The sequence below is a fragment of the Paroedura picta genome, chromosome 3 (genome assembly GCF_049243985.1).
Source record: "Paroedura picta isolate Pp20150507F chromosome 3, Ppicta_v3.0, whole genome shotgun sequence".
Lineage (NCBI taxonomy): Eukaryota > Metazoa > Chordata > Lepidosauria > Squamata > Gekkonidae > Paroedura > Paroedura picta.
This window is the reverse complement of record NC_135371.1, coordinates 16197643-16340253: the sequence shown is the minus strand read 5'-3', so window position 1 is coordinate 16340253 and position 142611 is coordinate 16197643. Positions and strand designations below refer to the sequence as shown.

At 49.2% G+C, this 142611-nt stretch overlaps 3 protein-coding genes and 1 non-coding gene across 12 annotated transcripts; all 4 read right to left on the bottom strand.

Annotated features, from left to right (window-relative positions):
• Positions 1-6857: 6857 nt before the first annotated feature.
• LOC143831692 (G-protein coupled receptor 22-like) lies at positions 6858-60709 on the bottom strand. Its single transcript, XM_077324915.1, has 2 exons — positions 60170-60709; positions 6858-12206 (listed from the first exon to the last, which is right to left on the bottom strand). The coding sequence occupies exon 2, from the start codon at positions 12133-12135 to the stop codon at positions 10846-10848; it is 1290 nt and encodes a 429-aa protein (XP_077181030.1). The 5' UTR covers positions 12136-12206; positions 60170-60709; the 3' UTR covers positions 6858-10845.
• Positions 40670-40773, bottom strand: LOC143834624 (U4atac minor spliceosomal RNA). Its single transcript, XR_013229871.1, has one exon. It is a non-coding gene; the product is annotated as a U4atac minor spliceosomal RNA (small nuclear RNA).
• Positions 60710-68171: 7462 nt separating the features above from the next.
• LOC143831690 (sodium- and chloride-dependent creatine transporter 1-like) lies at positions 68172-94202 on the bottom strand. Its single transcript, XM_077324914.1, has 14 exons — positions 93874-94202; positions 88130-88378; positions 83923-84054; positions 82890-83142; positions 81931-82063; positions 79687-79821; positions 79360-79463; positions 77375-77499; positions 76471-76583; positions 75165-75302; positions 74264-74366; positions 73923-74023; positions 71603-71773; positions 68172-69870 (listed from the first exon to the last, which is right to left on the bottom strand). Exons 1-14 carry the CDS (start codon positions 93902-93904, stop codon positions 69727-69729), a joined length of 1932 nt encoding a protein of 643 aa, XP_077181029.1. The 5' UTR covers positions 93905-94202; the 3' UTR covers positions 68172-69726.
• A 7668-nt stretch (positions 94203-101870) lies between these two features.
• USP19 (ubiquitin specific peptidase 19) lies at positions 101871-142324 on the bottom strand. Of its 9 annotated transcripts, none has more exons than XM_077324912.1 (27): positions 142179-142324; positions 137692-137970; positions 133842-133898; positions 132058-132186; positions 130160-130293; positions 129677-130054; positions 128196-128448; positions 127418-127574; positions 127243-127314; positions 125910-126025; positions 125308-125522; positions 123580-123778; positions 123301-123434; positions 122534-122692; positions 122334-122444; positions 121865-121975; positions 117017-117118; positions 116451-116591; positions 116105-116223; positions 115524-115661; positions 115004-115404; positions 114187-114297; positions 112773-112989; positions 111903-112055; positions 109962-110125; positions 108307-108491; positions 101871-102971 (listed from the first exon to the last, which is right to left on the bottom strand). In XM_077324912.1, the coding sequence occupies exons 2-27, from the start codon at positions 137831-137833 to the stop codon at positions 102852-102854; spliced, it is 4218 nt and encodes a 1405-aa protein (XP_077181027.1). In that variant the 5' UTR covers positions 137834-137970; positions 142179-142324; the 3' UTR covers positions 101871-102851. The 9 variants fall into 9 exon arrangements, with proteins under 9 accessions (XP_077181027.1, XP_077181022.1, XP_077181020.1 ...); XM_077324907.1 differs by lacking the exon at positions 101871-102971 and adding an exon at positions 104831-106489 and having other exon boundaries at positions 142115-142324; XM_077324905.1 differs by lacking the exon at positions 101871-102971 and adding an exon at positions 104831-106489.
• Positions 142325-142611: the final 287 nt, after the last annotated feature.

Below are 142611 nucleotides of genomic sequence, written 5' to 3'. Positions count from 1 at the left end.
TGCAGCCAATGGGAACAGCATCCTGCCCTCCTCCAAGTGACAACCTTTCAACTACTTAAAGAGAGCGATCCTGTCCCCTCTCAACCTCCTTTTCTCCAGGCTGAACATCCCCAAGTCCCTCAGTCTTTCCTCACAGGGCTTGGTCCCCAGATCAATTTTGTCATTCTCTTCTGCACCCTCTTAAAGGTGTTAGGTAGAGGTAAGCTAGAGCAGCAGTTAAACTGTCAAACTAGGATCTGGGAGACCCAGGTTCAAATCCCAACGCCATCATGCAGCTCAATGGGTGACTTTGGCTCAGCTTAACCTACCTGCTTCACAGGGTAATTGTGAGGACAAAATGGAGGAGGAGAGGCTAATGACTGCAGCTGCTTGGGAGAAGGACAGGAGGAAAGTCTACTAAGGAATTAAGCATAGCAATTCTGCAGAAGTGTGGCTGTGATTTTATAGCTTACTTACATCTGAGGGTTCCTGCTCCAACTCTACCCAGTTCCCCCTCCAACTCTACGTTTCTGTGTCTATGTGCATGAGTAGTTTTTTTGTGAAGAAGGAAGTTACACTAGAAGTGACTAGTCCAATCCACATTAAAATACCTCAGAAATCTGAATGAACTACCACGGCAAGAACAGCTAAGCCCAGGGAAAGCGCAGAAAAGGGAGTAATCGGAGTGTTTCTGCAATGGCTTTGGAAGCATTTTGGTAACAGTACATGGAACCAGTTTACCTGTAACCAAAGACTGACTGTGTACAGCTGAAAGGAAATGAAGGAACCCAGTTTTGAACTGCTCCCTCCAGCTCTCTCTGCAGCAGTGATCAGGTGAGATTATTTCACTTCATGCCATTCAAGTGGCAGATTCCCTTCATAAAACCTCTCATGAAGGGACAGGATGTTTTCTTCTCCCCTGTCAAGTTGGTGACCTTAGGCACAGATGGAACCCTTCTGGCTAGAGGAAGGTTTATTCCTTGAGGCTTTTTGTGCCTGGAAACCTATCCAGGTTGTTTTTATCTGTCCTGTGGAACTGTATGTCCTGAGGAAGTGTTTTGAAAAAAGGTGTTTTTTTTTTTTATTCCCCTGTAGAGTTCAGTAGAAGTGCTTTGATAGGGGCAGACTTAACTGGAGTCCTTCTTCATAACCTGCACAGCAGTTGCAGAGTATTTTGTACATTACACTGCAGGGCACTTTCCTTCCACCTGCATCTCTCATACAACCAGAACTGGCTGAGTGGATACAAAAGCAATGCACATGTGCAGGATCAGTGAGGTCGCCAGCAATAGTTCAATATGGAATTTCTTGCAGGCCTAGAGATCAGGACAAAGGTGTCACTGAGTGGGCCTGCCTTGACATCAGGAAGTCCACCTAGCCTCTCTGGGATTAAAAAAGGGAAAATGGTGGAGAATGTTACATAATCAAGTCTCTAAAACAAATGGGATTTCTTTTTCTGCAGTAGGGCCTCTTTCACAATGGCTGCTAACACTTTTCAATCTGGAAAGCAGCATTTTATGAAAGCAGATGCAAGGCCCCACTTTTACGCTGACAAGTGTGTATTTTAACCAACGCAAGCGTTTCATTTTATGTATATGTGCAGGAAGTGCTGATCTACCTGCATGCTGCTTGTGCAAACAGCCCTCAGTGGCGCAGGTTCTCCCAAGGCCCCCTAGATGGCAGCAGCGTGCTGTCCAGCCCCAAGCGTTGCTCTTCTGAGAATTCGAGCCTTTTTGCGGGAATAGCAGGAGCTAGCTGCAATTTGTGGGCCATCAACAATGCAAGAGGGAAAGCTTGGGATCTTCTATTCCCTTGGTTCTGTCATTTCATTCAATATTTTATTAGAAGAACATGGTGTGGCATTGCCTACGCTTATTGCACGAAGCCACCAAAGTACGCCCAGAGGCGCGCACGCGCACACACACACACACACACACCGTCCTAGCTGAAATAACAGCACAACAATATCAATGTTGTTTTTTTTATTGATCTTATTGATGAACGTTCTGAATGTTGAGGGGGAAGACTGAGTTATTTCCAGGGAAAGTCTCTTGGTCTACATCCCTGGATAAACTTTACACTGGTTCCCTTCTGGATTGCCACCCTCCTTTTTATATCACCGTCTAATGGCAATCTTATCTCCATTGCTGTGAAATGGATCTGTGAATTTTCGGTCAGACTGCATGTGTTTGGGGATAAAGACATGACATTATAAAAACATGCCCCCACAGTACTCCCAAAATCTTCTTAGGTACCCCCACCCTTGTAAACCCCTCAGCGAGTCTGGCCCATCACTTGCTTAGTCAGAGAATAGTCCTTGGCATGGGAATTCTGGAAGATAGGCAGCTGAAACCTCACCGTGATGCTGATCCTCTTACATGTCTATCGTCTGTCTTGGTAATTCCTTCCTTCATTCTATAGCTATTACACTTTTATCCCACTCGTCCTCTAAGGCAGGAGTAGTCAACCTGTGGTCCTCCATATGTTCATGGACTACAATTCCCATGAGCCCCTGCCAGCATTTGCTGGCAGGGGCTCATGGGAATTGTAGTCCATGAACATATGGAGGACCACAGGTTGACTGCCCCTGCTCTAAGGAGCCATTTTGCAAAGAAAAATAATTTCTTTGCCTTCCCTCACAGACCTTTAGGCGCTTGGTTTTCATTTCATAGCTCTGGAGGCAGGCTACAGTGAGGGAATAAAACATTCAACACATGCTCAGAAACAGTCCGTCTCTTTACCATTTCCCATCTTCCAGGACTGAACCTCAAGACCAGAAGTAGGTTCTGGGCCACAGCCCTAGCTCAGATCAACTCTTGTTCCTCCTCACAAACCTCCTCAACCAGGAAGATAGATTCAGTTGGGTAACCGTGTTGGTCTGAAGCAGCCGAACAAATTTACAGTTCCAGGGGCACCTTTAAGACCAACCAAGTTTTATTCAAGGTATGAGCTTTGTGGGCACGCACACTTCCTCAGGTACAATGTCGTGGAATGAAAAGAATCAGTTCAGACTTATAAATGGAGTGAGAGGGCCAATTCACATACAGCATAATGAAATTGCCCATTAATTTCATTATGCAATTTGATGAACTGTGGTAGCTTAAAGGCAAACCTTGGGGGGTGGGGGAGGGAACTCTTGGTGGAAGTTATGGCAAGAAACTAGGCAGTGGGTGGCAGCAGCGGGAGAGTACAGTTGCCAATAGGCCTGAAAAAAAAAGTCCTATCACAGCCCTTTTGTTGTTATTGTTATGTGCGAAGTCGTGTCCGACCCATCGCGACCCCATGGACAATGATCCATCACAGCCCTTAGTGATCTCCAATTACACCCCCCTTGCACTTCCTTCAGTCATCTAGGGACCTCTTGCAGGTACCTGGACCCAGGCTGGCTTACCTCACTGTCACCAGGCGAATGGCCTTCTCAGTTGTGGCCCCTACTCTGGGGAATGCACTCTCGGATGATGACCATACCTTGCTGGACTTGCTTAGTTTCGGTCTTTGGCAGGTAACCAAGTTTGGCCTGTTTTATGGTAGCAACATATTTTAATGTTAATATTTCGTATTTGTTATACGTTCCTATATTGTTTTTTTTTTTTACCTTATTGGCTTTAATGTTGTAAGTTTCCACGAGACCCTTCGGCGGGCGAGTGGCAACTAAAAAAAGCGGGTGCTTTTTTCTTCCATGCGTCAACTGCAGCAAGGGTGATCGCAAGAAGATGGAGACAAGATGATATGCCAAAAATAACAGACTGGATCAAAAAGCTGGGAGAACTGACCAAAATGGCAAATCTTGCCAATCTAGTTAATGGTAGACCAGCAGAATTTGAAAAACATTGGCAGAACTTACAATATCTAGCTAGCTAGCTAGATATGTAATAATATTAATAAGTTAGTAGGGTAAAGTGACTTGTCATGGAATGATAATCTTTTGTTCTTTTTTCTTTTCTATTATTCCCTTTCTTAAGCTTAATAAAGGCTGGAACTATCCAGCATTTAAAAAAAAAATCACATATAACAGAAGCTTAAATGGATTAAAAAAAAATCATATAGTTTTATCTCCATGCCGTGAGAAGCTTCACTGGCCACTCCCTGGCCACCTGAGTGCTCTGCCACACATATGTGGAGATCAGGCCTCAAGATAATTAAATAACCACAGAGAGCTCTGTTGTGAAAATCCAGGAAGAAATGCTGTGGGAGACTGTAGATTAAATGTGCCAGTATAACTTTGACACACCATGCAGGTATTGCAACACATGATGTGGCGAACATTCCTTTTATGAGAGGAAAACATGTGTTTGACAGCAGCAGTAAAAATACCACAGGATCCATAGGTGGATCCAATGGTAAAAACTGTGAAGTTATGGGAGGGGGAGCTTTTTGGACTGCTCCATTGACGCTGGAGCTTATTCCTGACAGGTGAGCACTCATTCTATTAAGTACAGTATGGCTGGTTGTATAAAAGCCAAGGCAGATGCAAGAAAGCTCCACCAGTAAGGAAAAGCCGGGTAGATGCCCCATGAGCATTTATCGAGGGGAAATGGGTCTTTGCTGGGAAACCTGGAATTATATCACCCACAAGCAATTCTGAAAAGATCAAACATCGTTGGGATTTTTAAAAAAAACGACTGCGACGATGCCTTTCGCTTGATCTCTATCATCCGATCAAGGCTCATGAAAAATGTACAAAGGCAGCGCTCACCAAAATGCAGATAGGAAGCAAGTTGTCTCAGGCCTTTCCTCCCCCCAAACGCATTAAGCTTCCCCATCTTCTTTCTCTTGTCTATTCATCGAGGAAGAGGGGCGGGGGGGGGGGGGTGGTTATACAAATCAACTTCTGCCGACATGGAAAAGCAAGGCTGTGACCGTAATTTTAAACACGTTTGTTAAGCCTGCAGCCGCATCAGGAACGACGAGGAGGCAGCGTGCGTGCCTTGCCTGCGTCATCTTGAAGCCACAGCTCTGATGTGGCAGGAAGCAGCATCAAGGTAAACCTCGTGCATCTTAAATCAGATAGAGGACAGCTCAGCACGGATTCATTTTCAGATGCCGGCAGTGAGCGAGCCACAGGAGCCCACCTTGATGGCATTGTCAATTCTGGGGCCCCATCAAGGCCAGATGAGTCAGATGCTTGTTAGCAAACTGCCGGTATAAGATTAACCCATGGGGCTGTTCATACATTCTGGAGAACAGAGACCCTAAATCAGGGGTAGTCAAACTGCGGCCCTCCAGATGTCCATGGACTACAATTCCCAGAAGCCCCTGCCAGCATTCGCTGGCAGGGGCTTCTGGGAATTGTAGTCCATGGACATCTGGAGGGCCGCAGTTTGACTACCCCTGCCCTAAATGCATGGGGAATCCCATAAGGAGATGGTGGGGATGTTTGTAAAGGCTGGATCTAGGTGGATGTTGAAAGCGAAGTGTAAATAAATACCTGCTGTCCTGAACTGCGGGTGGCATGTGACTTAGCGGCAGAGGGCATGTCTTTGTTTTGCATGCACAAGCCCCACATTCAAGTCACATTACCTCCAGCTAAAGGGCCTTGGCTAGAAAAAAAAACAAGGAAAGATCTTCAGCAAACTGCTGCCAGGGAGAGTATATGGCACCGAGCTAATTGGACCAATGATATGATTTCATGTGAGCCAGGTTCATACGCTCACACATTACATAATAACTCTGGCATCATGACAGGAATGGAGGCCTCTTACCAAGGCTGTTATTATACTGAAAGGGGCTACCAGACAATATTACTGCAATTCCCTCGCAACAATCCGCTCCTCTAAGATTAAATAATTGTGCCCTAAAGACTCGGGGCTCTTCCAGCTGCTGTCGCCTCTGAATTGTGAGATTCCGACGATCTGGAGGATGGGGGTGGAGCCTGGGAAAGATGGGGGTTTGGAGAGTGGAAATACCTTGGCAGGTATGTCATAGTTTACCCTCCAAAGCAGCCGTTTTCTCCAAAGGAACTGATCTTTGCTGCCTAGATATCTGCCAGAAGTCCAGCTTTCCAGCTGCTCCCTAGAGCAGGGGTAGTCAAACTGCGGCCCTCCAGGTGTCCATGGATTACAATTCCCATGAGCCCCTGCCAGCGAATGCTGGCAGGGGCTCATGGGAATTGTAGTCCATGGACACCTGGAGGGCCGCAGTTTGACTACCCCTGCCCGAGAGGTTGGCAACCCTAGCTGCCACTAACCCTTGCAATCTTCTGGTAGGCTTGGCTTGGTCGACCCTTGCAATGTATTCTTTCCAAGCAGGCCAGTTCAGAAAGGTTTTCAGTGCCTTTTATGAACAAAAAATGGCACGATCTTTCACCTTCCTCCAACCTTTGGCAACAGAGCCTGTCCATATATTAGAGCACCTAGGCAAGTGCTTAGAGTTATAGGGTGGGGGAAGGCACCAAAGGAAACTCATGGCAGGACCTGGATTGGCCACTCTAGGCAGTGGCATCGGGTGGGACCCCTGGTCTCCATGCCCCCACCCAGCTTCATCTCATGATCTATGGTGATAGCTTCCCAGTCCTGTCCCCAATGGAAAGAAGAGAAACAGGTTCCTGCAGTTTTTGCAGGTCCTTGTTTCCACTTGAAGTAACTTACAGCTTACCTAGGCCAGCCATTTTTGACCTTTTTTTGGCCACAGCCCTTTTGGGAGCATTCTCAAGTCCCAAGGCCCCCTGCAGTACTATGGCAGCTTGCACAATGAACTGGGCTAAAAAAGGCCTAAGGTAAGAGAGAACAAATGGTACTAAATGTATCTTGTCTAGTATTTACGTGTGGCCAAATTCTAAAACGCTTGACCAAAAGCAGCATGCGTGTTCATTTTTCCCCTTGAATACATTAATTCAAGCATGCACAAAGGAACAGATTGCATGATTTATTTCCCTTCCCTTCCCTTCCCTTGACAAAGGTCAAACTTTCTAGCATTAATCCTGCCAGACATGACAAAAGGGGATCTCATTAGTTCAGTTACCAGGGTTCCCCATATACCCTTTGGACTCCCCTTCCCAGTCTGTGGCCCCCCTTCAAATGTGCCAGAGCCCCCAGGGGGCCATGCAGCCCTATCGAGAACGGCTGACCTAGTCCACCAAAAATCCTGGAGCCAGCCTAGTTTGGCCATCCACTGACAGCAAAAACCTGACATTGCGGACATTCAGAAAACATTCACTAGAAACTGCAAGTGCTCTACTGCAGTGTTAAATCTACAAGAGGGAATTCCCATTTTGACTCTCTTGGTTCTTCTGTAACACTTGCTCGTCCTCCGTGAGTGACTCAAACATACGTATTCTCATCACATGAAGCAAATCTATTAACATGCGGGCAACTGAGCTCTAACATCACACAATTTGAAAACAGGCCATTTCGGAAATGCCGGCCATTCCCTCTTCACGAACCAGGTCCCGCGTCCTCTTTCTCCGGATTTCCTCCTTTGTGCATGGATATTTTAGTGGACTTCATCAGGAAAGCATGAGGCAGTTAGTTTTGTTTTGTTTTTAATGAAGGTGGAGTGGAAAAATGAGAAGGGGGGGAGGAATATAAAGCTGTCTTGAGCTCCAAACCCAAATCTGCCTTATCACGTAGTGGGTCATTAGTCTTAAAGGGAAACAAATCTCCGGGGGAGGGGCAGCCGCTCTGAAACGCCGCCCAGATATGCCCTTGGCATATGCTGTAGTCAGGAAAACGCACTCAGGCAATCGTGGAGACATCGGTGAGACATGATAAGAAAATATGGAAGTGAGGTATCTGATAATTGTTTCTGCTGCTCTCTCCTGGTGTGACTGCCCTTGGGAAATTATTAAAGCAACCTATTATCGCCCAAATGATCGTGTACTGCCAGGATAAATCTGTGAATCCCAACTTTTTATCAAAAGAGACAGCAGGGCTTGCTCGCGCGGTATCAACCGGTTCTCTCCTCAGGAGACACCCCAACCCCCCCAACTATTTCTGACACATTTCACGCTTTAACTCACCAGCTCTTTATTGCCTTTAACTGTGGCTACATTACAACCTTCAGAATATTACAACTATCGCTAGAGTACATGGAGATACACAGAGAGGAGGAGGAGGAGGAGGAGAGGAGGAGCGCGGTGTGATCCCCTTCGGCTCCTGGCGGCAGGAACCCAGGCACTTTCGTAGGCTGGGCACCACGATTTACTTCAGCCAGTCCGTTTTTCTTTTTGCCATAGAGAACAGAGGAGGAAGACGCAAGTTGTTTGTTGATATGACCTAAGGATGGGTTTGGGGTGAAGAAAGGATGCGAAACGGTGGCTTGCGTGTCTGAATGCCTGCGTGTATATTACCGTATGGCTAATGTAGAGGGTCCGTCTCGCCTCAAGAAAGCCCGAGGCGAGGGAATTCCAGTCAGCTTCAAGGCTGAGTCCTCCACAAGACTCAACACCTTGTGGGCCTCCTACCTGACCTCTGCTATGGAAGGGTCTCCTCATGCCGCCATTCCTCGCTAAAGATCCAGAGGAATCGGGGGTCCCCTTCTAAGGGGCAGAGTGGGAGAAGGCTGTTGGCCTAGCAATGGGTCAATGGACTCTTTAGCCATTTTCAGGTGGTCAGGAAGTAGATGGGCAGTTGCTAGGGTTACTGGTAGGCAACGCTTTGGCCTGGCGTGGTTGCACATAGTTTCCAGGCAACGGTTTGGGGTGCCTTCTCTTCCTCCAGAATACAACCCAGCGCATCAAAGAAATGATTGGCTAGATGGCGGGAGATATCTTGGGCTCCCTGGGAATTTCGTATGCCTGGATCCTTTGGATTGTTTTGTGGCAACCTTTGGAAGAGATAAATGCAGCCTGTGTACTTTCTCCTGACTAGGGAATGAGTCATTCTAAGGGAGCCTCCATTAAGAAGCAGTATGACGCTCCAGACACGTTATTCACTTTTGCCCTGCTGTTCATGGCTCAGCTCCTGAAAAGCACCACTAAATTCCTGGAAAGAGCACCCAAAGGGTTCTTTCTCCAAAGAGCCACTGACTCCATCAAGGCCATTCCTAACCTTCTACGCCTGCCATTCAGAATGCCCTAATTCCAGGAGCAGAGACTCATAGAATCATAGAGTTGGAAGGGACCTCCTGGGCCATCTAGTCCAACCATGCAGGACACTCGCATCCCAATCGCTCATCCATTGTAACCTGCCACCCCTTTGCCTTCACAGAATCAGCCTCTCCGTCAGATGGCTCCATTGTATGCCATAGTTTCTATCTGAAAGGGTCCCAATCGAGTTCTGCTGTTGGAAAGGGGAAGTCTGCCAGGGAAAGACTTTCTTCCTAGGACATGAAGCCTATGATCGTTGCTGTGAGGACAGAGTCAGGATCTGTCTGTCCTCGGACCAGGCGGACTGATGGACAGGGATGCTGTGGGGGGGCACTACTGCTGCAAAGGTGGCTGTTCCTCTAACGAAGCTCCTGAGAGCCATCAATTTCTCCCTCTCGCATTCCTAGACCTACAGCCATAGAGGTACTGTGCTGAACACTCCCCCCCCCTGCCCATACACAAAAAAATACAGAAAACCTGATGCTGGGAGTCAGCAGGCACCGGCAATAAAAAAAAAAAACAAATGCCTGCAAGTGCCTGAGAACAGGGAGAAGATACTGGTCCCCACAAGGATGTGGCGTTTGAGACAGCCTCTGAGAAGGTTTAGGGGATGCCAGGCTCCAGTTCTTGGAAGCAGCAAGGAAGAGAACCATACCCGCAATTTGGGAAAGCCTGCGCAGGTTCTGGATCTGATGTTCTGGAAGAAAGTTTGCCTAACCTCTGGAGACACGCCTCCGTGCCAGAGAAGGACAGGTATGCGTGAGGCTCGTGCCAATTCCAGCCCTTTCCGAAGTGACTCTTTTCCCACAGACACACCAACCATAAAAGCCATCTATTCCTCCTCCCTCCTCCCTCAGCAGACAAGAGAGCTTGTGTTAGCTGTCCTGTACTTAGCCCAGAACAAAGAAGGGTTCGCCCCCCCCAGTGATTAGGCCCCTTGAGCTATAAGGACCCAATAGCCCAGTATCTAGGGAGCCTGTCTGACACCCAGGTGCTGTGAGTTTTATGTCCACAACTTCCAGCGAAGCAATTTTAAGGCACATGGAGGGGCCTGATTTGGATTAGGACTGCAATGCGCAGAGACAAAGATCTGAAATGGCCAAAGGGAGCTGTCTAGGTGTCTGTTTGGGCTACACTTACGTGTGTTTGAAAGTTTAGCCCGGCAAGGCAAACAGTGGCTGCCCAGGGCCCTTTCAGGTCTGGAAAGTGATGTGTGGAAGAAGTTTAAAGCCGTTCTCCCCACAAACTGTGGTCCCAATTCAAAGCAGGCCCCTGTGGGCCTTCAAAGCGTGTTTAAAAAAAAAAATCACTGGGAGGTGTGAACATAAAACTCCCCACACACAGCTAATTTGGCCTATATCGAGCACAACTGTTGGCACTATATAAATGTTATTAAATAGTAGCGGTCAAGAATAGCATGGGCCTCAGTGTGGCGACTGGGCCTATGTGTTGGGAGGGAAGCCCTGAGCCGTCATCTTTCACCTCAGACAGGCAGGTGGCTTCCACACTGGCTACAGGAGGGCCTTACCCATCGGGGATCCACGTGAGGAATCAATGTCACACCCTACTCTGAAACTGTTAGGGTTTTATTGAGATGTTTATGGCTGGCCCTCACTTCTCAGTAAAACATTGCTCACCCTCACTTCTCTTTAGCGGCTTCAGCTGAGGGATTAGCACCGTTTTTGTCGTTTCCGGTGACCCCGGTGAGGTCTCGGCCCCTGCCCTTTTGCTTTTCAGCCGTTTCAGTGTTTGGCACCCGACGTGGATGAGGGCGGCGACTAACGCGCACCCACCCATCCAACCTCTTCCAGAAGCCGTTTTGAGGGCTCCGCGGCCGGGCCTCACTCCTTAGCGGCCTCTGTCAGGCAGTGCTCGGCCCCGTCGCTACCCCGTGGGCGGCCCTTGCAGCTCTTGCGCGGCGGCTCCACCCAGGAGTTGTGGATGACTGTCCCCCCGGGGGCAGGGTCCACCTGCAGGGCCGACACCACCCGCTTCTTCAGCTTGCTGCGGAGTACGTTCCGCAGCTTCTGGCGGGTGAAGGCATAGAGGAGCGGATGGAAGATGGTGGTGCCGTAGGCCATGGCCAGGAAACAGATCCGCAGCTTGCCCAGCAGAGGGCTGGGGCCCCGGCACAGGATGAGTAGATTGGCAACGGAGAGCGGCGCCCAACACAAAAAGAAGGTGGAGATGATGAGAAGGGACATGCGGAAGACCCGCCTCTGGCGCTCTCTCCGGTCGCGGTGACGCTTCACCGCTCGCCGCAGTGCAATGATCACGGAGACGGAGGCCTGCACCCCCATGGGCGGCGGTGTGGGAAGGGCAGGCACCAGCTGGGAAAGCCGCTTGGCCTCTCCTCCGCCGGCCAGGCTGCAGCTGGGCTCCGCCGATTTCCGGCGCTTCCTTTTCTTGGTCTTGCGGCGCTGGCTGCGTTTGAAGGTGCTCCCGATGCTGATCTTGAGGGCCTGCAGGATCTTGGCGTAGGTCACTAGCATGACGGCCACGGCGGCAAAGAAAGTGGGGATCTGGATGGCCAGGTGGTAGGAGGTGCCCAGTTCGGCGTGGAACTCCTTTGGGCCGACACAGAGCACCGTGCGGTTCTGCCACTTGTTGGCGTGGCCAAACTCGCCCTCGAGGAAAGGGATGAAGAAGACCGCCAGGGACAGCACCCAGACGCCAGCCAGGAGCAGGATGGCGCGGGCCGGCGTCAACACGCGCTGGGCCGGCCGCACGGAGATGTCGTAGCGGTCCAGGCTGATCACCAGGACGTTGGTGGCCGTGGCCACGCTGCTGAAGGTGATGCAAGCCTCGTGGAAGCAGCAAAGCAAGGTGGCCACGCGGTCTGGGGGCACCAGCACGACCACCATGGTGAGTGGTGCGCACACCACGCAAATGAGCACGTCCAGTACATGCAGGTTCATGGTCACCATGTTGCTGACCGAGTCAACCAGGCCAGCTTGCAGGCAATAGAGGACCAGGACAGTCAGGTTGCTGCTCACCCCCAGCACAACCTCCAGCATGAGGAAGCCCGTCAGTGAGACCTGGAAGCCCAGTGGGTAGGGTAGAGTCCAGCTGGGGTCAGGGGTCACCCCGTCTGTCGTCTCCAGGACAGTGTCGAACATGGGACTCTCCATGGCTGAGGGGGTAGGGAGCCGTGGGCATAGTCCTTGGACTGGGCTGAGCTAACAGGCAGCAGCTCCCTCACCTGTGGGGAGAAAGAGATACCATTAGGCACCAGTTGTAATAACATTGAGTTCTCTGTACCAGTATGAAATAGAGTTTGCCTACTCCTTGGAACCCTGAGGGATGCTGTTCTCTCTATAAGTTTGCCATGAATGTTCCATCCACCAAGTTAACCATGTCAGAAAAAAATAACCTGGAGAACCAATTCAAATGCCATGGACAAAGGTTATGGGGAGGGGGAGTTGGCATCCAGTCGCTGCTGACTTAACACAACCTAATATAGTTGTCAAGGTGAGACACGTTCAAAGTTGGCTTGCCTGCCTTTGCTTCAAGATCCTGGATTTCTTTCATGGTCTCCCTTCCAAACAGTAACCAGCATTTAGTGTCCAAGATCTGATGAGCTCAGGCCAGCCCAAAGGTTATAGACGTGAAGGTAACAAGGAAATCTTAACATTAGGTGAGATAACCACTGCAACCACATTGATGGAAGGAAAATATAACATGCTTTTCTTTGGCAAAAAATTAAAAATCAAATAAAAAATCCAGAGATGTTCTCTCCCCTTGGCCAGGTTAGAGGATATTTATGAGAAGAAGCAAACTCACAGATGTCATGTTACAAGTACTCTTTATCTCGTGGGGAGTTCCCCCTGTAAAAAAAAATCACGTTAGAAGAAGAAGAGTTGGTTCTTATATGCCACTTTTCCCTACCCAAAGGAGGCTCAAAGTGGCTTACAGTCGCCTTCCCTTTCCTCTCCCCACAACAGACACCCTGTGTGGTGGGTGAGGCAGAGAGAGCCCTGATATCACTGCTCGGTCAGAACCGTTTTATCAGTGCCGTGGGAGCCCAAGGTCACCCAGCTGGTTGCATGTGGGGGAGTGCAGAATCGAACCTAGCATGCCAGATTAGAAGTCCGCACTCCTAACCACTACACCAAACTGGCTCACTACACCAAATTTAACCCACCTTTCAGCAGAAACGATGTGTGTATGTGTGTATGAATGTGTGTGTGTGAATGAATACAAGAATGTGACCAACAGCCAGAAATGGGCTAGCCTGGTTGTAATATTACCCACTCTACTCCCATGCAGAGCAACTAAGGGTTTCATAAGCACTTATATGTCTCCAAACATATTCTCAATGTGCATGAACATAAAAATAACCAGGAGTTGAAATTCTCTGCACACATGCAGAAATTAATTTCCTTCGTCCCCTTGCATTTAAACTCCCACAAATCGGGAAATTCAGCCATGCAAGAGAGAAATTTAATACTGAATTTTCAACTCACTAAACAAATTCAAGGGTCAAGATACGCGTTTCTAGAATGTGTGGACAACTGAATCCCAATGTAGGGATGCCAGCCTCCAGATGGGACCTGTGAATTCCCCAGAATTACAGTTCATCTCCAGACTAGAGAGATCAGTTCCCCTGGTGAAAATGAAAGCTTTGGAGGGTAAACTCTGTGACACTGTACTCCAAAAAGGTCGCTGTCCTCTCAAGGCTCCATCCCCAAATACCTTGGGAGTTTCCCAACCTGCTTTTGGTCACTCTACCCTCCCATCCCCCACTGGTGGCCAGAGAGGACATGGCAACCCTGTCCCAGTACCTTTCTTTTCAGGCAAGTTTCACTAGAAACCCTGAGGAAGGAAGTTGTTTGTTCCCCTGTGTCTACCTTTTATTTTCCCCCAACAATTCTGTCCAGGAAGTCCGAGACTGAATCCTGAGATTTCCAGGGCTGATATATACAAGTAGCCAAACCTCGAATATATATTAAGTTTTATTTAATATATTTAATATGTTTCAGAACAAAATGTTCAATCTACAGGCAACACAACACTCTAAAATCAAACCACAAATAAAACCAGCTTACCTATCTAACACACTTCAAAGACCTACGCTAGATGGTACAAACCTTCACTAAAATGTGTTCTCTACATCAGGGGTAGTCAGCCTGTGGTCCTCCAGATGTTCATGGACTACAATTCCCACGAGCCCCTGCCAGCAAACGCTGCTCTACATTGTCGTCTATTGCAAAATGAACATATCGTAGCCCAGGGCTCCAAGCTAGCCTCCTTTCATCAGGTTCTTATGTCAATTATCCTTTTGGGCCCAGAACATCAGATGAGGATGCTGCCCAATCAGAACACAGTCTTGACGGAACCCTGTAGAACAGGGGTAGTCAAACTGTGGCCCTCCAGATGTCCATGGACTACAATTCCCATGAGCCCCTGCCAGCAAATGCTGGCAGGGGCTCATGGGAATTGTAGTCCATGGACATCTGGAGGGCCACAGTTTGACTACCCCTGCTGTAGAAAGTTCTCTCATCCCTCCTGATTCCCCCCTCCCATCCCCGTGGTCCAAAGCTAATTCCCACATTTCCAGCTCTGCCCTTGAAGAGAGTCCCAATTAGCAGCACCTGTAAGAAGGAATAAGCCCTGTTACTATTCACAATAATCCTTGAGAGGAGTCAGGGGAGCTTTGCTTCACAAATTCCTCTCCAGTCAAGTTCCAAATATGATTGGAAGTGTGACATGTGAGGGAATGGTTAACTACTCCCCTGTCCCTTCCTCCTGAAATCGCTTTAACCCAGAAAGTCCTCAGAAAGAAAAGGGGAGGGGGAGGCGAACAGATGATGGACAAAGTCAGCCATGTACTAAGGATAAAAGATGTTCTTCCTCCAGTGCGAAAGACATAAAAACCTGGATACGACTGGATCCACCACTTATGGAAACTTCTTATGTGACTATCGATCAACACTGTTCCAGAACAGAGGGGGGAAGGAAAAAGCACAACAGAAGGGGGGAAATTATCACAAACGGAAGAAAATGACAACTAACACCAACTCCCTCAGGCAACTGTAGAATCAATGCGAGACAAAAATAACCCCAATCAAAACGCTACAACCCGGGAAGAAAAAGGCTTCAGAAAATGTATGACTGTTTGTGTGGGGGTGGGGAAGGACTCCATCTCCGAAAGTGGAAGTAAGAATCAAGGTGGCTCACCAGAAAGCCAGACTCTTTCATTTAATATCATTTAACACGCACGCCCTTCCTCCAAAGAAACCAGGGTGGCGGTCACTGTCCTCCGCTCCCCATTTCACAGAAATCTTATGAGTTGATTAATGTTGACTGGCCAAAGGTCACCCAGAAAACTTCATTTCAGGACGAGGTTTTGAACCCAGGGCTCTTAGTCTGAAGCTAAGCACTATTTATTTAATCTCCTGCTTTCACCCCCGACTGAGAGGCAAAGCAGTTCCCATAGTTCCCCTCTGGTCCACTTTATTCACACAACAGCCCCATGAGGTAGGACAGATTAGCTGTAGGATGTTTACAAATTTTATTATGAATGTTTTAATTATTTTGCAAACTGCCCAAAGCCCACTTGCATAGAGGGGCTATCTACAACAACAACAACAACAACAACAACAACAACAACAACACCGGTATTCTGGACTTGGGCTCCATCTTTGGGATACAGAACGGCTGAATGATGACAATGGCAAATCGGCAGCTTGCCAGGCATCAAGTCATGGTTACTACAGCTGCAGTCCTAAGTATGGGTGCTTCATGCCCCTTGGACAGGGGTCTTGTCCCTACATACTGCCACCCCCATCCTTGCTCCAGACACTCACATGCTGAGATGCCTCCCCTCTGCCCACCTAGTCCTACACTCCAGTCCCACTTGTCGCTTCCCAACATTGGGTCTTTTGCTATTCTTGTCAGTCTCATCTTCTGCCCTGAAAGACATCACCATCTTGCAAATGGCAGAGGGAGAAATAATTTTAGAAGCTGCTAGTCCCCTGCAGGAGCACTGGGCAGCTATTGGCAGCTACAGTGCCTCCCCAGCATGCTTCTGCGCACTCACTCAAATAAGGCTAGCCCTGTCCAAGCCAGGTGGAGTGTCCTGTTCTACGATCTGGCATGCTCAAGCCTTGGATGTGTTGTGGTTGTCAGATTTTTGGCCATTCCTGCAGGAACTCTTAGCAATCACGCTCTGTCGACTCCCTTTGGTTAAGGACACTGCTCTTTTCTCTTCGACGTGGAATTGTTCTCGATGCCTTTGCAACGACTGTATTTAAAAGTATTTTAAAGGGTGCCCTATGGAGGGTGGAGCAGAGTTGTTCTCTCTTGCCCCAGAGGGACAGGCCAGAATGAATGGGATGAAATTAATTCAAAAGAAATTCCATCTAAACATCCGGAAGAAGTTCCTGACAGTTAGAGCGGTTCCTCAGTGGAACAGGCTTCCTCGGGAGGTGGTGGGTTCTCCATCTTTGGAGATTTTTAAACAGAGGCTGGATAGCCATCTGATGGGGAGGCTGATTCTGTGAAGCCTTAAGGGGGTGGCAGGTTGCAGTGGGTGAGCGATAGGGATGTGAGTGTCCTGCATAGTGCAGGCGGGACTAGATGACCAAGGATGTCCCTTCCAACTCTATTATTCTATAATTCTATGACTGACAACTACAACTTAGTGTGTGCATGCCTGTGTGTGTGTATGTGTGTGTGCGTGAGAATGAAATTAAACTGGTACAGGCTGCTCTGGAGCATCGGTCATAAAAGTGGCCAAAATGGTGCCTCTTATCTTCTGCTTCTACCAACCCCCCAAGAAAGACAGCATCAATAAGAAATGTAAATATATAGCCGGGGGGGGGGGGATGCTTGTAAGTTTCTACTGATGTGCAATACAGCTGTCAGCCTCTTTTAAAAAGGAGGAAATCATTGGGAATGTGTGACATTCGTGCTTCGGCATCTGTGCTGGTTGCCAACACCATTCCAGGTCCAGTTCAGGAAGTGGGGAAACAATGTGTGAGAAATGATTTGGGTATAAAGAGTCATCCAGGGGGATTACAGAATGGGGTAATGCAGATCTCAATACTCCGCATCAATCTTTGGATAGGAGACTCCATCACTTCTCAATGCTTCTCAATACCCTCCCCCCAAAAAAGTGGGGGTGGAGGGGGGTTGGAGGAAGAAAGCACTCAGCACATAATCTCCCACCCACAGTCTGCATTTGTACAATACAGCAAGAAGTGCATTAGGTGATTGTGCTGAGAGTACAGCTGAGGCTTGACACAAGTTAGGGATAACTTCCTGGAGGGGGCCATGAGATAGTTAACAGAGCTGAGGGTGTGTTAGATTTCTTTGAATGAAGTATACATAACTGTCCAAAGACATCGAACAAGAGGGACATCACTTTCCCTATTAATTTCCCCGCTTTGTTAACACACATTACAGTCTGAGCCTTCCTTTAGGGGAATCTAGATTGACACTGAGCTGGATCCATTACAATTGCAAGATTCCCTAGACAGCTGGCTTAGGCTCAGTATTTAATGATCTTCTGGAGAAAGGACAAATCACTGATATGCGAAAAGATTTATATAATTATTTTTTAAAAAAACACCAGACTTTAACTTTACCATTTACATGATGAAATAATCATTTTTTAAAAATTCTAAACCAGGCCCTAGATGTAGATTAAAAAATTCACACCATGGAGCCAGGGACAGACAGGGGGGATTTTTGCAGAAACATTTGAAATCTAAAAAGAAACACACAGAAGCAACATCTATAGCTGTAATAGCTGAATGGCTTCTGAGATTTCACATGACTAAGTTCTGAGATGTTGCTAGCCATAATAGATGGGACTGACCAAAGCAAGAAGGGAAAGAGGGGAGAAGAAACTGAGGAGAGTGAGAAAAAGAAGGTTGGATGCGAGGGAGACAAGAAAAGAGTAGAGGTTGCTAGGCAGAGGGAAAGAATGTAAACTGAATGGGGAGGACAGATAAAAGAAGGTTGAGGACCGCTAATATAGAGGATGGAGCAGAGTTGTTTTCTGTTGCTCCAAAGGATTGAACCAGAACCAATGGCCTGAAATTAATTCCAAAGAATGTTCATCCTAACCATCTGGAAGAAGTTCCTGACGGAGCAGTTCCTCAGTGGAACAGGCTTCCTTGGGCAGTGGTGGGTTCTCCTTCTTTTTTAAGCAGAGGCCACATAGCCATCTGACAGAAATGCTGATTCTGTGAACTTAGGCAGATTGTGAGTGGATGGGCAGAAGGGATTGTGTTCATGCTTGGCTCTTGTGGCCCTTTCTTACATGCCCAGGGAAATGCCAATTACTACCTTGGGGTCAGGAGGCAAATTTCCTCCAGGGTAGATTGACTAGGTTTCTGGTTTTCTTGGGGGGTGGGAAATAATCTGGAATAATCTGGAATTGGAGTCACTGTGGGTAGGTATGTAGTGGTGAGTTTCCTGCATTGTGTGTGTGTGTGGGGGGGGAGGGACCCTGGAGGTCCCTTCCAGCTCTATGGTTCTAGGGAGATAGAGAAGGAAGCAGGGATAGGGGAGAGACTACAAGGGAAGGACAGAAGAAACAAGAGTTAGGATGGGGATAAGGGGGAAACGAAATGTTCCCCTGAGTTCTTGCAGGATCCCCATTTTTTTAACAGCTTACATTTTTTTGCCAGTTATTAACATAAAAATTACCATGACCACTCAAAAGGCTGAAAAAGTGGATTGCAAACTGAGTGAATACAAACATAATATTATGTATGAGAGTAAACCATGGAATTTTAGAATTGGAACAAGCCAGATTTAGCGCAGGGAATCCAAAGCTATAGCATTTCCAGCAGAGCTGCCCAGTGTCTGTTTGAAGACCTTCAGTGAGAGATTGCCACCAGTCTGTGATCCACAATTCAGCACATGACCGAGTTGAAGTCCTCACTGCGACATCAGAAAACTGCACAGCAACTACTTTGCTTCAGAATCTAATCTGGTACCTGTCACTCACACTTTAATTCGTGATGACAGCTTAAATGTGTTTTGTCTTTAGGGAAGAAAATAAGTCACCTACCACGTCTATAAAGTACACTTGTTCATTAACCATGTAAAACTAAACATATTTGATGGGGGATGTGTGTGTTTTGGCGCTTGGGACTGAACTTTAAAATCATACAGAACAGAAAGGGGTCTGCACAACACCCTTGCGATCCCATCTCCGATTTTATGTGCTATAGCAGTGGTCCCCAACCTGCGGGCTGCGGCCCGGTGCCGGGCCACGAAGGCCATGGCGCTGGGCCGTGGTTCCCTCTTCCCGCCCCCCCGTAGTAAAAAACTGCTTCTTACTGCGGGAGGGGGGGGAGAGGGAATCAGGGCCGCGCCCGCGCATCGCACGTGCGCGGCCAGGCCGCGCACATGCGTGGCCGAAATCACGCCTGTGCGGCACTTTTGCGCATGCACGATTTCGGCCACGCATGGCGCATGCGCGATGCGCGGATGGGGCAGTTGCCCTGCCGGTCTCCAGCCTAAAAAAGGTTGGGGACCACTGTGCTATAGAACTGAAGACTTCTAACCAAGAAAGAAAGAAAAATGCAGCACTGTGCATGGTACAGTTCTGGACAACTGGGGATCTAGTTTCTTGTATTTGTGGATCTGCTGAGAACCCAGCTTGAGGTCCAAGGCAGGATCTAAATAGGCATGAAATTGACCAATGCTCAGCTAGATCCCATCTGCCGAAGCTGACTTATAATGCACACTGGTGGGAAGATCCATGGTCTGTTCTGTGTATATATGTTGGGGTTGGGGGGCGATTTTCGGTTCAGTTCTGCTTTCGTACCACCAAGATTAGGTCCTATTAAAGTGCCGATTGAATTCCCAGTGTCCTGGCTTCCTTCTAAACCACAGATTTAATATGGTTTAAAATCCTTCCACAAGACCCTCTTGTGGCGCAGAGTGGTAAGGCAGCAGACATGCAGTCTGAAAGCTCTGCCCATGAGGCTGGGAGTTTGATCCCAGCAGCCGGCTCAAGGTTGACTCAGCCTTCCATCCTTCCGAGGTCGGTAAAATGAGTACCCAGCTTGCTGGGGGGTAAATGGTAATGACTGGGGAAGGCACTGGCAAACCACCCCGTATTGAGTCTGCCATGAAAACGCTGGAGGGCGTCACCCCAAGGGTCAGACATGACCCGGTGCTTGCACAGGGGATACCTTTACCTTTACCTTTAAAATCATTCCACAGTTCTCTATGCACTGGTTGGTCACTTTAGCCTTTTCAGATGATTAATGAAAGTCGACAACAAACACTGTGGGAAAGGAGCAGGAACTCTAGACCAGGGTCGAGTCTGCACAGGGCTTTTTATCTAGCCCAAATAAATCCCTCCCATCTACACTGAATTCGATTTCCATTTTGATTTTGGGCACTTTAAATTTTCCCTAAGCAACATACATGATTGATCCACCGTGACCCTACCTTTCCCCTGCAATATCCAGTAGTGGATATAACCCTCGATATTTGAAAAATCGCCATCAGTGTAGATTTTTGGTTTTTACGAATTAACTTCCTGTTCCAAAACAGTCTTCACTGATTGGCCAGGGCGTCGGTTCAAATATTACCTAGTTCCCAGTCACAAGGCTTCCCTCCCTGTTTTAAAGTGTCTGCGCTCCCGAAGCCCACACTTCCCTCAGCAGAGATTTGCCTCATTCTCTGAGAGGTTGCTGCTGGCTCGGGAGTCAAAAGAGAAGGAATAAAGCACTAATGCTGGCTGGACTTCACCTGACACCCCCCCCCCGCTAGTTCAGGAAATGTAGTTCAGCTTTGTGACCATCACTCCTCCCCCTGAGCGTCCCCAATCAAGTGCAGAAGGCTTTCTGTTTCAACTCGGGGGGAGGAAGGAGAAAGGCCCCTGTTCAAATCGATCTGAATTCAGCAAGATTGACAGCAGGGGGGGGGGGGAGAGTGCAGATTCAGCCCAAGTTCCACCTTTGACCCACACACACTTTTAACAAACTTTGATGAAGGCCATTTGGCTCTCAAAAGCTTATACCCCCAGAATCTTGTTGGCCTGAAAGGTTTCACTAGATTTTGGTCTAAACTGTTTAATAAACTTAGTGAACTGTAGCTGTCTAGAACCCCGTTTTTCTCACACTGCTCCCAATCCTGCAAATACAGCCTATACGCATACAATTCACGTACGCACATTATATACAGCCAGTCTATTGAACAGACGTGGGGTGACGGCTGCAATTGAATTCCATGCCCCCACCATACGCATTTGCATCTGTCTCTCCGCAAAGGGCTGTTCTCTTATCCTCGTGAAAATCATTCTGACAGTTCAAAGGGCTGCTGATCTCCATCCATAATATGAGACCCAAGACATATCCTTAGGGGGATAAAGATGGGTAAGGGCTTTGCACATTAATCAGCGCTGTATACATGATTAAAAATGTTACTTTGGCCCAATAACGTCTCACTTGTACATCAATGTACTTTCCTCACTAAAAGCTCCGATTTAAAAACAAACACCTGAATGCAGGTGTCATGGCTACATTATCATCTACCCAAGATGAATGGAGACAAGCTCAGTATTTCTAATACTATAGGTCAAAATTAAAAGTGACCTTCCTGCGGAAGGTTTAAACAGCCAAAATGAGACAAAGGAGGCTTGGCCGATTCAGAGGGTAGTTGTGTTGGTTTGCGTTAGAACAATTAAGATTCAAGAATGGCTGGCAGTCTCCCTAACGAGAGCAGGGTAATGAAGCCCAGATTGATTGCTTGGAGAGGGCACTAGTTGTATTTCAGACTCAGAAAACCTTTATTGGCATACACAATCACAATCCAAGGAAACAAAACAGATCAGACAAGACTACGTTCCCACACTAGCAAACAGAAGTTATGTATTTGGAGCATGCTTCCAAGGGCGTCAGCTACCTTGGTATTTCAAAAGTGGCAAAAACCTGTTAGTGGTATCTCTAAGGTGACCTGTTAGCATAAGAACAAGTAGCCCTAATCCACTTTGGGTCAATTTTAAGGGGAAACGTAGATGTACCATTCCAACAGGGATAAACATGTCCCCATTTTAACCGTGCAATCCTACAATCAATGTATGATATATGTACACTAACATTACAATCATAAATACAGTCACACCCCTTGAAAGTCCAACTCTGTTTAGGATTGCCATATATGTGGGCACATCTTGACAGCTGGAGAGACCTTGCACCACATCATAATGAGACCCTCTGTTGCATAGGACTAGGATCTGGGAGACCAAGGTCTGAAGCCCCATTCTGTCATGAAAGCATGCTGGGTGAAGCTGGGCCAGTCACATGCTTTCAGCCTGCCTTACAGGGTTGTGGGATAATGAAGAAGAGGATAATAAGTGTTTTTGGGTCCCCAATGCGGAGAAAGGCGGAGTACAAGCCAAGTAAACCAGCATGACATTTTGCCAGCTCAGCTTATACGGGTGGACCAGAGCTGGGAGGTGGGAGAACAGAATTTATTAGGTCTTCTTTGTCTTTTCAGCCCCAGGTCTGAAAAGCAATATTGCAAAAGGAACAGCGTCAGTTGAGCTACTCCCACTGAACTCAATGCAGAGCCAACAAAAACGACTGCTTCTCCACTGCCACCCACTCTACCTGTGCTGACATGATGGAATACCAGATCCAATCTAATTCTGCAGCAGCATCAGCTGCAGTCTATAAAAGCCTGCCAGGATATCCATATTGCATATGGGAACAGTGACCACAGCTGCACTAAAGTTCTGTATTTATGTAAATGGACAACTGCCCCGAAACTGCAACACAGCCACATTCAGATTTTGGGAAGAGGAAAATCCTCAGAAACAAGAGGACTAGTCAAGTGGGAGGAGGAAGACAGATGAAAAGGAGAGTTAAAGAGAATCTCCTCAGGGTGCTTGGATGCTATTTAAATGCGCAATAATTGAAGCTCGGGTAGAATATAGCCCATAGACTAAGAAAGGTACCGTCAAAACAAAGAGGCTCCCAGGATGTGTAACTGACCAAGCAAACCTCTCTAGTTTCTTGTGGTTGGCAAACCCTTGCAGCTGGTGACACTGTCCCTTCCCCTCCAATCTCCCTGCATGTGCACGTAACAAAACGAAAGTGGTATCACACACTGCCACCAATGACTTGGCCAGTATCTCCTGCTCGATGCAGTCATGTGTCAAACTACCTGGGGGTGTGTGTGAAGTGCTGTCAAGGTTGCTTCCAATTTATGGTGACACTAAGAATTAAAGACCTCCAAAACATCCTATTGTTAACAGCTTTGCTCAAGGGCCGTGGCTTCCTTCACTGAGTCCCTATATCTGTTGTTGGTTCCTCTTCTCCTGCTGTCGACTTTTCCTACCGCTCTTGTCTTTTCCAGTGATTCTCGTCTTCTCATGATATGACCAAAGTACAATATCCTCTGTTTGTTCATTTCAGCTTCTAGGGAGAGATCAGTCTAGTGGGGCTACATTATCATGATCCATGTGAGATTGCTAAGTAGCCTCTATCTTTCCTGTTTTGCATTGTATGTATGGTAGGTTACAGCGACGTTCTGGCATCACCATATACAGATTGTGCATGGAGGTGTGACCTTCATGCCACTTTGTGATTGGTGAGTGACAGCTGTGTGACTACAGATTTGCTACATTCCCTGTTCCTTAAAGTATATTGTTCTTTCTTCATTTTCTCTGTCCGGAGAGCATAGGATATCAACTGACTCCAAGTTTAATGGAGTAACCTAGGGACCACAGAATGGCTTTGTGAATTTCCAGAAGTGGCTTAAAAGCCTATCCACTATGCTAAAATGTATGTTTTAATGTCCTGGAAGGAGCTAAGAAATAAAAGCATGGAGCATGTTTGCTACGTGTCAAGGAAAAGTTGGCTGTGACATGCTCTGGAACGGTCTTGCAGCTGTCTTTGAAACGTTGGTGACTTTTTGTTGCCGCAAATTGAAGGGTGAATTTAATGTATGAACATTTAAGCCACACAGAGAAAAATATACTCTAACTCGCTAAAGCACAGGAGGGCACAGCATTCAACTGGCACCCATGCATAATTTTATTATTATTAATAATTATTAATAATTTTATTTACATTCTGCCCCTCACTCAGCGTCTCAGGGCAGCTAACAAACATAGTTAAAATACAACGTAGGGAACATTCAATACCATTCTAAAACCGTAAGATAATATAAAAGCATGCACAATCAATAAAACTAGGATTAATAACCCTCCAATCGCTCAATGGCCATAATCACAATCAGCCCAAGTACTTATCAGAGCGATTCCTAATGTGGCAGTGAAAGAGAGGGGAGTAGGTATAAGGGGAAGCCCATGGTTGCCTAATTGTATCCATGCTGGTGAGCTGTCCAACTGGAGTCACCTCCCAGGTGAGTAAGCCTGCCGGACCGACCGTTCTGACTGACATCCTGATTTCGCCCTCCCTTCTTCTCAGCCAATGGGAAAAGGAATTGCTCTCTGCTCTGTGCAGGAGAGTGTTAAAAGCACCAAGCGACGGCAAGGCACGAAAGAACAAGCTGTATGATACCTTCCCCGCAGAGAAGGGGAGAGCAGACTGAAAATGTTCAGTTATATATACCTGGGACTAATTATAAATGCCTCGGGAAACTTCAGAGGAGCCATCAATACATTAGAGGAGTGAGCGCTCTGAAATGTTCCGTGCACACCGAAGAAAGCACTAATTAGGCGCCAACCCCTCCCCCCCCCCTGCAAAATCCACGGTGGAAAACGTTTCTCTTGACAGCCCCGTTCAAATCCTTTTGACTTTAGGGGAGTGAATAATCTAAAGACCCAATCTGGCAAGCGGCAGAATCCCCATGGGTTAGCTTTATCAGCAGAAGTTCAGCAAGCACCATATGCTTGTAGGTTAACAATCTGAGCTACGATCGCCTCAGAAGAAAAGTGGGACACCCTCCCCCATTGTTAACGTGACCCACGCTGGGCCTGCTGATCAAAACATTTGCCAACCTCTCTCAGAGCCAATGAAATCTAGGCCCAAATCCCTCGCTGTTGCAGGAAATCCAACACTACAGAATCCCTTTCTGTTTGAAAATCGCCAGGGATGGTCAATGCGTCCCGTCCCCGAGTAAACCGGTCCTTAGTCAAACTGCTCTCGCTGACAGAAAGGCCCTTCTCATATTCTGCTGAGAACTATAATTGTGATTCATCAGGTTGTCACTGACTCATTGCCACCCCAGGGCCATGGAGCTGTGAAGGCAAGAGACAAACAGATGGTTTTATCATTGCCGTCTCTGAGAAGCAACCCCAATCTTCCGTGGTGGTCTCCCAACCATGCTGGCTGCTGAAATCTAACCCTCCTGTAATTAAACAAAATCAGAGTCCAGTGGCGCCTTTAAGACCAACAAAGATTTATTCAAGGCGTGAATAAATCTTTGTTGGTCTTAAAGGCACCACTGGACTCTGATTTTGTTTTGTTGTGCTGCTTCAGACCAACACGGCTACCCACTTGAATCCCTCCTGTAATTAGTCTCATCTTCCTCCTCCTGAAGTTTGTGTCTGTGGTGTCGGCAGCCCGTCTTCCTTAATCAAGGTCCCCAAATTACAGAATACCCTCCCCGTTTTAGGAAGAGCCTGATAAACGTCCTCTCCCCACCTTTAGAGTTCTGCATGTTTTTTCTTTGCCCAAGCAAATATTCTTGATATTTTCCTGCTGCCTGGTGTGATCAGCTGTGGCATTTCGTTTTAGTAATTGCTTTCTTGTTGAATTGTACGCTGCTTTGCCAAAGGTAGAAAAGCAATTTTTAAAAAATGCATATTCTATTACCATTTCTACTTTCAACTGGATAGCCTGAGCTAGTTCAATCCTGTCAGAACTTGGAAGCTAAGCAGGATCCACCTTGGTTAGTATTTTAAGGTGACCAAATTTTAACATCGGTAAATTTTTCACAGTCAGAGTAGTTCAGCAGTGGAATAGGCTGCCTAAGGAGGTGGTGAACTCCCCCTCACTGGCAGTCTTCAAGCAAAGGTTGGATACACACTTTTCTTGGATGCTTTAGGATGCTTAGGGCTGATCCTGCGTTGAGCAGGGGGTTGGACTAGATGGCCTGTATGGCCCCTTCCAACTCTATGGTTCTATGATTCTATGATTCTAAAGCAGGGCACCATTGACTGGGGGGGGTCTTGATTAAAAATTTGGTCGATATAGAGCACCAAAAAGTTTCATAGAACGCATAGAATGCAAAAATTGTATTGTAATATATATTTTTTAATTTCAACGTAAGTACAATTTGCCAGGTACTCCCAGATGTCCCTCCAAAAGTGGGACAATCTGGTCACCTTATAGTATTTGGATGGAGGACCAACAAGGAAGTCCAGGGTCACAACATAAACGGTGGGCAATGGCAAGCCCCCTTTGGATGTCTCTTGTCTTGAAAAATCTGCGGCAGTGTTTTTCAACCTTTTGACTCTGGAGGAACTGGTGGAATATTTTTCAGGCTTCGAGGTACCAGGAAGTGATGTCAGCTGGTCACTTCCCCCTGCCCCAGAAGTGAGAGGAGCTTCTGCCTGTGAAGGTTAAATGGCCAGAGCCACTCCCATTCCCATCCCCTCCAGGCCTATCATTGGCCACTTTGGGAGGGGGCAGGTCATTTTGCCCAAATAAGGGTAGAAATATTTTGGTTTTTTTTTAAAACCCATTTCCTCTTTGCTTTTGGAGCAGGAAATGACATGCACAGGGCGGGAGGGCTCTCCCCAGCTGCCATTTTGAAAATCACCATGCTGTGGTACCACTGAGGAGCCTTTTGTACTATTTGGCAGACCAAGGCAAAGCAAAAATTTTATTCAAGAAAAAAGATTGCACTGGAGCGTGTCCAGAGGAGGGCAACAAAGATGGTGAGGGGTTTGGAGACCACGACATATGAGGAAACATTGGGGGAGCTTGGTCCGCTTAGCCTGGAGAGACGACGACTGAGAGGGGATCTGATAACCACCTTCAAGCATTTAAAAGGGTGCCATATAGAGGATGGAGCAGAGTTGTTCTCTCTTGCCCCAGAGGGACAGACCAGAACGAATGGGATGAAATTAATTCAAAAGAAACTCCGTCTAAACATCAGGAAGAAGTTTCTGACAGAGCGGTTTCTCAGTGGAACAGGCTTCCTCAGGAGGTGGTGGGTTCTCCATCTTTGGAAATTTTTAAACAGAGGCTGGAGAGCCATCTGACGGAGAGGCTGATTCTGTGAAGGTAAAGGGGTGGCAGGTTACAGTGGATGAGCGATAGGGTTGTGAGTGTCCTGCATAGTGCAGGGGGTTGCACTAGATGAACCAGGAGGTCCCTTCCAACTCCATGATTCTATGATTCTATAAGTTCTTGATTAATTTTTGTGGAGTTGTCTGATGAGAAATGAGAAAGGGGATGCCAGTGGATCGAGACCTGGGGGATCTTCAGATGTTGATCTTTATCTTACAATACTGTTACGGATTTCTGTTTTAGTTAAAAATAATCTGCAACACAGGCTAATGCAGCAACCAGCTAGGAAGGACAGCATTGCACTGGGCAGTAGACAAATTATGTCTGTTTACAAATAATCCTACACTGGCTGGAGGCAAAGGATTATACAATTCTCATGTTGGAAGGACTCTGACAGAGCATTAAAAAAATACAAGGGAGCATCACAAAGTAATGCAATAAAAATTCACTCACCTTCCTAATTTTTTAAAAAAGCCTAAAGTAGGATCAGAAAGGAAGAGTCAGGCCAGGGTCACAAGAAAAATAACTGCAAGCGATTGCAATCTCCCTCACAGCGGGGACATAGATACAATATGCACAGTACAACAATGGTGGCTGGCCACAAAACACCCCCACCCCCCCAATAATCTACTTGTGAAGACAGTATGAATGTAGATTTTGGTTGGTAGACTCCAGATATTCTGCTCCACCGACCAATACGGTTGGCCACCAAACACTGAGCAAGGATTTGTCTTTCCCAGCTGTGACATGGGCATGGAGCAGAATAAGCTGAGCCTGAAGGCAGATGGAAGTCCAGCGCAACAAGACAGCGATGCTGCCGTCTTCTCCAACAGGTGAAGCTCCACACGCAGACAGCAGGACGGCTGCCACGGAGGAGCTCGCCTGAGGCATAGAAGAGCACTCAGCTGGTTGCGGGAGCGCTCATGAATTCATTTAACAGCTCCTAATGAGCACCTGGTCGCTGGACTGCACCCGCTCTCTCGCATGCTTGTTTATCCATTATTCATCACCACCCCCGGCGTCTCTTGTCTCCCAGCAGGGAGTCTGATAGCCATTCAATTACACAACAGAAGCCAGGATGGTCTGCACCCCTAGAGCCCCGAAGATCACAAGAGTGAGGCCTAGGGAAGCAGCAGCCAATGGGACGCCAGCTTGAACTCTGTAGGGTGGGCAACCGTTCGGGTAAATGTGGGTATGGCTAGACAGACAGGGGAAGGTTTGACAAGGTAAAGGCACACGGGGAAGACGTCCAGGCAGGCTTTTGGTTCCAAGTGTCAATCACTCTGTCACACTGAACTCCCTGGTACTGAGCATGCCTCTGTGTGCAACTTCCCAGCACTGCACCTTGAGAGAGCAAAGCTAGGAACCAATCCTGGGATCTTCAGATGCTAAGGGCTCAAACAGAAGAGGCGAAGATGCAAACTGCTGGCTCGTGCAACCTCAATTTGTATCAGAGCCATGCAGTTAACCCCTTTCATCTCTATTCAGAAGACTACCTGCTTGAAAAAAAGAAAACTGTGTTTTTGAAGGTCATGTATCTAAAAAGCTAGCAACAAGGAAGGGAGCCTGGTTTTGAACAGCAAAGTTGACTGGAGGTTGAGGAGTTAAACACCATTTCCCTTCTCTGGCCCTGAGATAAACTGAGGCTGCATGGGTTTGCAAGTGTGTTTCTTAATCATGAGCTGCCACTCCACAGGAAAGCTCTTGTGAACCCTCCTGTATGTACAGTAGGGAGGTCTTGTTATATGTTGCAGCCCTGGGAAGACTACAGGGGCTTCACCACAGGCCTCCTTTCTTCTGTCTGTGGCAGCTGTCTTTTGGAGCTGAAGGCCTAGATCAGGGGTAGTCAAACTGCGGCCCTCCAGATGTCCATGGACTACAATCCCCATGAGCCCCTGCTGGCAGGGGCTCATGGGAATTGTAGTCCATGGACATCTGGAGGGCCGCAGTTTGACTACCCCTGGCCTAGATTAAGGCTGCCTTTCCTTTTGCCCACTTGAATTACTGTGACTACAACATGGGCTACGCTCTGGAGCTTTATTCTCATCTCCACAGGATGGGAACTGATAAACCACCTTCAGTTTCTCCCATGCATTGTGTTTTTCTACTTGCTGTGCATACCTGCTGAGAGCTGGCTGTTATAACTTCCGTTCTCTGTATGTACACGGCCCCATGCCCACCTCAGCAAAATTCAAATTCCTAGACAGCAATGCAAACAGCCTTTCTCAACTTTTTTACCATTGAGAAAGGCCTGAAACATTCTTCAGGCTTTGAGAAACCCCAGAAGTGGCACGATCATGGTTGGGGGACATAGCCGTATACACGCCCACCCAGGGCCCCTCTTCTTCCCACCCGCTCCAGGTCCATCATTGGCTGTTTTGGGAGGGGGCGGGTGGGTCAACATGACCATATATGATCATATCACCCAATGAATGTCTAACAAAATTTTTAAAATATATTAAACATTAATTAACTCCCACCCATTTAGGAAACCCTTCCAGGGCTATCAAGAAACTCCAGAGTTTCACAAAATGTAACACAATGCATCTGCAGACTGCATGGAGAGACAGGGAGGAAGTGTTGGAATAACTGTGTTGGAATATGCATCCGTTCTAGTCACTGAATAGGCGCTGTAATGTTACTGTTAGGTCGTCGAAGTCAGCTAGGATGTAGGTAGAGGTGCCTTTTCCCAGTATGCACTTCTTCTGTAAGTCTGACAGTTGGTGCTTGTCTGTGAATGAAGACATCAGTCTAGTCAGGAAAGGCGTTCTGTCCAAGAGTAATTTACCTCATGTTTTGTTAGTAAACTATTTTCAAACTTACTCACATAAAACGAAGTGTTTTTATAGAAAATGATGAAGACCCCTTTACACTGCTGAGTAAACAAACATTTTGACCCCTGCCTTAGCAGCTGGCAAGAATGGCTGTAGAGAGAAAGAAGAAAAGCTGGATTTTTGTACCTGGCTTTTTACTACTGAAGGAGTTTCAAAGCTTATGATCGCCTTCTCTTCCTCTCCTCACACCCTGTGAGGCAGACAGAGCTCTGGGAAAACCATGACTGGCCCAAAGTCACCCAGCGGGCTGCCTGAGGAGGAGTGGGGAATCAAACCCAGTTCTCCAGATTACAGGCTGCCACTTTTAACCACTGCATCATGTTGGCTCTCTAAAACTTCAAGGAAGATTTAAGATGTTGCCCCTTTTTGCAGGTGATGGTGCTATCACCGAATAAAGGACTGATCTACTGCTGCAGTTAAACAGATCTGTCCCTTGCTTGGATGAGAGACGGCCTAGGACTGATTAGCAAGTGATGCTAGGCTCCTTGGAGGAAGCATGTGGTGTTACATAACACAGAAAGTAAGAAAACCAGAGCTGAAATGACACCTACACAAATCCATGTGAGCAACTTATATATATGCTTGTGCATGGGGTTACCAACTAGTCAGAAAACCAGACTGGCTCGCACATGTTCCTTTTAAAAAGTCCTGCTGCCATGCAGAAATCAGCAGATGAAACTATGAAAGAGAAAGGCTAAACTTGAGCTTTCTTGCTACAGATGGCCTCACCCCAAACTGAAAACAAGACACTAGGTTCACAGTAAACCACCTTGTTGTCAAAAATCTATACTTAAGCTTTCCAGAAGGGGCTTTTGTTTGTAGTAATAAGACCTGTAACATTTTGTTTTACCACAGCTGGTCTGAATGATTCTAAAGAAGCGTTGCTGATCTGAGTTACAATCGTAGGCTGGATTGCCTCAATACCTTAGTGCTAGACAAGGCTGGAAGACTTAATATACACACAGCATCTCTGGTCTTGGACATAACATCCCAAGGGCTAAGTTAGGGACAGGCAACCTTTTTGACTTGAGTGCCGAAAACTCCTGCATCTAGTGCTAACAAATGAGGACGGGAGAAGTGATATGGGATGTTCATGGCCAGACACACAATGAGCAAACCAAACTCCAGCATTGCAATGCCTCAGGATTTCACCTTGAAACCAGGTGGCACCTGCATGGATGGATCCCAAGCCATTTGCACTGTCTTCCCCTACGTCATGGATCCTCAGGGCCTCACCATGCTTACTGGGACAGAGAATTGGCTCTAAGTGCTGAACAAAATAGTCCATGTGCCGCTCTTTGGCAAGATTTCTTATCCATGGGGAAGTTGGTTCATGAGCCATTAAAAGATTCAGAAAGGTTCCCCATGAAGGCAAGGGTGTGAAGAATTTCACACTTGATCAAACATAAGCTGTGGTCACTTGGCCAGGCTTGGAGGAGACTGTGGCTAGCGACAGCCCGGTTTCCAGAATGGAGGTAAACATCAGTTTGTAAGAACATAAAAAATGCCCTGCTTGATCAGACCAATGGTCCATCTAGTCCAGTTTCACACAGTGGTCAAGCAGTTGCCTTGTCGACATCCTCTGGGACTGAATTCCACAATCTACCATATATACTCGCCTATAAGCCAAGGCACCTAATTTTACCACAAAATCTGGGCAAACTTACTGACTCGCATATAAGCCGAGGGTGGGAAATGCTCCATCATCACAGGCTCTCCCATCCAGCTTCCCCCCCCCCCCAACAAATACTGAAAAGTCAAGAGGATGAATAACTGCTGGTTTTTGTACCCCCCTTTTCACCCACAGAAACCAAAATAATAATTTGGAAGAAGTGATTAAGAAGAGGAAGAAGTGAAGGCAAAAGGGAAAAAAAAGATCAGAGTCCCTCAGTCAAAGTGTTGATGTCCTATGTCCTACAAGCTGCCAGAGCAACGATTGGCTGGCTGGAACAGGCTTTTATTTCAATTACCGTATATACCTGCGTATAAGCCAAGGAAGGCTTTTTCAGTTTGAAAAAAGGTGCAGAAAATCTAGGTTTATATGCGAGTATATAGGGTAATTACTTGCAAACAAGTATTCATTTTGTCCGTTTTGAACCTATTGTCCATCAAATGCTTTAGGTACCCTTGTGATTAGTGTTATGGGACAGCATTTTTGACTTCCACTCCACATGAAGAAAAGTAGGTTTAGCTTTCGTGGTAATCTTAACCAAATATAGTCAGGGCCCCTGTAACCCAAAAAGTATTAGACTTTTTCCTTTTGAAAGGCCCCCTATTAAATCAAAACAAAATCCACTCATATATACAAGAAATGCCAGTTGGGAGACAAACAACTCCCAGTCATCTGAGAAGCAAACAAGCTAGCAATCAAACCTTGACAACTTTCAAATCAGTGGGCCAGCAATTAAAAGTGACAACTTCTGAATCACTGGAGGAAATAAATCAAAGCTTAGCATCCATCTGATTGGCTGCAGTCAAATCTCACAAGAACGGCTACAGTAGCAGACTCCTTTGCTTTAGAGAGACGCGTAAAACCAGAGGTAGTCAAACTGTAGCCCTCCAGATGTCCATGCACTACAATTCCCATGATCCCCTGCCAGCGTTTGCTGGCAGGGGCTCATGGGAATTGTAGTCCATGGACATTTGGAGGGCTGCAGTTTGACTACCCCTGTGTAAAACTATGGCAAGGTCATACCAATTTGTATCTTGAGACACTGCAAGGACCTGTGGACAACCCACATTCTCAAATCCAGTGGGATCTGATTATGCAATCAGAGAGATTGATAGAATCGGGAGAGATATTTTTTCTGCTCCAGTTCCCCAAACCACAGAGAGAGCGAGACAGACAGAGAGCGAACTTCTTCAAAACGACTGGAGACTGTGAAAGAATATAAATATTTTTAATGTGCAGTCCAGGGAGAAAGAAACAGTATCAAAATGCACCAAGTTGGTGAAAGAATAGAAACACAAATATCAGCTCTGACCGATCTGGGTTGTGTTCCAGAAACCATGTTGACAGATTCCACAGCAATCTGTCCCCTTACGTTTTGGCAATGCTTAACTACCTTCCTATGCCAACAGAGTCCTTGACTTTGACCCAGAGGAATCTGATTATATCAAGAGCAAGAAGGAGCAACCAACAGAACCAACTCCCAAGCATTCATTGGTGAGTAATATAGTAAATATTGCCTGGCTGTATGAGCTAGGAAGTTAGAACTGGGAACATCCTCATGTACCAAGGGGAAATAATCAATTCTTGCTTGCATGGATGGAAAAAAATACCCCAAAACCTCACAACCTCCTTGTTACCCCAACTAACTTCTATCTCCATCTACAGCAGTGGTCCTCAGCCTGGGGGTCGGGACCCCTTTGGGGGTCGGATGACCCTTTGAGAGGGGTTGTGGCAGGGCAAACAGCTTGGCTGGGGGTGGGGTGCCATCCACCCAACAGCCTTGTGGGGTAGATTGAGATAGAACGTTTGTCCATCTGGAGCAGCAGAAAAGAGCGAGATTGCCATGGTGGGACAAGAGGCAGAACTGAACTGAGAAAAAACCCAATTTAGATACAATCATGAACAACGGATCTTCATGCCATGGGTCAGTTTCGGTTTAATATCTGTGAAAGAACACTTACATAATTTTATGGTTGGGGGTCACCACAATTTGAGGAACGATATTAAAGGGTCACGGCATGAGGAAGGTTGAGAACCATTGATCTACAGCAGGGGTAGTTAAATAGTGGCCCTCCAGATGTTCATGGAGTACAATTCCCAGGAGCACCTGCCAGCGTTTGCTGGCAGGGGCTCATGGGAATTGTAGTCCATGGACATCTGGAAGGCCACAGTTTGACCTGTTTACCCCTGATCTACTGCATTTGCAACAGCAGATTTTCAGGACTGTGTAATCCCAAATTTCCCATCCAACCACAAATTCTGTATGTGAGAAACTCCGCTGTAGGTTTTGCTTTCGATTGGCCTTCAGGCAAGGATTTGAAGACACACAACACAACTAACTCGTGGTGTGTCTTATGGGCTTCTCAAAGGCCAAATTACCTCTGGTTTTCCACTGAACATGGAAATCAACTTCTCTCTAGCTGGTCAAGGTACAATAGATTAAGGGTAGCAATTCCAAGTTATGAAAGCTACCATCTTCATACTGAAGATCTGTTGAAGTCAACGAGACTTACCACTTCTAAATAAGCATACACAGGGCTGGACTGTATGTAGCCCAAGTGGTTGTTGAAAGCACAGCAGTCTAATGTGTTTGGTGTGTGTTATTAGGGCTTGTATCAATTTAGCCCTGGAACTGGCACAACCTAAGCTAACTGCTTCCCCCCCCTATTATTCCTTCCTTCCCACTCTGCCATTAAAATAATTAAAAGGTTTTAAGACACATCCACTATTTGTTTTCTTCTCCAGAAGGAAACTGACCTCAGATGAGCTCCCTGTGAACACCCCACCAATGAGGAAAAAGTTGAAGAAAACTGTATTTTTCTTTCCCTTTATCTACATAGTCCATTTTTATCCTGCCTTTCCTCCAAGGTGCCCACCTGAACTCAGTCGTCGTGCCTTTCTGTTCTCTTCCCATCAGTTACTTTGTTCCTCACAATCAATCAAAATCAATCAATCAATCAATGCATTTCAAATTGCCTCAGGGCCTTCATCCTGGGTAAAGATTAATGGAGACAGGCAATTCTACCTGCATTCTATCTTACTTGCATAAGAACATAAATCTCTGCCGAATTACAGGAAAGGTCTAATCAGTTCTGCATTGTGTTTCAACAGTGGCCAGCCAGCTGCTCCTGGGAAGCTCTAACTCAGGGGTAGTCAAACTGCAGCCCTCCAGATGCCCATGGGGCTCATGGGAACTGTAGTCCATGGACATCTGGAGGGCCGCAGTTTGACTACCCTTGCTCTAACAGGTCTTGAGGAGGCCCTTCTTGTCTCCAAGAGGTGGCTCCACCAGGTTCCATTTTTTTCTTGGACTTAAATGAAATGATTATGTTTTCTTTCCAAATCATCCTTCGGATTCTTCTAATTTCTTTTCTCCAATGATATTTTCCTGAGGGCTTAAAGCCTGGGATGCCTCTGACCTTCTTCCTTGCAGACCCTTTTCTGTGAATCTGTTTACTTCCTGACATCCCTCTGAACCTTTAGGCAGTACCTGAAATTGTCTCATGTCTCCTTCCAAACCTTTCACTTTTGAGGGGGTGGCTGTGGCTCAAAGGCAGAGCATTACCTGTGCAGGCAGAAGGACCTGGGTACCAATAGCACCTAAAATCCTTGAGAGCTGCTGCCAGTCAGATAATGATGGCCCAAAGGTCTACTCTCATATAAGGCAATCTGTGTATTGCCACCTCTAACCTGCATTCCTTCCTCTTTCCCCAAACTTTTGTCTTCCATAGACTGTAAACCAGCAGTTAGGGTTTGCTATTTTTTAGCTTGTACCACCTTGATTTTAAGATGCTTTATAAACAGTAAATAGGATAATCATCTTTAGAGCTACGGCAATTTGTAGCCATTATTTATGGTGTCCTGATAGGCTTAGTTGGTGCTGTTTCTACTGAGGCCAGAAGGCTGCTAGAACTCCTACTGTGGCATTAGAAGCAGGGGCTGGAAATCTGGAGGAGTGGCTGAAGCTCAACAGTTACTCCCAGGTCTAACCCATACTCTCTACAATAGAAGTATCTCAGATAGCAGGAGCTGGAAAAGGCCAGAGTCCTCAGAGAGCTTCTACCAGCTGGCTTAGAAACTACTAATGGATTCCACTCAGTAGAAGAAGCTTCATATGTTCACTGATACAGGGACTCCGACTTCCCTTGGGTTGGCCCCTTCCAAATGGAAGAAAACTCAGCAGCTCACAGTGCAGCTAGAGAAAGACCCCTGAACTCTCCATTTCTGATGCTTGGCTCTGCCTTGGCAGTTTCCTGCTTTACTCAGAGCTGTCGCTTCAGTTTGGGCTGTGATACCCTTTGCCTGACCTACAAAAACCACACCAAACCTGCAGAAAGATTTAATAATAGACTCTCCTGCTGCTACTAAGCAGCCGTGGCCCAAAACTCCATCCAATGCCCTGTCTGCAAATGATAGAGGGATTTCTCCTTCCTTCCTTCCTTCCTTCCTTCCTTCCTTCCTTCCTTCCTTCCTTCCTTCCTTCCTTCCTTCCTTCCTTCCTTCCTTCCTTCCTTCCTTCCTCCCTCCCTCCCTCCCTCCCTCCCTCCCTCCCTCCCTAAATTCTCAGCCATGGATACCTCAGGCTCATCTTGTGGCCCTGCCCTGTGGACCCCAGGCCCCTGCTAGGATCAACATGCTACACAGCAAGGCTACCTGCAGTCCCTGCTCTGCAATAATCCTGGCAGCGTTATCCGTGTACCGTAGAAGTTGACGCACTGAGCGATGGCTAGGAGGCGAGATTTAAAAATGCAACGGCGCAAGCACTTGCAGATGATATGTGCGGGTGGGCAAAAAAAGGAAAAAAGCACTACGAGCTGTTGAGTGGAAGCAAGATGCTGTTCCCATTCAGCGGAGAATCGCTACAGAGGCCAGCCGAGAGACTGCAGGCATCCTGACTGTGCCATCCCTGCAGAACGTACCGAAGGACGAGGGGGCTGCGGCAGGTAATTCGGTATGCTTGGCAAGACCGAGAATGAAATCGGCAGGCAGCTTGCTGGGAAAAGCTCTACAGACGGGGAGGATGTTTAACCAGCACCGTCCGGGGAGAACGGGCTCATTGTCAGAAGTCGGCCATCAAACTCAGCCAAAGGATCAAAGTGGGCTTGGCTCATAAAATGGCATACTTTTGATCCAGATTCAATCCCACGGAGAGCCATGAGAAAGCCCAGTTAAGGGCTCTGAGCTCTGCCAGGTTAGTTCCCGTTAGGCCTGCTAACAGCTCAGCTGCCAGCATTCGCAAAGAGGCAGACGGAGTCTCCTCCTCATCCAGACTCACACCAATGCCTCCCACCCGCCATGCTTTGCAATTCCCCACCCCCTATTGAAAGTAAAGCTCACCAAACCAGGTTGCAAATTTCAGCACTTGCATTCACTCAGGGTCCAGTTCCAGCACAGCAGCAGACTCAATCTGTGCATTTTGCTGTCAGGAGCACCAGGAAGGGAACGCACCAAACTGCAACAGAGGGCACCTGTGGTCCATCCCTGGGTTCTGCCCCGATGCTTGGTGTCCTGTGAAATTCCCAGGAAAAAGGGGCAGGGATGCCAAGCCCCATGTCTCCTAGTGGTGGGGAAGGAGAGGCATCAGCTACCGACGCTTCAGCTGGGGATGCTGTGGGCACAACTGCCAGACGGCGTCTCAGACAACAGCTGCCAGCATCTCTGCCACAGGAACAGACCTTGCCGCTCAGCTAAGCCTGCATAGTCCAGGCACTGGCCTAGGTGACCAGCGGGCAGATGTGGCTTTTGCAGGAGGAGGGGACGGTGACTGGGAAAGCAGTGTGTCTGCTTCCTGCTCTGCACAAGGATCTGGACTCCTCAGTTGGATTCCTAGCTGGCAGAACGACAAAGATTCCTGCAGTGCCTGAAAGGCTAACCAATATATTATGTCATAAGCATGCAGAGGGTAGAGTCCATCTAGTCCGCTGGATGAGGGTACTATCCTTAACCGAACTGGACCATGATTAAAAGATAAGGGGTCATCTGAGGAGCCTGGGAAGCAGCAGGGTGAGTTGTTGCCCCACATAGAGAGGCCTGTGCTGCCTCTCCAGAGACCTGCTTGAGGCAGCTCACAAAGTAGAAACAACTGAAAGAGACCATTTTTAAAAACCACCGTGAAGTGAACAAGTTGGGTGTTTTGTATATTAAAAGTAGCAGAGCTAAAATAAACGACGAGACCAGACAAGGCAGTTTTAAAGTATAATCAAGTATTTTACTACAACTAAGGGCTTCTTGTGGCACAGAGTGGTAAGGCAGCAGACGTGCAGCCTGAAAGCTCTGCCCATGGGGTTGGGAGTTCGATCCCAGCAGCCGGCTCAAGGTTGACTCAGCCTTCCATCCTTCCGAGGTCGGTGAAATGAGGACACAGCTTGCTGGGGGATAAACAGTAATGACTGGGAAAGGGAATGGCAAACCACCCCGTATTGAGTCTGCCATGAAAACGCTAGAGGGCGTCACCCCAAGGGTCAGACATGACTTGGTGCTTGCACAGGAGATATCTTTACCTTTTACTAAAACTACCAGGGTAGGGGAACTGGGATAAAAAACAAGAAATTGCATAGTTTCCTATAGCTCATGATGGAGCTCTTAACCCATGGATTTCAAAGGTGGATATTCCCTTTTTGGAAATTTTTAAACAGAGGCTGGATAGCCATCTGACGGAGAGGCTGATTCTGTGAAGGCTTAAGAAGATGGCAGGTTACAGTGGATGAACGATAGGGTTGTGAGTGCCCTGCATAGTGCAGGGGTTGGACTAGATGATCCAGGAGGTCCCTTCCAAATATGATTCTAATCCTAGCTGATACTCTAAGACAGACCTCCCTCTCTGCCTAGAGGAGTTCAGAGAACAAAGGGAGGAACCAGGAGATCACAAGATAGCAGCCAGACAATCTTGTGATCTCCTGGCTACATTATACACATGCCTTAGGATGATGATAGACAGACAGGTTGACTGATCAATCACAGATCTAACTCAGTAAGGCTACTCTTAAGGGAAGAGACAGCCAGGGGGTGAAAAGCTGATTTCAGGGGTACTGAAAGGAACTGGCACCACAATAAAGTATTAAATCTCTGTCCCAGCTCTGCTTTTGCTATCACACAAGATGATTTTCTCACATGAATCAAATGCCAGGGGGGTGGAGCCCTATGGTATGTGCTCTGCCACATACAACGAACATACATTTGCATGATTATGAATTGCACAAGATGGCATATACACTTTTTGACAATCAAGTGACATGCATCTAGGAAAATTATGAAGCAGACTGCTTCCCCCTCTCCACTTATTGTCTGTTTCTCAGACTGTAACCAAGACTCTGGTCTATGTGTGTGAGGGAAGAGTCATTCCACACACCAACGTGTCCCGGGGCTGTTTCACTGCTGTGGGAACTCTTGCGAGGCAGGCTGGGGTTATTAAAGGCATAAATCTCCACAGAGAAGGTGCCGGCAGGAGGGGGATGCGGGCCACAGCTGCTAACAGACCCATCCGTCAAAGATGGCACGAAACACGGGGTCCCGTGTGACTCATTATGGAGGTGGCGTAGGCTGGTAGTGTCAGGGACATGAGCAAAGCATGCTCCAAACTTAAAAGAGGAGTCAATATTTTGGGGGGAGGGGAGTGGAGGAGACAGAAGGGCAACACTTTCTCATGCATCCCAAGTGTAAGGAAAGGGTGAGAAAGCCACAGAAGTGATAAGAGGAAATCGTGTAAAGTCCTAAGAGGAAGGAGGCGGCAGAGGAATAAGAAACGGATACTCAGGGCACAGAAACGCTGCCTACTTAATGTAGTTTTATGTCCTGCTGCACAGGTTTCCTCCAAGGGTCCTGGGGAATGTCCTTTGGTGAGGGTCCTGGGTCGCTTCCCATTACCTCTCCTAGGCCCATTCCGCACACATAGGATAATGCCCTTTCAATGTGCTTTGGCAGCTGGATGTTCCTGTGCAGAACAGGAAAATCTATTTCTAAAGTACATTGAAAGTGCATTATCTATTGAATGCAGACTAGGCCCTACTTCGCAGGGCTCCCCTCTGGAAACAGATTAACCACTGAACCAACCAACACCTGTGGTGGACTTATGCCTTTACATACAATAAATAGAAAGGACTGGAGGTAAGCTATGTCCCCTGTCCAGGGAGATCTTTCTTTGTAGGGCCCGTTTGTCCTGGTCTTCCTACAAGGAATAGAGGGTGGTTCTTCTCCCTATCCCAATATATCCTAACAATCTTCACTTTTTCTTGGGGGGAGGAGGTTCCATGCACCATTATGTTGCATTCTGCCTTTCCCCAGGTTCTCCCCATCCTTAATATATTCCTTTCTGAGCCTGATCATTTGGGGAAGGATCCAGTCCGGGTACGTCGCCATACTCTCTGGAAGGGAAGACTACACGTTTTCCAGTCCTGTAAAAGTCCTTTCCTCATCAGCACCATCCTTCTGCCTTCAGACTCTCAAGAAAGCATTATTACTACAACTGTAACATGATCATAGAATCATAGAGTTGGAAGGGGCCATACAGGCCATCTAGTCCAACCCCCTGCTCTACGCAGGATCAGCCCTAAGCATCCTAAAGCAATGATATCCCAAGGCACCACCGTCAAGCATCTTACCTGCTCCATCCCCCTCTGAAAAAAAGAAAAAGTACAGCAGGAACATTTTCTGGTCCCTAAAACAAAGCAGTATGGACAGGAGCAAAATAATTGCATGTTCCAGCTGTGTGTGGGGAAAAGCAACCCACAGAATTTGCACAGAATGTGGCCTTTGATTATCTCGAGCAATTTGTGCAGCATCCGAAAAGAACCTCTCCTTGGTCCCCTGAGCTGTGCTCAAATCCTTGTTCAGGCCTGAATTTACAGGATGTTCTTGAGCGGTGTCCCTCACTCTCAGCTGGCACTTCTGGCCTGAAACATGCAAATAACATCTCAGGGGGTATTACTGGATTGCCAGAGGATCAGCCAAGACTGTTCCTGTGTCAGAGGCCATGCTTTGTCATATCAAAACCTTGTTGGGAGGGTAGATCTGGAAGGGCACTTAGCAGTGCTGTTCTCACTATACGTTCATTGAACAGCAGCGTAACCCCAAAACAAGGACGGTTAGTTGTAAGGGCACTTATTTATTATTATTATTTATTATTATATTTATATACCGCCCTCCCCGAAGACTCAGGGTGGTTTACAGGGAACAGGTGATAATAACAATAACATTATAACATCAACATGAGAATAACATGAGAGAATGAGGGAATTGCACAGGAGCCTCTTACTGAGACCCAGTGGGTTGAGCACGTTTGTAGCAGTGGTAGTAGTGGGGAGGGAGGCTTGGGGGCCAATGAGAATGGTTTGGGTCGAACTCAACCAAATGCCTGGCGGAGGAGCTCCCTTTTGCAGGCCCTGCGGAACTGTTTAGGTTCCATCAGGGCCCTGATCTCCTCTGGGAGCTCGTTCCACCAGGTAGGGGCCAGAATGCAGAAAGCTCTGGCCCTGATTGAGGTCAATTGGGCTTCCCTGGGGCCAGGGACCACCAGGAGGTTGGAGATAGTAGAGCGCAAGGCTCTTTGAGGGGTGTAGGCTCACTAACTTGGCTCACTAAAGGGGTATTCTAGATTGAGTGGCTCAAAGCAAAGCCCAATGGCTGTACTGCAAAGGGCACAGGTACAAACATTTTCCAGGAAATGGCTGACAAGGTCAATTCCAAGGCTGAGACACCAGCAAGGGCTTTCACAGCATTTCCTGCAGTTGTGAAGGAGGCCTTTCGTCCTGCCAACCCATACTATTCACTTCTCCGTGCTTTCCCTCAAGTCCCTGGCACTGATTTTAAAAAAATAGGAATACACAATATGGGGAGGAACAGGGCTGTGGATGTACATTAAATAAATGCATGCAAATGAATCCAGTTTGCCTAATTGCTTCCTGGAGTTAAGGTCCTGCAGCTATAGAATCTGTAGTCCCTCTGCACAGAATTCCAGACCCTTCTGCTTAAATGTCAAAGATGCCCCACACACCGTGCAGCCTCCATACAGGCTGGTACCAACTCAATGCACCACGGGCATATGCGTACACACCCCCTCCCCATCTCTGCAGCTGGCCCCATAGCAAATATGTGTATGCATGTAAATTAATAGGAGCCCATCAAAGCCTGGCACCACAGCAACCTGCTAATGAGGCTAATGAAGCAATGTCGGCTGTATCTGTTGCGAGGATAACGAGCTCTGCAGGCGCTCCTGAGGCAAGACAGCCCACTGTGACACACACACACACACACACACACACACACACAATCAATCTTCAGGGGCTGGGCACACAGAAAGCAGAGTGGACATGAAGCAACATCCTGGAAAACTGAGAGTTCTTTCCGTATTCTACGTACATCTCCCTGGGGAAAGATTCCTCACTTTAGGACATCAAGTCCTAAAAAATCTTCATTTCTTTCCCAGTGATCAGCCCCCCAGCAGTTCCAGGCAGTGGATAAACTTTATCCAATTAAAAAAATCCCCAATTATATGGACACACAGAATTAAGTTAGCCCGGAATGTTCTATTCCTTGCATCTAAATGTGTCACTGAATTATTTGGTCCTCAAAGGGGGGAAAAAACACCCAAGCACAGCCTCAGAGGGCACCAATATGGCTTCTCACTCTGGCGCCAGAGAAGAGGGGGTTAATTTTCCCTCACTGCGCCATTCCTCCGATCAGCAGTGCAGCCCCCAACCCGGCAGCTTTAAACCTCAACAGTGTAAAGAAAGAGACACATCTATAATAAACTCTGCCACCGTTTGTACTTCCTTCGTCCCATAAAATGCAAACAGAGATGTGGATTAAGGAATGGTGGCAGATGTGAGGTTTAATATATGGGTGGTTAGAGGTCAACGTGAGTGGTAGAACACCTGAGGATTTTCGTGACAGAACAGTTCAAGGCTGACGGTTGCAAAACACCGACCAATTACGGCTGCTCTGACAATAAGACAAAATGCAACTTGAGAAGATGCTCTTTAATTCGGAAAGGCCCTGGAGCTGGAAGGAGGCTGCACTTCAGCAGTAAAGACAAACCTAATTACCAGAGAAATTACCTCAGAATGTGCAAATTGGAAGGAGACTTGGAGCAAAACACTGAAAGCAACCAAGATCTCACCCAACCTATTGACTGAGATTAGCCCTGACTTGGTTGGCTCAGGCTAGCCTGATCTCCTCGTATCTCAGAAGCTAAACACGGTTGGCCCTTGTTAGTATTTGGAGGGGAGACTGCCTAGGAAGTCCCGGGGTGCCATGCAGGGGCAAGCCACCTCTGAGAGCCAGTTTGGTGTAGTGGTTAGGAGTGCGGACTTCTAATCTGGCATGCCGGATTCGATTCTGCACTCCCCCACATGGAGCCAGCTGGGTGACCGTGGGCTCGCCCCGGCACTGATAAAGCTGTTCTGACCGAGCAGGAATATCAGGGCTCTCTCAGCCTCACCCACCCCACAGGGTGTCTGTTGTGGGGAGAGGAAAGGGAAGGCGACTGTAAGCCGCTTTGAGCCTCCTTCGGGTAGGGAAAAGCGGCATATAAGAACCAACTCTTCTTCTTCTGAATGAGGTCACCACGATTCTGCTGTGACAGCACTTCCCACCATCACCACCAGAGGTGACAAGAGACCAAATCTGGGATTAACACCCGGCCTACAGCTACTGCCCTAACAGTGGGCAATTAAAAAGGTAGGAGGTGTGCCCTCTCAGTGAGGTGATACGTCCTGAAGAAGGGGGGCTCAGCAGAGCACTATTAAAAGTCTGCACTGTGATCCTGGAGGAGACCCAGCATGGTAGCCACTAGCCAACTATGCTACAAAATAGATGCTCAGCTACTGTGGTGTATTGTCTTAGACGGCTTGGTGTAGTGGTTAAGAGTTGCGGCTTCTAATCTGATAATTGGGTTTGATTCCGCACTCTTCCACATGCAGCCTTGGGCTAGTCAGAGTCCTGTTAGAGCTGTTTTCACACTGCAATTGTCAGAACTCCCTCAGCCCCTCTTACCTCACAGGGCTATCTTGTGGGGAAAGCAAGGGAAGGCATTTTGAAGAAGAGTTGGTTCTTATATGCCCCTTTTCTCTACCCAAAGGAGTTTCAAAGCGGCATACAGTCACCTTCCCTTTCCTCTCCCCACAACAGACACCCTGTGAGGGAGGTGAGGCTGAGAGAGCCCTGATATTATTGAAGAAGAAGAGTTGTTTCTTATATGCTGCTTTTCTCTACCCGAAGGAGTCTCAAAGTGGCTTACAATTGCCTTCCCTTTCCTCTCCCCACAACAGACATCCTGGGAGGTAGGAGAGGCTGAGAGAGCCCTGAGATTACTGCTTCATCAGAACAGTTTTATCAGTGCTGTGGCGAGCCCAAAGTCACCCAGCTGGCTGCATGTGGAGGAGCGCACATTCAAACCCGGTTTGCCAGATTAGAAGTCCGCACTCCTAACCACTACACCAAGATTTCTGCAGACAGTGAAAAGCAGGATACAAAAACCAGATCTTCTTCTTCTTCGTCTGTGTCAAACTCCTATCTGAGAGACCCAGGTTTCGATCCCTGTTCTGCCATGGAAGCTTTCAGGGTGCCCTTGGGCCACTCACACGCTCTTGGCTTTTGTTATGAGGACAGAAATGGAAGAGAACAATGTCAGGGAAAAAGGCAGGGAATAAATGAAATAAATAGCCAAATAAAATAGTAGCACCCTCTGTGGAGTATCTGACAGGGCACTCTGTATAGGCAGTGAACTAGGCCCGTTCTCTTGCCTCTGCTGGCCTCCTTTGCAATTCCCGACAATTCAGAATACATTAACTATTCAGGTCTCACGGACATATATATCCTTACATTGTTTTCTTTTCAAATATTTATACCCTGCAAGCCGCTCACAACAATGATTAAAACAACAATACCTAATAAAAGAACATATGAAATAGGCACAATAAAACAAAGTAATCTGGACAGGATGGCCATGAATGATACACCACGGAGTATCTAGCTTAGCAAGGGAAGGGGGCTTATTTCAGTGTGCCGTTAAGATATTTTCAGAGGACAGCGGGTTGGCAGTAGTACAGCTAGGTTCAAGTCCAGTAGCACCTTCAAGACCAATAAGATTTTCACGGTATAAACCAGGGATTTCCTACCAGGGGTCGCAACCTTTCCCCTCCTGCCTTAATGGACTCAGCCACAAGCTAGAGAACTGGCGGTCTCCATACCCGTGCGTGAATTTTCTTGTGGTTTCTGTGCCTGTGAGGGGACAGTGCTTGCATGTCTACTCCCCCCTTAAACCGCCTGCTGTGTCTCCTCCCTCAGTCCTCGAGTTAATGCGCGTGATGTCACTTCTGGTGACATGACACTTCTGACAGGGAGGAAGAACTGCAGGGAGGTGTGGCCAATTGACATCACTGGCAGTCTTCAAGCAAAGGTTGGATACACACTTTTCTTGGATGCTTTAGGATGCTTTGGGCTGATCCTGAGTTGAGCAGGGGGTTGGACTAGATGGCCTGTATGGCCCCTTCCAACTCTATGATTCTATGATTCTATGCTCCTCGAAGTCTGAAAATTAATACAGGGGGTTCCTCTACAATCAAAACTTTCAAAAAGGCTGGTATAAACTTTTGTCAGTCAAATCTTCCTTAATCAGATCTGACAAAAGGAACTTCAAAAGCTTATACCCCAACATTTTTGCTGGCAGTACAAACAATTCAGAGGTAAGATTACCAGCTCACTACCCAGATATCCTGCCTGTTTCTTAAATAGTCCAGGGCTTCCAGAGAATGTGCAAGAAGCCCTGACTCTTAACCTGGTTCCTGCATAATCTCTTTGCCCATCCCTCCTTCACCTGTCTGTTATGACAGGTAAACAATGAAAAACATCCTGGTCTGCTACAGCTTGCAGGAGAGGAAAATGGAGTAAAAATTGGGACAGGAGGCACATGGGCTGCATCCTTCCTTGCTTCAGTTTTTAAACTTAAACTGCTTGATGTATCCTGACTATCTCTGTTCATTTTGCTAATCTGTTTTATGCCAATAAAGGTATTGTGTGTGTGTGTGTGTGTGTGATCCTTCCTTGCTGCACTGGGACATTTAAAGGGAATAGTGAGAGCTCCGGGTTACAGAACCCATCTTATTTGGGTTGGAAGGTGGCATAGAAATGTTTTAAATAAATGAAAATTATTGCCGTAACAAAGTCTATCAAGGTGTGGTCCATGCCATCCCACTAAAACTTTAGTGGGATAGCATGGACCACGCCTCAAAAATGACATGGGAATAACTTCTTATTTATTTAAAACATTTATATGCCACTTTCCAACCCAAATAAGGTGAGCTCTTAGTCATATTGCATCCAAACGCATTACGAAGAAGTAATCTAAACTGTATTTCAAGAATATCTGCACAGGAACAACTTCTATTCTTTCTTTCACTATTTAATAGGAGGAACAACAAACGAACAGAAAATGCTCCAAGAATCAGACACAATGGTGTGCTAGAGAATCCCATCCAGAGCTCATTCCTGACAGGTCCCAGTCTTGCCTTCCTAAGAAGTGGAGATGAACTGGGGGAGGGAGGGGGTACTCAAGAGGAAGACAAGGACTTCTGGAACATACTGACAGAGATGAGTCTGACCTCTGAAACCTTAAGACTGAGAGAGTCTGTGCCACCTTAAGTAAAAAGTAAGTAAGAAACTTCCAAATGGTTTCAAGACAACCCAGGGTAGCACTAAAACTCAAAATTACCCATTAGAGAGAGTGAGAAAGAGCAACACAACATCCCAAGTCATAGTCGTGTACCCCTGGATACTGAAGATTACAAGAAGAAGAAGAAGAAGGAGGAGGAGGAGGAGGAGGAGGAGTTGGTTCTTATATGCTGCTTTTCTCTCCCTGAAGGAGTCTCAAAGCGGCTTACAGTCGCCTTCCCTTTCCTCTCCCCACAACAGACACCCTGTGAGGAAGGTGAGGCTGAGAGAGCCCTGATATCACTGCTCAGTCAGAACAGTTTTCTCAGTGCTGTGGTGAGCCCAAGGTCACCCAGCTGGCTGCATGTGGGGGAGTGCAGAACTGAACTAAAGACACTGTGGGGGCTTTCAGCATTCTGTCTGTTATGTGTATATTTTTCATGTCCTAGTGTATTTTAATGGGGTTTTATGGGTTTTTTATGATGGACTTATTGTACCCTGCCATGAGCTGGTTCTGGGAGTGGCGAGAAATAAATATTATTGTTGTTGTTTTTGTCTTTTACCTATCCTCCATTTAGATTCTTGAAGGTTGCAACTCCTTACTTCCCCCTGCTATGAGAACTGTCTATATGCCCTTACCCTCTATGCCCTGACCTTTATCCAATTATCTTACCAATTCATGAAAACACGTAATTGATATTACATAAATGAATAACCCCTTCCTTCATAAGAACTAGATTTACCCAAGACTTGGTCAAAAGCTTGGTGAATGTCCTACTCTAAAATAACTACCCTCTGATAAGGAGGTCAATTTTAGTGGCAAATTCCATATTTTATTAGAAGTCCAGCAATTTCACATTTGAGCCAGCCCAAAGGCCAGTTGGACCACTCAGGTGACTTCTTTAATTCATCCTAGAATGTTATTTTTGATCACCCCTATTTGACTGACAGTGCAGTCCTAAACAGAGCTACACCGCTGATACTGAAGTCAGCAGACTTAGAAAGGTTGTAACTCTGTCTAGGATTGCACTGTTAGTTCATCAAACATCTTCTCTTTCAAAAACTGATTCCAGAATGAGTATCTTTAACATATCCTGCAGAGAAAATAAGAGCAAAAGATTCATTCAGCTTCTCTGCAATTTCCTTTTTTCTCCTTCCTCAATCTTTTCATTTCTTTGTTGCCCAGCGGTCTAAATGCCTCCCTGGCTAGCTCCATGCTTCTGATGTATTTAAAGACATTTTTTATTGTCTGCCTTTGTATTTTTAACAGCATGCTCCCCTCGAGATTTTTTTTTCATGCTTTGCTTACATTTGTTTTGCTAAGTTTGTTTTTCTTTTTGTCATCGGAGCACGACTTCTGCTTTTTAAAGGACCTTTCTTGCCTTTGATATTTCCCTTGACTTTCCTCATTAGTCACAGTAGCATCCGTTTGGGCATGCTCAAACCTTCTCTAATCTGGGCCACATATTCTAACTTGGGTTCTATTATTGTGGTTTTAAATAACCCCCAGAGGTCTAGATTTTGACTTGACCTTCCTAACCCTAGTTGGTTCCATGACCAATGGCTCCAACATTTTGTTTGCTACAGATATTTACTGGCACTATGAAGGCAACCTAAGCTACCCATTAGTACAAGAGTATCTTCTTTGGTTGCCTCCCTGATTTCTTTCTTCCATCTTAAGATTGCCTTCAGTTTTAGACTAGAGGCAATAGTATGCCTCCTGGTACCAATCAACTCTGCGGTCGAAACCATGAAGCCCAGCACTGCAGCCAGATGTAGTAAATATGCTCAGTTCACTTTGCAGGACCTTTTACAACTTCCAATAACTTTTTCCATTTTCCCATAGGCAGGAAGTCTTTGGCCAGCTTTGCTTGGATCCTGGCTTCTAAATAGACTAAATCTCTGGTTGGCTTTACTGCTTTCTCTTCTTTCATTCCTAAGGTCAAATCAAGCTCAAAAGCAAAGCGGAGGTAGACTCAAGCATCCTGCTGGAGCTGCAGGGCTACCCAAACTGGAGAGATCTGTCATGAACCTCGATTCATGCCCCCCGATGGCCAGGCATTCTGGAATACCTGTTGTCCTTTTGAACCCAGGCTGTAACATGTTTCACATGCACTCTGGTCCTGTCACTATAAAGCCCTCATCCTTCTCCTGTCTCCTATCTGGTGCCCAACCTCCATTTCACATCCCCCTGATGTTCTCAGCGGGACATTCTTATCTCTTCCGCCCTAAACGTCCTTGTAGAATGCAGAGACAAAACAGAGCTGTTACAAAGTAGATCAAAGGTGGGCTATCTGGCCTGGCCTGAGAATCTTAGCACCCTTGTTGCGTTCCTTGCTCTCCCAGCATAATTCCTATGCCCCCCTCCCCTATGGTAAGGATCCTATAAATGTAACCAATGTGCCTATGTCCATTGTCTTTGCCAAGAAGTTTGCTCAATGCTTCTTGGCTGCTTCCAGTCTTTTGTATTGCCTATTCAATAAAGCTTTTCTTTGGATTTCACCTGGAGATCTCGAATGCTTACTTTGAGAGGACTCTACTAGCTGAATTATGCCCAGTTCATGACAGGATCAGCCAAGATAGGATTCCGTAGCCTCTCAAAGAAATTTGCACAGCTCTGCCTGGAGCAAGAGGAGGTATGAAACAAGGTCAAATGGAGGATGGCTGATAATTTGTTAGTTGCTGATAATTTAACTGTTCATTTTAGTAATTTTATGCTGTTTTGTTTTATTTTACTGTTGTGAACCCCTCCCCCAAGCTCATTTGCAGAGAGGAATGGTATAATAATAATAATAATAATAATAATAATAATAATAATAATAATAATAATAATAATAATAATAATAATAATAATAATAATAAAGGATCTTGCCAGCTTGGATGACTTCCCCCAATGAAAAAGAATGGGCACTTCATGCAGACTCAAAGGTATCTTCTGGGATCTTCTGAAGCACCTCTTGTTTCAATGAGCCAGTCAGGATTGGATCTCTAGTTTGAGGAAGTAGTGACTTTGGGAAGCAGCATGTTGGCAAAGAAGCAAGAGGTCATCAGCACTCACAATGACAGGTAATATGGGCGCCATGCTGAAGATCATCTCTGTTGGGCCAGGTTTATCATATGCCAGCTCTAGCTATATTCCCATTAGCGGCAGGCACTTGAACTGTCTACCTTGGTTTGAAGAAGGGACTGAATTCAGGTCTCCTATATTAAAAACTTTGTCCTCTAACTGCAGCCCTCCAGATGTGCATTGTAGCCCATGAACATCTGGAGAGCCGCAGTTTGACTACCCCAGTGGACAGAATACCGTAGTTATAACTGGACATTCAGTTTAAGCCCTGCTAAATAAAAATTCTTATGATGAACCCAGCCTGTACAAGCTCCAATTCTTCCTGGGCATGAAGTACAATGAAGAAACTGTGATTTAAGCCTAACTCCAGTGACATTTGTAGCCTGCAAATACAGGAATACAGTTCAACCAGGGTTAGTTTTCCTCAAACTAGGTTTTGATGCTGCGTTAGGATATCAACTACTGCCAGGAAAACTCACCTCAGTTCAGCTGCACATATGCACAGATCCATTATGGATAAGTAGAAACAGACTTCAATGGTTATTCTTTCATTTCACACCATAAAGGACAGCTGCCAACTCCAATTTGGGAAATTCCTGGAGATTTTGTATGTTGAGCCTGAGGAGGGCAGGGTTTGGGGAGGGAGCTCAGCAGCAGCAGAAGGGGAGTTGGTTCTCATATACCGCTTTTCTCTACCAGAAGGAGTCTCAAAGTGGCTTACATTCGCCTTCCCTTCCTCTCCCCACAACAGACACCCTGTGAGGGAGATGAGGCTGAGAGAGCCCTGAGATTACTAAAGAAGAACATTTGGTTCTTATATGCCACTTTTCCCTACCCAAAGGAGTCTCAAAGCGGCTTACATTCACCTTCCCTTTCCTCTCCCCACAACACCCTGTGAGGGAGGTGAGGCTGAGAGAGCCCTGATATTCCTGTTCGGTTAGAACAGCTTTTATCAGTGCTGTGGCAAGCCCAAGATCACCCAGCTGGCTGCATGTGGAAGAGGAGCAGGGAATCAAACTCAGCTCTCCAAATTAGAAGTCCGCACTCCTAACCACTACACCAAGAAGGGTATTTAACTGTAGTTAAAGCGGGAATGTGAATGCAGTCAGCTCTGAGTTCGGTTCCCACCAGAATTGTTCAGTCTGCAACCAAGCCGACACCTGCAGGTTAGCAAGAGGCAAATAAGTGGCTTCATCGTGAGCAACCTGGACTCAGCTGCCACAGATGGCTCTGCTGCTCTCTTGGTGAAAGGAACATTCAAATGTCTAACGAGAATAATACCAATTGCAGCATTTGAACGGTTTGCTTTTCCAACTTCCCGGACATCTGTCGTTCTCTGCCTTTCGCACTGCACAACCAAGCACGACAGGAACTGTGCAGTGCAATTAAAAAAGCGCTATTTTAATTCAGCCAAAATAATTACACGGGCAGAGATTTCATCAGCTATTACTATTTTGCATCAAGCTGCGTTTGGAGAAATGGAGGGGGGGGGGCATGATCCTCACCTTTCTACAGGAGGCATTAAACACTCTCGACCTCATCTAACCTGGAAGAGGCAAGGTTAAAGTGGGTAGCCATGTTAGTTGAAGCTCAGTAGCACTTTTAAGACCAATTAAGTATGAATAAAACTTCCAATGTGGCGTAGTGGTTAAAAACAGCAGACTTTAATCTGGAGAACCGGGTTTGATTCCCCACTCCTCCTCCCCAGGCAGCCAGCTGGGTGACCTTGAGCCAGTCACAGTTGTCTCAGAGCTCTCTCAGCCATCCCTACCTCACAAGGTGTGTATGTGGAGAAAGGCAATTGCAAGCCACTTTGAGAATCCTGAAGATAGAGAAAAGTTCTTCTCCTTCTTCCATTATCCGGGTGACTTAGAATTACAGGTACAGGCTTGAAATTATTTTAGAATCCGGCGGCACCTTTAAGACTAACAAATTTTTATCCAGGGTATGAGCTTTTGTGTGCACACGAAAGCTCATACCTTGATTGAAAAGGTGTTGGTCTTAAAGGTGCCACTGGATTCGAAATTTATTCTGCTGCAACATGGCTACCCGCCTGAATCTAGGTTTGAAATTATTCTGGCTTTCTTAACTCATTGGGTCTGGTCTAGGTAACTCACCATGCCCGCTGAGTTTTACAACATGGGGTTTTAACAACTGAAGTGTGTTTCACAAATTCTCTAGTGCTAGGTTGGCCAAGTACCTCCACACCAGTGCTGGGGAGGGGTGTGTGCAAGGACCCCCCCTAAGTAACACATCTACCTTTCAGGTGCATCAAGCATCAGACTGCCAAATCTCCCACACCATCTGAACCTGCCCTAGACCCCCAGCCCCTTTCTCTGCCAAAGGAGAAATGCCTTAAGCCGTAAAATAATCTCTCAGCTACGAGGAATCCCATAAAAAAGAAGTGTGGGGTGCTTGAGAGAGCTCCTTCATGAAAAAGCTTGCTTTTATGGGCTTTCAGATAATGTGTTGGATGACCCCTGGGCCTAGACAAAGATTTGAGAAGGAAAAAAGAAGGAGGATGCCAAAGCATAGCTCTGCACACCTCATTAACCCTCATGCTGCCAGCAGAGGATCCAAAACTGAACCACGGCACAAGATGATCCACTGCAGAGGAATCAAACGATGGAAGCTGTCCTGCTAGAGCACCACTCAACACCATTCCTTGAGCTACTGATCTCTGTACCACCACCTTTCTTTGCCCACATGTGAAGGGGATCCAGCAGGCCTAAGGACACGCTCAGTGCTAGAGAGGGTTCCTTTTTGGCACAAGCAGGTTTCTTAGCCTAAGGTGACCCAATTGTCCCACTTTTGGAGGGACATCTGGGGGCACCTGGCAAATTGTATTTATGTTGCAAGTAAAAAATATATATTACAATACTATTTTTGCGTTCTATGAAAATTTTTGTTGCTCCATATAGACCAAATTTTTAATCAAGAACCCTCCTGGTCAATGGTGTCCCGCTTTACCAATGTTAAAATCTGGTCACCGTATCTTAGCCCCTCCTTTTCCTGTCACATGACTGATGTCATATTTTTCACAGTTCAGCATGTCTCTTCCACTGTATGGCGATTAAGGAGGGGAGTCCTGGGGCTGGAAAGGTTGAAGACCACTTTCTTGGTCTAACCTTCCTCCCAGGGCTGTTGTGAGGAAAAGTAAGGCTGTTTCTGGCATAATGTATTGCTTTATTGCCCCTGTGTGGATAATGGAGCTGCTAAATAATACCAGCTATAGATAATTGAGGGTATTCCCCTGGTATGAAGGGGGGAAACTTATGACATAATTTGACTACATAAATGAATGAAAGGGAAAAAAAATCCTCTCCAAATGATCTGAGGGTTGAAATACCTCAAAAGGGACTAAATGTTGACAGAAGCTGAATGTCAGTTGAAGGGGAAGAGAAGAGGGGAAATCTACCACAACTCACACCTCCAAAGGTTTAAAGAATCTAGGAAGAAAAGATTTTGATAGGAAACCTGAGATTTCTGGATTGTTCCTTTCCTCACATGTTTATTATACCAGGTGACTCATGCAAGTTGCCTGGTATCAAGGTGCCCAGTGGCTGCTTCCAGACCTCACCCTGGTGAGTCCTCCCTCAGAGGCCAAAACAGCCCTGGAAAGGGCCCTGCCCTTAACCTTCTGCCTTTTACCAACAGAAACCGAGGCCTGAAGGCTGGCAATACTGTTGTTAGGGATGGGTGATTTGGATAAGCCCCAGAGTACTCAAATCAATGCTGATTCGAATACTTTTGGAGCTTATCCAAGCCAAATCAAGCATACCATGAGTTTAAATCAGTTTGGCACACCGTTTAATGCATCCCTCTAGATCCTTCCCATGCTGAGCCAGCTCTTCTAAGCCAAGGAAGGATTGGGGGGAGGGGAAGAGCACACCAAACAGCTGATCCTCAGAACCAGCTGTTTGACAGGATTTTTAAATGTCTCCCCCATCACAGGCTGTGCAGAGCCTGGTCTCCACAGCCTTGGAGAGGTCTGCAGGGAGATCATCCTCACGATCAGCTGTTTGGTGACGCTGGAGGCATTTAAAAGGACCCAGGTGTTTCCTGAGCTGCCAAACAGCTGATCTTTGGAGGGGCTAGATCTCAGATTTTTTTGCAAACCTTATCTGTTTATGGCTCCATTCTCCACATTTAAGTACCCACAGATTCATCTACATTGAGAATCATATATATTTATGATCTTGCTTTCCTCTAGGAACACAGATAAGCATGGATACATCTGTCCCCTCCCACTACACTGCAAAATATTGGAAATGTTTATACTCTGCACTCTATAGTCCTATAATCAACAGAGCTTTCACCACAAGAACCCTGGGAGATTAGACTGGACTGAGAAAGAAAAATGGGCCTGGGGCCATCCAGCAAGCTTTGTGTCTGAGCAAGGTTCTAAACTTCTAGATTACTATCTAGAACACCACACTAGTTCTGTATATCACCATGAGTTCCTTGGAAGAAAAATGAGCTGCAAAGGTGAAAAACAAGAGCACCCCTGAACATGCATGAAGTGCATATCTTTTGCTGCACGGCTAAACCCTATAGGATTAGGAATGAGATGGTTCCAGATCAGAGGGTTTAATTTCTGAGTAGGTTTGAGCTGCAGCACCTCACATTTTAGATATTAAATTTCTACACCTTGAAACAGAACCCAGGAGCCCTGGCCCTCAGCTCAGCGTACAAAATTCATTTATTTTGACTTTTATTCTGCTCTTCCCCAAAGGCACAGCAATTTATATGAAGCAAATATCGTTGCAAGGGTAATCTGCCCTCCCAACCCAGCCTACACCCCTCTCTCACCAGAGAACTCAAACCTCACAATTCGGAGGCATGATTAAATTGCACCTCCTTCCCTAGATGAGGAATTGCATAGAGATATATCAGGACATCTACCCTGTCTTAATTTGTTGCCGTTGTAAGACTTTCCATTTCTAGGGCTGGTATTCCTGGAACTGTTTTGCATTGTTAGATGCAACTGACACACACACACACAAAGTTAGATTTGCACATAGGAGAAACAAAATTTAAATAGGCGGCTTTTTGGGTCACACAGAGGGGGCTGTAAAATCCAGCAGCATCCACAGGATCAGACACAGAATCGTATTCAGCAATGAACCGAAATCACATCCCTGTATGCCACATTATTCTAGAGTAGGCCTTCTCACATCCCTATAATCAAGGTGGGTTAGTCCCGTACTTTATGACTTAACAGAAAAGCCCATTGTATGAAAAAAACTATGGGCGCTAGCCCCCCCTCCCCCCACTCAGGAAGGCCCACTGAGGCCACAGCAGGGCTGCCAAGGCCCGGCAATGTAGTGGCCGGGGCTGCTCAGAGCGGGGAGAGTTCTGGCAGGGGCTGCCCCCCTTCCTTTGTCCCCTGACCTGGTCACGCAGTCCCAGGCCCTCCCCCTCTCCCTCAGCTCCCGCTCACTGCCTGGCACACTGCGGGCTGGCACTTCCTCCACGTGGAAGAAGTTGGAGGGGGATGTGGCTAGGGATGGGACAGCCTACCTGATTTGCCGTTCAATGGACGGACAGCCAATCAGGTAGGTGATGAGTCCCAACTCCTCCCACCACCGCAGTCTGGCTTTATTTATGTTACAGATTGGGAAAGTTGAGGAAATGTCATTCATGCATGACCGTTATATGTTTAAATATCCGCAATTGTGACTACTGCGTTAGTCCAGTTGCAGAAAAAATAAACAGGAGTGACAGAAATGCTGATTTTATGGACTTAAGTAGATTGTGAGTGGGTGGGCAGGAAGGGCTGTGCCAGTGGTTGTCTCTTGTGGCCCTTCTGTGCTAATTGCCACTGTGGGATGGTAGGTAAATTTCCTCCAGGCCAGCTTGGATTCTGGAGATTTTTGGTGGTTGGGGGGGATCATTTGGACATGAAATGGGGGTCACTGTGGATAGGTAAGTAATTGTGAGTTCCTGCATTGTGCAGGGGGTTGGACTAGATGATCCTTGAGGTCCCTTCCAACTCCATGATTCTATGATGCTATGAGTCCAGTAGCAACCCAATTCATGGACGCTTATGCCAGAATAAAATGTTGTTGCTGCATAAAATGCCGTTTGTCTTTAAGGTGCCACTAAATGCTGTGTGGTTTTTGGACTCTGCAGCCTTATAATCATTAGCAAGGAATTATCAGCTCCTGCCTCCAAGACGGGACCCTCCCCCTCTCCGAATACGCAGATTCAAACCAAGCAGCCTATAAAGAGCAGAAGCAATCTAGCCAACAATATATCTTAGGAGTCTCGTAGGCACCAGACCTCAACATCAATGCTAACCTAGTAAACCGGGCCCCTCACGACCAATCACTGTCCTCTCAACCCCTGCAGCTTGGCAAACGAACATCATTACTTTCATTTTATAAGTGAGGCACAGAGAGAGAGAGAGAGAGAGATTGACTCGGAAAATGAGTCTGCTGTGGAGTTACAAGCAAGGATAAATCAAAGGCGTCCTGCTCCCAGGCAAACACACCACACTTGTCCACAGAATATAGAAAAGCTTGGACTCCGAGCCCCCTCATACACTCCATCCCCCCCAGCCCTACCCCCCACACACCAAAAACCACTGAAGCACATTCTGCACACAATCAAGGTGGTGATGCAAGTCTCTTGTTCATGAGAATCCAGTTGTTTTAGATGTGAACAGAAAGTAAGAGAATCTGGTTTCTGTTTGCCATAGTCCTCAATTTCAAGAGACTGCATATGCCCAATACACTCACACTTACCATAAGACCAGCTTCAGCTTACAGGACCAAAGGTCCATGTCACCCAGAAAGCTTTTCCATGCAGGCAAAAAACACAATATCTGCATGTAAATGTTGCCCAGCTGGAGATTCTACATCCATGAATTCTGCATTCTAGTAGCTCTTTCTTGAAGCTAGGCACCCAGCAAAATCATGCCCGTAACCTCAAGAGGGCAAACGTTGGTTTTACCAACAAGCACATACTAAACAAAAGCTGCAGAAAATCATGCCCCTCTGATGAAGATATCTGCTCTATTTAGCTATTTATGCATGCTTTTGTCTCCAATAGTGATCCAAAGCAGCTTAGAAAACCAATTTTGCATGTTCCTGCTCCCCCTTAAACAACTAACCTGTGAAGTGGATTAGCCAGAGAGGCCAACTGGCCCAGTCTCTTAGCTTCCATGGCAGAGGGGGGATTCAAACCCAGAACTTCCATAGCTTAGTGCAACTCTCTTAACTACCGTACCACACTGGCCCGTGCATGGTAAGCAGTTTGCAAGCATTTGTCACATTCCTGTTTTACACCCTAAGATGCATGTATAAACAGCTTCTTCAGCCGAATGAAGCAAGCAGAATGCTGTGACAGAGGGTATTTTCTCAAAACACAATTGTTCCTTTCCAGGAGAATTTCCACATAATTGACATTTATTTATTTTTCCATGTATATTCTGCCCGTTCCCAAAAGCTGTCCAGGGGGGAGGGCAGGTTGCTTTTCACCTACCCCTACGGCCAATAGCAGCTCAACAGGCAGAAACACCAATAAGTGGGGGCGGGTTTTTTTTTTTTTTAATCCAAGATTTCAGTTTGCCTAAAAAGCCAAGCAAGGTTCTACTGGGAGACAGGTGGCCAACAAGCCTAGAGCAGGGGTGGTCAAACTGTGGCCCTCCAGATGTCCATGCACTACAATTCCTATGAGTCCCTGCCAGCATTCGCTCATGGGAATTGTAATCCATGGACATCTGGAGGGTCACAGTTTGACCACCCCTGGACTAGAGAAAAAAATATCCTGCTTTATGGGAAGTCTATCACCAAGTGCCCCGACCTGGGTAGCCCAAGCTAGCCTGATCTCCTCCAATATTGGAAGCTAAGCAGAGTTGGCCCTGGTTAGTATCTGGATGGAAAATCCTCAGGTAATACCAGGATCACATCACACCACCTCCGAGCATCTCTTCCCTTGAAAATCCCACAGGGTCCTCATAAGTCTGTAGCGACTTGTCAGGGGGAAAACCCCAAACCCACCAGGTGATGCTATTTATCTTCATGCGAAGTAAAACATATCTTGCCCATTTGCACATTCTGTTAAGCCTCTATGAACGAGAAGAAATAATGCAAAGAAAAACCCACAGGAAATCCTTGTTTGGGGTTGCAATGGCTCTCGATAGCTCCTGCCTCTGGAGGAATAACAATCCCCCAGGGGTAGTCAACCTGTGGTCCTCCAGATGTTCATGGACTACAATTCCCATGAGCCCCTGCCAGCAAATGCTGGCAGGGGCTCATGGGAATTGTAGTCCACGAACATCTGGAGGACCACAGGTTGACTACCCTTGCACTGCTAAACTGAGGATCAAGGTTCAAGAAGGTAGCTGCTTCCAAACCCTCAAGAAAGGAATTTTCTCTGTATGGTGCTTTGATTGGTGAGGGAAAAGAACAGCCGAGTAATAGACTCCTCAACCACCTCCCCCCACAGCAGCCCCTTCGCAGCAGTTCTGGGGGGTGGGGGAGTCCTCATACAGATGCCAAATGGGTTTAGGGCAGGTGCTGTCAGAAGCTTCATCGATCAGCTAAGAAAATGTAAAGATCTCCATAAGGCTGCATTTGAGGATGGGAAGAGAGAGAACATACAGTTAAGGCTACAACCAGCCTCCAAATGACAGCCGTACAAATCATCAGGGCTTCTGACAGCCGATGACTTTCTAGTCTCCAGCCAGTTTTAGCACTCTTAAAGGGAACTTTTGCCACTGGGATTTGCAGATTGCTTTTCAGTACCTTTGCCCCACAACAGAAACCGTATGGGGGAAATGTTCTTTGGAAACAGCTAAGCTGAGGCTTTGGAAGCCAGCCTCTTTTCAGAAAGGCAGATTGTCCCTTCGCAGTTTGGAATGGACATCTTGCTTCTCACCCAGCCCTCTGTACACTTAGGGTCAAGCCGTGTCTCCCGAGGGCTCTTGGGAAGGGATGGGGGAAATAGGGCATTTCCTCCTGCCCATCCCTGCAGGGAAAATGTATTTCCTTCTTGCCTTTCAGGTTCAACGGAAACAACATTAAACCCACCAGTGAGTAACAGCAGACTGCAGACACACAGCGCTCAATCTGCTAGTTTGGAGGAGGGAGTAAACTGGGGAAATCATATATTTCTGCACACCTGGAGGTTCCATCTGGAATGCAACAGATTCCAGCTTTCTCACACCTGTCCCAGTTGTTCTGCCTCCACTAGTCACATGGAGGCCAGGACTCCACTACTGGGGCATATGCTGGGACGTGGAGCCTAAGGCAGAACAGGAGGGACAATTTGGAAGTCACACCTTACTCATGCCCAGGCCTTCTGCTCCAGGATTCTTTTACGTTCTCAGGGGATTTGAGAGGTCGGATCGTACCTGCCTCTCCCACCAGCCCTTTTCGCTATAAGTAATGCACAGCTGTTCTCTGCATCTCAAACCCCCCACCACCACCACCACCAAGCTTTTTCTGTCCTTATCTGGATAGGGGTAGGGGAACATTCCCCTTGTTATCAGTTTATAAAGTCCTCTTTTTTTGCTCTGAGGATAATGTGAAAAGGCCCCAAGAGGCAGCAGAGGAAAAAGCCTGTGTCTCATTCCTCTCCTCACTTTTCTTCTGGCAGCCTTTGAACCCTAGGCATGCTGTCTGGGGAAGGGGAAACAGAGAAGGGGAAGCCGATTTTGCTGGGGGCTTTTCCGTGTTGGCTGAACTCATTTCCCAAATGACCCAGCATCATCATCCAGCCCGGTCAGATCAATGACTCTTTGGCCCCATTCCCTCCTCTAAAAACATGGTCAACCTCGGAAGGAGTTTTTATAACTCACCCGCTTCTGCCCCAGAAACCCGGAATCCAGCTCCCCAACCAGGGGGTGCAGAAGACCTGTCTGGAAGCCCCTCTCTCACACTCTTCTTGCCCCTCTCAAAAAGAAGCCGGGTGTCCAAGGCACTCCACCTCTTGCCCTCAAAGCCTGCAGTCAGGACACCCACGCCGCCCGCCTACCTTCAACCAACCCCGGCCCTAACTTTTCATCCTCTTCCTCCTCCTCCTCCTCGCAGCCAGACTAGTCCGGAGTCCCGCCTGCTCCTGACCGCCCTGCCGGTGCAGAAGCCGCAGCTGCCGCTGCCGCAGGTCGCTTCCCAAGGTCAGCGAGGGCTGCTCCTTCTTGGCCCTCCCTGGAGCCCTCCGACGCAGGCCAGGCCGAAGCGAAGTGGGTCGGGAGAGCGAAGACAAGAGCAGGGGGCTGCGAAGGGACCCCCTCCCCACAGACACACACACACATTCCGCGGCAGGTGGGAGGGAGAGAGAGCGGGAGGAAGTTGAGACTCGGCATCAAGGCGAAGTTCAGGCCACGGCGACCGCGCTCCGGGGCATGTGCAGAACTCCTTTCTCTCGCCCAGATGCGGGGGGATGGGAAGTGTCACAAGCAAGCTGGAGCCCTGGCACCACTGTGCCCCCCCCCAAAGAAAAAAGGCCGTTTGTGCCAAGGAATACAGCCTGCGGGTCTCGAAGGAGCCGCTGGACTCTTACTCCAGAAAGTACCCCCCCACACACACACACACACACAATCTCTTGCGCACCGGCACTGAATCTCCCCCCCCCCTTAATGGGCAGAGAGATGGTCGCTCCCGGCCGTCCCGAGGCTCGCACCCCGCAGAGCCCACGGGAATCCGCCACCGTCGCAGCCCCGGCCCGGCCCTGCTTGGCAGCCGTGGGCATTTCTGCCGCCAGCGCCCATCCCCGGAGCAGGGGGCCGCCTGGGCAGGCAGGCAAGCCCTCACTCACCTGGGGCCGACGGCCCGTCTCTCAGCGGCGGCGGCCAGGGGCGCGCGAGCCCGGCTGCGGCATCTCCGTGCGGCTGCTGCCCGGGGACTCCCCCTCGCCATCCTCCTCATCCTCGCCGCGTCGCCCTCTCGTCCTCCTCCTCCTCCGCCTTGGCGGGCTTCTCTCCCTCCTGGCCCAGACTGTGCAGCCAGCGTCAGGCTCGTGGCCGCGCCGCGCGCCACTCACTGCTTGCCTGCCTGCACATCTGGAACCTGCGCGCGCGGGCCAAGGAGGAAAAAAAAAAAGGCAAACCTTGCCCCCCCCTCTCCTTTCCGTGCGGCACCCCTGGAAGGAGCCGGACGCGCCGTCGCTGCAGAGAATCCTCGCGCCTAACAGCTGGCCGAGCCACGACCCGGGCGGGATGGCGCGCAGCTGGTGGGAGGGGCTTGGCACGTGCTCGCCCGCCCGGGCCTCGCTGCGGCTGCTCCCGCGCGGGCCAGGGGACGGGAGCGCCCCGTGGGGTGGGGAGCCAGCAGTGGGTCGGCGGTGGCATGGGGGACGAGGGAGCTGGGAGAGCCAGGTTCAAGCCCACACGCCGCCCTGCTGCAGGGACCCGATCGGGGCCAGTCGCGGGTGGAAGGATCCCAAGGGGAGCCGGAAGCAACGGGGTAGGCCACCCTGCGCTCCCTGGAAAAAAGCGCGAGGGAGAAGCCAGACGGATTCCCCGCTGTGCCTACAGGGGGCGCTCGTGGTGGCACGCCGGCTTTGTGGAGCATGCCTAGCCGCTGCAGTCCGGCTGCCAAGAGCGAAAGCTGCAGCGGCCCGTGTGCACCGAGAGCCCTCCCGCCACACGCCAAGGCCAACGGGGTGCTTTTTGGCAGCAACTGCCCGGTTAAGGAGAGGCGCCCTGGAGGCCACGGCGCGTTGGAGGCCCGAGGAATCCGAACCCCCCCCCCTTGTCATTTGGAGGGCGGGAAGCAGCTCCTGTCTGCTGTGTTGCGGCCCTGTAGGAACTCACCACGGGAGTTTCACTAATGCTTCAACAGTGGAGTAAATCCCTTTACAAATGGGCAAGGATTGGGCTGCTCCATCTCCTAGGGATGCTCTGCTAGTGCGCGTTAATTTTTCTTTAAAAAGCTTATTAATAATGTAATAAAGACGCCATGCAATATTCATTACTGTGTAATGGATAAAGTATAAACAGTCGTTCCTGTGTTTTAAATGAAACCATCTTTTACTGGTGCTTACGTAAAACAAGGTTTTTGAGCCCGGGGTCACCTTTAAGACCAACACCGTTTTGTTCAAGGTGTGATCATTCGTGTGCATGCATGCATGCGCACGAATGCTCACACCTTGAACAAAACGGTGTTGGTCTTAAAGGTGACCCCGGGCTCAAACTGTGTTGTGCAGATTCAGACCAAGACGGCTACCCTCTGGAATCCATAATGCTTATGAATATTCCAAGTTAGCATCAGGGTGAAAGAATTCAGGGACTGGGGACTCCAGGAAAGGAGCGTGTGCTTCAGAGGGCGTGCAGCAGTTTAAAAGTCGCCCAGAACAGACCCGACTTTCAGGGATGTCCAGCCACTACCTCAGCAAAGCCATTTCCCCAGCTCTTTCTTTCTTTGTTCCCTCTATCCTGAGGTAAGTTCCCGGTGAGTTGTTTTATTAGTAGTATTTATTGGATTTATCCACCCCCTCTCCCAAAGCCAGTCTGGCTTATGGTGGTTTACAATAAAAGAATAAAACCCCATAAAACGGAAAGTACAAAAATGCTCAATGGCAGGTAAAATTATTTATAACCCTACCTGCAGCCTGTAATGCCAGGGCACACCATCCCCCAATATCCACCATCCTTGCGAGAGGCACCTCTGCCCAGTTCACCAAAGGCTGTGCCTCTGCAGGGACCTTTATAGGGAGGGACCCGATCTTCCTGGCCCGGCCTCAACCAAATGCCTGGAGGAAGCGCTCCGTCTTACAGGCCCTGCAGAATGTTGACAGCTCCATCAGGGCCCTCAGCTCTTCCAGGAGCTCATTCCACCAGGTTTAATGCCTATACAGTTGTTTCTAACTGTTCCCATATTCCTGATGGGGAACTGAAAGGCCACACCATGAAGCTGGGACTCCCAGACTCAGAGACAATCCCATCTCACACTGACCAGTTAGGATCTCGGTGCTCGTTCCTTCAGAGGTGAGGCAGTGGCTGGCAACCAGAGGCAGGGCTTTTTCAGTGATGGCCCCTCACCTGTGGAATGCATTCCCACTTGACATTCAGCTGGCAAATATTTCTTTAGGATTGCCAGCTCTGGATTGGGAAATCCCTGGAAGTTTGGGGCATGGAGCCTCGGGAGGGCAGGATGTGGGGAGAGGGCTCTCTGTGGAATATAGTCCACCATCCAAAGCAGCAGATTTCTTCAGGGGAATCTGTGTAGGGATTAGTTGTAGTTCCAAGAGATCTCCAGCTGTCACCTGGAGGTTGGCAACCCCACATTTTATCTGAGCTTTTTTTTTTTTTCTCAAAGGGGGTGAATCTTTTTTAGTTGTTTTATGGCCTGCCTCTGGTCTGAAGTCTTTTCTATGCGGGGTGAGGGATGCTCGATGACTGTTTTACTGTTTTGATGCCCCGGGCCTGTTTTTATGTTTATAATATGTTTTTATGATTTCCTGGTCTGATTTCAACTTGCAAGTTGCCTTAAACCGGCCTCTGAAGAGGTAGGTTTCCTGAATGAGGGAATGAATATTTGTTCTCCTTCCCTTTGCAACATAGGCAGTAAACAGGTTTCCCTCCATAGGGCGGCTGCTTTGGAGGGCGTTCTCTGTGGACTTATACACCGCTGAGGCCTCTCTTCACTCCAAATCGTGCCCTCCAAATCTCCAGATCTTTCCCAACCCGGAGTTGGCAAGCAGTCAGTGACTACAGTCGAAGTGAGAGGCGGGGAATCTTGAAGATGCTGGACTGTGCCCACAAAGGGGTGGGTTGGGGTGAGGGGAATGGAGGGCTTCGTCTTCCTGCTGGAAAGGCGAGGAAGACCTCCGGGGGGGGGGGCGTTTCTCGGTTCGGCTCGGCAGATGGAGCCGCCGCGGCGTTATGTAAGGCGGCGGCGCTGCTGGCTGAGGGCGCCCCGGCTGCGTCGGGTGGGTCACGAAAGTGTCCAACAACACGGGCGGGGGCCGGAGAACCGCTCCTGCCTCGGGGGGGACAATTTGCCTGCAGCGGCGTGGAGCAAAGCGGCTCCCCTCAGGGCAGAAAGTCAGCGCCCTTGGGAGGGAGAGGGGGGGGGGCTTGGCGGATTCCTCCCCATTGGATCTTGTGCAGGGGCGAGGGAGCCACCGAAGGCAAAGGTTTGCAGCCAGGCTGCTTCTGCCAGGGGCTGTCCCTTCTTTCCGCAGCGTGAGAGGGGAGCAGAAAGGCGGGCGGGCGAGCCCCTTGCTGAAGGCAGCCCCCAAACTGCAGTTGATCCCCCCCCTCCTCTCCCAAATTTTGCTCTCCACCCAGCGCCGTCTTCCCGGGCAGGCTGAGGAACATTTGCGGCGCCACCTTGTGGCCATGTCCCGCCATGTCCCCTGTTTGGGAAGGCTGCTGCGTAGAGCGCTTGGCTCTCGCCTGTTTGGCGGATGAGCACTTCCGCCTACAGGAATCAAGGCGGGCGGGGGGGGGGGGGGGAGAGGGAAGGCTCTTTTCTCAAATAGGTCAGCGCAGCACCCTGACTCATATGTGTGGCTCTGTCTTACACCCCCGTCCCTCTCCCTTCCAAATCGACCGGAATAAAAATGCAGGCTCCCCTTAGGTCCCCCCCCTCCTTTGGGTAGGCTTGCCCTGCTTAGGCCAAGGATCAAAGTTGGCAACTTTGTGGGCCCTTTCGGCCTGCACGCTGCCGTGATTCTTGCCACAGCCGTGGTCCTGCAAGGTGGTTTCACGCTACATGTCCGTTCCCGGAATCGGTGGATGTAGATTTGTTACCCAGATATCGCAGGACAGCCCGATCTCGTCAGATTTCAGAAGTGGGGCAGCGTCGACCTTGGTCAGTACTTGGAGGGGTGACCACGAGGGTCGCTACACCGAAGCACTCCATGACAAACCACCCCTGCCTGCCTCTTGCCTTGAAAGCCGTTTGGGGACACCGTCACAACGTGGCAGGGAAATAGAAACAATCCTACGTGTGCCCTCCTGTTTTGCTGAGGTATGGGGCCTCTTCAGAGAAATGACAGAGTGTGCAAGACTGGAGTCAGCCGATCCAGGTGTTAGAGGGACCAGAAAAAACTCAAAACGGCTACACTTAGGTTTTCTTCTTTTAAGCCAAAATCGCCATTTCCGCTTCTGCTGACCAGTGGAGAACACAAGAATTCTTACCCGTGCAGCTAACAGCTGCACATAGATGGCCGTAGTACCCAGAATCTGTGTCATAACTGACATAGAGACAAGCGTATCCACCTAACCAGAGAACAAATACAGTTCTAGTATGTTGCTTAATGCCAAAGGAACTAACCTCAAGTAACCTAATGGGGCTTTGATAATCATTAGCATATTTAAAATTACACCGCCCGCGCCATCTTTGCACCTCTTGTGCATTCTCAGCACCGCGCATGTCGGCACTGCACAGTGGCCCAGAGATCACAAGGGGAGACTTTGGGGGTGGAGGGGGTGTTGCCATGTACTTGACCGTGTGATTGGGTTGTAATCAAGAAATAGAACCGCTTTGGTAGAAGGGGTCCGTGTGCTCTCTGCCATTTTGGATTATCGCTTCCAACAACAGGGAACCTATTCCTCAGCTGACGAATGAGGAATCTTTTGCTTCTTAGGGGCATCGTCTCATCTGGAAGGTTACTTCCTCTTCCCTCCTCCGGAGAGGGCAGTCAGCTACATTCGGACGCCTGTGGGCATAGCTGCCCATCGTCTGGTTTGCAGGCAGGCCCCTACAGGGCTCTGAGGCTGCTTGACCCCTCTCCCCTCAGGAAAAGGGGACATGGCAGCCAGTGCTTGCCTCTGGCTGTTGCTCGGCCAGTCCCAAGGAGTGGAACCCACACTGGCAAGTGTCTTGTTGTGACAGAGGGGAAGGAACATTGTGGATCTGAAGCAAACTCCCTCCCATATATAGTACGGTCCTGAGAACAGAGAGAGGCAGGGTGCCTTGGATGAGCTGGGTGCTGTGATTGTGTGGGATCTCGTGTCATAGCGGTAGGTAGGTATGAAGTCATGTCCGACCGTAGAATGATAGAATCATAGAGTTGGGACCTCCTGGGTCATCTAATCCAACCCCCCCACACTCACTCCACTGTAACCTGCCACCCCCTTGAACCTTCACAGAATCAGCCTGGATGGCTATCCAGACTCTGTTTAAAAATCTCCAAAGATGGAGAACCCACCACCTCCCGAGGAAGCCTGTTCCACTGAGGAACCCCTCTAACTGTCCGGAACTTCTTCCGGATGTTGAGACGGAATTTCTTTTGCATTAATTTCATCCCCATTGGATCTGGTCTGCCCCTCACCAGGATATCTTCCCTGTTTTTAATGCTGGCTGGGTCTTTATCTCTTCTCCTTTACAACTGTGTCGGTGCTCTGTGCAGTTCATGGGGAGTCCGCCTCTTTTAGGATACTGGGGGCCTCACCTAGCCCAGAAGTCCCCGGCCACTGCAGTCTGGTGACTCCCCCCCCCTCCCCAGCCTGATTTAACTCAGTAGGATTATCCACCTTTTCATCCATCTGGGGCCCCACTTCAAGAGGCTTTGCAGTTGCCATCAAGTTTGGACTTGCGTCTCCCAGGTAGGAAGCGACAGGCCCAGCTCATGAGCTGCTTGGCTGCTTTTGGGCCCTGAAAAGTAGGGGAGATCACCCAGCCTTTGTCCACCTTTTTCCAAAGCATGGCCTGCGAGTCTTGTCCATCCATGCCACACACCCAAATGAGGCTTCCCTCCATAGGATTTTGACACCCATGGGATTGCCCAGTTGGCAGCGGTTGTTTGGCCAACCTTCAGCCAGCCAGGTTTTCTCTTCCCTTCTGCCTAAACGGAGCAAATCCTTTCCCTTCCCGCTCAGCAGCTGGATCCTTACCCCTGTAAGGTTTTTGCCCTGCTGCTGGTATCCATAGTGGTCTGAGCCAGCCTCCTTTACACCTTCGTGGTGTGAGACCAAAGTAGGTACCGCTCCACCACCCGTTTTTGTGTTCCTCACCCCGTCTTTTGCTAATATCCGTGCCCCTGCCTCAGGTTGCATGAAGGACGCCAATCGCCCACCGGAAGCCCAAGGGACAGTCACTGGAAGCAGTTCTTCATGAATGCATATGTCTAGCTTCTTTTTAATTTTAGCAATCAAAAGCTGCAGGTATTGAAGTAGCGTGTTTTGGACAATCCAGCATTTTGTGAGAAAGTGGGGCCGGAGAGGAGTGTGTGTGGGAGAGAAGAGACCTGGAAAGGTTAAGAAGGGTAGCACTTCAGCCACAGTGTCGTTGAATATTCCTTACCCCAATCAGATGCATCCTATGCACCACCATGGGATGTTTGTAGCTTCATGCAAGAACTTGCATTGACTCATCTGTCAAGCAGACTGTTAGTGCTGGATTGTGTGTGTGTGTGTGTTGTGCCCCAGAAGGAACAGTGAAGTTCTCGGGGGGGGGGGGGGGAAGTGCCTCACATTAAAAAGAACTTGAGAAATTCTACCCTATAGGGTTATTCCCAGGTGGCCCCTAGTGAGTCAGTTCTTTGTGAAGGTAAAGGTAAAGGTATCCCCTGTGCAAGCACCGAGTCATGTCTGACCCTTGGGGTGACGCCCTCTAGCGTTTTCATGGCAGACTCAATATGGGGTGGTTTGCCAGTGCCTTCCCCAGTCATGACCGTTTACCCCCCAGCAAGCTGGGTACTCATTTTACCGACCTAGGGCATGTGTAATAAAAAGAAGCACAAATGGGTCATGGTACATATAAAGGGCAAAGGCCGGTTAGGCCTTAGTGGGCTTGCAAGTGAGTCAGGAGAGGGGAAGGGGCTGTGGCTCAGGGGCAGAGCACTTGCTCCTCACGCAGAAGGCCCCAGGTTCAATCCCCGACATCCCCAGTAAAAGGATAAGATCAGCCTTTCTCAACCTTTTTACTACTGATAAGCCCCTGAAACATCCTTCAGGCTTTGAGAACGCCCAGAAGTGGTGTGATCGTGCAGAATATGGTTAGGAAGCATAGCTGTGTACAGGCCCACCCAGGAGTCCCCCTTCCCCCCCCTCCAAGCCCATCATTGGCCATGGTGGGGGGGAGAAGGTCAACATGACTAGGTATGTTCATATCACCTGATAAATGTTTACCAATTGTTAAAAAATATATTAAAAAATGAATTAACACCCACCCATTCAGGAAACCTTTCCAGGGCCGTCAAAAAAACCCCAGGGCTAAGAATGCATAGATTAGATAGTAAGTGATGTAAAAGGCTTCCAACATGAAGGGCACAGCCAGACAGAGTGGGCAAGGCTGACGTTGATGGATCGAGGGTTTGATTCAGTAAAGGGCAGCTTCCCGTGACCTGCTCCTGCCCTTCCCATCTGCTGAACAGAGAGCAGCTAGAACACACTATGGCCCAAAGGTGTTAAACCAGGGCTAGTCAAACTGCAGCTCTCCAGATGTCCATGGACTACAATTCCAAGGAGCCCCTGCCAGCATTCGCTGGCAGGGGCTCCTGGGAATTGTAGTCCATGGACATCTGGAGGGCCGCAGTTTGACTAGCCCTGCATTAAACTAACCTAAAGGATATTAAGGAGCAAGCTCAGCCTCGATCCCGCCCATCGTAGGGGTGCTACCTCTGGGCTGGGAAACCCCTGGAGACTTTGGGGGTGGAGCCAGGTGTGGGTGGGATTTGGGGTGGGGAGGGACCTCAGGGTTGCATGATTCTGTGGAGTCCCCCCCACCTCCCAAGCAGCCATTTTCTCCAGGGAGACTGATCTCTTTAGACTGGAGGCAATCTGTAATTCCGGGGGACCCCCAGTTCCCACCCGGAGGCTGGCATCCCTATCCTACCCCCATTTTGACAAAGAAGCCATAGACACAAACAGAATCGCTCCCGTTTTTACTGTCAGGTGGATGGATCTGTACCATATTGAGCATATGACTGCAGGGGGAATAAAGAGAGCTGAGAAGTAGGTCAGGGAGGAGCGGCGAGTGGTAATGATCACAGCCTGTAAAGGAGCAGGGGGAAGAGTCGGGCTCCGCCCAGTTTGGCACAAACATTCATATATTACAAATACATACATGGAGGAATGCAGCAGCATGGCTGGAAGCTACAGGGGGAGTGTGCGTGGGTGGGGGGGGGGAAGGAATGGGAACACACTAGGCCCAGATGTAGGGTTCCTGCAGGGCTCTCCCCGTCTTTTTACAGCCGCCTCCCCGGGAGGAATTCAACAAGGGGAGTTTTCTTGCTCGTACCAGAAAAGGCTATACCAGTTGGATTTCTACCTTTCGTGCAGGCGTTAACAGTACGGGTGCCCTGCCGAACAGAACGGTGACAGCCACCTTGAGTGGCGAAGGGATGCTCATCCATGTACGTACGGGAGGGGGAAAGGCCACGGAAGGCAAGCAGCTTATTCGGACAGGGCCCACGAGAGGCTCACGGATCGTCCGCATGTGGGGACTCCCTTGTCCGGTGAGAGGATGATGTGGGGTGGGGGGCACTTCAGCCTGAATTTCAGGGGTGGTGCTGTGCGGTTGGCACGCCCTGGATCCCAGCGCCCAGGAAAAGAGCCCCCGGGAGGGTCATGAGGACGGAAGGGCGTGGGACGGCCGTGGAAGAGAAGTTCGGGGATGAGGAGTGGGGCCTTTGCAGGGGCAACGGGCGGAACCTGGAAAATCGTCGCCTCGTGGATGAAGCCGAGGACACAAAAGGCTACGTGGTCATGATTATAGACACAATTCTGACATGATGGGACATGATTCCGGGAGCAGTGAATAAGCCGTGGAGGTCGAATGTGCCATGGAGTGCCAGAAAGGGACTTTCTAGGGAAGTGAAACCTGAATGCCTTCGGCCACTGAAAAGTACCCAAAAGTGCTTTCCACGTGGAGGTAAAAGCCCCCTGTAAAGACCAGGGCACAGTGTTGGGGGAAAAGCCTACTGGTGCGTTTGCTGAACTGATCTACACTAGGTACCTCAAGGAATCCTGCAAAACCAGGGGGTGGATTTTCTGGCCAGGGCTGCGTGTGAGGGAGCCAATGCTCTTGCATAATGCTTGAAAGCTAATACTGACAGCAGTTGGATAAGGAGATCACCTGGCCTTCCATGGAGGTGAAAAGCTTGGTCTTTGTCCAGGAGACAGGGGTGTGTGGGGTGGCAGCATCTGCCCGCCTCCTTGTCGATGCTGTCAGTCCCGATGTTCAGTCATGTGGGAAGTCACATGACCCTCACTCAAGATGGCTTTCCTTTTGTGCGCAGGGTGTCGACCACAACCGAAATGGCGGACAGCACAGTTCGTGAGGATGGAGGAGGGCTTTTTTGGTCTCTTGTGTTGCCTTCCTGTCCGCTTGACCTTTCGCTCCAGTTCCGCCACGCCTCCCTCTCCCCCCAGCTGATCTTGGCGTCAGGTGCTATCACTACAGGGAAGGGGGGGGGAGCCCTTAGATCACAGTCTCAAAGAGTGTTGCCTTCTCCAAGGGGGCTGCAGCAAGACCATCCGGGGGCAAGAGCTTCGCCTCGGCTTCGGGCGTCATGTACTCCAGGTGGTGGTGGCCCCAGACAGGTGTGGTCAGCACCTGCCAGCGCTGAGGGAGAAACAAAAGAGCGGCGTCACTCCAGGGACTGCTGTGGTATGTCTTGCTGTTCTGTTGCCTTTGCTGTGCTCTTAAAGCAGTTTGAATCAAATAAGAAGAAACTGAACCTCTTTCCCCCTGCCCAAATCCAAACTCACTCGACTTCTTAAAACCCAAGTCTAAACAGCACCATAAAGCCCTCCTCGGTGACCCCTGCAGAGGTTCAGATTCCTTATCAAAAAGGAAGCCTTCATAAATTTAGTGCAAGATTGGAGAGAAGCCAGTCAGGCCGCTCTAGGGAGGGTCTTCCAAAAATGGGGGAGCAACAAGAGAAAGTCCCTCTGCATCATCCAGATACCAAAGTTCTCTTCTGGTTAAGAGACAGCAGACTGGGGGCTTTTCCACGTGGCTTTTTCTTTCTTGGCAAGTTCTATCCCCATACTGTTTTGGTTCAGCCCCTGATTTCTACATGCATTTTGGTGCCATTCCTTTTACCCATTTTTATTTGTTTTCCGCCCAGCTCTTATGAGACCCCTTTTACCCTGACGTGTATTTGGAAGCAGATTTTGAATCCACTTTCCCCTAGTCCTGGTGCATAATGTTCCCATCGGTTGTCTTTGTCCCATCCATTTCCAGTCAACTTTTCAAGGACTGGACTGTCATCATCATTACACCACTCCCTTTCCTCACCCCAAACAAATAATCTGAATTTTCTTTTTTTTTTAAAGCCTGGCCCTGTAATAACAATATAATGCTGTACTGTTGCAATGATATCTTAAGCAGATTCTCCAAATTCCCAGCTTTCATTAAAAAAAAAATAGTAAGAGCTGTGTCTAAACTGAATCCAGTGCTTGTGGATCAACTCCCAGGAAAATCAGGGCAGTCCATGCAAACAAGATCTTGGGGTACTTGTGGGCTGTAAGCTAAATATGAGCAGGCTGTGTGATGCAGCAGCAAAAAGGCAAACCAAGAGAGGCAGCACATCAAAACTGCAAGATGTCATAGTCCCGCTGTACACCGCATTGGTCAGACCACCCCTGGAGTGCTGTGTGCACCTCCGGAGGCCTCACTTCAAATGGGACGTGGATGAAATGGAGAGGATGTGGAGGAGAGCGATGGGGATGATCAGGGACCTGGGGACCAAGTCCTAGGAGGAGGGATTGTTCAGCCTGGAGAAAAGGATATGATTGCTCTTTTTAAGTATTTGAAAGCTTGTCACTTGGAGGAGGGCAGGGAAAGGTTCCTGGTGGCATTAGAGGATAGGACTCGTAGTAATGGGTTTAAACTATGTCATTAGCCCTGCAGAGGTACTGGTTGGCCACTGTGTGAGACAGGATGTTGGACTAGAAGGACTTCTGGGTTGACCCAACAGGGCTCTTTGTATGTTCTTCCTCAGAACCAGCCAGCCAGGCATTCTGCACAGGGGTTATGGGTAAGCCTGATGGCCAGTTGCCCAAAGACTGCAGCAGGCTCCACATGATGGGCCAGAGCCCACCTTGGACAGAAGATACACAGCAAGAGTCATGCTGCTGCCACAGTGAACCTGCAAGTGTGAAGGACGCCAGAGCAAGCAGAGACAAAGGGACAGTGGCTTCCTCTCCACAGCATGCTTCCAGCACAGCCTAGTCACTCCACAGTGGACTCTGCTGAGAACAGCATCCGCAGATGGACCTTCAGCAGGCTCCACTGGGGACCAGGCTGGCCAGGCTGGGGTGCCCGGTGGAGAGGGGAGACTGGCACTCACCTGCTGTAAGGAGCCCTTGCTTCGCAGAAGCTTGTAGGCGACAGTGCAGGGGATGCAGAGCATGGATGCGAGTGCCAGAGCCCAGCCAATAGCCTCTCCCCACCAGGGGTAGATGTACGTCTTGTTGTAGGTCAACGGCTGGTAGTTCACTACGTGGAACAGGAAAATTCCCTGGGGAAAAAGAGGCCCAGGAGGGTCTTTTAGGATTGGGAGGCAAACTCAAAGTCGAGGTGTAGAGTTCCTGTCCACAAAACACTTTTGTTCAGGTTGATTTGAACAGAGGTGCTTTTGAGTTCCGCACTGCATACTCTGATTGGCAGCCACTGTCTCATGTCTTGGTCGTTTCACCTTTTCATGCAAAGTGCCAGCAGATGACCTGGGATATTTTGCATGCAAAGCAGATGCTCCACCACCAAGCCATGGCTTCTCCTGCATACTTTCATCACACTGCTATGGAGAAAAGCAGCACTACAGAGTGTGAGATGACCCATCCTTCCATTTTGGGAGTCAATTATGCAAACCCAGGGCAGCCTTGACTGGATGCACTTTTGTTGACATCACCCTATCAACAAAAGTACATCTAGTCAAGGTTATGGTCTTCCCAGTTGCAATGTACGGCTGTGAAAGTTGGACCATAAGGAAGGACGAGCGTCAAAGAATTCTGGCTTTTGAACTCCGGTGCTGGAGAAGACTCTTGCGAGTCCCTTGGACTGCAAGGCGAACAAACCGGTGGGTCCTAGAGGAGATCAGCCTTGCCTGCTCCTTAGAAGGCCAGATCCTGAAGACGAAACTCAAATACTTTGGCCACCTCATGAGAAGGAAGGACTTCCTGGAGAAGAGCCTAATGCTGGGAGCGATTGAGGGCAAAAGAAGAAGGGTACGACAGAGAATGAGGTGGCTGGATGGAGTCACTGAAGCAGTAGGTGTGAGCTTAAATGGACTCCGGGGAATGGTAGAGGACAGGAGGGCCTGGAGGATCATTGTCCATGGAGTTGCGATGGGTCGGACACGACTTCGCACCTAACAACAACAACAGGGCAGAAAGAGATGCCGTATTTGAAAGGCACATTTGTATCCTGCCCTGCTCCATGGAGCAGTACCTATTATTGAATAATTGGATTATTCCTATTAAATCCTCACAACTCTGGGAAGTAGATGGGGAGGGAAGTGGGGGGGAGACAAGGACAGACTCTAGCCAGCATGGTGTAGAGCGGGGGTGGTTTGACTGTGGCTCTCCAGAGGTCCATAGACTACAATTACCATGAGCCCCTGCCAGCTGATTAGCGAGGATCCAGGAGACCCAGGTTCAAATCCCCACTTGTGCCATGGAAGCTGGCTGGGTGACCTTGGGCAAGTTGCATACTCTCCACCTAACCTACCTCACAGGGTTCTTGTGAGGATAACATAGAGGGGAGGAGGCTGACGTCAGTGGCTTTGGGTCCCCACTGGGGAGATAGGCTGGATATAAATAAAGCTAATAAAAATAGTAGCCGAACAGGCCTTTGACTGTAATTCGATGCTCTCTCTGTTTTGGATCTGGTGCTTCCCCCCCCCCCCGCCCTGCACATACACGCAGGCTGAAGGAAGTTCAGAGCTTTGCCCTTTAAAATCTCATGTGCCAGCTTGATGCCAACTGGTGCTGCAAAGGGCAATCACTTAAGGGGAAAGCAGAACTGCCATACACATGGGCATTTGATAGGCTCTCTCAAACCACAGAGCAGCTGGCATTCTGGTGCTTGCTAGAGAACGGGGCAAGAGAAGGGGAGCAACGGCCAGTCTAACGTTGCATGTGTTCCATGTTCTTTAAATGCATGCAAATCCTAAAGTGGTACTGCACAGGAATCGGGGTAAGCACAAAGACAGTGCAGGTTCAACGTCTATGCAAAGTGGTTTAAAGCTGCTCATGGGATTACCAGTGGGTGGATCCATACAGGAGTTGTTCTGGTCTCATTACCACTGCAAATGCAAAGATCACTTCAGTGGTAATGGAGTTTCCACACAGGGCAATTCCCCTTCCTGTCCCATTGCCTCACCATCCCCCCTTCCTGCCTCCAGCATGCTTTGTCAGGTTTGTTTTTCTAATTAGTAGTGTTTGTTTATCTATAGAAAGTACTACTGATTTTTTTAAAGGGCAAAAAGCCCATTTGTTATGGTAGAGAAAGGGTGGGCGGGAACAGAATGGTGCTGGATGTGGGCGGGGAAGCGTGGCAACCAGCACCTTTCCCTCCACGCTTGACCCAAAACCTCCCCATGAAAGCAGCCTGGATTATCCCAGATTGGGGCCGGTCCCGTCGACTTCCACCGCACCACTGTGACTCACCACACACACCGCCGGCGTAACGACTGACCAGCACCACTTCATGTAGGGCAGAGGCCGGTAGCCAATCATGCGGGCGACATCATCCATGAAGCGGTCAGCACCTGCCGGGAACAGCCAATCAGAATTGCACATCAGGCGAGGCATCTCTGCTCCCAGCTCTCTGTGGCTTGGGAAAAGGCACATAAGGGTGGAGCGTCCAGCCTGAGTTGGCCAGATTTCCCACAGCATCAGGGGCCAGAGCAGATGTAGGAAGCAGGCAGGGATAGGACTTCACCTGAGGCAAACACTCCCTTTTGTAAGACTTCTCCATACCCACTCTCCCGTTGACCTGTTGACCTTACCGTAGACCCAAGCGATCACCACACACTCCCAGAAGGCCTGCCACAGAAGTGTGATTCCGCTTGCTGAATAGTTGTCGAAGAGCTGAAAGACGTACATGCCCCCCTAGGGTCACACACGACAAAGGAAAGGAACCAGTTAGCACTCACTCACTCACTCAATGATGCACAAGCGGAGTTTTTAACTACAGAAATGCCTTTCAGCTGGACAGGCTAGTTGTGTACAGAGTAAGGGGCCTACAGAGAAAGGCCTACAGAGAAAGGCCTACAGAAAGTCCAGGGGAAATGAGAGCCCGCGTGGTGGAGTGGTTGAGAGCAGCAGCTTCTAATCTGTGCAATAATGTGGGTTTTCCCTCCTGAGAGATGTGCATCAAAGGAACTTGGAGAAGCAGCCGTGATTGGCTGCAGGCAACGGCCAATCAAAACCAAACCTCACACCAGGCAACCCCTCCTGGTCCATGCTCAGCCTCCTGTCCAGGGTATTCCCTTCCCCTGGAGGTTCGCCACAATCCTAGCCAGAGCACCTCTCACAAACTGTATGAAGGCTGTTTAGTTTTGGGAGACTTGCACTTCACGAGACCAGTTTAACTGACTGCGGTCGATACGGTTCTTGACAACCAGTGGCCAGAATTGTCCAGATGGAACCAAAATCCTTGTTCTATTTCTGGGCACATCCCCTGCCCCAAGAGCTGCCTTATTCTGCATACCTGCCCCTCTGCCCAAAGGCCCCTTAATAATAATAATAATTATTATTATTATTATTATTATTATTATTATTATTATATACTATTTATTTAACCTTTAGACCGCCGCTTTTCCAATGGTCTCGCAGTGGTTCACAACAGCATAAAATCGCACGTCCGTGTTACAGAAACGCCGCTGTCCCTCCCCACTTCAGCCTCACCTGGGTCACCATGGAGAGGTCGATGATACAGCAAACCAGGCAGCAGATTGCGGCCGTGACCTCTCTGCGTCGGGAGCCCGCAGCTGGCTGTGGGAAGAGGTCCAGGATGCCTGTGATGAAACCCTCCACGCCCACAAACTGCAAGGGAGAAAGGGAGAGGGAAGGAGAGGGAGGGGAAACTGACCTTCCATCGCCCCATTAACAAGCTCAAATGTTTTTGTGCCAGTGCTCATGCCTGCTAGCTCAGCAGCTCTGACCTTTGACCCAAGCGAGGCAGCCATATTGCTGAAGCATGCCAGGGCTGGTGGCGCTAATTGAGAAGGTGCTCCGCTGTTTTCCGTTTCCTACATGCAGCATCCAGCTGCTGAGAGTGTGCCGGAACCTGGCAAGAGTGTGCATCACCTCTCCTTAGTCAAAAGAGGACACTCTGCACATGCCCAATGGCACTTTAACAACCCCAGCAAATGCACAAGGTCGGTTTGCATTTAGGCTGCCCTCGGATTAATTCAGGTTTACTTTGACTTCCCCGACTGGCACTGCAGCATCTTCTTCCCTTCCCCATTATGCCATTTGCATCTCTCTCCCCATCCCCAGTACCTGCCCTGGGCTGAACTCAAGTCTCTCCCTTAAGGTCACCTTTGTTCCTAACCTGTCCCTGGGCCTTTTGGAGGCAGATTTATCTGTGGATGCCAGCAACCTGCCGATGAGCACAACCCAGGAAAAGCCTCCCTTGCTGATTGGCACAGATAAAGCGGCCCTTAGCAGCACAGGGGCCTGAGCAAAACGATTCTTGCTGGTCAGTTAGTAACAACACAAACCTCTGAAACTCTTTCAGACCCTGGGTCTAGCCAAGATAGATTCCAGTGGGTAGCCGTGTCGGTCTGAAGCAGCACAACAAAACAAAATGAGAGTCCAGCGGCACCTTTAAGACCAACAAAGATTTATTCAAGGCGTGAGCTTTCGAGTGCAAGCACTCTTCCTCAGACTGTGAACCTCCCTCATGACAGTGGGAATATACAGCAAAAGTTGCACTCGAAAGCTCACGCCTTGAATAAATCTTTGTTGGTCTTAAAGGTGCCGCTGGATTCTCATTTCGTTTTGTTGGTCTAGCCAAGTCAGCACTGCCTGTTCAGACGGGCAGGGGCCCTTCTTGTCACCTGCTGCTTCCCAATCCTTTTAAACGTTCATGCCAGGGACTGAACCCGGGATCTCCAGCATGCCAAGCAGAAATTCTGCCTCTCGGCCACAGCCCCTCCCTGCCCTGGCACCCTTTCCAACCTGCACCCATCCCACGCTTTGTGGCTACCTGGCTGTCCAGCCCCAGGACAAGAAGCATGAAGAAGAACAGTGTAGCCCAGAGAGGCGAGAGTGGCATCAGGGTCACAGCTTTGGGGTAGGCAATGAACGCCAGGCCAGGACCTGAAAGAGAGAATGTGACTTAAGAGGGATGGCGGCTGCAGAGGATTCTTTGGGAAGGGCCTGAAGGAGCCACCAAGTCAGCCGCTGGCCCACTTAGCCCGGTTCTGACAAGCAACAGCTCTCCAGGGCCTAGGCGGAGTTCTTTCCCAGCCCAGCAGCTTTGTTTTTGTTTTGTTTTTTGTTTTAATTTTTTAGAGAAAGCAAGAAAGAAAAAAAAAAGTCCAAGAAAATGGCTGGGCGTCCTCCTGCCCTGAAAGGCTGACAGCCTGTAATCTGGGGAGATGAACTCCCTAAAGCAGGGGTAGTCAAACTGCGGCCTTCCAGATGTCCGTGGACTACAATTCCCAGGAGCCCCTACCAGCATTCGCTGGCAGGGGCACCTGGGAATTGTAGTCCATGGACATCTGGAGGGCCACAGTTTGACTACCCCTGCCCTAAAGGATTGGAGACAGCCCCAAGAGCTCACTAGGACTCCCTGGGTAGAAAAAATGCGGTGGGGTTTGCATACCCCTCCTCTTTTCTGCCAATTGCTTCCACAATTGGCCCCTGTCAGGCTCCAGTGATTGCACTGCAATCCCCTCAGGATGCCATCTTTAGCCACACCCTCCCAGCCCAGCAGCTTTGGAACGGCAATGCCAGCGACTGGGCCTGGGCCTGGGCCCCTCCTGCATGCAAAGCACATGTTCTTCCAGGGAGGTGTTTCCACCCATGCAAAATGCCTCCAAGAGCCCATCTGCGTAGGGTAAGGACCAGCCACTGACTGAGTGGCGTGAAGCATGGCTGGCACTCACCGGACTCTGCCACCTGGGAGATGTCGACACCTTGCTCTGACGCCATGAAGCCCAGCACAGAAAACACCACGAAGCCAGCAAAGAAGCTGGTCGAGCTGTTGATGACAGCCAAGATGTAGGCATCCCTGTAAGGGGGGGGGGTTCAGGTTAATAAGCAAAAACCCTCCAGCGCCAGCTGATACCTCAGGCCCTCGGCCTCACCCCTGCTCCTACCCAGAGCAGAAGCTGTGATGATTCTGGATCTGGAAGTCCTTCCCCCTAACCCCAACTCCCTAGGTGGCTGGATATGGTGAAGGGAGCACACTCTGCACGTGCTCAACTGCACTCTTCCATTATGTCACGTATCCTGTGCTGAACCCTAGCACAAAAGGATCAACGTTAAAGCCATCTGTCATTGAAGGGCAAGGCTTTCAGGGTGGGAAAGATGGTTTCTTCCTCCATACACAGGATGGTGAATTCAAGGGTGGCAGCAAGAAGCCAGAAGCTGCAGCAGACAGGCCAAGGAAACAGCCACTACCTGGCCTTTAGCTCAAGGAACTTTCCTCCTGCAGTTCCTGTGCAAAAACTCTTACTGCTGCCCTGGGTGGGCCAGAAGGGCATTTTCAGGCACTCGCTTATATGCTGCCAGAGGCTAATGGGGCAGGACTGCTGGCACTTCCATTTCGCCCCATGCTGCAAACTCCACACACAACATCCTTCCAACCGTCCAGGCACAGGACAGTGTGCAAAACATTAACATTCATTTTTTTTCTCATTTGAAAGATAGCATTTGGGCCTTTGTCTGTGCATGGAGAGTGGGGCTGGACATGATGCAGGGGATGAAGGAAATGAGCAGGTCTGTGTGTACTCTGGATGGCAAAAGAAAAAAGAGAAGAGAGGAGAAGCAGGCCTGGGCATCAATCGACTGCCTAAGGAGGTGGTGAGTTCCCTCTCACTGGTGGTCTTTAAACAGTGGCTGGACAGATATGTATCCTGGATGCTTTAGGCTGATCCTGCATTGAGCAAGGGTTGGACTAGATCAGTGGTCCCCAACCCCCGGTCCGAGGACCGGTACTGGTCCGTAGATCAGTCAGTAGTGGGCCGTGGCTCCTCCTCGTCCTCCTCCCCAGCTGTTGCCTCGGGGGCTGCCCTGCCACTCTGCCGCTGGCTCAACTTTAGTGCAGCGGCCGCCATGGCTGGGGTTCCCCCTCCGCATGGCACTGTGCAGCTGCTGCTGGCAGCGCCACCTAGTGGCCAGCGGGAAGTCAGGGGCACCGGCAGGAAGCAAGTGGAGCTGGGGCTCAGGCGGTGATGTCCCTCGGCAAAAGACTACCCCCCCGCCGGCCTCAGTAAAATTGTCAAGCCTTGACCGGTCCCCGGTGATAAAAGGGTTGGGGACCACTGGACTAGATGGCCTGTGTGGCCCCTTCCAACTCTATGGTTCTATCAGTGAAATTCATGATCTGCTGCCCTAAGCCAAGTCAGGTTCCCTCATCTGTAAAGGTTATGCAAATAGGCGGTGTTTACATATTTTTGCACACGTTATATAATTTATTCCCTGCTGGGCATGGGGAGAATGCCACATCCTCTCAACCCCTGGAAATCCTTCACAGTGGGCTCACGGCCATTCCGCACAAGTTCTGAGATGTAGCCAGGGCTAGAGAAACCTGTGCTTGGTTTCAACGTGAGCTGAAGTTTTGCGGGTTTCTCATCACCCTCTGACCTTGTACAAAATTGCAGAATACACACAGGCTTGGAAATAAATGTGCGGGAAGATGGCAGGGTTCAGGAATGGAGTGGGTTAAAGATGCTGCTTTAAAAAAAAAACAGTGCACAAAAAGCATTTTCAAGCTTTAAAAAATTCTGGCATTGGGAACAGTGGTTTTTTAAAAAATATAAATTGAAGAGCTGATGATCTCAGGATTCAGACAAAGCCAGCAGATTCCAAGTTACGGTACTGAGAGCCATGGGGATCTCTAGAAAGCCATGTGCGGGTGGGGCCTCACCTGTAGCAGTTGTTGTGGAAGCGGTTGTAGCTGCCAAGGGCGGTCAGGGCTCCCAGCCCGATAGCATATGAGAAGAAGATCTGGGTACCAGCATCAATCCATACCTGAGATGAGGGGAACAGCCGTGGTATGAACCCCACCAAGTGGGGGGGCAGTACTCTCGCTTGCCTGGCCTGGCCTGGCCACCAGAGGGCGGTGGTGGTTACATGCAAGGGCTTCCTTCCCTGCACAGACCTCAGCTGCAGCCTCTTGGCTTCCCAGTCACTTCCCCAAAAGAAAGCTTCTCTAGCCCTCTTCCCGTCACGTCAAGCGTGCCCCGGTCCTTACCTGTGCCACGGCAAGCTTGGACCAATCAGGCTTCAGGTAGTAGACAATGCCATCGAGTGCTCCAGGCAAGGTCACCCCATGTAAGAGCAACAGGATTAGAACCACGTAGGGGAACAGCGCAGTGAAATAGACAACCTGCCAAATAAATATATATAGATATATGTATGATACAATAAGAATGCCACAGCATTGTCCTTGTGGGCTGCCATAAATGGCTCCTTGACAGAGTTCAGCTTGGCAATTCATGAAATATGGATGCTTGGATCAAGGGAGGAAGAATCGGGGTCACATGAAAAGGTCATGGTCTAAGACATCGCAGGAAGATGCAGGTGTGGTGGTGCGAGTGGGATCCCTGAGGCTTGAGTTCAAATCCTTCTCAGCTATGGAGCTCGCTAGGCAATGTCAAACCTGTCACTCGCTCAGCCTAACCTGCCTCACAAGATCATCGCCCGGATTGGATGAGGAAGAGACGCTGGCAGGGGCTCATGGTCATCATGGTTCAGGGACATCTGGAGAGCCACAGCTGGGCCACCCCTGTACTAGATAAACAGAAGCAGGATCATGAAAAGATATTTCCCAATGCTACGGCTACCAGGTGCCTCATCACTGGGGCAATCCTCTCTCATTTTGTCAGGTGACACTGAGACAGTCCATCACTCTACTCCACTTTACAGGGTTTGATCCTGCACTCCCCCACATGCAGCCAGCTGGGAGACCTTGGGCTAACCACAACACTGATAAAGCTGTTCTGACCGAGCAGTAATCTCAGGGCTCTCTCAGCCTCACCTCCCTCACAGGGTGTCTGTTGTGGGGAGAGGAAAGGGAAGGCAAATGTAAGCCACTTTAAGGCTCCTGGCAGAGAAAAGTGGCATATAAGAACCAACTCTTCTTCTTCAGCTATATCAGGGCTCTCTCCCTCATAGGGCGTCTGTTGTGGGGAGAGGAAAGGGAAAGAGATTGTAAGCCACTTTGAGACTCCTGTTAGAGAAAAGTGGCATATAAGAACCAACTCTTCTTCTTCTACCAAAAGGCAACAAAGGCACTGGTTATGTGAACTCTCTCCCACCAGCTGTAAATTCCATATATAGATGAAACTAGTTGCAGCTCAGTGAATATTTATGTAGCTATGGGACCCATAGCTACATAACACCATTCCCCTCCATTTTATCCTCGTAACAGCCCTGACGGGCGAGCTCAGCTGAGAGGCCAAAGGTCACCTAGCTAACTTCCAGGGCAGAGTGGAGATTTGAACCTGGATTTCCTAGATCCTAGTCTACTACATGCTAGATGTTTAAGTTACTACTGGTTACACAACATTCTCTCATGCCCCACAATCGCATCTGCTGATTGTTGTCGTCCAGGACTATTAATGTAACTTCTGACAAGAGCTAAGAACACCGATGGTATTCCGCCAGTGGTGCAACTACCACGAGAAAATGGCTGTGTGTGAGACCTGTTTCTATGGCATAAAATCCAGCATGTTGTGGGGTTGCCAAATGCCAGGTGAGGCCTGGAGATCTCCTGGAATTTGAACTGATCTCCAAACAGCGGAGATCTGTCCCCACGGCTGCCTTAGAGAGTGGATTCTCCAGCAGTGTTTATTTATTTGTTTTATTTATATTTATAGCTCAATTTATATGACCGCCTCTCTCAGGATAGCCATCCCAGGGTGGTTTACAACAATTTGGTAAAACAGTCAAATTCAATAAAACAATGAAAACTGTTCAAACAATGTAAAGGTTTTAAACTCCCGAAGTTCGCATTCCCAAGGTCCCTCCAAAATCTCCAGGCATTTACTAACCCAGAGCTGGCAACCAAAGCATGTGGTCAGGTTTTATGTCACGGTTCACTTTTTGCTTGCAGCAATCCCACAATGAAAAGAATCTGCATTAGGGAAGATACATTCTGTCCCCTTTGTTATCAGTGTCAAGGCAGAATTGTTTCAAACATAACCAGAGGCAACATAAACACCCCACGGTTCACAGACTGTTTCTGCTGCCTTGATCCTCTCTCCCCACCACCAACACCAGTCAATTAGTTCCTTCCACCTGAGCACATCACATGGTCTCCCCTTTTACACCTGGACTGGCAAACTGCTTTGAAATCCCAGCTTGTGTGGGGAAAGCAAACCTCAGTTTCCACTGTAGTTCACTATTGCATCTCAACTATCCCATCGGCCTTTATCCTTCCTTCCCCCTTCAAAACACACACAGACGGCCGGGCCTCTGCAGAAATGCCGCTTACCTTCCCAGTGGACTTGACACCCTTCCAAATGCAGAAGTAAACAATGATCCAGGTCGTGAGCAGGCAGAGCATGAGCTGCCAACTGAGCTCTCCCGGTTCGGCAAGGTCCCCTGAAATCCGCAGCACCTTGTTTCTAAGACAGTTGGGGAAGGAAATAAGCTGAATGTACAGCATGAGAAGGAGAATCAAATGGGATGCCCTTCCCTGTGTACATACCCAGGTGGGGCAGCCGATCTCCAGGTCATGGCGGGTGATCTCCTGGGGATTACGACTGGTCACAAGGTTACAGAGAAAATGGCAGCTCTGGGAAGTGGACTCTATGGTATTGAATCCCTCCTTGTCCCAAACCCCGCCTTCCCAAGGCCCCACCCTGAAAATCTCCAGGTATTTTCCAATTCTGAGCTGGCAACCTTATATCCAGGCATACCATTTCGTCAAGGCATGGTGACGCGCCCAAAGTGACAGGTTTTGAGGTACAATTAAGGGGCAGCAATGGGGCAATAATTTATTTTTAACCACTACGTTTGGATCATCTTCCTTTGGCCTTGCTCTGTGCAATTACTCTGAGCTGCCAAAACTCGGGAGGGCGGTTTATACATTCAATAAATAATCATGATAAGATAATAATTCTGACCCACCCCAGTCTATTCATTCCTCCTCAAAGTGGCCATCTAGAAAACCATAGCCTTAGTTGTCAACCCTCGGGTGATGGCTGGAGAACTCCTGGTATTACAACCAATCTCCAGGCCAGTTCACCTGGAGGAAATGGCCACTGGGGAAGGTGGACACTACGGCACTAAGGTCCATTGAAGCCCCTCCCCTCCCCAAATTCCACCTTCTTCAGGGTGCACCTCCCAAACCACCAGGTATTCCCCAATGTGGAGCTGGCAACCCTGAATATGCCTCCCCCCGTGGGGACCCACACCCGTAGCTGGCCTTCCGAGAGCCCCTTCACTCACTCCCAGAACTCAATGATGGGGGAGCGCTTGTCAGCCAGGTTGCTGCAGTTCCTGGCGGTGCCGTTGGTGCTGTTGCCGCAGACGCTGTGACCGAACATCTCGGTGCACTGCGGAGTGTTCCAGGAGTGGCCACACGTGGCCCAGGGCAGGGTCTCTGTCAGCGAGTGCACCAGGTAGAAGAGGCCCCAGACCAGGATCATGATGTAGTAGGAGTTACAGAAGAAGACAATGACCATGGAGGCCAGGCCCAGCCCTGGAGAGAAAGAGCTGGTCAGTCTCAGGAGGCTTCTCCCCCACCCACCCCCCAAAGAGACGAGCCCTACACATGCCCCACTCCCCAGTTTTCTCCTAGCCAAACTGCAAAACTGAGCCGGACAGCCGATAACCAGGACTGTGTGTGCGTTCTACAACCACCACAAAACAGTTCTGCACAAGGGGAACCCATGTTTGGCATCCAAATCGTATATTCAAAAGCAGCAGATCGTTGCTTGTTTTGCATAAATTAATCTGCATCTGTAAGCCAGAAATCCTGAAATCCTTCCTTCCATTCAATGGAACCAAAGGAGGCCAGCCTCCAGGTGGGACCTGGGGATCCCCCTGAATTACAGCTCATCTCCAAACCACAGAGAGCAGTTCCCTTGGAGAAAATGGATGCTTTGGAGTGTGTAGCTTTAACCCCATTGAGTTCCTGATCCTCCTCAGGTTCCACTCCTTGAGCATTTTCTAGGGGCTAACATGTTGGCCAAGCCTATTGAGGCTTTATACCATGTCTCAAAGTCCTCAGATATACCCTAAAAACCTCTAACGCTTTCCTGCATGCTACTTTCTGCTGGGGAAGACAGCTAGATAGAAGCTTGTCATTGAGAAAGCCCTGGCCCCAGATTCCTTGGAAGCCAGCGTAAAAACCACTGCTCTGATGAAATATTCTCTCGCAATACCCTTGCCGTCCCCAAGACCCAGTCTAGATTCTGAGGCTTGTGGTCCCAGAAAGACCAGCGGCTGAAACTAAAGAGGAGACCATGGATGAGGTTACCTTTGAAGAGGGGAGCGATGTTCCAGGCAGCGATCCCACCTTGCTTCATGAACTGTCCCAGCGCCACCTCCAGGAAGAAGACGGGGATCCCCCCAACAAAGACAATCAGAAGGTAAGGAATCAGGAAGACACCTGCAGAGCAAGAAGAGCAAAGAGGGAAGAGAATGGCAGGACTCGCTCAGCAGAAAGCCAGGGATGCTGGGGCCAAGTCATACTCCTGCTGGGAATCATCACGCACGAGATGTGAAGGAACTTCTCTACCAAGCGTGTGTTCAGGTCAGAACCATAGCATCAGGGAGAAGGGGCAAAGGCTGGACCCCCAGATTGCAAACCCCATGTTGAGAAATTCCTGGAGATTTTTTTTTTGGGGGGGGGGTGAAGCCTGGGGAGAGCAGGGTTTGAAGAAAAGAGGGACCTCAGTGGAGTGTAATGCCACAGAGCCAACCCATCCAAAGTGGTGGTTTTCTCCAAGGGAATCTGACCTCTGTCATCTGGAGATCAGCTGTAATAGTGGGTGGCCTCCGGACAACACGTGGAGATTGCCGACCTAAAAGCCCCATTCCTCCCCTGCACTGTAATCTTGCTCCAACGATACACCTTTGGAAACAAGTTCCCTGAGGTGCGACAGTCTGTGTCAAAGGCAAGGAAATCCAGATAGCTACACGTTACAAATGGTCATGTGTTTGGATCTTAGACTGGGTCCCCGGAACCTTCAGGACCATACGTGAGCAGATTCCTGCCGCCTGGCGCAGTGTTCTAACCCTTTCTGCCCAAGATCAACCGGAGAGCAGGGAGGGTGACGCTTCCCTTTCATTTCCCTCTGTGATTAATTTGTACCTTTGGGACAATTTGGGGCAAGCGCAGCTTCTCCCGTTTTCTTGGAAGCAAGGATGGCTGCAGCTGTGCCACTCCTCCCAGATTTGGGTGCCAGAAATGGGTACTATATCAGAGACGGCAGCTCAGTGGAAGAGGATCTGCTTTGCAAAGCAGAAGAACCCAGGTTCCATCTCTTCCACATCCAATTAAAAGAATCCTATAGTAAATACAGGTAAGAAGAAAGACCTCTGCTGGAGGCACTGTGGAGATGTTGCTGGTAGGAGTAGACAACCTTGACCTTGGAGACCAATAGCTTGACTCAGTATAAGGCAGCTTCATGTGTTCAACCCTAAGGGTTTTTTTTCGGGGGGGGGGGTTGTGGTGCCTCTCTTGTTTTGCCTTTTTATGGCTGTATCACACAGTCTGCTCATATTTAGTTTACAGCCCACAGCTCACTGATATCGTGGATGCTTTAGGCTGATCCCGCATTGATCAGGGGGTTGGACTAGATAGCCTGTCTGGCCCCTTCCAAATCTATCATTCTTTGATTCTAAGTGAGCAGTGACTCGTGAAATCTCCTACCCTGACACAAGTTGCCCGAGCCTTTAAGATACCACCGAACTCTAACTCCTTTCTAATGTCGCAGTACAGATAGAAACATGAAAACATGGCCAGAAATGTGATAAATAAGCTCTTCAAAAGCAAGCTGCATGTATTAGCAGTTCCTACCTCTCTCCGGGGATTGTTTCTCTCCTGCCTTACACACACTGGCAGAACTCTGATTCAAGCTTTGCTCCAAGTAGTAGCTTATGTGTAGCAGCTACTGGCCACAAGCCCTGAGATGCTGTTAAGCAAGCTCTTTTCTGTTTCCCATATATATCTTTTTTTAAAAAAATACTTGTATTTAACTGCTGTTTATAAAGTAGATATCTGGGCAGCCACACCTGTGACCTGCACCATCCCAACATGGGCATGCAAAGAAGCCACAGAGATGAGCAAACAAATTCCAGGCTTTCAAACAATGCAGGACAGGCTGTTGCAGAGTAAAGGAAAACAGCCTCTAACATATGGAGGATGGGGTTGAAATTAGCAGTGCTTGATGGGCAGTAAAGCCTTGAGAGCAGAGATGTTACAAAGGGGCGATGCATGTCACCTCCTAGCCACCAGGTTGTGGTCACCTGCCACTATGTTTGATTTATCCTGATGGACCAGTTTTCGTCCTTTACGACTCTCAGGAGGGCTCGTCTGCAATACAGGCCACCGCAGTGTGGTGACGGAGGCAGGAAAGCCGCAACCTGCTTCTGGTGGCGAGGTGACTGATGCACCCAGCCTCCTGGCAGCACACATGCTTGGGGGCACTTCAATCCTTTTCCTTATGTCCACTTTATGCACACTGGTCCTGCTGAACTTTGGGCTTTCGCTGGATTGCTTTCCCTGTGCTAATTCCGCTGCAGCCCAGTTTGCGGCTTGTTTTGATTCAACCTGCTCTGCGTTTTGCCTGTTGTTAGTTCAGACTGGGAAGCGGGGGGAGGGGGGGTGTCTGCACAATGCAAGGTTCTCTCCACAGGAATAATTTCAGTTTTGGAGCACCACAAGCTGGCATTTGCAACAGGGTGGGGTTCATCTTTACCCCATCCTCCCCACAACAGCTCTGGCATGCTGCAGAGGAACGGTCGGCAAGGCTAAGGCACAATCAGATCCTTTCTCTCAGTATGTTAAAAGCCTTGGAAGAAGCATCCCATTTTTGCTTGGCAGCCGTTCCTTTCTTGCATACACAGGATCTGCTCGGCGGAATCCAGCAGAGATGCTAGGCAGAGGGGTCAGGTGCACTCCCGTCTCTGATCTGCCGGGAAGCAATTAACCCCACCTACTGAGAGTCTGAAGAGCCAATCAGGAAAGAGCCAGCTGCCCCTCCCCACCCACATATGATGCTGCATAGTCCTCCTCCACTCTGTATCTGGGTTTTTTTTCAGGAGGGAGGGCGAAGCTTTAACCATTACAGCCCCAAGGAGGAAGGAAAAAAAAACAGCTTAAAGCAAGTGGGAGGAGGAGGAACTGTTGATATTGCTCAGAATCCAGCCCAGAATCAGGGTTGAGCTCAGGTCTGGGAGAAGTAGCCCTTGAAATGGCTACCCCTCTGAGCATGTGCAGTGTGTTTTCCCCTCACCACTGGGTAAACATGAATAAAAATAAGAATACTAAGTGTTGGTTCTTATATGCCACTTTTCTCTACCCAAAGGAGTTTCAAAGCAGCTTACAACCCCCTTCCCTTTCCTCTCCCCCTAACAGACACCTTGTGAGGGAGATGGGGCTGAAAGAGCCCTGATATCACTGCTCGGTCAGAACAGCTTTATCAGGGACGTGGCGAGCCCAAGGTGACCCAGCTGGCTGCATGTGGAGGAGGAGCGGGGAATCAAACTTGGCTCGCCAGATTAGAAGTTGGCGCTCCTAACCACTGCACCAAGCTGAACAAATCTACTCCATCTGGATGAAAAAATATGATCACCCAGAGCTAAGAGACATGAGGGTAGGATCAAGGAAAGCTACATGTGACCCTGGAGGTACATAGCTGGCAGTCAAAGCACATTGCATGGTCTTAAATAGCAGCTGTGCAGGGTGGGGTGAGGGCTTAGAATCAGGGACATGGGGTTGGGAAACGGAGGGGGTTGGGTCACACTTCTTTCCCTGAAACACAGTTTCAGTCCAGTGGCATCCTTAAAACCAAGAAAGTTTTATTCCGGGTATAAGCTTTTGTGTGAAGTGTGCACGCACACAAAAGCATATCCCCAGAATTAAACTTTGTTGATCCTCAAGGTGCCACCAGACTCCAACATTACTCTGCTGCTTCAGACCAACATGGCTACCCACCTGAATCTAACTCAGGGGTAGTCAAACTGCGGCCCTCCAGATGTCCACGGACTACAATTCCCAGAAGCCCCTGCCAGCATTCGCTGGCAGAGGCTTCTAGGAATTGTAGTCCGCGGACATCTGGAGGGCCGCAGTTTGACTGCCCCTAATCTAACTTCTGCCCCTCGTGCCATTTCACTGATCAAAAATCCCATCCCGAGCTACTTTCAGCCCCAGGAAGGGAAGGTGGGGGACAGGCACAGTACAGGAAATGGTACGGTAGGAAAGTCTTAATGAGTTCCATTTTAGGAAAGGATTTCCCTCATTTATTGCATTATTCTAATAATTCCGTGTAAGCATCCCACAACGTGGAATGGAAACCGCCCAGAGCCGTAGGGAAGGGCGGTATAGAAATCAATAAATAAACAAATAAATCCTCCTGCTCTCATTTGCATCTATTTCACTCTGTGTCCTCCTCCTATTACATCTCACCCCACAGAGCCATCCAGGCAACACACCCCTCCCCTCCCTGGCCACCCCTTACCTCCTCCATTCTTGTAGCAGAGGTACGGGAAGCGCCAGACGTTGCCCAGCCCCACAGCGAAGCCCACACAAGACATGATGAAATCCATCTGCCGGGTCCAGGTCTCCCGTTCAGGAACGGGCAGCTTCCCGGGGCCCACGGATACCACGAGGGGGGCAGTGATGGTTCTCTCCTCAAGAGTGGACTCTCCTGTGCCACTGACTGGCTCAGCGCTCTCTGCCTCAGCCACCTCTGAGCACCCACTGCCCTCTGCGGAGACAAGGACAGAAGCATGAGCCAAAAGGGAATCCAGGAGAAGGGAAGGGAGGCAATTCTTGGGGGAAAGCTGGAACTGGGGCCGCTAAACTATTCAGAGCTGAAAAGGCAAATGCCATTTTGGGCTGTATCAACAGGGGCATCACATCAAAATCACAAGATGTCATAGTCCCATTGTATACGGCACTGGTCAGACCACACTTGGAGTACTGTGTGCAGTTCTGGAGGCCTCACTTCGAGAAGGATGTAGATACAATTGAAAGGGTACAGAAGAGAGTGACAAGGATGATCTGGGGCCAAGGGACCAAGCCCTATGAAGATAGGTTGAGGGACTTGGGAATGTTCAGCCTGGAGAATAGGAGGTTGAGAGGGGACATGATAGCCCTCTTTAAGTATTTGAAAGGTTGTCACTTACAGGAGGGCAGGATGCTGTTCCCGTTGGCTGCAGAGGAAAGGATGCACAGTAATGGGTTTAAACTACAACGATATAGGCTAGATAGCAGGGGGGGAAATTCACAGTCAGAGTAGTTCAGCAGCGGAATAGGCTGCCTAAAGAGGTGGTGAGCTCCCCCTCACTGGCAGTCTTCAAGCAAAGATTGGACACACACTTTTCTCGGATGCTTTAGGATGCTTTGGGCTGAACCTGCATTGAGCAGGGGGTTGGACTAGATGGCTTGTGTGGCCCCTTCCAACTCTATGATTCTATGATTCTAGAGACAATAACGATAGGCATTCTTTTGTCTTTTGTTCTGATCTTCTACTCTTTTTTTGACGTCTAATTTCCAGGTGTATCTCTGCCATTCATCATGAGAACTAGAAACGTGGGTTTTTTTTGAGGCATCACAAAAATGAACAAGAGATTCTGCTTTTCAGAAAGGCGTACTTTAAGAAGGGGACCTAATAATAGGCCTAATGGAGATGGGTTATCCCTTTTTTAAGGTTCTTGTGGAAGCTTACTTAATGTGGATTGGTTATCTGCTAATATTCTTCAATTAGGGTTGCCAGGGCTGGATGAGGAAACTCCTGGAGATTTGGGGGCGGAGACTGATGAGGACAGGAACCTCAGTGGGATATAATGCCAAAGCACCTAAAGCATTCACTTTCTCCAGGTAAGCTGATTTCTGGTGATGAACTATGATTCCAGGGAATCCCCTGGTCCTGCCCGGAGGCTGGCATCCTGACATGCAACAGACCTTTCTGCTGCCCCAGATGGCTGCAGTGGATGATCCTGAAGTTCCCTCCCCTGGATTTGTTGCAACCTTATTTAGGTGTAAAGTGACTGCTTAAGTTAGCAGGGCACTGAAAAGCTCTCTGCTGTGTTCAAGTGGGTCGCCGTGTTGGTCCAAAGCAGCACAACAAAATGCAAGTCCAATAGCAACTTTGTTGGCCTTAAAGGTGCTATTGGACTCGGATTTCTCTGCTGTGTTGTAGCTCAAAAACAACGGCAACCAACAAATGGGACACATTCCTTATGAGGAGGTGCCTTTGTGATATGATTCTGCTGATATGATCCTCACAGCTTTGAGATGCAGCCTTGGCAATCAGGGCAGGTTCTGGAGTGGCTTGGTGTGTGAATGAACACACGAGACAGAAATACTAGAGTAACCAGTGGTGCACATGCCTTTGGATTCCAGTTTCATTTGGGAAATCTATCAATCTCTGCCTGTTGGGCAAATCTGATCCTATTTCCAGCAAACACACACACAAATGTCAGGGGGTGTGGTGTGTGTCAAGGGACACACACATTATGGTGGGTGACTCTGACTGTGATCGGTGGGGCATACTGTGAACTTGGCACCTCCAGGAGACAGCAAAGGCTGTTGTATCCTATTAAGTAACTCTTGCCATGTGACCAGCCTCGGGGGCTAAGGAACCTAGGGCACAGATTCCGTGCACAGGCTGCTTCATCAAAGGCAGCTGCATTCGCCAATAGGGATGCCACATTCTTCTCCATTATGTTATTCAGGATTCTGGAAAGGGCTGGTCCTTCCCTCAGGCAGGGTGAGGCAGCCTGCAGATTCTGTGGAAGTGTTAAAGGGCAGGGAACTGCTGATGTCATTCTAGTATGCTTTCCTACTATGGGAGTACCAGTTTTTCTGTTTCCAGCCTTTCCTGCCTCAGACACAAAAACATAAAAGATCAAATTACGTGCACAGCTTGAAAAATTAAACACATACAGAAAGCCCATAGGCTAATCATTGAAATAATATAATATGCACCATACAGTGCTAAGACCTAACACGTTTCGACCCCAAAATGGGTCTTCCTCAAAGGTGTGATGTTGAACACACAGATAACGCCATAGAGAATGCAGATAGCAGCCAGTGAGATTGAAACAAAAATTCAACTTATTCTTTATGAATAACAAGATCTGTCAAATGGAGCTGAAAGGAGATGTCCATTTATCAAATCTAAGTCTCCTTCGCCAAAGCTGATAAAAAGTTCTGGTACGGGCCAGTAGCTTCTGTGCATGAAGGAAAGCAAATGCCCAGAGGATTTGTTTGTAGTGCATGGAGTGTGATATCATAATGATAACATTATGATGTAAAAAGAACAAGATTTGCATTGTAAAATGTCAGCTTATTGTATTTTTTAAACAAATAGTAGTGAAATCTATAAATGAGTAATAGGTATTTTTCCCCTTCCTTTGTTTTATTATCAGTTTTCTAAATATGGTGAATAAAAAGTCAAGAAGAAGAAGAAGAAGAAGAAGAAGAAGAAGAAGAAGAAGAAGAAGAAGAAGAAGAAGAAGAAGAAGAAGAAGAAGAAGAAGAAGATTTGTATGACTGGGCTACCCTAGCCTTTTGTGTTCACAAGGATAAGACTATTAGATGACTTGTTACAGGACAGCCAATGCAGTGTAATAGAATAGTCTTGACTGCAGCCAGAAGGTGACAGAAGTGTAGGGCAGAGGGCAGCGGGGGCATTGTGTGTGTGTGTGTGTGTGTGTGTGCATGCAGGACCAGGTTGGAAAGTTTCTGAGGAGGTCAGGGATCTCAGTGGGTTACAATGCCACAGAGTCCACCCTCCAAAACATCCATATTCTCTGGAAAATTGATCTCTGCAGCTAACAGATTCCAGGAGCTCTCCAGGCCCCACCTAGAGGTTGGTATCCCTGCCAAGTAATCTTGTGACCACTGTCATCTCCCAGATTCATGCCACTGCTACCCTCTCCCCCTATTTGGAGTGGCCAAATACCCTCGTGTCGGCAAAGTTTCCCTTCTTCCCCTTCTTTTTGACTACAGGTGAAGAGAGGATGCTTAGTTGGTGGTTTCTCTACATAAGCAGGGCAGAGAATGTCATTCTAGATTGTCGCAGACTTCAAAGAAGTTCTTGTGTGTCTTGAAGTGCCACCTGGTTCTGTTTGGCTCCCCACCCCAGCCTCCTGTTTAGACAAGGCTTGCTCCCGGAGGAGCGATACATCAATGGAGACAGAATGGCAAGTGAAGAGTTCACACTGGACTCTCTCCAAGGCTAAAAGCTTGCTCTGTTGTTTCCCGGCTGGATCTAGAGGTGATCTTCCCTGGACAAAAATAATAATAAAATAAAAATAAGAAATCCACGGCTCAGTCCTTCCCTACTTGTCAACCAAAGTAGCTGGCCGGGGCCAATCTCCTCTTCATTTTTCCTTTCCTGCCACAGGCTTCGAAAACACTTTGCCAGCCTGACAAATGGAGGAATTTTCCAGGCAACATTTTATATAATAAGCAAATCTTTAAAAAAAACCCCAACACCGGCAAACTACTCCTCTCACTCTGGAGTCCTAGTTTCCACGTCACAATGCAGGCTGGTGAGTCACCCACTAGGCAGCGAGTCTGAATCCACACACTCAACTACACATCCACAGTCACATGAACCCACACGGCAGCAACCCACTGCACTCACAATGGGCTTGCACACAAGAACGCATGCTGGACCGCCGCACATGCCGATCGGAGATTCTCCCGGGGGCAGGTAGCGGGAAGGTGAAGCGAGCTGTCCTTTATGCAAGCGTGCTTTTTTTCCCCGGAACCCCCTGAAAGAAGGACCTCCCACCAAGCACCGGCTCCCCCGCCACGAAAGCTCCACGGCAGAGACAAAGCTCGTCGGGAAAACGTAGGGCCTGTGAGACATCAAGACCGAAAACCCCACCTCTTCCGATCCAGTAGCACCCAAGGCTCCCATCATTAGCCTCCCTCTCCTCCTCTCCATGCTCCAAACCCATCAATGGAAACACCAAGCCCCAGAGAGGTCGCCTTCGTGCCAATGGGCTGCAGAGAAGCCCGAGAAGGTGGGCAAATACAGAAGGCAGAGTTGTGGGCAGAGCAGAGCCACACTTGAGCCCAGACACAAAGCCCCTTTTTCCTGTCTGGCTCCCCTCCCCCACAGCCAACATGCGGCCAAGGCACCGGCATGTGACTGAGCTAATCCCCCACTTGTGGTGCTGAGGCTCGCCGGAAGCCCCTTCTGTCTTCGGATCAGCCACTTGGGCCGGAACCGCCAACGAGCGTTCTGTTGGGCCCGTACTATCAAGAGCACATGCCAGTGTGTGTGTGTGTGTGTGTTTTAAACCAGCAGAAATGCAAAGACTCAGGGGACAGCGCAGCGAGGCAAAGATGGCTGGTGAACGATGCGTTTGCACGATTAATATTATTCTGTCCCGCAACGTTTCCTCCCCTGCCACTGCTGGTCCTTCCGAGTTCTTTCCTTATAAGGGGCTGTTGCTCAGAATCCTACTAACTCCGGCCTCTGCCGGCTCCCCGTGTCAGGAAAGACCGGCCTGAGCTATAAGGGCACTGCCGGCATTTGAGCGTGCTGCCCGGCTCACAGACGAGAGCTACCCGTTCCCAATCGCTCCCCCAGCACACCGGTGCCACGTCCACAACTTCACACTTGTCTACTCCAGCTGAATGAACCGGGAACGGCTACCACCACCGACCGCCGCCTTGGTTTTGGTGTTCAACCGTCGCCCACTCCGGATTGGAAGCTCAGCCTCCCTCTTGGGAAGGCCTTGAACAAGATGGGTGGGGGGGGGGGAGTAAAAGATGTGAAATGGGAAGGAAAGCACAAATTACAAAGAAATCTTGGCTGGGCGAAGCAATGGAAGGAGCAGCCAAGGAAGAAAGAGGGTGCTCTTCTGATGGGCCGGAAGAGGAGAGGGGGCGTAGGGAGTTGCTAGCTCTGGGGCCTGAATCAATGAGTCCCAGGAAGCGCTGTGTGTTGACGGTGTTCTCAGAAAGGATGGGGGAAGGCACTGAATAACTTTGCCCCTGGGGAAGGGCTGGGCACGGTGTCCTTATCAGCCTGAATCCACCTCAGTAGGCACCAGGTGAGGTGCCAAACTGACCTCTCCGAGGCCACGCCGGTGTCAAGTTGCTCCTTCTCACACGAGAACCGTTACTTACTCCTGCAGGAGCGATCGGAGAGATAGCACAGCCCTGTCCTACATTTCCCCCACTGAATTTGGCACTGCTCCTTTCCGGAGTGGCGGCACAGCACTAAGTCCTTACCTGAACAGGTTTCGGTGGGCATTGGTGCCATGGCACTGGGCTGGCGACAGGGCTCCGTGGCAGAAGACTGAGACGGTTGTTGGGTCGGGAAGCTGGCTCCGGGTCTGGGAGGGGATCGGGGAACAGGCTCAGAAGCAATCCACAAAGCACTTGAAGGTGAGACGAAAGAACCTCATTGATGGGGATTTACACCAAGGAAATGGGCAGTGGGTGAGAGGCTGGGCAGGGCTTGGAGCTCAACACCACGCAGCACGGACAGTGCTGGGCAGATGCTCCATCCCTCAGCTCCAGCACCGAGCTCTGCTACTCGGAGGAGAATGGACAGAGAAAGGCACTGCATCTGCTCCTGCTCTCCTCCCAGCCTGCACCTCATTGGCCAGGGCTGCTGGCACCAGCCTTGCCTGTTGCATTCTGGTAATTGGAGTCCGCCTTGCTGCTGGGTGCCATGGAGATGCTGGTGGATGGAGAGAGGCAGGTGCACAGCAGCCCGGCAGACACAGGGGGGGAAGGCCCCGTGTCCTAAACAAAAAGACGGAAGATCCTAAGTCCCACGCTACAGTACTCAGGGGAATAAAGGGAGAGTGTGTGCGTGTGGAGGGGGAATGACAGGCAGGCTGGGTTCTGCCTTCTCTCTCAAAGCAATCAATGAGAGCAGACCCCATGTTGAGAAAAGGAGATTCGACAACAGTGCTTTTAAAAAACAAAACAGAAGCAACAGTTAGGGGTTTGCAGCAGAGAGAAAGTAACAGCTTAAAGCTGAGGTGCCTAGAATAAGCTGAAAGTAGCAGCTTTGGAACTAAAGGATCTGGGTTGTAGATAAAGGACCCCAGTTCAAACATTAAATGGGAAGGAAACCTCGTTTCTTCGGCTTTGCTTTCCTCAAGGTTTTGTTCTTATAAATAAAAGGTTTCTTGTTTTGATTAACCCTGGAGGCTGTGCGTCTAAGGGAAAGCAGCACACACATGCACAATTTAGTATCTTGGTCTATACACGTGTATTACAGGACTCGCAATGAAGCCCTTTGCACAGAAAAACACAACAGGCTGTAGAACATTGTTGCTGGTAAGGACTGGCCAGAGCCCGTGGCCCAGGTGAGACACAGCTGGGCCACTCGGCCCCTGCTTCAGCCTGCAGGCTGCCCTCCATTGCTGCTCATCTCCAGACTATAAAGATCAGCTCCCAAGCTGAACATGGCTGCTTTGGAGGGGGGACTCTGAGGCATTGAATCCTTTTGGGGCCCCACCCCCAAACCTCAAGGAATAGTTCCAATCCTGGGATTGCTGACCATTAGGATGAAGGGGGAAGCTCTCTCCCTCACATGTATCCCTTCAAAAGGAATGCGCACCCACACCCACAGAAGCCCCTGCTTCACTCAGGCTGCCCCTCAGTGCAACAAAGAGACGCAGACGGACACAGAAGCAGAGAGAGAAATGCAGAAATGAGCTTGTTTCAGTCACTGGCTGCTGGAGGCTTCCTTCACAGTAGGCCTGAAGGGAAAGGGGAGGGCGCAGAATCCCGAGCAAGAGCTGCTATTGGCCCTGAGGGGGCTATTCCACCAATAGGAAAAAGGCAATCTGGTTTTTGTCAGAGGTTGCTGGGCAGATCCCTCGGACCGCAGGGCATGTTGGTTAACTGGTGAGCTGTCCTTGATCACAAGTTTCCTTTTACATTATAGTGATTGAAAAAGTATTTTGAGCCTCTACCTGGAAGAAGTTCCTGACAGTTAGAGTGGTTCCTCAGTGGAACAGGCTTCCTCGGGAGGTGGTGGGTTTTCCATCTTTGGAAGTTTTTAAACAGAGGCTGGATAGCCATCTGATGGAGAGGCTGATTCTGTGAAGACTTAAGGGGGTGGCAGGTTACAGTGGAGGAGTGATATTGTTGTGAGTGTTCTGCATAGTGCAGGGGGTTGGACTAGATGACCCCGGAGGTCCCTTCCGACTCAGTTATTCTCTGATTCTATTCTACCTCAATCGCTCTGTATGAGGGAGGGTTGGGGTTCATACAGTGCCAACTACATATGAAAAGTATACCCAGATTTCAGAAAGGAGACAATCTGGAGGCATACTTTGTTAATTTTGGGAGAGCCTGCTGGATTTCAACATCCATAATGCCCAGAGAATGGCCTACATAAAATCCTAAATCTGGGGGCGGGGTGGGGGTTGAATGAAATGTACAGGGAAATGGAGGATAAGGAAGTAAATAATTATTCGTTTAAAGAGCGAGCAAAGCAAAGGTTTGGCATGACCCCAAAACATATCAGGGAAGAGTTTAGGAGCTTGAGGAAGAAACCTGAAGAAACATGTGGCAAATAAACTCGATAAGTTGTTAAAACAGTGGCTGACAGGCAAAAGTAGAGAGCCATAAAGATTTTGTTAATATTAGTATTTGAACAGTTTTATAGACTGACCAACTGGATATTGCTGGTTGGTACAAGACAAAAATGCAAAAATTATGGACCAGTTGGTGTTAATAAGTGGGAAAGGGGGGGGGGATTTCTTCTCAGAAAAAATACGTTCAAATGAGCACCCAGCAAGATGAACCTCACCTACTTGAGAGAGAAAGGGACATGGAAAAAATGTTACCAGTGTGGTGAAACAGGTCACTGAAGTTTTAATTGTCCCAGAATGAATAAAACAGTGAGGAAGTGTTATCAGTGTGGAGAGGCAAGCCACTGAAGTTACAACTGCCACAAACTGAATAAACAAACATCGAATAGCTGTGTGTGTAAGTGAGATTGATTATTAAAGGGGGCTGAGCCACCTTACCTATGGTTATCTCTGGGAGTGTGAGAGTGGACCCAAGGTGTGAGATAGTCAGGACTCTGTAGATTTTAAAAGAGATAAGAAGGGTGGGTGAGTGTTATGTCCTGTCCTATGTCTAACCCGTAACCTGAATAAGAGAGGTTGTAGAGGCACTCTGTGTGGGTGGAAAAGGATTGTCCCAATGGGTTTCCTCCTTTTTGCGCAGAGATCTGCCTGCCTGCACTGCAGATGCAGTGCAAAAGGGACTCAAAGAAGTTTTTACTCTGACCTTTGTCCTGAAACAGGATCTCCCACAGAACTAAAGCATCCTGGATCAACGCCTGCCTAAAATTCCTAGTAGGGTATACATCTATGTATAAACTGAAGGGAAGGGAGGAGGGGAATGTGAATTGTCTTCCCTACAGTCTATCATACAGAGAGAAAGGGAGAAGAGGAAAGGCAATCTGTGACAGCTCTCTGTATTGTAAAACTCCGAAGTATATGCAGAATAAACAGTGACCATTCATTACAGCTGTTAAGTACTGACTAGGGAGACTACCTAAATATGTTAAGCAATTTAATACACAAAACATCTAAGAAAAGTAGATTCAAGTGTTGGTCTGAAGTAGCACAACAAAACTTGAGTCTAACAGCCATAAAGGTGCTGTTGGACTCAATTTAAGTACTGTGTTTAAATGTTAAGAGAGCCAGCAATTGGGTTTGATGACCTGCTCTTCCACATGCAGCTGGATGGGTGACTTTCGACCAGTCACAGTTCTCGGCGATCTCTTAGCCTCACCTGTCTCACAGAATGTCTGTTCTGGGGAGAGGAAGGGAAGGTGATTGTAAACCACTTTGAGATTCCTTAGTGTAAAGAAAAGAGGGATACAAAAAAAAAAGCTCTCCTCTATTATAATAATTTTTATGGTTCAGCTGTGTTGGTCTGAAGCAACAGAACAAAGTCTGACTGTAGTGGCACCTTTAAGACTAATAACGTTTTATTTAAGACATATAAGCCTTCTTTAGAAATACATCTGACACTATTCATTCAGCATTTTTACATTGGAATCTCTGTTTGAAATGCTTTCCCTAAATCTACCACCCTGTACCTTAAATTAATGAAGCTGCAGTGTTAATGCTTATTTAAGTCTGCTGTATTTTCAAGGAGGGAAGGAGGTGCAAATCCAGGAAACCAAAAGGAGACAGGTTGCATCCTGCTACCTTTCCAAAACCACACAAATGACATCTGTGTACATTTGAGCCTGGGCGACTGCTCCTGTTGCTAGTTACCAAGCTCCAAATTGAACCTGGAGTTTTCCTGGAATTATAACTGATCTCCAGACGACAGAGATGAGTTCTCCTGGAGAAAATGCAAGGGCAGACTCTAAGGTATAACAATACTATGAAGCTCTTTCCCCTTTCCAAATTCTATCCTCTCCAGGCACACATGTACACACACCATCGCCAGAAATGTCCCCAACTGGAATTGGCCAACCTAAATCTGGGCCATGGTGTTTTATGAGGCTTTGATAATGTCACACAGGTTCAGACTTCTATCCACTATCATGAGATCTAGAACCTTGCGTTTCATTAAGGGAAGCTGAGTTTCTGAAGATTCAACATTATTTAAAAGAAGAGCTGGTTTTTATATCCCACTTTTTACTACCTGAAGGAGTCTCAAAGCGGCTTACAATCACCTTCCCTTTCTCTTCCCACAACAGACACCCAGTGAGGCAGGTGAGGCTGAGAGAGCTCTGAGTGAAACTGCTCTGTGAGAACAGCTCTAAGCAGACCGTGACTGGCCCAAAGTCACCCAGTTGGCTGCATGTGGGGCAGTGGGGAATCAAACCCAGCATTCCAGATTAAAAGCCAGTGCTCTTAACAACTGCATTAAGCTGGCTGTCAGAGCTCTTTCAAACAAGTTGGTCTTTCTGGACAAGAAAGGCACATGCTTCCTAAGGAAAATGCATCCCTTGTAGCAATAAAAAGATTATACTTGCTCTCTCTGAGCAATTCCAAAACAGTCAGTGGAACTAGAACTAGAATCTGTTGGCACACCCTCTGAGGCCTGAATTCCCTTGTATGTCCTTTGGCTAGTCACTCTCTCTCTCAATTTTGCCTGTTGCGTTCCCGCCCCCAACCCCCAAACTAAGATAGAACTGTTAAGATCATTAGAGTAGGATTGTGGAGACCAGGGTTCAAATCTCCACCCCACCGTGAAGATCGCTGGATTACCATGGGCCAGTCACTCAGCCTCACCTACCCTACTGGAATGTTGTGAAAGTAAAATGTCGAGTGGGGAGAACTACATTGCACCACTTGGAGCTCCTTAGAACATGACATTTTAAAAACGCTGTCTGTTATATAAATGTAAGCGTAATCTACACTCCCGTTCCAAAGATTTCCGAGAGACGTGAAGAACTGGGAGGTTTCTGAAGGGGAAAGCACTAACTGCTCATTATTATGGCTTCTCCCCACATGTGACAAAGCGTGGCTATTTCAACCCTTGCTTTTCTTGTCGGTTCCCTCCTCCCCAAACTCATGAGAATTAAGATCTGGAGCGCATTCCCATGGACCACAAGCCCTGTTGCCATGGCACCCGGAGCGCAAACAATTCCAGGCCTCAGCGAAGGCTCCCGAATGCAGACAAGCAACTGTTTTCTCAGGGGCCCCTATTCTAACCTGGGGAGGGTAACGCCTCAGACCATTCGACGGAGGTAGGGGCCTCGGCCTGCTGCCTTTGTCCGCCTATAAAAAAAGAGGCCCAGGATGCTTCTAGGCTTGTTCCCCCCCCCCCCAAAGAAAAACCGTCTGGGTCTTCATTGAGCCAAGACAGGACGGCAAAGCTGCAGGATTTCTCATTCGCACCGTGCTCTGCTGCTGGCCCCTTTGCCGGAGCAACTATAGTAGAGAGCAGGCAATGAATCTGCAAGCTTCCTGGCTTCAGAGAACCCTTGGGCGGGACAGCGAGTTCCAGAAAGTCGAGAATTTAGGGTCGGGTGAAATGTGACGGCAACTGCTCCCAGGCCCGACTAATAAGATACAAAACAGAGGGCATAAGCTTTATTTCTGTAGGGAAAAGGGTATGGAGATGGGGGGGGGGGCACGAATCCCACTCCTCATTTTGTCTCCCCCACTGCTCTCTCAAATGCCAGCACCAACAGTGAACAAAATTACAGCGCTTCAGGGCAGAGACTACAGCGGGATGGGAGAGTACAAAAGTTTCAAGCTTTTTCCCACTTGTCCGCCATTTGCTGTAAAAATCAGAGCGGCCCTGTCTTTAAACAAAACAGGCCTATTACTATCTCTGGGGTTGCCAACCTCCAGGGACGTGTGTGTGTGTGTGTTGGGGGGGGGGGGCTGTAGATATCCCAGAGCGACAATTGATCTCCAGACTACATACATTGCTATTTATTTAAAACACTTATTCCACTTCTCCTGGAGCAAAAGGCTGCTTTGGAAGTCAGGCTGCATGGCAACATGCCCGCATCAAGTTCCCTCCCCTCCACCCAAAATCTCCAGGTCTTTTTGAACCCAGAATTGGCCACTCTTAAGTATTGCTGGTATTGACCCAACAGGGTACCTGGCCCAAGCCTGCCTGGGCACCTCCATGCTCAGTATGAATTGAGCATGCACCTGTAAACTGCACCCTTTTAGAGGATGACCGATAAAGGTGCACAGCCTATTACTTAGGGAATCTCACCTGCCTTTCGGTGAACTTCTCACTGAAGATCAGGTGCAATTTCAGTCTTCAGTTTCCCCTCAGTCCCCTGGAAGTCCTGTGACCAATGCCAAATGCCATAAGGACTCTGCCACCATTCGTTCCTCCCCTGTTGACAAACTGCAAGTCTCACCAGGATACGATTCTGCCCCTGGCTGCATGGTCCCCTCGCCTTCTCTCTCTCTTCCCAAGGTCACCCCCTCCATTTCAGAGGCTCTTCCACAATGAAGACTTCCTTGAAAAGCAAGGGGCAAAATAAGCCTGAAATTCTCTCACAAGGGTCTCTTCCAAGCCTAACATGGCATATCCTAGTTAGATGCCAACTCTTATCACTCACCCCACCCCCCCACTCTAAGTGGTACAAAACAACGCTTCCAGAATTCACTCGAATGCAAGATGCGCTGTTTTTCAGGTATCTCATAAAAAGAAGGGATTGCCTTATATTTGTATACAAGTTACAGGTATGTCCTGCAATAAATAACATTGTGAATATAACATATTGGGGAGGCATCCAGGATCGTCATCTTTTTGAGGAAATAAGTGATTTTTTGGCAGAATCTTTACAGCCCTTGAGTATCTTATTTCGCTACTGGGACAAGAGGAGCCTTTGTTATCTGTGCCACCCCTAATTTGTTCTGTCTGAATCAAGTTTGTTTTGTCAAGTGGAAACTTCTGTTCACCGATAGTGTCCATTTCCTCCCACCTATCAAGATATGGTGGTCGTTTCCCACAAACACTTCACGGTCCTGAAATCTCAACAGTTACCACAGAGGACAAACTGCTAGCTTTCAAATATTTTGTCTGACTTTGCAACTGTTGATTTTCTTTTTCACATGGTTAGAGGCCTTACATGCTGACTTTATCATAATATGGGAGGGAAAAAGACATCAGCAACATTTGGATTCATGGACAAAACAACCCAACCGAAGCGTTGCACAATTGAGTCTCTGTTAGGTATCAAAAAGAAGAGTTTTCTAATGACTGAGACATCAGCAAACACTGCATGAATGTATGTGGCACATCTTCAGATTCCATGGCATGGCATTCATGCAGCACATATATTTTAAGTGATAGGCATAAATTTAGTACACATCAGCAAATGGCACGTACAGCAAATTAGGACATACTTTGGAAGCTGACTTATTTAGGAGCCCTTTCCTCTAGCTAGAAATGAACGTAGCACAATAATTTCTATATAGAAATCTTGAATTGTGCCAAGCCAGTCACCTCCTTTCCCAAAGCCCAGAATGCACTGCAAAGGAGGCAACACAGAATAAAGTTTCCAATTCAACTGGTAAGTTTGGCTTGGATCTCGGAAGCGTGTTTGGCCCATTGTCCAATGCCCCTTTCCTTGCCACAGCCCACATTCTCAATGGCTCCCACCCATGCATACATATTGTTTTTGCGTGGTCGCGGGGAACCCCCTTCCTGCCATTTGCACCAAGCCATTTATCTCTACAGCAGTGCCCAGGCTGAAAGCCCGGACCAAGACAGCATGCCAGCAGACAGAACAGCACACAAAACACAAGGACAAGCAGCATCGAGTAGAATTTAATGACTCAGAACCCAAGACAGACACCGACTTTATACAAAGAGAGAGCAAGACTGAGACTTCCTGGGAATGGGCCCAGGGCAGCCCCGTTTGGTTACAGCAATTCCAAGAGCGGGTAATGGAGGCCGGTGAGCCAACGTTTAAATAGACACGGCGATGGCTTCCCAATCCCAGGGAAGTCACACGAGGGGCCGAAAAACTCTGAAACGCTTGAGGAGAGCAGCCAAGGAGGAGGGTCAGCCACAGTCCTGTGCCTTCTGTGCAGAACAAGAGGAGGTGACAGCAGGGGACCAAGTCTCCAGCCCCCTTTCCCCTGCCGGTCGAAGCGATGCTGGTGAAGGAGCACAAAAGATCACAGAGACAGCAAGGAGGACACGGCCTGCCCATTTTGCAGCCAAGATGTCGTCCTGAGCCTGGGCTACCAAGAAGGGACATGGGTGGGATCGGGGGAGGCGACGAGGGGCTGTGGAGGATTGTGAAGCAGGCACCCATGGTATGGCAAACTGGGAGGAGACTCCTTAGGAGCAGATGCCAGTGACCCCCTCCCCCTCCCAAGTGGGACAGGCTGGGTATGTGAGAGGACGCGGGGCTTGTCAGGGCTTGCCTGCCTCAGTGCTAGGAGACCCAGCTGGGACCTTGGCGGGGTGGTGATGGTGGTGCAGGAGCTTCAGAGGCTAGAGGCTCAATGGGGGGGGGGGGGGAGGGATGCACAGGTTACCCTCTGCATACTGGCATACAGCAGCCTCTTAGCAGGGGACCTCAAAAAAAAAGGAACCTTTCCAAAATTGCAGGGGAGGAGGAAGGGGTGGAGCAGAAAGTGCTTGTGTGCTCAAGAAAAGGTCACAGCAGCTCCTCCTCCTTCCCACTGCAGGGGTATGCGGGGGGGAGGGGGGTTTAAAAGAGAGGGGAGCCACAAAAAACAAAGCCTTATATACACCCTCCCCCCCTCCAGGACAGGAACGCCTTAGTCGACTTCCTCCATGTTGCTGTAGGATGGAGTGGGGTGTTCTGTCACCCCCTCGGGTGCCAGCAGGGGACCAACTTCAGGGGCCAGGCTGGTTCCAAAGGATGGCGAGCTAATTCCCTGCAAATAGAACAAAGTGTCAGACGGTAAGCAGAAGAAGAGGCACGCAAACCCCTCGCACAAACTCCTCTGTCTCAAGCCTGGGAAAGAGGTTGCGTCTCCTTGTGGGTTTTACACTCTGAGATTTTAAGATAAAATATAAATGCACTGGGGAACCAATACAGCCAATAAAATATCAAAAATGGACTTCTATAGAGTCTTCTATCTTCAATAATTCTTAATTCTTGATAGTTTCACCCAAGCCCCAACGCGTTTTGCCTTATGGCTTTGTCAAGGGACAATGGTTTTTAGATTTTTAGGACCAGCTTCAACTTTACAAAAGAATCTCTTGACAGAGTATAAGGTCATATTGACAATAGATAAACGTAGCTTATGGCGCTCCAGACGCTTAGTGCTCAGATTTTAAGAGGCAGAACAGGGTTTTGAAAAAGCAAAAGCAAATCTTAGATTAGCAGTTTAGGGTATCTGCAGACTCGTCTTCTTCCCCCTTAAAGCTATTCTATCCTCCCAGTCTGGTGTCTGTTATAGCGTTTGATAGGCATAGAATCAAATGTTCACAACGTCTTGGAAAAGAAGTCTTTTCACATACCAATTCCGGGTGTTTAAAGTTATACATTGTCTACTGAGGAAGTGTTGCTTTTAGTGACACATATTTGCCTTTTGATACCTCTTAATAATGGAAGGCTTGATATAGAAATATATATTCTCATAACCACTCTGCTAATGGATGTTTTATTCTGCTGGTCCATAATAAACTGACTGACTGCTATACAATGACCTGTTTTTTAAGAGGAGAGTTGGTTTTCATACCCTGCTTTTCACTACCTGAAGGAGTCTCAAAGCAGCTTACGATCACCTTCCCTTCCTCTCCCCACAATGAACACCCTGTGAGGTAGGGTAGGGGGGTGTCAAGAGAGCTCGGACAGAAATTCTCTGACAGGCCCAAGGCCACCCAGCGGGCTGCATGTGGAAGAGCGGGGAATCAAACCTAGCTTGCCAGATTAGAAATCACAGCTCTTAACCATTACAACTAAGCTGGCTCTTGGACAGATTGAATTGTCCTGAATTGTCATCTGTCAATCTCGCTCTGCACTAAAATTAAATATTCTTTGCTAAGGTAACCTACATTGAACATCAAATTAATTCTCGTAACCTTCAGTTTCTTCAAATTTGTTCTCACTTGCTTCGGGTTCTGTATTTGGCTACTGCTGCCGTGGCTACCAGGGGCTGTACAAGCACTGAAACCCTGCCCACTGAGATCTCTCCCAAATGCCTCCCTGAAAATTTCACCAGACGTCAGCCATACGCTTCTAAACGCTTTAAAGCCATAAGACACAGAGCTCGCTGCTTCTTTTACATGAATCCCAAGTATTGCCAAACGTCACCACCCTGAGCCTGTTGCCAGAGAGAGGCAGCCTAGAAACAAAAAATACAGTAATAATAAACAAATCCTGAATTACAGCTCTGTCCCACTCCTTCCAGTTCTAGACATCTTTCCGTCTACACCAGGGGTAGTTGAACTGCGGCCCTCCAGATGTCCATGGACTACAATTCCCATGAGCCCCTGCCAGCATTTGCTGGCAGCGGCTCATGGGAATTGTAGTCCATGGACATCTGGAGGGCCGCAGTTTGACTACCCCTGATCTACCCCTTCTTTAGCAAATATTTTGCTGCAATCTACTGGACGCTCAGTTTCCGACAGCCAACCGATCCCCTGGTCTCCACTCAACCAGAAGAAGAAACAAGCTATGACTGGAGAGGCTGGGGGGCCAGTGACGGACGAGGCATGTGGAGGCTGGACAGAATCCTCCTTTTACACAGCAGACCAACGGGCGAGGAAAGAAAGGAGTCCGGCCATCTCTTTGGAACAGCTTAGGTTTTATTAAATACAATAAATAAATACAGTGAAAGCTTTTCCACAATGCAACACTCCCCCCACCCCGCCACCAAGCAAGGCAGAGGCTCTTTCCTTTGCAAGGTGGGAAATGATCCCCACCATACCTACATAGGGATCAGGCTGTGCTTTGAAACAGGTGATGCTGCCTGGGGCACAGCAGCATGGGTGTCCCTGTTACCCTTACTTTGGGGCCCCCCGCAGAGACAAAAAGCCTCTTTGAAAGTGCTGGGATTTATTTTTAAAGAGCTTCCATGAGATTTATATAATACATATATGAATAATAGGAACTGTCAATCATACACGGAACAAAAGGAGGGGGCTTCAAAGAATCACTTCCCCTGAAGAATGAATTTCCAAGACCATTCTTAAGTTATCTGGCCTCAGCCAGGGCATACACTAGCAAAGTGAAAGGATTTAACCTGTGTTCAAGAGGCACAGGAGGGAGGCTGCATTACAGGTGAGGAACCATGGCCTCTGGGGCTAGATTAAGAACATGGGACTTGCAACTCCAATGACGCCCTCTTTCGCTACTGCGTGTGTGCAGAGAGGCGCACGAGTATGCATTCCCGGACACAGGAGCCAACGTCTAAAACCAAATTGCGTCTTCTGTCCCGCTACAGCTGCAGACTGCTTAGCACGATGCAGGCCTTGCTTGAGGGACAAGCATGAGAAGCTTCCTTTGGACGCTCTGCATCCCAGGGTAGTGTCACACCTAGACAGGGGATACCCGAGCTGGGAGAGCTGTGTGTGAGATCGATCAGGCTGAAAGCCAACACCCCCCCCCCCCCCATCATGAAGAAGGGACCCAACCCAATCCACTAAATGCCTGGAAGAGTTGGCAATGCCTATTCGACTAACACCCCTGCCCCCTGGAAGCAGACACCCATTCAAAACGACAGGCCGGAGATCTTTCTCCCTTCTGCTCCAAGAACGGGGATGCTGCCCAGCTGTTATAACCTGGAAACACTAGGCAATGGTGAAGAGGCGGAGTGACCCAAGGCAGGGAGAGTGATCCAGAAAAACGTATTCCATCCAGTTAAAGGGACAGAGGTGGAACTGCAGCTCCTGCCAGAATACATATATACTTATCAGCACTTGTTGCACAGGGGCCAAAGTCTACAACAGCCACCTACAAGAAGTCAGTCCAGCTGAGATTTCCCCAGGCAATCGGCCGTAAGGACTCTTCCCAGATTACAAACTCATGTAGTCAGCCAAGTGGGACTGGGAGCAGGCCCTGGGACTAGGAATCTTCTCCTGGCATGAGGGCTTCTTCTTGCAACCTACCTGGCAAGGAGCTGCCCAGCCCCTCACCACAAAGACGTAAAAAGGAGGAGAGCGAGCCCAGTAAAGGAAGCAGGACGGGCCGCCCCCTCCCCTCCTTGGGACTGGCTCCGGTTGGCTGCTACCTCCAGCGTGTCTGATAGATGAGTGGGTAGAAGACATTCAAGAAGAGGGCCACAATGGCGGCCATAGTTCCCAGGACAAAGTATCGGACGTGGCCTTCATCGGGACACTCCGAGGCGAGGGGCTTCGTTCTTCGGCTGCGGGGCCCCCAGGGGTTCCTCATGAGCCTCCTGGCAGCTTCCTCTTCGGCCTCCAGTTCCTGCCAGAGCAGAGAAGCCTGCGATGTGGAAACCTGCGTCAGCACTTGGGGAGAAACATAGGGGCAACACATCCAAAGCACTCACACTCTGCCCCCTTATCCTTCCCGCACCCCTTCACCGCCACTGTCTGTGCCACGGGCTCCCCCCGCTTCCTGCCTAACAGCTCCAGCAGCAGCCCCAGCCTGATCCTCAGGGGCCTCCTAGGGACAAGCAAGCTATGAGGAGGTGGACGGCAAAGCCCCTGTTGGCAGAGTGAGGCGTCCGTGCTGACTTGGGGATGGCGATGGGAGGAGTTTCTCCTTCCTGGGATTCGAGGACCGGTGCCAGGTTAGTCCTTTTCAACAGCACACCGAATAACCGTAGCCCATGCTTCCTTCCTTGGAATGCCCAGAAATTATTCCGCCGACCAACCAGCCACAACAGGTGAGAGAACACGGGAGGGTCATTCACAAACAGCCAAATCAGAGGCGAACTTTTCTCCCCCCGGTGAAAACGTGAGGATCTGGTGATGGCCGCCGGTCACTTCCGAGCGCTTTTGCAGGTGGATCACACGAGGATCTTTCATCGAGAGACAACAGCCTACCAACAGCTCGGCTTTTGGCGAGTGGGAAGCCACGAGGAACATTCAAGAAAGGACAAGCCAATCACAGTTCTCACTCTCTTCTTTTTTTGAAAAAAAAAAATTAAAACAGGCGCAAAAGGAAGCATCAGCCATGGGGGAACCAGACAGACCAGCTCTTCCACGAACAGGTACTTCATTCAGACCAGGCAGCCAATCACAGAGGTTACTTTTTCCTACAGGAGGTTTGGGGATGCAGGCAGGCAGAATCCACGGCCATCTCCCCTACTGAATCCCCCGGGGGCTTGCGGATAAGAGGGCTTTCTGCTGCCCCTGCTCTCACAGGGCGGAAAAGGTGATGCTGAAGCGGGTACAAAGTGCCACAGGAGGCTGGCTGCCAGTGTCCACAGGCACAAAGGGAATCTTGGCTTAAGCAGGTAGGCCCTCTTGTTGGCAGCTTCTCTAAACACACGTAGGCTGAGCCTGCTCCTCCCCACCCCCAAGGGGAGCAGGTCCTCAATTACACTGGACGCACCAGGCATTCAGGCCTATAGAGACCCTGGCCAGACAGCAGGCATAAAAAAGGCCAGAATGCCCAGCTTCGGTGAACAGGAGGAGACACAAGAGCAATGCAGCCTTGATCTGCATGGCCTTGGAGACAGCACAGTTTAGAGTTCTGGGCCCAGGACACCACTTACTGCATGCGAGGAGCAAAGGGAAGTGGCAATAAACCCATCCCCCCACCCCCCAGCTTGGTTCTGGGAGAGGATCTTCGTTTGAGACTGTGCTGGGGTTGTTAGCAGTGTATATGTGTGCGAATGTACTGTTGGCATGCCGCGTACCCCATCTCCAATATGTTGACGTGCAGGAGGAGAAGGAAGGGGCCCCACCGCTAGTCTCTTCAAAACCAACGCCCCCTTAGCCGCCTGGGAGTCCTTCTGCCCATGTTTGTCATCTGTGTGCCAAAGCTCATTTCTGCACAGGATTTGACACTGCCACTCAAGGTTTTGCAACCGGTGGCACTCTTCTGCCCCAGCCAATTCTGCCCTACCCAGTTTTACAAGCCACAGCAGTCCTCCCATCCCTCTTCTTCCTCCTAAAAGCCCCAAGTGCCTCTTTGTCTGCCCACAACAGCCAAAGCCCACCGCTGCTGATCAGAGCTGTAAGCCCACCTTCATCGACGGCATTAAGACTCCCAACGAATGGGACACATCGAGGCGAGTGCCAACCTTAGGAAAACCACAACCACTAACACCTCCCCAGCTGAGCTCTTACCTGACTGGCTGCTGCCTCAGCAGATGGGGCCAATTCCGCCCGGGGATCTGTAGGATGAGGGGGCCCTCGGGGAGGTCTCTCTACGGGAGAGTTCCGTCGGCGGTAGAAAAGCACGTAGGCGTATCGGGTCACCACTTGGCTTTCATCCACTGTAGTGACTGTGCTGTCGTCGAAGAGCCGCCAACCTGGGGGGAGGGGTGGGAGGGAGAGAGGACGGGACAGAAAAGAAACATCAGCACAGAATCCTCCAACACCACCCCCTCCAGGTCAAACCCAGAGGGAAGGCCTGCCTGTCCAGTTATCAATCCCCAGCTCTGTCTCAAACTGCATCCCTCAGGCATCCAGAGTGAATTAACGCTATCATCCATAGCATGCCCAGGTGTTGTCTACTGCAGCCTCAGCTTGTCAATACATCTGTTCTCCCAGGTGGCAACAGGAACAGACTTCAAGAACCAACTTGGAATGTGTAAGATTGCTTGAAACACCCCCACCCCCACCCTCTCACTTCCACACTCCTCTGCTAGTTGTTGTTAAGAACTGAAAACATGGAACCCAGAAAGCAGGACTGCCTTGGTCCTCAAAGCTGTGTTTTCCCGCCATGACGGATGGGCCTTCCGTGCTTCTGTTTGAAACATCAAGAGGAACAAGCTAGTTGGCTCATGTTGAAAGGGCTGGTGGGCGTGGGGTAGATGGGAGAGAAAAGAGGAGGACTCTCAACCTCTCCCACTTAGTCGTATCGAATGGCGTTTGGTAGTTAACAGCTCTGCGTCATGCTCTAACAACAGCAGGAATTCAAAAGGTTACCTTGCGATTCACCCAATTCCACCGTAGTGGAGTGACAAGGGGAGCTTGACTGGGACCAATTAAGGAAGAGAGGGAGTTCAGGACACTGCAACCCTACTCTGTGAGCAGTGAGCCTTTCTGAGCACACTGACTACATCTTTACACACTGAAAGTTGCCAGAACGGATCCTAAGAGACAGCGGGGCTAAACAACCAGTGGCCAGATTTTGGTCGAGAGTCCTCCTTTGCAGAGTTTTGGCAAGAGACCCTGCGTAGACATCTTGTCAAGTCATTCATCAGTGGTCTGTCCTCCCCAAAATTCTAACATGTTCCTAAAAACGAAAGCTGATTAAATAAACACCCAATCCAAAAAGTCCATTGTGCTGACATAATACTAGAGAGCCCTAAGCCATTTCTGGCAGATGATCTTCTATCTCTTACTACTTTGGGGACTACTGCTTTTGGCTGTTGCGGAGAAGAGTCACTGGTTCTCTCAAGCAGGGGGAGGAAGAAGAGGCTAAGCTGTGCTGAGGAGTAAAGCTTTCCTGTCCTGAGAACATACTGCCATGTGAATAAGGCCCTTCTCTCCCTTTCTCTCCAGGAAAACCTCCCCCTCCCCAGAAGATCCCTGACAGCTCAAGATCATTGGCCCATCTAGTCTGGCGTCCTATCTCCCACTGCAGCCAATCAGATAAAAGGCTTTCCAGCTGCCACTGTTGCTGTACAGCTGTGATGGTGTTCTAGCTGACACTCCACTCACCTACAGCCTAGCTTGTCTCAACTTCCCCACCACCACCTTCGTTGACTGGCATGAGGATTAGTCTACTGTTTGGGCATCACCACACCAGCTGCTGCTCTCTCCCCCTAACTCACCCACATCACTGCGTTGGCTGTTCTTGTCGCTGGGCAGCCGGGCATAAGCTGTGTAGTGTCCACCAATCATGCCTCCGTAGTGATTGATAACTGCATACAGGTCATACATGGGCAGCTGCTGCTCATCCTTCTGGCCAATGCAGAACTTGCTCAGGTCCAAACTCCTGAGGAGACAGATTGTGCATGTGAGGAGGTTTCCTCTGAGACAGACTGACAGCCTCTGGTTGCTGCCCCGTTCTCAGACACTGCCCCGCCTGTCATTTGACTGTTCATCAGCACGGCAATCACAGAATCATAGTTGGAAGGGCCATACTGACCATCTAGCCCAGCTCCATGCAGGATCAAGCCTACAGCATCCAGGATAAATAGCTGTCCAGCCGCTGATGAAGACTGCCAGTGAGAGGAAGCTCACTACCTCCTTAGGCAGCCCATTCCACGGCTGAACTACTCTAGCTCTGAAATTCTTTTCCTGATATCTAGCTGGTACTGTTTAAGCCCATTAAATTTAAATCCACCATGTTGGGGATTATGTTTTAATTGGGGGTTTTAATGGGGTTTTATGACTTGTAACCCCGCCACAAGCCGGCTCGGGAGTGGCGGGAAATAAATCTACAACAACAATGGGAGGTCCCATCCTCTGTTGCCAATAGGAACTGCTCCCTGTCCTCCTCCAAGTGATAACCTTTCAGATATAAAGTCATGTCCCCTCTCAACCTCCTTCTCTCCAGGCTGAACATTCCCAAGTCCCTCAGCCTTTCCTCAAAGGGCTTGGTCCCCAGGCCCCAGCTCAACCTTGCCACTCTCCTCTTGCACCCTCTCAGTCCTCCATGCTTGTGTACTTAGATCTGGAGCTTATCCTACTACAAGGTATCACGAAAGGCAGCACTGTTATTGGAACTGCAGCAACCCAGAGGAGAGACTGCAGTACAAATACATGAAATGGTTCTCAAATAATACTTCTTTGGTTCCTGAACCATCAGTTGAACACGAACCCACGTTGAACATGAACACGTTTTTGATGACTTTTGATGAAGTTCTGGAGAGACAGAATAAACTTTCTCTAAACGAGCAATGTTCAAATACGGGCAAGGCCTGATTGTGCCCAGGATAGGTGAGGCATAAATAAGACTCCTATGATAGTTTGCTGTAAGATATGGGAATCAATTCCACGTTCTCCAAAAGGGTAGAGAGGAATGTAATGTGACGCTCGTCCAATGTGAATGCGGGAATCTCCTTTCAACACATGAACAGAACTCAGAATAGCCAGGAAGATCAATGTCACGCCTCTGTTTATAGCAGGGGTAGTCAAACTGCGGCCCTCCAGATGTCCATGGACTACAATTCCCAGGAGTCCTTGCCAGCGTTCGCTGGCAAGGGCTCCTGGGAATTGTAGTCCATGGACATCTGGAGGGCCGCAGTTTGACTACCCCTGGTTTATAGCAACACAACAGCCTGGGCTGTCGATGCGTGAAATGGTCAATAAAAGGTGCTGGACAGATCTGTATCTACACTCCCATCCCAGTACAGGTCTGATGGGTCATTCCTCATTCGCTCACCCAACACAATCAGCTCTTGCTCATGAAAACGGACTCTAAAATAAAGGAACCACATGGCTGGTCTTTTTACCACCCCGACACGCGTCCCTTCTATTCCAACTTCCATCCTCCACTCATAACGGCAAGAAAAGGCCATGCTAATTCCCACCTCCAGCACTTTCCCTGACATATCTAAGGGTGATGATCCGGTGACAGCAATTCATGAAAACGTTTGGATCGAATGACACCAGAGCAGCCATCTGAAGAAACACAATTACACACAAACCCTGCACACATCTGTATCAGGGTACAGGGAGAACGGGTCTGTTATTCACAGGTGCCACTCTGTGCTCCTTTGACCAGTGATGTGAGGCGGGGGCCCTGCCCAGTGCAGCATCCTTTTTACCTGACAGGGAAATCCACCATGTCGTTGATCTTGTCTCTCCAGATGAAGCTCCGGAAGGAGAAGCGCTTGAGCTGGATGATGAGGACGTTGGGCAGGCGCCACAACATGAGCTGCTTGGACGCCTCGCGGTGCTGCTTACACTTTGGGCAGTACCTGCAGAGAAGGTGGCCGTGAAGACGGAGAGCAGAAGACCACTTCAGAGGGACTGGCACTGTTGGGCCTCCCAGCTCAGCTCCTGGCTACACTGACAGCAGACAAGGGCTTTCCCCAGCACCCACTACTACTCAAGATCCATTGGTTGCCAGGAACTGGATCGGGGGTCTGGTGAAGGCAAAGCACAGGTTTTGCCACTGAACCACAACACCTCCCTCTAATGGGGTGTGTGCATTCTCAGCCGCTACTGCCTCGCAATTGCACTTTGCCCCCTCCTTTGTTTGGCTGTTGTTGCTCACGGGGACCCTGAAAGAGGGGTGTGTGGATTTCTGAGACCAAGGGACCTGGGGAATTGACCAGGATTGCTCTGCGGGGCTCTGACTTGGGCAAGCAATGTGGTCATTTGAGATCAAAGGTTCTTCACCCAAAAGGAGGTCTCAGACTGGGACATGGCTGCGAATGGATGCATGACACAAGGGAATTCCTCTGGAAGAAGATCGCATTGTTCTCAGCACTCCTCATACTTACTGCACTCCGATATTCCTAGTGGCCACCTTTTCCCAGCCTAGCAAAAGTACCTGACATCCCCAAATCTTAGCTGCTTATTCAAAATGTCTGTTTCCCACTAGCTCCAGAACATTGAGTGTTTTTACCACACAGATTTGCATTCCATTCATGAGATCCATCTGCCAAATTTCTTAAGACCTCTGTCCTTACCAGGCCTCCTCCGGGGCCAGCACCTCCGGCTTGGTAAAGAGGTTGAGGCATTGCTCGAGGGTGAAGTGGCCTGCCCTGGCGGCCTCGCTGGCAGAGCCCGGATCCTCCACACATTCCAGCTCCTTGGACTCCACCAGCACAAACTCCTTCATCCGCTCATTGTTCTTCCAGACCAGAGCCAGGGAGCAGTCATCAGGCAGGTCTAGCGGGGTATCTCCTGCAAGGACAAGCAGTTTACGGGTGAGCACCCTGGCCCATTCCCTCCCATCACCATTCGAGGGGGGCAAATTAGATGCAGACCGTATGGGACCTGCTTAGACAACTTAGCTAAAGGGAGAAGTGCGAGAGGAAGCAGAAACAAAAGCGTTCATTACTGCTTGTCGCTCCAACGGTGTTTGGTGAACAATGATGCAGAGGCCTTAAAAATAAGATCTTATCTCATAGTGACTCTGTAAAAGGTAAGCCATTAGGCATCCCAGGGGATTTAAAAAAAATACATGGGAAACTGAGGTTCAAAGGAGCAGATATGTCCAGTCCAAACCACCACCCCCCAATTGAGCTCCCATCAGCATTTTTACCCCCAAGGTAAAAGGCTGCCCCCTTGGAGTTAATGGATGGGAAAGCCGTGCAGGCTGCAGACGAGAAAAGAAAACGTCCACGGGGGAAGGGGTGGGGTGAGGGACAGAGCGAGCGAGAGAGCGAGGGACAGACAGCTCTCTGGAATGCAGCTCATGATGGTCCCCATTGTGCATTTCTGCAACTTTGTAGCACGGGCCGACACCCACTGAGCGGGAGGAGTTGATAGAAAGCCTCCCACTAAAGAACAATGCTGGCAGCAGTTCGCCAAGGTCCCAGCCTGAAGTCCCTTCTACGGCACGGTCTTTTCTAAACTGCCCCTGCCCATGTCTAACAGGAATGTGGAATACAGTATTTATGCTATTTTCTCCATTTACATCCCCACCCCTGCCATTCTTCCCAGTGGGGGGACACACGCTGGCTTCCGTCATTCTCCATTTCGCCTTTATGATCACCCTCGGAGGCAGCTGAGGCTGAGGGAGTGCCTGACTGGGCCCTGAGATCGCCCAGTGAGTGGCCATGGCAGAGTGGGGATTTGAACCTGCATCTCCCGGATCCTAAGTCTTCCATCCCGTGCAAAAGCTGTCTGAGTCAGGCAGCTCACTGGCAGGCAGTTGGAGTGATTTTTGCACTAAAGGCACGCAGCCAATTGAGCAGTATCCCTGCGGGCCTTCTGTAGGCTTAATGGACTGGACCCGGCCTGTATCACTTGGGAATCTTCTCCCTAAGGTTGCATGACTTTGCCCCCCCCCCCGCCCCACCCAAGAAGGCCAAATCTCAAAGCTTCGAGACACTGCTGGTTAGGAAAACCTCCAAGCTCTACCAGCACAAGACTCACCCTTATCCTCCAGCTTCTGCTCTTTGTTGGATGCATCAATCTTGTTGATGTAGAACTGGGTGGTGTGAGAACTGGGACCTTCAGCCGCGTGCTGGTAACCAGGGATGGCAGCTACAGGCAAGGAGGGGAGGGAAGATCAGTGGTAAGATCAACCAGCAACACCCCCCCCACCCAAATCTTCCCGTGTGGATGAAACAGCTGGGACACCTTATATCCCACAGCACGCCCTGGAGCAGGAGTAGTCAAACGGTGGCCCTCCAGAAGTCCATGGACTACAATTCCCATGATCCCCTGCCAGAATTTGCTGGCGGGGGCTCATGGGAATTGTAGTCCATGGACATCTGGAGGGCCACCGTTTGACTACCCCTGCCCTGGAGAACCCCACTAAAATTGACCTCAGGAGAACATCTGTTTCTCAACGGCTGCACATCCCCTCACAGCACTGGGAAACTGCCTGGATTAAAGAAATGTTCCTAATCTCAATCTTCCAGTTTTGGCAGCCAGGTGGGTTATGTGTGGGTGAAAGGGGAGAGAGAGAGAGATAGAGAGGGGGGGGACGGGGGGGGGAGACGATGCAAAGCAGGTCATTAATTTTGAACTGAGTTTCTTGTGTGATTCTGGGGGCAGGGACGGAGTGCGTGGGCAATACAGTCTTCATCTCCGCCTACAGCTTCCGAAGGAGCACCTCGGCGAAGACCCAAGCTGCACGAATGAGCGCAGGGCTAAATTGCCTCCCTGGGAAACTGCCAGGAAGCCCATTGAAACGTGGGCTCCGTAAACCAACACCGCTGGCTCAGGTCGAGGATGAGTCACTCACCTTCAGGCCTGGCGGCTCTCTCAAGAGGCATCTCCTTCTCCACGCAGCCCTCGGCTCGCGCATCCAACGGGGGCTCCGAGAAGCCCGAATCCAAGCTCAGCAGGGAGCTCCTCCCCACGGGAGCCTTGTTCCTCACACTGGCGCTATCTCCCAGCTCGGGCTGTAGCTCAGGCACCGAAAGAAAAGCCTGGGGTTCCTGCAGGAGGTGCGGAGCTCGAGCGCCGTCTCCCGACTCCATGGTGGTGCTGGTCGCCGAGGCGGCGGCGGCGGCTGCAGAGGCCACCGTGGCACAGCTGCTCCTGGCAGGAGGCTCCTGCTTGTCCGGAAGCTGGGACTGCAAGCTCTGCTCCGGTGACATCCGGCCCACCTGGAAAGGCGGCTGAAATACACTGACAGAGTACCTAGGCAAGGGAGTGGGAGAGGAGGCAAAAAGGCAAGGCATAATGCAGACTCTGCTACGCTGCAAACGCCCACAAATGTCTATAAAAGGGGCCTGGCGATGTCACCCGCCCGCCTTTACCTGGCGTAGCCCTCCAAGAGCTGAGCCAGCCGTGCATAGGTGAGGCGTGACTCCGGCACGCTGATGAGGAAGGGGAAGCCGATGTTCTCCGGGCGGCAGGCGGTTTTGTGGTCGTGCCAGTGTTTTCTCTGGCAGTCGCTGAAAGAGACACAAGACAGCCGCTCATGTGGTCCGCGTATGCCCACTCCCCCGTTACACAGAATCAGGCTACTGGTCCACCTAGTTCCCACCGGCAGCAGCTCTGCAGGGCCAAAGGCAGACAAAGGACATTCTGGATGCCTTCTGTCCAAATTCCTGTTAAACTTGAGATGCCGGGGACTGAACCTGGGACTTTCTGCAGACAGGCTGAACTGGGGCTCTGCTGCAGTCTATCCACTAGAGATGCAGCCGCTTGCTCTTCTCCCACACCACCATGAGGGCCAGGAGACTTCTCTTTCATGAGAAAAGCTGCCACAGACACCAGACCAGCACCCAGGGGGATCCCCTTTACCCCGCCAAAAGCCCTAGAACTGAGCCTTTCCTGGGAGAAGAGCTGGCCAGTGAGTAGTTCTGCTCTGGCCCTTGGGGAGATGCCAACTTACACGTTGCAATAACCGACACGGTAGCACCGAGTGCAGCGCTTCAGCTTCTCCTCCTCCGACTGCTGCTTTTTCTGGCAGGCGGCACATTCGGTGACGGGCCCGCTGGGCACCTGAGAGCGCTGAGAAAGGAGATGGGGCACATTTGAGGGTTGCTGGGCTAAGCTGGAATCGAGAGGGTGCTTCAGCCAGAACCAGACTCTGCTGCTGCTGGGTGGACCCAACGTGCACGCATGTGCTCAAGAGAGCGCTTTCCCTTCCCTGCCTTGCCACTTGCCCACTCCAGAGCTGCCCTTTTCTGGCTCTGCCTGTCTCTATGGAGGCCACCTGCCTTGCTCCAGGCCCTTACCTGTTGAACCTGCAGCTCCACCACCCGCTCCTTGGCCAGGTCAGGAGACAGGACCTCAAAGCACAGCAGAAGGTCTGTGGGGGAGACACAGTCCAGCGAATGGGAAGGCAGGTACATGCGATGGAAGTGGTTCTTGATTACCTAGCCCAAGGAAGAAGGGAAGCAAAATCTCTTGTGACAGATGCTCACGGTGCATACCATAAAACCCGAGGAAGCCAAGGTCACAGGGCGCCATGACGGCCATTTGCTTCAAGAACAGGACCAAGACCAAAACACAAGAGACAAAGAGTACCAGCATAAAAGAAAAGACAACATGTACAGCTAGAAAGAAGGGACTAGAGAATCATTATTATTGTTACAAAGCCAGATTCTTGGCCTCTTCCTTGTGTTACTATCTGACTAATAAGGGAGGACCCCACCCGCACCCCCCTAGCCCCTTTGTTGCTATAAGCAAGAACACCCACGGGCAAGCAGCAACTCCCATGACACTCAGACGCAAGAGATCTAACGGGCCTGCACGGGACAACATATGCCATCAACACGGCATATCCAAAAGCAGCACTCACTTCAGCCAGGCGCAAGTTCTCGGGATTCACTCGCGTGCTGTGGGATACTGACTCCAGCACCTCCATGGCAGTAGAGTTCTCCTTGCTGATGCTCACCAGGAACTGTTGGGAGAGAGACTGTCAGGGTGGGCAGGTCACAGTATGTCACCAATTTCCCCCTAGCGTCCACAATCAAGCCATGTCATCCATGAGCCACACACGCTTTTGCTTTACCTGCTTCGCATACCTCACCCCCCTGCTCCCCTCCAATCAGTGCACAGTTCAGTCACTTAACGCTCTCCCCGCCCAGCTTCAGCGGGACTGCCCCGGTCCTAGGATCTGTACAGCACTGAATAGGCGACACTGATTGCACGCAATTATAGTGCATCGTAGAAGTAATTCTAAATTATTATGACAGGACAATAGCAGGTCTTCACTGTGTGGATGTTTGGGCTAGATGCTTGCCTCCATTTGGATTCTGACATCCCAGCAGTCAGGTGAAATGGCCAAGGCTCAAGCCTGCCAGAGCACGGGCAAGGTTTGGTTTTGCTTTCTCTCTCCACCTCCACAAACAATATGCAAAGTCCTGTGATCCCTGCGGAGCTCTGCCTCGAACGCAGCAGACACAGTGGGGCCAGGCAAATGCACTGACAGCTGGATCTGCCACAGTTACGCAACATGTGTAATGCAGAGTAGGGAAGGCGGACATTTAAAGAGCAAATGAAGTCAGAGGATGGAGCAGAATTGTTCTCTCTTGCCCCAGAGGGACAGACCAGAATGAACGGGGTGAAATTAATTCAAAAGAAATTCCATTTAAACATCCGGAAGAAGTTCCTGAGAGTTAGAGCGGTTTCTCAGTGGAACAGGCTTCCTCGGGAGGTGGTGGGTTCTCAATCTTTGGAGATTTTTAAGCAGAGGCTGGAGAGCCATCTGATGGAGAGGCTGATTCTGTGGAGGGAAAGGGGTGGCAGGTTACAGTGGATGAGCAATAGGGTTGTGAGTGTCCTGCATAGTGCAGGGGGTTGGGCTAGATCAGCGGTCCCCAACCTGTGGGCCGCGGACCACATGTGGTCCTTCGACTAATTGGAGGTGGGCCCCGAAGGACGCCTTCTCCCCCCCCCTGGCCCTTTACTTCATCCCCCCCAGTCCTTAACAACACACTTCATTGTTGTGGCATGTCTGTATCTTATTTTGAAGGGATGTTTAAACATTACCATAGCGATCAGAGAGCGCTAGGGCAGTGGTTGAGGGTAGAGGAGTAAACTACCCCCCCACACCGGGCCTCAGTAAAAGGCGCTGAGTGGTCCCAGGTGAGTGGTCCCCGGCGATAAAAAGGTTGGGGACCACTGGGCTAGATGATCCAGGAAGTCTCTTCCAACTCTTATGATTCTATGGAGATGGGGGAGGTGAGCAACCAACCATCAGGCGTTAAAATAGGAAGGTGAAGCTTCTCTTACTACATATCCTGTTTGCTCCTCAAATGTCAGCTCACATTAACTACGAGGCCTCTGAATAGGAGGTCCTCAGAATTCAATGGGGTCTCCGAGGATTGTGGAGGACAGCCTTGCCATTATGTCTAAGTGGACCCATTGAAAACCTAGCTGACCTCTGGAACAGGGAAATGACTTGAGCAGCCAGTGGTCTGGATCCAGCCAACATTTCAACCAATGAAGGAGGGACCATCAAAAAAGGAACTGCACAGAAAAAAAGCCACACCGAATGGAGGCTGTGGCATGGAAGAGAGCCACGCAAGATGGAAACATGGAAGAGAACCACGCAAGTCGGAAACATGGAAGAGAACCACGCAAGACGGAAACATGGAAGAGAACCACGCAAGACGGAAACATGGAAGAGAACCACGCAAGACGGAAACATGGAAGAGAACCACGCAAGATGGAAATATGGAAGAGAACCACGCAAGACGGAAACATGGAAGAGAACCACGCAAGACGGAAACATGGAAGAGAACCACGCAAGATGGAAACATGGAAGAGAACCACGCAAGACGGAAACATGGAAGAGAACCACGCAAGACGGAAACATGGAAGAGAACCACGCAAGATGGAAACATGGAAGAGAACTACGCAAGACGGAAACATGGAAGAGAACTACGCAAGACGGAAACATGGAAGAGAACTACGCAAGACGGAAACATGGAAGGAAACATGGAAGAGAACTACGCAAGATGGAAACATGGAAGAGAACCACGCAAGACGGAAACATGGAAGAGAACCACGCAAGATGGAAACATGGAAGAGAACTACGCAAGATGGAAACATGGAAGAGAACCACGCAAGATGGAAACCCTTTGCTTAATGCTCCCAACCTCAATAGCTGTCAGGGCCTCAGAGATCAGATGACCTTGACTGCTCTCTCTGATTTTGGAACCAAGACAGCTCTGACTCCTCTAAGCTGATCAACCTGTGCTCAGAGTATCTCCTCCTGAAGGTCCTTCTGAAACCTTTCGGATGCTGTAGCTAACCAACTGACCACGCTAAGGTTGCTGTCCTAGGATAGATTTAAGAGGCCACTGCTTTGCAGTGGCTCAGAGCCTTCCATAGCCTTCCATAGGAGGGCAAGCTCCAGATGGCTGTGCTGGGAGGCAGTTTATTATTATTATTATTATTATTATTATTATTATTAGATTTATAGCCCGCCACTCCCTTGCGGCTCGTGGCGGGTAACAATATTGCAATTCCCCATTAAAACCCCATAAAACAATAATAACATTGCCAATATTGCCGGCATGGCAAGAATGGCAGATCAACTCCCCCCCCCCTCCCTCCCACTACTAGCGGGTGGAGAGGAGGTCCTGATGATGTTTTGCTTCGGGTCCAGAACCCGAGTCCCCGGGGGAGGCATAGATCTATTATCAGCCCCGGCCTCAACCATAAACCTGGCGGAAGAGCTCCGTCTTGCAGGCCCTGCGGAATGTTGAAAGATCCCGCAGGGCCCGCAGCTCTCCCGGGAGCTCATTCCACCAGGTCGGGGCCAGGACCGAAAAGGCCCTGGCCCTGGTCGAGGCCAGGCGTGCTTCCCTAGGGCCGGGAACGACCAACAGGTTTTCACCCGCAGAGCGCAAGGCCCTGCGAGGGGCATAGGGCGATAGGCGGTCCCTCAGGTATGTGGGTCCCAACTCGCGTAAAGCCTTGAAGGTTAGAACCAGAACCTTGAACCGGATCCGGGCAGCAATTGGCAACCAGTGCAGCTGCCTCAGCACCGGCTGGATGTGGGCTCTCCAAGATGTGCCAGTAAGGACCCTAGCAGCTGCGTTTTGCACTAGCTGAAGTTTCCGGATCAAGGACAAGGGAAGGCCCGCGTAGAGCGAGTTACAGAAATCTATTCTGGAGGTGACCGTTGCATGGATCACTGTGGCTAAGTGTTCGGGGGACAGGTAGGGTGCTAATAGTCGGGCCTGGCGAAGGTGGAAAAACGCCTGGCCCGCTACTTTTTTGACCTGCGCCTCCAAAGTCAGGGAGGCATCAATGGCCACACCCAAGTTCCTGGCCTGGGACGTGATGGTGAGTTGCGTCCCTGCCAGGGTGGATAAGCGCGCTTCCTGGTCCTGCCCCCTACATCCCAGCCACAGGACCTCCGTCTTGGAGGGGTTGAGTTTCAAGCGACTCTGCTCGAACCATTCTGTCACTGCTTCCAAACATCTGGCGAATGGTTCCGGGGGGGAGTCCGGGCGGCCGTCCATGAGGAGATAGAGCTGGGTGTCATCAGCGTACTGGTGGCAACCCAGTCCAAAACTCCGTACCAGCGGGGCCAGAGGGCGCATAAAGATGTTGAATAATGTGGGGGAGAGGACCGCACCGAGGGACCCCACAAGGGAGTCTATAGGAACGCGAGAACTCATCTCCCACTGCAACCCTCTGGGTCCGGTCCTGGAGAAAGGAGCGTATCCAGCGTAACGCTGTGCCCCGTATCCCCGTGCCGGCAAGGCGGTGGACGAACAGCTTGTGGTCCACGATGTCAAAAGCGGCCGACAGGTCCAGAAGAACCAGCACTGCCGACCCGCCCTTATCCAGCTGGCGACGGAGGTCATCCAACAGGGCGACCAGCACCGTCTCCACCCCGTGGCCAGGTCGAAAGCCAGACTGATATGGATTGAATGCCGAAGTTTCTTCCAAGAATGCCAGGAGCTGGTCTGCCGCGGCCGTGTCTTATGTAGGCACTGCTACGATGCATCCAATCACCCGTGCTATTTAAACCCTCTACGAAGCTGCCAAAGTGTGCGTGCATCTCCAGGCAACCCCTCGCTCACTTCCTTATCACAATCTAGAGGAGCCATATAGATTCTGAACCACTCTGAGAGCAGCAAATGATGAGATGGAGTGAATAAACAGAAGCTTGATCCAGAGAGCCCAGAGGGAATCGCTGGGGCAGAAACATTACCATGAATGACGAATTTATCTTGCGCTAGGCACGGCTGCGTTTCCACTGAAGCCAAAGGCCCACCGTCTGGGAATACTTCTGGATTCAGAGGATGTCTAAGTGGCGGCAGCAACCAGGAGTGTTGTTGAGTAGAAACGGGCACAAATTGGCTCATGAGCCAAAATCTAGAACAATTTATTCTTAGGGATCCAAATATTTCTACAATAATTAAAAATTGGGACTTTCCCTTGGTCCTTTTTACAGGCAACCGAAGCTGATTTGGATTTGAACACACAGGCCTGCCACTGGAACATCTATTTGCCCCTCAAGAGTAGACTTCCATTGGCATGCCCCACTGAACATTTTCAGGGACCTCTGAGGCTCACACCGCCAAGACTGGCACAGATGCAAACTGTTTCAGAACATCCCATGCCGCCGGAAACAAAGAATGAGTCACACCGAGCATCCACGACTGTGAAAGACTCTTTTTACCTTGACAGGTTTCTTGTGGGGTTCTTTCGCGAAGTAATAGACCGTCAGCACCTTCTGCTTCTGGGGGAGGGGGACGGGCAGATACAGGAAGGGGTCGAACGTGATGGACACCTGCAACCAACAGAAGCGGGCTGGTCAGCAGTCCCTTGCTACAACACACTGTGCTGGGAGGCACTGGCAGCCCCGAGGAAATAAAAGACAAATCCACCCTGAATTAAGCGGAGATTTGATGAAGTAGTTGAGTGGGAAAGAAAGGAGCACTGATGTCCTCAATGGGAAGCTACGGGAACAGCGGAGCGGACTGGGCATGAGCAACGGGTCAGAGGAAGAGACTGCAGAGCTGCAAAACAGTGAGCTTGAGTGACACCCCGAAAACATCCCCCTTCCCCTGCCCTCGAGAGTCAGTGGCAGAAGGACATCACTGGATGCAGACCTCGGGCTGGGTGCTCGGAGGGGCTTAGCATCCTACCTTGGAGCACACGGGGCACACCAACGTGGACTTGTACTGGCCCTGAAACAGGTCCACGATGAAGGAATCGTTCCTCATCTTGTGCCGCTGCCAGGCCTCTTCTGCAACCACCTGGCAGTGAGAGAACGGAAGCAGGAGGTGAGTGGCCACCTCCCACGCCCCTGGACCCCTCCGCCAGCCTCTCTCGAGGAAGGACTCACTTCATCAGGCCGCCCGTCCGAGTCCACCGTCTCTGTGTAGGGCTTGATCTGGATGCGGTTCAGGTCCTCGTGGAGCCCGTCCAGGAGGAAAGCCATGAATTCCTGAGCATCGTGCTGAGCGTAGCCCGTAAACTGACTAGCTTTGCTGGCCACGATTGCCTGCAGGGAAGAGTTTGGGTGTCAACAGTAGCCTATTTTCTGTATAGAACGCCAGAGTGGGAAAATTTCTCCCGAGCCAGGGAGAGAGAGGAAGAAAGCCAAACACAATGAAGCGACTTAGGACTGCTGGGGAAAGTCAGAATTACCAGCTGCAGTAAGTCCTAGGATCAAGGCTGAACACGCCACCAAGGCTTGTAGTTCTAGCATTTGTTGCCAATAACTGGGAATTTGGGATGGGAGTAGCCAGAAGGCACTCAAACCTTTCAGTCTGTCAGTGAAAGTAATATCCTTCCAAATTCAGAAGTGACCCTCAGTGCGAATTATCTTGGCGAACAGCACTTTGCTCACAGTGCCCTGCCATTCCTGATTTATATGGGGAGCGTGTAAACTGGACCAGTCTTGGATGCTGTCAGTGTGGCCTGTGCTATCCTGCCCTTGGTTAACCCCAAGCCCTTGAGAATCAAGCCTGCTCTGATTTGCATAGCCCCACCCCTCTTCTCTCACACAGCCTCGTCCCAGGGGGCAGATTGCTGGGAACCAGCTCCATATCCCAAGATCTGCTGCACAAAACTTCGGACACAGACATCCTTTCCTGGACGATGCCTTACCTTCAGCTTTGACGGCTGGAAGGCGTGATGCGTCCCTTTCCAGAGAGCCCTCAGCAGCACAGCGAAGCCGATCGCCAGGCGCCCCCCAGTTCCCAGCGGGTTACTGTAGTTGATTTCCGATTTGAAGGAGCGATCTAGAAAGGCACACAGAAGTTTAAGGCACCTTTCTGCATCCAGTTCTGCTCTGGCCATAAAAAGGGCAGAGGGTAACCAAACAGGAGGCACACAGATGACAGCGTTCCTCAACCCTTCAATCAAAGACACACGCACAAGGCTTACCATGGAAATAGTCCCGCAGTTCCCGGGTATTGGAAAGCGACTGGATAACACTGTTCATGAAGCAGGTGTTGCCCAAGTTCACCAGCCCTGTGAAGCCTGGCAGGCAGACCTTCTTGTCCTCCTCCTCTTCCTCCTCCTCCACACTTTCACTGCTGACTGGGCTGTGAGTCATTGGCGGGACCATGCACGTCGGCTTGGGCTGGAAGGGAAACGCCTTCTAGCCATCAGACAGTGGCTTCCATTCCGAGCCAGGCTCTTTGGCTCACTTACAGTTCCCAGCCCCAACAATACGCCTTCCTTTTTCCCATCCAGAAGTTTGCTCCTGTTCTACCAACAGCGGGCTCACACCAGTTACAAGGACTCGATCTCTGCCATAACTAGTAAGAGTCATGGCTATTTGGGGACGGTGAGTCCTATTAGCTGCAGAGCTCCCATGGTCCTCTGCATCGATCATACACAAGATTAGATGTTGACCATCCTTGACTATCTTCTAAGCTTCCTGGCAGCACTTAGCAAATCGCTGTCAGAACCTAAGCTCCAGGCTAGGAAGCATGACCCAAGTCCAGTGATTTTTAAATTTCCGAGGATTACTTTCCTTGGTAAGGATTTGAATCTCATGGCTAGTCACAATCATGATTATCCACGTTTACCGTTCTTACAATGTGCAGATTCCTCAACAGCCCAAAGCAAATCTCAGGGAGGAAAGAACTGGAAGAACACTTTTGTCAGCTGTGTCATCTTTGATAATTCTCCCTTCCTGATCTGGTATCTGTAAGGCCTGGCCAAGGCGAGATGCACGAGCCAAATAGCTCCTAGTCTGTGGCATGCAACTAGGGATGGAGACAAACTAGCTGAGAAGCTAAAGTTCATCATGAGTTTTGACCTTTATGAGGTTGGGAAAGCGAAGTTCATGAACTAAAGAGTTGAGATGAACTACCATGAATCACATGAGGTGCAGAAAACAGAGGTTTACCCCACTTTCTACTATTCACCAAAAACAGCTGAGAGGCTGGGAGCATCCCCCTCTGTTCAGCTGTTTGGTGTAAGTAGCTCGGAGCCATTTATACCACTGCTGCTTTCTGCTCCTCACAGTTTTTCACAGGGAACTAAAAACAGGTTTAAATAGAAGGGATGAAATGCCTTCCTAAGGACACTTCAGCCTCATGGTCAGCAGACCTTCCCAGGAGATCTCTCTCCTCTTCCCTCCTTTTTCTAGCCACTGTTTTTCAGTCTGTCTTCTATTGTCCTTTTTAAATTTAAAGGGGATGCAGAAGACAAGCTAAAACAGCTGCAGTGCTGGGAGAGCCTTACCGCCACATAGCTGCTCAGCTGTTTTTTGGGCTTTTTGCAAACCTGTTAAAAGGGACCATGGTCCCTTTCAACAGGGTTTAAAGGGCAATAAACAGGTTCAGTTCATAAACTAGCCTCCCAAACTTGGGAGTTCAGTTTATGGTTCATCCATGAACTGCACCACTTTATTCTGGTTCACACCCATCCCTAGTTGCAACTCAGGCTTTCACAGAAGCCAGCGTACAAGTCCAGGACCACATCAAGATGTATTCGGATGTTTCCCTGTTTACTGATTTATGCTTATAGTCTCTTTTTTGTCTGTAAGCTGCCTTGGTAAGGAGATACAAATAAATAACCCGCTCCCTCAATTTTCCTTGCTATGTCAAAACCCCAGCAGATAAGGAAATGGAAGTCCCCACATTGCGCAGGAGTTCTCACCGAGGGTACATGTGGCTCCTGCTTCACCGGCACATGCTCTGACACTGTTCGAGCAGCTACGGTGTCCAAGCCAGCATCCTCTGTCCGTGGCTTTTCCTTCTCACCCACTCTTGCCTCCTCCTTAGTGGACAGTGGGTGCTGGTTACTACTGGTTTGGCTTTTGTCCAGAGGGGTAGGGCCTGTTGGCATGGCCACCTTTGCACCACCCACTGCACCTTAAAAAGGGGGAGAAATGGGCTTGTGGTTAGCAGCACCATGTGCACTAGAGGGGAAGGACATGCTGCTCCCCACCATCTACCATCAGGCTATTATCAAGCAATGGCACATCCTGCCTTCCTTTCTTTAAGGCTCCACAGAGGAGCTACAAGGAAGACTCCAACACGCAGACAGCTGGACGTCTAATAAATCCCCATGGGCCAAGCCTTTCTTGGGTCCTGGCCACATCGTGAAAAGCAGTCCAGACTGCTGATCCTCCCACAGCAGTTTCCTATGTTCAACTTCCTCCTGGCCCAGACAACTTTCCAAGTACTCCCCCCACCCCCTCCTCCTCTGTGCTCCAAGAAACCCCCTCTGGGCAATCTCCAAAAAGCCACGGTGCAGACCTCGTGTGGCCGGAGCCTCCAGGCCCCCCCAGCGCTGGCTGTGCCGCTTCTTCAAGCAGATGTCGATGCGAGCCGTGGTGAAGTTGTAGGTGCACTGGTCGGGCTCTATGAGGTTCCTGCAAGACAGCACGGGAGGGATTAGGGTGCAGGTCATCAGTGAGTTACCAGAACGCCCCTTTTCCTTGGGACTCATGGCGTATGTGTGAAGATTTCTGCTGTAGACCAGGGGTAGTCCACCTGTGGTCCTCCAGATGTCCGTGGACTACAATTCCCATGAGCCCCTGCCAGCAAAAAGCTGGCAGGGGCTCATGGGAATTGTAGTCCACGGACATCTGGAGGACCACAGGTGGGCTACCCCTGCTGTAGACGACCTTTGCCCAGGCACAAACTGCTTGTGCCTCTAACCACTCTGGACTATTATGAAGACATGACTGTCAACCTCTTCGCAACATTCCCCATCCTAGTTGCATCATCATATGGACCGTGTCACATAGGAACGATGCCATCTATGGACTCCCCCCAAAGGTGGAGTAAGGAGGGAAGACGTTCCACTATGTTCTATCAATGGTGGCCAACTGTTTTCCCCTAGTCCCCAGCAGGGGTAGGTGAAGGCTTGGGTCTGCTGTCGGCAGTGTGGCAGGGCAGCCCCCGAGGCAGCAGCGGGGGAGGAGGACGAGGAGGATCTGCGGCCCGGTACTGACTGATCTACGGACCGGTACCAGTCCCCAGACTGAGGGTTGGGGACAGCTGATCTAGATGACAAACACTCTGCACATGTGTAGAGTGCTTTCTTCTCATTACACTGTTTTCTGCCCCTACTCATGGCAAACTTTCTCAACACAGCTTCAAATCATGCCTTGCAGCCCAAAGCAATGCAGCATCCCTTGAGAGAAGAACACTAATCAAATCAACAGAATGCTCCTAATAGGACCACAAGGAGCTCACTTCCCCATGGATGTCTGTTGGGGAAGTGAGAGAACATGTGGTACCCACCTGGTGGTTACATGCAGTATGACTATTATTAGTTTTACTATTCAATGCACCATCTGCAGGTCCTTCCTCCATGACACCATCAGCTCCTCCTTTAATCAGTCTCAGGTTTCATTACAACATTACAGGTTTCATTCATTTGCAAATACAGCCCTTCCCACTGTGCTAATGCTCCCTTAGTACTATTTCTGGCTATGGGCTTGCCCTCAGACCCTGAGGCAAAGTAACACATGTCACTCTGCAATGTACATTCATTTTGAAAGGAAAAGGGCCCGTATTAAGTTAGTACAAACATATGTACGGGAAGGTAAAATGCTGAGCATTAATCATACTAAACCAATACCTGAGTTTCACCTGCCACCTGAACTTTGTGTGAGAGCTGCAGTCTGGATGTAGTCGCAGAAAGTTGACATCACTGCAGAAAAGAGGCAAGAATTTAATCGGAAGCTGGCGATACAAGCCCTGAGACCAGTCCTTGTTTCACAGTTCTGGGCCTACCCACCCGGAAGCCACCGTACCTTGTCTGGAACAAGAGTGTGAAGTCCTGCTCCCGGAAAAGCACCTTGAACGTCTCTTTGTGAATCTCTTTCACGTAGATGTGCACAACCATAGAATCATTCCCTTTTTCATATGAATCATTCTTCACAAATGTTAGGTTGACAATAGGTTCTGGTTCTGCATGAAGGGAAAGAAAAGGAAATGGTAGAAGAATACCCTGAAGAATGCCTCTGGACTCCCTTTCCTATTAGACGCTTATTTCCGGAAAGATCACTTTCAAAGCAAATTTGGTCACTGCGGAGAGAGAGAGAGTGGGCGGATTTTTGTACCGCTCCACCACATTCCTGCCCCTCCCACCAAAGTTTTAAAAATGTACAATAGGTACATTGCTATAGCAATATAACACAATAGCGTTGTAACACTAGTTTCGTTTTGTTTTTAAGTAGAGAAGCTGCTAGTGTTTTGCCAACTTTAAAAAATTGGTAGTGAATAGATTCGCTATAGCATTATGGCACTTACTGTGATATACCTACTAGTGACAAAAACTAACAGACATGGGAATACTCCTTCATTGCCACTGTGGATGCCTCTGAGTTGCTGGGAGACCATTGGCCAGTTGCACCCTCTCAGCCTAACTTAATTGACACAGCCTAACTTAATTCATGAGGATTAAATGGGGAAGAGAAAATCATGTATCCCCCTCATGTTATTTCGAGAAAGTATAGAGCTAAAAATGCACTGGAACAGACAGTGCTGGGCAACTCCTGCTTCCCCACTTTGAGACGCAGGTCTTCTCACCGTTAGGAACTCCCTCTAAAACATCCCTCTCCTGGGACCAGCCTCTCTTCTCAGTGTCCACGGATGGCAGAGAGGACGAGAGGCCTTCACTGAAGGCAGATGCAGCTTTGGGTCCCTGTGGAGCCTCGGAAGAACTGGCTGGAGGCGGGACCCTCTTCTCAGAGCAGGACCCAAGCCGGTGGGGTGATGTGCCTGCAGGTGCTGCGGACAGCTGCATTTCCATGGGTACTGGCTCCTTCTCTAGGTGGTCAGCCTGGCCATGGAAGGAGAAGGAAAGCCACAATCAGATCCAGAGGCACAGCTACAGAGGCCTTATGCTTCAGAGACACTCCTCTCCAAGCCACCCACCATCACTACTGGAGGACACCAGTCACAGATCCAGGGCGCCAGGACACGTCAAAGCTGTCAGTGTGCAACATGTGTCTAAATGGTGGGTGCGTTACAATGCTTTGGGGAAGGGACAACAATGCTTATCAGACATACAAAAGAATTTCACACAGTCTCACCACCACTATAAGCAGCAACAAACCCAAGGGGTAGCCAGACTGAATGATGAACAACAGCTGCTAGCATCCCCTGTAGTCGAGGCTGCCATTTTTTGAAACAGCTTCCTACTAGCGAGAAGAATTTTCAGGGAAGTTTTGAATAGGAAAATGTTCTAATGCAAATCCATGCATTTAGCATGTTTGATTAGTACATGGAACCCAAAGTTAAAGTCGGATACCGTGCTGATTTGGAATATTGATTGGCATTCAAGACATATGTACAAATACATGTACAATCTGCATGCACATATGTACAGATCGCATGTATGTATATACACTTGCTTCTTAGGAACAGTCACTTGAAAAGCGCTAGCGTTACTGAACATTTTTATGAATCAATGCAGGTTTGGAAGGGGGAAGAAGTCTGTTGAGTAATGTAGCAGTGGAGAATTTTGTATCCAGTATCGCTGCCTTAAGGTGCTGTTGGAAGGAGTGACAAGGTCTACTTGAACTGTGCCCTTGTGCACCCTGAGGTACCTGGAACAGACTCTCTCTGGAGGAAGTCTCTGAGTCAGGTGTCCTGCCTGATTCAGGACAGTTTTCTTAAGTGCTGTTGCACCGCAGCTCCTGCCCCACAGTGCAAGAATACCGTGCAGATCTTAATCGGTCAAGTGGGAGGATGACTCTATGCAGATGTGACAGAATCTGGTGCAGGAAAATCCAAACAAGCCTTCGCTCTCCCCCTTTGGGAGAGCTGTATCGTGTGGATTTTGCAAGCTACTTAAGCAGGAGAATAACAGTCCCCAAATTAGGTCCTCTGTGGGAGACAGGTCTGCATTTCTGATAAGCATCCAACTCTCTTCCACCGTGGAGACACAGACACACACAATAAAGCACAGAGCCAAGTACAGAGGAGTTGAATTAAGGTAGCAGCCTACCTTCTCCAGCACTGGGCCAGAGGACAGCAGTTGCTCCTTCCCCTCCCATGCTCCTCACCTTCAAGTCCAGCAGGGCATCTCCCTGGGCACCCCGGTCATTCCTGTGATTCCCAATCACGGCATTGAGCCCTGAGCTCCCGTCTGTGTTGCTGCTGGTCCCTTCCTCCTCGGGCAGCGTGGCTCTAACGTACACGGCCCGCTTGGCACTCGGGCCGCTCGGCAACCCGGGACTTGCTGGGTTTTTCTCTCCTGCCGGCTCCTTCCTCCCCGAGGCTCGCTTTGGGTTGGAAGGCTCGCGTTTGGCCCTGGGGAGCTCCAGGGTGCCATCAGCGTGGAGCTCCTCGGAAGCTTCCTCTGTCAAAGAGGGCTTCTCCTTGCCATTCTCCTTACACACAGTTCTTTTGGGCTGCTCCTTCGGGACATCCTTGCTGCGCTTCTGGAGAAATGGTGAGAAGGCGGGATTAGTGGGGATTTACGGAGCCAGGGAGAGCTCCGGGACCCAAGACGGAATTGGGTGTGTGGGAAGCAGAGGGGAGCTTACCAAGAGCGAAGCCCAGATATGCAAAGGGATCTTTTTCTGCAACACCAGATGGAGGATGTTGCCCTTCTTCCACTGGACTTTACTGCAGGAGCTCTCAATCTCCTCGTAGAACTGACAGCTCCACTGACGACCATCTGGAGCAGAGAAGGGACGGGGCGTATTAAAAGACAACACGCTTACAGGGCACTTTTCTGACTTTCCCTCTTTGGTACGGCACAACAAAGGGGCCACAGTTAAGCACCAAAGTACAACGCTGTTTCATATATAGTTATAACCCCACACACACACACACACGTTTTAAAGGTCATCTGAAGAACATGTGGAATACAGTGGTTTAAACTTAAAGCTTAACCTTCCAGCAGCCTGCGCAAGCTGTTGTGTTCAGTGTGGCACAGAGATTAAAGTGCCGCGCTAGGATTTGACACAACCCAGTCAAATCCCTACTCTGTCATAAAGCTCGCTGTATGACCCTGGGTCACTCGAGCGCTCTCAGCCTAGCCTACCTCGCAGCAGCGTCGTGAGGAGAAAAGGAAGAATGACTGCGTAACCTGCTTTTGCTCCCCATTGGGGAGAAAAGCAGGATATGAACATCTAAATCAGGGGTAGTCAAACTGCGGCCCTCCAGATGTCCATGGACTACAATTCCCAGGAGCCCCCTGCCAGCGAACGCTGGCAGGGGGCTCCTGGGAATTGTAGTCCATGGACATCTGGAGGGCCGCAGTTTGACTACCCCTGATCTAAATAAATCACCTGTTTTGCACTTCAAGATACAGTACGCTACATCCGTTGGACTCTTCCACAGTAATTCCTGCAAGGACAATTAGCAGCTCCAACCAGCCAGAACCCAAAAGGCGCTTTACGGATTTCACATATTCCTAGACTGGGGACTGAAGAATCAAGAGGAACTAACAGGGTGCATCACCCAGGCCTCTCCACCTTGAGGAGCATCTGCCTGGTCCTCCTTCCAGCAGTCGTTAAGCAAAAGTTCAAAGCAGCTTTTCATTCTCAACTGCCGTCAATGCTACTTCCCAAAATGAGACAGACTGATGTGCCCTTTGGGTCTCTGGCATGTAAACACTGCAGCTAAGCAAAACTTGTAGCACTTCTTTTTATAGTCTCCACAATTACTGCTTAGCTCGATTCTCTATTGCCCTCTCCGACCACCTGCCATGAGCCTCTTGTGGCGCAGAGTGGTAAGGCAGCAGACATGCAGTCTGAAAGCTCTGCCCATGAGGCTGGGAGTTTAATCCCAGCAGCCGGCTCAAGGTTGACTCAGCCTTCCATCCTTCCGAGGTCGGTGAAATGAGTACCCAGCTTGCTGGGGGGGAGGGGGGGGAATAAACGGTAATGACTAGGGAAGGTACTGGCAAACCCATGTTGAGTCTGCCATGAAAATGCTAAAGGGCGTCACCCCAAGGGTCAGACATGACCCGGTGCTTGCACAGGGGATACCTTTACCTTACCACCTGCTACCTACCACAGGCAGTTCTTTTTAGGTACATGAAGAACTCGACCTTCCTCAAGGAATCACACTAAAGACAGGCAGCACTAGCCTCTGTATGCATCCTCTTCACCCACGGCACAGACCTATAAACTGAAGCTGACCCCCTCAAAGCCCTTCACTCTACCTCATTGTGAGTAGCTAATTTCCACCTCTGTTAAGACAGGCAAGGGCAGGGCAAAGAGGTCCAAATCTCTACAGCTAGCAAAGCAATCGCTGCTCCTTTTGATTCCTTCCTCAAAGTTTTGCTGTAGGAAGGGCTCTCCATGTTGCTGGTTATTGTTCTGACACACACACACATACCCTGGCATTAAAAAGGGAGAGCATTTGTTCTCCTACTTGAAAACAGGGACTAAGCGCTACAGGAGAAAAGAGTCAGTTTGCACCACACACATACCAGGTAACTTGACCATGCAGCTGGTGTCTGTAAAAGAGGTTTCCACTTCCTCCGTTTTTAGGGCCCCGCCGCCCAGGTTCAGCTTCACGATCACCTCGTGGGCATTCTGCTTCCAGTCCAGCAGTAAGTCTAGGAAACAGAAGGGGAAGAGGCAAAGTCTGTTTATCCGCTGCCAGACCAGAAGTGGAAAAGCAACTAACTAACTAACTAACTAACTAACTAACTAACTAACTAACTAACTAACTAACTAACATCACCAGCTTTCGACACTGCAGTGAGGGACTTGGAATGCCATGCGACTTAGCCATGGGGTGGGCTCCTTGTACAGAGCTCATCGCCACACACACTGTCTACTTATCTTGAACATTTCTGTGCATATATATATATTTAGATCAATTGGACTTTCTCCCCCTTTCATATAGTTGAGAAAACCCTGAAACGTTCTTCAGGCTTCGAGAAACCCCAGAAGTGACACAATTGTACAGAATATGGCTAAGAAGCATAGCTGTGTCCGTGCCCATCCAAGGTGCCTCCTCTTCCCTTCCCACTCCCTCCAGGTCCATCATTGGCCATTGCGAGGGGAGGGAAGGTTTGACAAGATCATATATGGTCATATCATCTGATAAATGTTTAACACATTGGAAAAATATATTAAAAATTAAGTCACTCCCACCCATTCAGCAAACCCTTCCAGGGCCATCAAGAAACCCCAGGGTTTCATGAAATCCTGAATTAGATTAGTGGCCATTCGCCGTGGCCCCTCCCCACCCCACCCCAAACACACTGAGTTTCAGATATAGCACATTCCATGTAGGGCAGTCGACCCCGACAACTATGTGACTGAGCTGCGATGAGGATTACTGGATTACGGTTGTGAAGCACTCTGCACACTCTGCAGTAATTACTTAAGTACTGTTTATTTATTATATCTGTTACTAGATGGTAGATGAATCAATTCTGGGAGAATGGAGAGTGCCATCAAATCCCACGTGACAACCTTCTAGAACAGGGGTGGGCAAACTGTGGCCCTCCAGATGTCCATGGACTACAATTCCCATGAGCCCCTGCCGGCAAATGCCGACAGGGGCTCATGGGAATTGTAGTCTATGGTCATCTGGAGGGCCACAGTTTGCCTACCTCTGGCTGCCTTATTCTGACAGACCATGGATCTGTCAAGGTTACTACCATCTACTCAGACTGGCAGCAAGCAGCTCCCCAGGTTTTTAGGGGGAGGTCTTTCACACTACCTCCTCTCTGGTCCTTAAACGGAGACGCCAGGGGTTGACACGGAGACCTTTTGCCTGCTAAAGGGGAGGCTGTACCACTGAACCCCCCCCCGAACAACATCTGGCAGCCACTGACTGAGCTATGCATATCATTGGGTTAGAGTTAGGAAAATTCTGGGTTCTCATGCATTTCCAGCTCCTGAAGCAAGACGCATCTGCCTGGATGTTCTCCTTCCCTGCGAGGAGCCCTAAATGTGATCGAGGAAACCATGGCTACAAGCTCTTCTGTGCTCCTGGCCACCATCACCACCACCTGTTTCTATTTGTTGTCACAGGGTTGGATATGGGAAACTGTGCAGGATATTCCATTCCCACGCAAGCAGTCACACTCTTTGCAACCATCAAGCCCCAGCTTCTCTATTAGGCCACTTCTGCAGCTTGTTTGGCAAACAAGGAGCAACTCTGGGGCCCAAAGAAGAAAAGCCACACAAGCAGACAGACTTGGGGTGAGCACAGATATAGCGGCTCAGTACTTGGTCATGCGTCTCTCAGACTTACCGTCCTCAGAGTCCCTCTGCCGACTGGCCTCTACCAACTCCAGGTCAGAGAAAGACTCTGGTGAGCAAGGAAACATAGGGACAGTGTGCTACTTGGGTATTAACTCTCTCAACTTCCTTGGCTATTTTCTCTCTCAACTTCCAGTTATCCCAAATGCACTTGTCCAGGTGTTCTTTTGACCAGCGTATCTGAACTGGGTTTGCTTCAGAGCAATCCACCGCTGCCTGGAAAAGACCCAACACTTTGCCCCCACAGGCAAGCTGTGAAAGGAAGGCCACAAGCCAAACAACACTCAATGAACTGGCGTGCTGGGGCCACTACAGCCGCAGCAACAGATGGCAGAGACCAAGTCAGATTAGGACTTCTTGAACTGAAGGGGTGACGCAGAAGTTCTTGCCTCCCTCTTGACCACTCAGCAGCCCAACACAGTTATATACTCCACACAGGCAGAGGGTGTAGAAGGACATGCTTTGGAAAAAGGGATGCCTTGGAAAGTGCCTGGTTTGCTACTTTTGAGGTGGAACTAATGAGCATTATGAGATCAGAGAGACAAAGCAGATGTGTTGCTTCATAGAGTAAAGAAAGTACTAGGGATACATCACACTGCCTGTGATTTTTGGAGTAGCTGCCCCTTCTTGCACAAACGTTCTTGTCCATTCTACAATTTTATTATCATGTCTCTGGATGGGGAGGGGGTGTTCAAGGAAGGATGTAGGGCTCCTTGGAGGGCACAACGTTTACCCACTTTTCACAGTAAGCGCAGGGAACGTTGGTAGTACAGTGCAAAGCGGATTGTGGTGCATCCACATCAGCATCAACCAACCCACTTGTAATGCTGAAAAATAAACGGCAGCACTGTTTCCTTAGAGCTGCATTATCTTCTGAAACGCCACAAGCTAAGTGTAGCTATTGTATGACCTTGTAAGTCTCTGCTTCATCTCCTTTTCTTTATAAGTTTAATGCTATAGAATAATAATATTAGCTTGTTATATTGTTTGCAATCATTGTGAAATACCTTTACTCCTGTTTTCAGAATAATTTGAATATTGTATTTCTATTTTAGATACTCTGTCAAGAGATTTCTTAATAAGTTGAAGTTGGTCCTTAAATTTAAAGTATGTATTAATGACCATTGCTTGTTAGTTTACTAATATCAATGTTGAACAACTACTAATTTTACTTTTGTATTTTCCAAGAACCGTCCCTTGAAAAAGCTGTAGGCGAAACGTGTCTGGACTTACGAAAAATCGAATAAAAGAATTACTGAGACGACTATATATAAGTCCAATTTGGATATTTTCTATTGCCATATTGGTTTCCCAGTGCATCTGTACTATTCTATATTTACAGAGACAACTGGCACAGTGTGAATTATTCTTTCTGCATGCAGTAAGCATGCAGACCTTCTCTTGGAGATGTGGAATTCCAGAATGCCACAGAGTTGTCCTATTTAATTAAGCACAACCTAGTTAAGCTCTCAGATGCTGGTCTATGCAGCAGTTCTGTGCCGCAAAGAAAGATCCTTGGGGATGGAAAGAATCTAGAGCTTGTCGCTGAAGATTTCTGCTTTTCTGGTTCCAACTCTCGACGCTTCCCAAACCATTCCTCTCTTAGACTCCCCGATACCAACAGAAGCGGGCTCAATAAAATAATCTGCAGCACCCATATTTCTTATTCCTCTCCCTACAAGAAACAACATAGCTACTGCTAACTGCATTCTGAAAGTTTAAGCAATTAAGGACTTCCAGGCATACAACACAATGGCTGCTCTACATATTTCCCCAGGGAAGGCCAAGCTACCCCACCCACCCCAAAAATGGCAATGCAAACGGCGTACCTCGAAACAGAACAATCGCTAAACCCGTCCCAAGCTTGCTGCTCATCCAATTGCAGTAATAGCCTGGTAACAAGATTTGCTGCCAGAGGAATTAATGAATCATTACTGAGAGTTCCTCTGTAGTCCCATTCTGATCTGCCCCTCCGTTGACAGAACACATTATTAGTGCAATGTTCCTGTTAAGTAACCCTTAACTAGAAAACCCCAGCTACAACTAACAGTGTCACAATCCTCCCATACACCTATCCACAATGCAGCAATTAGCAACTGTGATCCCTGCTGCAGTGTGTGGTTTGTCATACCACAAGAAGTAAGAGCAGCACTAGATACAATCATATACAATTAGCATAATGTACATGGGAGAGAGTCCGTGGTAATTTCACTGCCGTAAACGCCATGAAACCACAGTTCCCTGTTTAGTTCTCTGGAATGGTACTACAGTCACATGCTCCAGGGGGGAAATATGCCCTGGCAAGCATTATCCAATAGGGATGAGATAAGATTGATAGACTCCTCTCTCCTTAAGCAGGCTTAGGGAGCACAGGGAAGCCCACGCCGACAAGATGTCACTGTAGGAGTATCTCACAATTTGCAAGCCATTTGTGTAAGGAAAAAAAGAGATTCAAACGCAGAGGACAGCCCTGGCTACTGGAACTTTGCATTGAGGCCACGATGCAAAAACAGGCTACTGATTTTGGAATACACAAATTCCCTGACCTATCCCTTGAAAAGCAATTACCTTGGTGGGAGAGAGGGAGAGAGTGTCCAATGGCACAGCTACCCACCTGAATCTATCTACTAGAAAAGAGGAACAAGCCACCACTATGGATGTAACATCTAGGCTTTTGACCCATCCCATTGCTGTTTCCAAAACTACCACCCATCTGCTTCAGAAACTCAGATATGCAGCCTAGTATTAATAGAGGATACCGAAACGGAACAACAAAGGCCAGATGCCAGGGGTAGCTGTACATGCCAAGAGAGTCTCAGCCATATGCACAGTTAACGTCTGCTACTAAGAACTTATTGTCCTCTCCTTAAGTCTGCAAATTGGTTCCCTGACACATCCCACCTTAATTCATCTAGTCCTCTCATAATCCCGCCCCTACCGGCTTCCAGCTCTATGTTTCCCCACACTTGCAACAGCTACAGGCCCTCTTTGTTCCTTCCCTCCATTTACACCCCACTCCTGAGGCTTTTGCCCTCCTCCTTCCTCTTTGCCAAAATTGATTTTTGACAAAAGGCTTTATGGGATTAACACACATCGAGCATTATACCCTAAACCCACAGCTGCTACTTCCACATTTCAACCGAAACCATCTCATTTTCTCACGTACTCAGGACCAAATGACACAGAGCAGCTACTCTTTGATGCACTTGATGTACTTTTTTTGTACTCACAGTGAGGATGCTTCATAAGAGTGGTGAGCAAAAAACTTAGCACTTCCAGTACATTCAACAGGTGGAATGACATGATACCACCTGTGGCCACAGACATGCCCAATGCAGGTTCCGCATAACAAATCCCACACTATATATTCCCATTAGAAATTAACCATGGACTTGGGAAGTATGTTTCCAGCCTTAATCACAGCATTATGTTTGTAAATAACCTGGGATCTTCCAAGCCCTGCCTCAGACCCTGTACTGCAGTGGTTCTCAACCTTCCTAATACTGCGACCCTTCAATACAGTTCCTCATGTTGCGGTGACCCCCAACCATCAAATTATGCAAGGGTTCTTTCACAGAAACTGACCAATGGTGCGAAGATCCATTGTTCGTGATTGTATATAAATTGGTTATAAACTGACGGGCACCTTCAGGAGGAGTGGCAACAGTAGCGCCCCCCCCCCGGCCAGGTTGCTCGCCCTGCCGTGACCCCTGTGAAAAGGTCATTCAACCCCCAGGTTGAGAACCACTGCTGTACTGGCTCAGAATGTGATCAATCCTGTGCCAATGGTTCTCCAGCTCGCAACTGACTCAATGAACCATGGCTATTCCACAATGCCCTACCTTTCTTCGAGTCACTGCCCAGGGGCCTCTCGCCTTCCTTACTCTCCTGATTGGCTCGGTCTTTCTGCTTCTTCTTATTGGTCGCATCCTCTGCTCCCCGTGCTGTTCTCCTCTGGCCAGGGACGCTGGCACTGCTGGACATCTTCAGCCGTTTGGATGAAACAAACGGCCCACCGGGGTCAGTGACGGAGTCTGGGTCAGGGGTGCGACGCTTTCTTCCTGGGCCAGCTATCTTGGCGACTCTTTGTGATCAATCCCTCTGACAAGGAACAAAATGCCCTGGGAGCAAACAGAGGAAAGCGTAAGGAGGGCAGCGGAAGAAGGGACAAAGCTCTTTGCTGGTGGCTTTACGGAGGCTAACGAAAGAAAAGGGTTGCGGTGTAGTCTGCTCAAACCCCTACTGGATATGCCTGCCTGCCTGGCCTATGCTCCTGGGGAAGGGAAGCCTACTAAAACGGAAGGGACAGAATTCGCTCAATTTAGGAACACCACCGAACACAACAACGTTAAAATGGACACTTCATTTTATAGCCTTGCATGATGGTAGCCTGAGGCAGTGCATTCTTGCCCAACCCAGAAAGCTACCTTGCTGAAGAGCTAGCAGAACAAACAAAGAGCTTTGCCTAGAACAGGAGTGCTGTTATTCAATCCCTTCACATTACAAGGCTCAGCTTAGCCTAAAGCGAAGCTCCTGCCCACCACTGCCCCAGAAATCAATATGAGCCCTGGATGGGGCGGATGCCAGCAAAGCTTCCCTGAAACTACAAAGCCGTCCGTGCTCTCTGAATTCTGGCAATGCCCTTCAGCTACATGCCCCTGTGAGAGCCATGCATTCGAGAGGTTCGTTGCTCCTTAGATGCTGAAAGGCAGGAGAAGCAGCGCCCTCCAGAGGTAACACGCAAACTTGCTCCCACTTGCTAGGATGAGCGGCACAAGCCTCCTGCTGCACTCTGGGCAGAGACTGGCCAGCATCTTGCCCTGCCAGAACATCTATGGGTATAACTACAGCTTGGTGCAGGCTGCCAATAGTCAAGAGTCAATACCACTCTCCAGCAGCCGGTCTTAACCAGGGTTTAGACCACCCTTTGGTGGAAGCTTTTTATTTTTCAGATTTATATTCTTGCCACTTCAGCTTCAAAGAGCTCTCAAGGCAGCTGCCTCTCAACTCAATTCTTGCACTTCTCTGCCACTATTGCCGGGAGCTGAAGCCTGGGAACATCTACTTGGAACAGCCACCCAAGTTCAAGAACGGTTCTCTCAAGGACAACAGCCACCTGCCCAAAGATCTGATATGTCTCTGAACTCAAGAGAACAGGAGTGATCCGAGCACACTAGACACTGACTGAATGTGACAGTAGAAAGACCCTCACTGCAAACATTTGAAGCCGCACTGAAAAACCCTGGCCCCTGAAGTTCAGTGACCAAGTATATACACAGTCAAGACACATGTTAGCAAGTCCCGTATCTCAAAAGGTGCCTGAAGAAGTGAGCAGTGACTCATGCAAGCTCATTCCTTGGCCACAAATTTTGTTATTCTTTAAGGTGCTATTGGACTTTTGCTCTTTTCTACTGCTAGAGACAGACTAACACGGCTACCCCACCTTGTTCTTCCAAAGGCAGGCTTCTGAGGCCCACTAAGGCTCTCCCAACTAATTCACTGAGCCAATGCTGCTGCTGCTTCCATTACCAGTGCCACTGTATTTTTCTTAGGGGACATCCATGGACATGGCCTATTTGGTCATTATTCTTAATTTATGGTGTCCAGAGAAATTTAATACTCAGGACAGGGGCATGCATTACCTCAAGATAACAATTCCTAGAATGGAGACTGGCCAACAATACTGTGCCAAACTTTTCCCCAGTTAGAGCAAGCCAAGTTTAGGCAGTTCATTCTTCCCTAAGGATGTATTTTGGCAGCCTGCTACTCCTAGGATTAGCACTACGTAAACCAGATATCTTTCAACATGCCTGGCATTCAGAAGAGCCTGGCGTCAAGAAGCTTTCTGGGATAATGCATTCAAGACTTATTCAGCGCAACCCAAGGACCAAACTCAAAAGGAGAGCATATCCTGATACAAGTTCAAGGAAGCTCCCTGGAGCACCCTAATTGACTCCCAACAAGTGAAAGGACATTGTACATGGCAAGTCCAAACTACTCCCAACAAAGAGTTCATGACTCAGGGCTAGGCACGCCACAGAAAATGATAGGATCTAACGAAGTAGCTCTGATGCAAAAGAAAGGGAGGAGTGGGGGGAATCCTCCTGGTCTGAGCACAAGAGGGCACTGCAGGCCAAACCTGGGGCACAACCTCACTACACCCCCTTCCTCTAATCACAATGCCTAGGACTGTACTAGCGACAAAAGGAAGCAAGAACCGGCATCTGGCTTTTAATAGTAAACACAGGTCTCCTGACTTAAAGCAGCAGAGATTTCAACAAGCAGCAGCAGTCCTGAAAAAGGAATGGAAAGGACCAGCAACCCAGCTCCTCGACTTAATGATTTATTCTTACAATTTGTATACTTATATATTTAATATTTATACTTCATCTGAACTAGAAACTACTGAACATGTAACCAACCAGCACAAGCCCAATGCTTATATCTAACAGTTATGAAGGCAGCTACTGCTTCCGCTACCTCAGATAAAATGGAATCTATCTATCTGTACACAAGCCAGAGAGTCAGGGCAGAGAAGATTAGAAAGAGAAGAGGTGGGTAAGAGCAGAAGTGTAAGAGTTCTTCCTGACCTGTCTCCAACGCATCTACTTATTAAGGGAATCCAGCTCTACTTTACTGTCATTTTATTACTGGCTTTAGTTTACTATTACTATGCTCTCAACTACTGCAAGCTACTCTGAGCTGAATTAAGACAGCAGGAAACAATCTTTTCCCCAAAACTGAAACCAGCAAGGTTCATCATCATGACAGAAACTAACTTCAACAAAAACAACCATTTTAAAGTTAGAAAGGGAAAGTAAGCATTAAGCAGCTAGTTGACACTTCAACACTGACAAAATCCAAACAGTCAACTCTGGAAGTATTTTTCATTTGCTCAAAAATATGCTTTGTGCAGGTTTACAAATAACAAAGGTCAACACATTGCGCTTTTAGAACCAATATCTAAGGATAACTGACATAATAGATGAGAAATGTTCAGATAAACCGAAGGATAATTAATTGCTTCCAGGTGGCTACATTTGTTCCAAACTTAAAAACTTCACATATATCCCACCTTTCTCCCCAATGGAGCCCTGGAGTGGCTTACATCATTCTGCTTTATCCTCTCAACATCTTTGTGAAGCAGGTTAGGCTGAGAGTACATGATTTGTCTAAGATCACCCAAGGAAGCTTCTGTGACATGTGCTGGGAATTCAAGCCTGGATTTCCCAGATCCTAGCCCAACATTTTAACCACTACAAGGTATGTCAACTGCATGCAGCAAGCAAATTTACAACACCCAAAGAGGCACAAGGAATCTTTCTTGACTGGCATGCCAATTCTGACAAGCAACTCAATTTTCAACATGAATTGAATTTTCATCTAGGTACTACGGCACAATTCACGATAACATGTTTTTCTAGGCATCCGGCTGGCCTTCAGTTGAGCTCATGCCCTGGCATAAGTGGTGGCCCTGTGCTATTTTCAGAGGGCTGACTTCACCCGGCTCTTGACTGCCGGCAATTCAGGATCTCTCCCTCACTTCTCAGCCCTCGGCCTGCCCCGCATGCCACGATAATCCCCACCGACCGCTCCCAGCGACCTTTATTTGGAAGGAACCGCGCGGAGGCTACATCTCCGGCCTTGCTCCTTGCCTGCTCCTCTCCCCCTAAATCCCAGCCGGGAAAAGTCACACTGCCAGCCTGTTTCGCTTTTGCCCCGTGCACCTGAGCAAAGGCGCCTCCGACGACCCAACTCGAGCGGAGACACATTCGCCGGCACGCTCAGGGGCGCCCTTTCGACCGCAGCGCTCTCCGCCAGGGATGCCCGTCCACACGGGAAGGCCCGGGAAGAAGCGCTGCCCTCGACGGCCGAGCCCCGAGGCGAAGCACACAAAGGCACCAACAAGGAAAGAGGGTGCCGCAATCGCAGCCGCGCCAAGCCCTTGCAGCCAGCCACGACGGCTCCTTTGTGCAAAAGAGGCACCAAGTTCCCGGGCCGAAGCGAGGCTCAGGGGAGAGGGGCCCACACGCCGTGACAGTTGCTCAAACCCAGGCGGTCGTGCTCACCGCAGCCGCCCGGGGGGGGGGAGAAGGCTCTGCTGCACCCCCTCCCGCCAGAGAATGGGGCAGCCCAACCCTCCCCCACAGGAAGCCCCCCCCCCGCCCGGCCACTCTGAACCGCCCCCCCCCGCCGGGGCCCTCCTCGGTGGTCCCCCCGCCCCCCCCGCGGGCCAGGCCCCGCCCCTCGCCCGCCGCCACTCACCGGCCCCCTCCTCCCCCCGGCGGCCCCGGCGTCTCCCACCCGCGCGGTTTGTTTTGTTTCGAACCGAAGTTCCGAGCGGGCGGACTCAGAAAGGGCCAGGGCCGAGCGCGTGACGTAGTTCCGGCAGCCGGCAGCTCCAACGGCCACGTGACGAGAAGGGCAACGGCGGAGCGCGAGAGGCGGGCCGCCGCGGAACGTCACGTGATCCGGGGAGGGGACGCTAGGTCAGAGGAGGAGGGCGGGACGCGGAGGGATCTTGGCCGCGTGGGGGACGTGACGTCACAGGGCGATTGCCAATGGCAACGGGGCTGGGCGGGTGTAGAAGGCGTTGATCTGGTTCGCGCTCTTATAAAGTATTATTACAAGGGCGGTCCCGGTTTACGTTATGGGTGTAGAAATCGGTGTTAGGGCTCGTATAATGTACATATTTGCATTGTGCTACAAATTTCGAATCCAGGGGCTCCTGGACTCGAAATTTGCGCTGCTGCTTCAGGCCA

Coding starts and splice junctions, on each gene's coding strand:
- LOC143831692 (XM_077324915.1), bottom strand. CDS start 12,135: ATGGAGAGTCCCATGTTCGACACTGTCCTGGAGACGACAGACGGGGTG.
- LOC143831690 (XM_077324914.1), bottom strand. CDS start 93,904: ATGGCACCAATGCCCACCGAAACCTGTTCAG. Junction 83,143..83,922: donor CATCGCTCCCCTCTTCAAAG/GTAACCTCATCC, acceptor CTTTCTCTCCAG/GGCTGGGCCTGGCCTCCATG. Junction 77,500..79,359: donor TTCCACAACAACTGCTACAG/GTGAGGCCCCAC, acceptor CCCCCCTTACAG/GGATGCCTACATCTTGGCTG.
- USP19 (XM_077324907.1), bottom strand. CDS start 137,833: ATGTCCAGCAGTGCCAGCGTCCCTGGCCAGAGGAGAACAGCACGGGGA. Junction 132,187..133,841: donor GCAGAGGGACTCTGAGGACG/GTAAGTCTGAGA, acceptor TCTGTTTCCTAG/ACTTACTGCTGGACTGGAAG. Junction 130,055..130,159: donor ATATCTGGGCTTCGCTCTTG/GTAAGCTCCCCT, acceptor CCATTTCTCCAG/AAGCGCAGCAAGGATGTCCC.